At 39.6% G+C, this 109,403-nt stretch overlaps 1 protein-coding gene and 1 pseudogene across 6 annotated transcripts; one reads left to right on the top strand and one right to left on the bottom strand.

Moving 5' to 3' along the window:
* Positions 1–13,026: 13,026 nt before the first annotated feature.
* Positions 13,027–75,587, bottom strand: PARP11 (poly(ADP-ribose) polymerase family member 11). 6 transcript variants are annotated; one of them, XM_055281069.2, is made up of 9 exons: positions 75,337–75,372; positions 65,966–66,087; positions 34,811–34,860; positions 33,765–33,893; positions 30,044–30,119; positions 26,294–26,366; positions 26,082–26,212; positions 18,243–18,394; positions 13,027–16,648 (listed from the first exon to the last, which is right to left on the bottom strand). In XM_055281069.2, exons 4-9 carry the CDS (start codon positions 33,787–33,789, stop codon positions 16,332–16,334), a joined length of 774 nt encoding a protein of 257 aa, XP_055137044.1. In that variant the 5' UTR covers positions 33,790–33,893; positions 34,811–34,860; positions 65,966–66,087; positions 75,337–75,372; the 3' UTR covers positions 13,027–16,331. The 6 variants fall into 6 exon arrangements, with proteins under 6 accessions (XP_055137044.1, XP_055137036.1, XP_063496022.1 ...); XM_055281061.2 differs by lacking the exons at positions 34,811–34,860; positions 65,966–66,087 and adding an exon at positions 32,765–32,885 and having other exon boundaries at positions 75,337–75,587; XM_063639952.1 differs by lacking the exons at positions 34,811–34,860; positions 75,337–75,372 and adding an exon at positions 74,641–75,239.
* LOC129483518 (OTU domain-containing protein 4-like) lies at positions 38,142–41,728 on the top strand (annotated as a pseudogene).
* Positions 75,588–109,403: the final 33,816 nt, after the last annotated feature.

Genomic DNA, 109,403 nt, shown 5'->3' with positions numbered 1-109,403 from the left:
GTAGCTGAGGTTTTCAGTTCCTCATACAGTCCAATTTATGTCTCACTCATTCCAGTAACAGGGCTTGCTATTCTCTTTTTGGATACTAATGTCTTTGGGCTCTCCTCCTTAGAATCTTTTTTAAGTTTTGTATTTTCATGAGTGAGAAAACCCACTGTGTCTCGGTGCTGGGCTTTGGGGTCAGACAGATGTGAGTTTACATCCTTCTTTGCTGTCTAAGCTCGGACAGGTCACAATCTTAGCTTTAGACTGCTTATTTGCAAACTTCGGTTGATAATGCCCAGTCCACTGAATTGTGTTAATTGAAATAATGTATATAATGAGAAATCATTATTCTGTTATTAAGGAACATTCATGTGTGACTCGTAAGACCTATGTTTCTAAAGAAAGGTAAAAATGGTATACTAACAACATAAATAAACCCAGACTACTAAAATTTCTGAGTTGGGAGAGACTTTGGAGATCACCTGGGATAGAAAGGGTGCTGAATAAAAAAGAGGGTGGAAAAGAGGAAGGTGAGGAATTGAGGTATTTCAAAGACAAATATCATCTTAATTCATTCTCACACACACAAAAAATCTTTCTTGAACGTCAACCGCGTGCAAGGCACCATGCTAGACATTGTCATTGCCTAAAGATTGCTAGAATCTAGTAGCGCAGATAAGGTACGAACCCATCTTGTGCTAAGACTTATGAGAGAGTGGTTCTAAGGACAAGCACATGTACTCCTGGAGGGAGATCAGAAAGGTAGTTTCTGTGTCACACCTACCCTGGCAGGTTGCCTCGTCCATCTGCCAGTCTTTCCTTCATTAAAGGTCCCCAAGAAAAGCAGTTTCATAGCTGTCCCTGGTCACCAATTCCATGCCTCAAACTGTGATAGGCAATTCTTTCTAAAGTCTAACTGACACATCTTGTGCCATGGTTTAAATCCAATTCCTCTTGTCTGTTCTCAAAGAAGATGGAGAGCAGCTGGCCCCCACCTTCTGCATAATAACCCTCTCAGGGGTTGGACACTGTCATTAAGTTGCCCTTGAGGTCTGGATTCATTATCCATTGTGGGCTGACTGAAAAAACAGAAGATGAAGACGTATTTCATTTTCCTGGCAAATGGGTTCCTGTGGGAATGTGGTGACACAGAGGACCGTGCAAGTTGCCTTTGGCCATGGACAAGACGTTGGGGTAGGCAGCTGCAAGGCGGTCAGTGATTTTCTCCCAAGGATAGATAGACTAAGATGCATCCTGGGAACACTTCATCACTACTGTCACCCACAGAAGTTCATCCTAAAACTTCAGTTGTAGAGAACAAGGGAAATGTGTGCCCTATCTACACAACCATCTTCTTAGAGAGAATCAGGCAGCAAAATGAGGAGTAAAGAGAGAAATAAAGACTGTATTTTACTTCAGTCCTAACTAATTTTATCTCATTTTGTCAGTTATTTAAAAAGATACACTTATTTATGTATTAATCATACTTTTTATTTTCTAAATTTTATAGTGCCCTGTTGGCCAGGGACACACTGGCCCTCCCAGGGCTGGCTAATTCCTAGATAGCAAAGGACTCTGCTGAGGGTGTCTTTCATATGCACACCAAACAATCCAAAGGCCATACCTCCAATCACAACTTTAACTCTCATACAGCAAGCCAGTATTTCCCCTGACCTAAACCACCCCAGGACCAGGTGTCAAACAACCAGAGATTACCTTTATAATCCAGGGCCTGCTGACATTACCAAAACTACTATCCAACCCCCAAACTTGCTCATATTTGCCTTCCTTGTCTCATCTATTACTTCCCTGGAAAACCAAAATAAATGCTCTGGGCCATGCTTTCCCCTCTCACCTCCTTCTACCTCCTGACTGACCCTGATACTTCCCCCACATGGCCCTGCATGGCATGGCATGGACCCTTCTCTTAAGTATAAGAAAGAAAACTTCTTTCAAACTCTGTGTCTGTCACCTTATCGTACCTGATTAAAACAAATCCTGAGTATCTTAGCCTGTTTTGTGCTGCTATTAAAAACAAAACAAAACAAACAACAACAACAAACCTGACAGTTCTCTCACAGTTCTGGAAGCTGGAAATTCCAAGATCAAGGTGCCAGCATCTGGAAAGGGCCTTCTTGCTGTGTCCTCACATAGCAGAAGGTAGAAGAACAGGAGAGAGCAAACCCACTACCTAGAGTGCTTTTTATAGCAGTATTAATCCTAAACACCTTCCAAAAGGTCCTACCTCCCAACTGTTGTATTGATGGTGAAGTTTCCAACATGTGAATTTTGGAGGGCACAGAAACATTCAAACCACAGCGCTGGATAAAAATCTGGAAACAATTAATCACATCTTAAATCATTTAGATAATATGCCTCAAATTGTAGTAATATTAAACCACAAAGTACTTAATATTGTTGGGGTAATATTGCCCATTGCTGAGGCAGTAACTTCCAATCTAAGGAGTACTTTGTTATTTGCAAATATTGACCATTAAGCTTCCTTGTATTTTGTTATACTTCTCTCCCAGAAGTTCAACATTTGACAGACATCAGCTTTCAGGAGGTATTCAGAGGTAACTCATTCATCATTTACCTGTCTAATGGTGTTCAGACAGATATATATTTTCTGTCCTTTAAGAACTCTATGAAAGGAAACTAGATTTTTGTTAAGTACAAACAATATTTATATAGTACGCAAACATATCATTCTTTTGCTATCATCAAAACAAAAAACATCCATGGACATGCATCTTAATTTCCTTGTCAGAATTTCCATCTTCCTTTTTTTCTTTTCTCTCTTATTTTCCACATCGTGCTGTCAGTACTCCTTGATTTCCATCAGAGGCTCTTTCCATGCACTTAACCTTTAAGATAAAAAGGCCTTTGTTCTAATCTACCTTCACATACAGCAAATCCCATTTTTGTTTGTATTGTAGCTTGTCTCCTCAGACCAGATTGACATGGGGACCTTCATGTACAGCAAATCTCATTTTGCTGACAGCAAATCTCATTTTGAAAGCAAGAGTCTTGGCTAAGTGTCTTGGTCAAAATCATACACCAAGGTACACAATGAATTCAGGACTTTTGACTTTTGGCAACCGATGGGAATCTTGGGCAATAACATTTGTTACAGGCTAAATGCCCCCAAATTCCTATGTTGAAATCTTATCCCCCATGTGACAGTATTTGGAAGTGAAACTTTTGGGAAGTAATCACATCTGCAGGCACCTTGATTTTGGACTTCCCAGCCTCCAGGTCTGTGAGAAATAAGTTTCCACTTAAGCTGCCCAGTCTGTGGTATTCTGTTAATAGTAGTCCAAACTAGGACAATGTTCTTCCTAAAAAAATATAATACCAAATCTGAACAGAGGTGTAGAGATGGGATGAAATGATCTTTTAAGAAGCCTTTCAGTCTGAATGTATTTTCTAATAATATCCTGCTAAAGAGTAATCTAGTGATTAAATAATATATCCAGGTATGGTTACTGTAACCCAAATCTCAAGTGCATCCCTGGATATTTACTGCAGACCTCTATACTTGCCCAATAGTATACTTTTATGTCCTATGTGGTAGACCAATTTTTGGATAGCACAAAGGAGAGAGGGATGACTAACAGTTAGGTAATAGAATTAAGATAAAACAATTTTTTTGAAGCTGGAATAACGGGTTAATACCAGTAAGATAAAATTTAATAGGGACGTTGCTTCTGTTACGTCTGAGTCACAGTCCCTTTCCCGGTGAAAAGACTTTTGCAATTTATTACATATGGTTTAAACCCTGCATCTTCCTTAACATTATTACCCTAAGCACTTTCTCATGTCACTAAATATTCTTCAGAAAGATCATTTTCACAGACTCATGTTAATCCATCTTGTGTTTATATTTAATATTACCCTATTTTTGGCCATGTATGTTGCTTCTAATTATTTATTAGAATTACATATTAGGCTACAGTATTTTGTATAAAAAATAATTTAACAGGGACAAATGTAAAGGTCTTTGTTTAGGCTCAAAACCTCAATCATATAATTATAGATTCTATTTTTCTGGGCTTCTAGAAATTTTTAGAAAAAAAATCTGTGATTTTTTTGTTAGTGACAAGTGCAATATTCCTCAATAGTGCAACCAGTATGAGGTTAATGTCAGGAAGACACATTAGTTCCACTGTACTCTGTGATAGTCACATTACAGCTCAAATATAGTATCTGTTTCAGATGTCACCCTTCATAAGCAACATGGAGAGATATTTAAAAGACATCAATACAGTTTGAGAATTTATCAGATGAGGGATAGCTGAAAGAAGGGAGGGATTTAATACTGAAGAAGAGAAGACATTAGGTCATAAGATCTTAGATTTCAAATACAGGAAGGAATATGCTGGGGAAGCTTATATTTACTCCAGTGACTGAGAGCTATATATAAGGCACATTTCAGATGTGGCCTAGAGCAGTTAAAAAAAAAAAAAAAGAAAAACCCTCCAAAAGCTAGGGACACCATAATGAATTTTAATAGACTACCTTCTTCCCACTGAGGACTGTAAGATTGGAAGGGCTGGCTAAAATCAGAAATGGTATGAGTTAGAAACAGCTGGTTCCTCCTCTTCTGCGTATTCTTGGATGTTAGCATTCTTCAAGGTTCCATCCTTGACCTCTCAACACTTTCCACACTTATCTTGGGTGAACTCAGCCACTTCTATAGCTTTAACAACCACTTATCTAAAGGTGGCTTTTACATCTATATTTCTAGCCCTGATTTTTCTCTTTGAGTTCCTTACCATCTAGAGAAGTCTTTACCAAACCATGGCAGGAATTAAGCCAGCTTCAGGATGCTTGCAATCAGAAACCGAAAGGCCACCAGAACTCTCCTATCTCTCATATTTGCTTCTCTCTGTGTTAGTTTCAGTTTTCCCTACTGAATACCAGCTTCTTACACATATAAAAGACAAAACCACTAGCATCTCTAGAGTTGCAACTTCCCAGATCCATCATCAGATTTCCCTTAGTGACAATTCAAAATTCAAAAATACCAGGGAAGAGGTCAGATTGGGTCACGCACCCATACTTGGTTCAAACCCTGTGGACCAGCATAGAGTACGAGACACTATGACTGAACCAGCTTGCATCTAGTAGCCACCCCTAGAACAATCACTACAGATAAGGAGATAGCGTCCTGTATTCTAAAAGGTGGGAACAGAGGCAGGGGTAGAAAGCAGCTCTTCTTAGGTTCACATATACAAGTTGAAGCAGGGGAGAACAGGTTACCACTGCTGTTCCAGGAAAAAAGAGCAGTGCCCACTGCACTCTCCAATCATGCTCTGTCTTCCACATTGTTAACCTCCACTAATGACGTCTCTACACACCCAGTCTTACAAACTGCACCCCAACTTCTTAAAAACTCTCGTCAGTTCCTCAAACAAAACCCAAACTCCTTAACTTAAAATACGAATCCCTTTCCAACCATGCTTAACATTTTTTTTTTCTCTCCCCAAATTATTCTGTTCCATTCCCACTCCCTGCTTTCCCCACACGACCATGTGTTGCTGCTGCACACGCTTCAGACACACAGGGCCCTCTCCTAGCTCTACACACTGGTCCGTGATTTGTAGGGATTGGATTGTCCTTTTTCACTTCTGTCACATGCTATTTTCCTACAAGATTCAGGTAAAATGTTGCCTTATTACCCTGAGGTTACACCTACCCTACTCTCCAGGAATAGCTGATCCCTTGGCTTTTTGCATTTCCCGTGATAGGGAATTCATGTGTCTGACGAGCACTTAGCACATGGAATTATTTGTTTGATTACACAACTGTCTCCTCAGTAGGCCAAGAGCTTCCGGAAGGTAAGGACCACACCTTGTTCATCTTTGATGTTAATCCAGCACAGGGCCTGGCATATAACTGCTGGCACAGAGTGGATAGTAAATAAATATTTAATAACTAAAGCAATAATTTAAAACTTCTAATTTTAAGATTCATTTGGTAGTTTTAATACCTGCAACCACATAATAACAAAACTAAGACTTCCTTCCTCTCTCTTTCTTCCTTCCTTCCAGAAATGAGAGTGAATTAATGGATAATGAATGTTTCCTTTGTTTTCATTATTTCTATCCAAAATATTTCAAATTTATCCAATTCTATTGCAGCACCCACCACCAGTATTGTCATCAACTTCTGAACCATTTTCCCTGTCATTAGTCCAAAATGGAGATATATTTTATTTTCCTTGGGTTTGAAAATATACACTAAATCTATGACAATCTAGATATTATAAAAGTATCAGGTGACTATTGCTGCTTCTGTTGAAGTTGGCAATGAAAAGTATAAGAGATATACAAAATCATACTATCCTTATCCATAACCCTGTCCGGCCCCCTGGTCCACTAACGATTTTCTGGAATGGATGAGAAACAGATATGCCTGGAAGCCAAGGGAAATGGACGTTAATAACTCAGAATCACAGACTTGTTCTCATTTATGTTGCCTGGCCTTTCTGTGGCTTGTTTTTTCTCCCCTGCATGCCAAGTTCCTTACTTATGTTTCTTGAGAAGCGAAGGATACCATGCCACTGCAGTATGACTTCTCCCAGCCTAGCAGGGGCTTACTCATGGCCCCACAGAGGCCCTTCTCCTGGAACAGGACAGCCAGCAGTGATTATTGTATCTAAGTATTGAGCAACTAGCATATGTCAGACATTGTGCTAAGTGCTCCACATACTCACACAGCCTCAGGTAATTCTCACAACAGCATTCAAATGTGAGGAAACAGCAGTTCTGAGAAGCTGGTCAACTTCTCCAAGGCTACATGGCTAGAAAGTAGCAAATCCGGGGCCGGGCGCGGTGGCTCACGCCTGTAATCCCAGCACTTTGGGAGGCGGAGGCGGGCGGATCACGACGTCAGGAGACCATCCTGGCTGACATGGTGAAACCCAGTCTCTATTAAAAAAATACAAAAAATTAGCCAGGCGAGGTGGCTGGGCGCCTGTAGTCCCAGCTACTCGGGAGGCTGAGGCAGGAGAATAGCGTGAACCCCGGGGGGCGGAGCCTGCAGTGAGCCGAGATCGCGCCACTGCACTCCAGCCTGAGTGAAAGAGCGCGAGACTCCTTCTCAAAAAAAAAAAAAAAAGTAGCAAATCTGGGTCTGTTGCTAGCATCACCTGACTCTAAAACCTGTTTTTTATGAGAACACATTGCTTTTCAAACACAAAATCCTGACACATACCTTTCACGATGCTACTCTCTTGCTACAAAAATTCTTTAAATGAACAATATCAGTGCTAAGATCTTGCATATATGGTGGTAGCACAACACGATTACATTGGAAGACAGATCACTAGACTGGGAATCACACTGCCTGGGGTCTCTGCCTGGTTCTGACATGGAAACATGATCGCAGGCATTCAGTTCTTCCTGTCTTCCACAGTCACAAATTATTTGGCCTCACCTCAATTTTGTAGGAAGAGTATAAAAATTATACCTATAAAATATTTGTGGTATACCAGTTCAAGTCCTAAGACTTTGAGAGAAGGATTTCAGAAACATCTGGAGCTGATACGTCCTGTGTTTCAATTTGAAGCTAAGTTTATGGCCCATCTTTTCTGACACACATTTTTTTAAAAAGAGCATAGAATATCATATCTCAGAGGGCATATTGTGTTCTGAGGTGTTAACTTTAGAATGTTGAGAACCCGAGTTTTTGTGCCAAGAAGGCAGGCAAAACTTGGGGGCTCCACAACTTAAGCATGATGGAGAACACAGCCAGGAGGCAGTGCCAGAGGTGAGTAAGAAGCTGGGGAGTACAGCCAGAAAAACGTTAGGGGATTAAGAATCTTTCTGGCAAGGTGAGGGATGGGTGGGCTGAAGAAGTAAGGTTGACAGGGAACTCACTGGTAACAGTCTTTTTGTGTACGGCCTCAGAAAATGGCCAACGATCTTTTTCTAAATTAAATTAAATTAATGCAACTTCATCTGAGGAAAGAAGGAAAACAGATTAGATGACAGTATGTGGTATGGTTATTTAAGAAGAATTTTCACCAGGCAAAATTCTAAAATATTAGACTAGGTTCCTATTTGGAAGATGTGCCCTTTTCCTGGCAGTTATTATAAACGGGATAAATACCTATGTCGGTGGATTTGACCAGGGGTTGTCCCACCTGGTGGCAGGGACTAGATAACTTCTGGAAGGTCCTTTGACCCTGCTCTCTAAAATGTAGCTATGAACTCAGCGACCAGTTTGTTCTGCCAGTTCCGAAGCAAGATGTTGCCACCTAGCGTCTGCTGTTGTCACACGCAGTAGCACCTAACTGCCTACATACACTTTCATTAGAAAAGCCCTGATAATGTAGTGTGTCCTTCAGTCGGACAAAATAGGCCTAAACACTAAAGCCATGTGGAAAATGGAATCAACATTGAATTATTTGTTAAACTAGAATATTCTTTTGAGAAGAATGTAAGAGCAGTCAGCATAGCACTGAATCATGAAAATCCAGGGTTCACCTACGTTGCCTGTGGGTCAACTATGTAAACAGCTACAGAACATGCAGAGAACTCGTTCTGAGTGTCTTTAATGTATAGATATAGACCCAAGCAGTGGAATATACGAGGAAAGAAATTACAGATCAAGGCCAGGCGCGGTAGCTCAAGCCTGTAATCCCAGCACTTTGGGAGGCCAAGGTGGGCGGGTCATGAGGTCAGGAGATAGAGATCATCCTGGCTAACACAGTGAATCCCCGTCTCTACTAAAATTACAAAAAAATTAGCCGGGCGTGGTGGCAGGAGCTGTAGTCCCAGCTACTCGGGAGGCTGAGGCAGGAGAATGGCGTGAACCCAGGAGGTAAAGGTTGTAGTGAGCTGAGATCGCACCACTGCACTGCAATCTGGGTGATAGAGCGAGACTCCATTTCACAAAAAAAAAAAAGAAAAGAAAAAGAAATTATAGATCAAGGTAAGAACCAGTTTTCTAGCATTCAGAATTGTCTACAGTATGTAGCATTTCCTAATCACTGGAAGTATCCAGTACAAGCTGGAATACTTGTGGGAAGGCTGAAGAAGGCATTTAAACTAGCAAAATGGTTAACTGAAACACAATTTTATCCAAGACTTCTTATCCAAGACTTGGAGAACCTTGAAGGCAGAGATTTCACTATTGTGTCCTGTGTTTAGGATCGTGCCTGGTATGGAGTGCAGGTACTCACTTGGTGGTTTGAATGAGTAAATATATTCTCTTACAATTTCCCAGGAGGAAGAAAAGTAGCCCAAATAAAAGCTAGACAAGTTGAGAACAAAAAGAACAGCCTCTGACATTTAGAAACTGGCCTGGTACTCACAGCTAAGGCATGTTATTCTGATGAACCTAAACTATCTCACCAAAAACCAACCTCTGACAAGGTTATTCTGAGACTACAATAAAATGAGACAAAACAAGGTCATTTCATAATTGTGTCTAAGAACAGACAAAAATAAGGTCACTGTGCCACCCACAGAATACCAACCACTTCTCTCAGCCAGATGAGCAACTGCTTCTGCTTTGCTAATTACAGCTTATCCTTGGCTAGACTTCCCTCTCTATAGATAAGATTTATGAACACGCCAAATCATAGACTTGTCCCTGCTTTCTGACAGCATCCAATTAGAGTGAAATCCTAACTCCTCAGACCCTCCCCCGAATCCCCAAAGCCCAAATCCTACAAAAACTTCTTTCTTGCACCCTCCTACCGGGACACCCCATAGTTCCTCAGGGTGTGTGTGCTCTCTGGCTGCCGTAAGTAATAAACCTAATTTGTTTAACTTACAGGGTTGCTCCTGGTGGTCTTTGGCCAAAGGGCACTGACCAAGTAAATGCTAAGAAAAAAAGTTATGTCCCTACCTCCAAGTACACTATAAATACCGTATGAATCCTAGCTTGTGAGGGTTGTATTAGGTACAGAAGACTTCTCGAAAGAGGAGGGGACTTACATATTAACACCCACCAGCATTTACTGAGGCTTCGTGCTGGGCATCATCCCAAACACTTCACAAGTATTACTTCATCCAGTTCTCATAACAACCCTCTAGGGTAGACACTATTATTATCGCAATTTTACAGATGAGGAAACAGCAGCACAGACAGCTGAAGCAACCTGCTCAAGTGAAACAGGTGGTAAATGGTGGTGCCAGGAATCAACCTGGACGTCTGACTCCAGAGCCCATGCTTCAAACAGTTTTCAAGAGGGAGAAATACGAGTGTGTGTTCTAGGGAGACGCAGAAAGGCATAAGCAAAGGCATGGGGGCCAAGAAGGAACTCCTTTACCCAAAAAGCTTCTTGATTCCCTTAAACTGTAGAAAATCTTCACAATCCCTTCTCCACATACCCCATACTGCTGGGTCTTGGTTTCCTTAAGGCTGACCCCAGGACCAGGTGCAGGGGTTAGGGGCAACACAGTTTGAATGGCTTTGATTCTGTCATCTTTGTTTTAATGATAAAAACAATGTTCCAACTTTGCTTCTACCCATACCTTGTTTTTCTCATCTCTCCAAAGCCTGATATGGCACAGATGGGTGTGGCTGGGGGACATAAAATCCTCCTTCCCTTAATTAACATCTCCTTATCTTTCTATCTTCACATTCAAATGTCACTCCCCAGGAAAGCCTTCCCTAATTCCTGAGGACAGGCAGAATCCCTCTGTCTCAGAGCCTCACAGTGGCCTGAACTTCCCCTTCAAGAAAAGTTCATCACTCTTGTCATTACAGTTCATTATGTCTTCCCTGCTAGACTTTAAGTTCCATGAGAGCAGAGGCCATGTCTGACTTGTTCAGTCCCTCGCACGCCACAAGAATTCAGAGCTGTGAACTGGAAGGGGAGTGGGGAAACTAATTAGTGGCAGAGTTTCAGGGACAACCAGGTCCATTCTTTTTCCTTCCTACTGCAACCCTTGCTTCTTCTCAATGCATCGTGATCCCTGCTATTGTGTTTTCCTGACCCAAACTCAAAAATCATCTTCAGTCAGGTCAGATGTTGCCTAGAAAAACCTAGCTGTGCTCCATCACGTCTTCTTCTTTCAACGAGAGTCTGACTGGTCTTTCATAAACTTCACCTTCTGAAAAGTGAATCTTCCCTCGCTGGTGAGTTATCCAAGGTCACACTGAATCAAACAGCAAAGCCAGGAATAAAATTCAGATCAACTGGCTACCAAGTTGAGGCTTGATCTTCTTCTTAAGGGAATAAAGTGGAGGAAATGCGCTTACACGCTGATTCTCTGAGACTGTTCGTCAAACGTGGGCTTATAATGCCTACAGCGTCCACATGTTCTCCAGGAGACATGAAAGCGTAATGAACCCTTCAGGAAAAGGTATCTTTAAAAAGGAACAGGAAAGCACAAGTGCAGTCTGGATGTATCATCAATATTGCAAAGACGATTTAATTAAATTCTGGATGGTGACTCTCCTTAAGCTGCTTTACAATCATGAAGTCAGCATAAGCCACAGAATCAGAATCAGCTTACCATATAACCTCTTGGTAGAGGGTCCAGCAATGCTAAGAAGCTGCAGAAAACACAAATGTCTTTGGCATAAAACCTATGCTCCAATCTTACGAAAAGCCACTTAAAAATAAGTAAGACAGTGCTAAATTCTTAGATACACAGCCACACAGTGAGAGAATTCAAATAGCCAGGTTCTTGGCCTGTAGTGCTGAAAAATGGAAGCCAAGCAATTAAAGCAAGAAAATGGATTACAAAATCTTACAGCAGGAGACTCAGATCAGTTACGAGGAATTTACTGTTTGGGTTTAGAAATAACTGAGACATCCTTTTACCTGAGATGGATCACGCAGAGCTCAATATAGGAAGGAGACAGGAGGAAAGAGAGAGACATGAGTTCCCAAACCACCTTCCATCCTAGAGTTTCTGAAAACATGAGAAGTAAACTACCACTGCTAAAAAGTGAAGGTTAAAAGATCAACTTTCAACTTCTCTCCTGGATATTTAGGGCTCACCTCTCCCAGCATATATTACTCACACTAAGCAGGCAGCCCACAAATAATTATGTAGTTCATAGTTCTTTGAAATGTTCATTTCTTCCATCTGTATTGCCCCAAGTAACATCATGAAATGATTCATAAGAAAGTGTGGCAGACTATCTCGTATCACGAAAACTCTTCCTGCATAGAGTGCAAAGGGATAACAATAACTAAAATCACTTCATTAAAAGTTTCTAATCAACACTAATTTTTGACAAGGGTTTTGTTTTTCCTTTCCTTGCTATTTTTCATTACCTTTTATCTCTTTTACAAGTACAGAGTGTATAATTTCATCTAGAAATTGACTGTCTCTTTGTTTTAAGCAAAACAAAACATTTTAAAATAATCCTTGAGGAGAGTGGAAAATCTGGAGGCGACACAACTAGGATCACCATCAGATTGTTTCTCGTGTTATTCCTAGCAATTTGGGAGGTAATCACAAACACTTGAATGGCTAGGGAACAGAATTTGGAAGGATGTGGCACTTCTAGATCAACAATCAAAGCTCAACTGAATTTTTATCACAATGAGTCAATCATTCTGCCCTTCATTTCTCTCAGTTCTAACATGAGGATAGCCTTTGATACCATCCTTTCTTGCCAAAGGTTGAACGGAATGTTTAACTCAGTTCAACAGGAATGATGGTAGACACAGTGCGAGTGGCTGGAGGTTAGATGGGCTGTAGGAAGGATACTCCTTGGGTGAAGGCAGACACACCCTACAGAGCTGCTCCTCCGAGCCAGGGGAGCACACCAAGAATAAAAAATGCCGCAGATGCCAACTCTTGGCCTGTTTGGGGATTTTTTTTTATAATAGCACACGGTAAATGATTTTCCCCATAGGTTATTTGACTAGCTATTGCTCATGATGATTCAGACTAAGAACAAGAGACTTCCCCAACTGCAAGTGGGGTGCATATGAGTTACAGGTAACAAACTCCTTGGGTCCACTAAGATTGAGCTGAAAACTTAGGTTTAAATAATACAAGGTGGAGATAAGATACATAAATCACAGAAACAAATATATGATATACACAGACAACCAAGAACTGCTAATGGAGAGCTTTAATCATCACATGTAAAAGCAATACATTCATATATCAAAATTGGCTCCAAATTCTTTATCATCATCACCATCGACAGTCTAGAAATGAAATGACACACTAATATAAAACTTTCCTGTTTATAACTAAAAGATTTATGAAACTGTTTTTTATAAACACATTTTTTTTACCCTGAGGCTGATATCACCAAAGTGAAAAAGAAAAGTCATTATCAGCTGGAATGTATTCAATATAGAGTTTTAAAAACCATTTATCATTATTCTAGATTTATTTCTATTCATTCTCCCCACCCACTCTATGGAATGATAACAGGAAAAGATGGCAAATGGTTGTGTCCAGTATTATTATATACTGGTTATATAATTCTCAAATGTACTGATCATATGATTCTCGATTTAATCTACTTACCAAAACAAAGAAATAAAATTTTAACATCCATTAACTCTATACTATCATATTTTAAAATATGTATCAAAATCAGTTCTCTCTTATAAAAGAGGGGTTGGCAGTACATTCTCAGACCAAACAACGACGACAACAACAACAACAAGACCCAAAAAACCGGTACAGTACCTTCTTACAATGGCTACTGCAGTGCATTCTACATATTTCATATAAACCAACTAGGTAAGTTCAGCGTTCGCAGAGATTGCCTCACAAATACTTAGCTCTGGGCTCCTAGTCACCTTGAGATAAGACCTGCAAATGTCTAAAAGAAAAATAACTCCCAAATGCTGTAACAGTTTTTCCATTCAAGTGCTGAGAGAGGTATGCATATAAAACTTGAAAAAAGATAGCCATGTTGAAGGGAGGACTATTTTAATGTGGTTTTTTGGTATGTAAATAACAAATACATAGAAAAAAAGATTTTCAAAACCTGAATTCCTAATGTCTCTAACACTGTTTTTTGTGAACAGGTTTAGAGCCACGGTCTGCTGCCTCTCACAAGGCAGCCTGGTGACTTTGTCTCCAATTATTTTCATGATAATCTCTAGATGCTTTTTAAAGTGCTTTTTCTAAATATTCTCAGCACTTCATCTAAACCAGCAGTTGGGTTGCATACCTGAGTCAGGAAATCTTTGTTGCTACTTTGTTTCAAAGTATTATACATGCAATGTCCTGGGTACTACTTACCTCCTACTGCACAATTACACATATGCTGGTCTACAATGGAAATCTGGGATAGATGGCACTTGAAGAATTACTATCCCTAACCTGTCTACACTCTTTGCTTTTATTATTTGTAGATGCCTTTCTAATTCAAATAATTTAAGTGAGCAATATATGCATAGACACTGGAATTTTTTTAAGAAGTTAAATTGTGTACATTCTCAGCCAAAATTGGGTGAGGATAATAGAGAGAAAATTCAGCATTAGAAAGAGTTAAGAGAAAAGCTTTCTGAAAAAGGCTTGGTACATGTGCTGTCTTTTAAAGGCAGAATCACAGAAAATCAGGCCAGGCACAGTGGCTCACGCCTGTAATCCCAACACTTTGGGAGGCTGAGGCAGGCGGATCACCTGAGGTCAGGAGTTTGAGAGCAGCCTGGCCAACATGACAAAACCCCATCTCTACTAAAAATACAAAAATTAGCCAGGCTTGGTGGTATGCACCTGTAGTCCCAGTAACTGGAGAAGCTGAGGCAAGAGAATTGCTTGAACCCGGGAGGTGGAGGTTGCAGTGAGCCGAGATCATGCCACTGCACTGCAGCCTGGGCAACAGAGCAAGACTCTGCCAAACAAAAAAAAAAAGAAAGAGAAAGAAAAAGGGAGGGAGGGAGGGAAGGAAGGAAGGGAGGGAGGGCGGGAGGAAGAGAGGGAGGGAGGAAGGAAGGAAAGAAGGAAGGAAGGAGAGAAAAGAGAAGAGACGAGAAGAGAAAGAGAAAGAGAGAAAGAGACAGAGAAAGAGGAAAAGGAAGAGAAGAGGAAGAGAAGAAGGGAAGAGGAAGACAGAAGAGAAGAGAGAAAAGAGAGAAGAGAGGAGAAGAGAAAGAGGAGAGAAAGAGGAGAGAAAGAGGAGAGAAGAGGAGAAAAGAAAGAAAACCAATGTGAGAGACTCTTAAGCATCACATGGGCAATTCCCCATCTGGTACTTAACTCCTATACAACATGACTGCCCAAGTTGCTGTCTCGCCTCTGCTAGAATACCTTTAGGGGAAGGAAGCTGTTCCAACCCTTCTCATCTTCCTTACAATGGAACAGCAAAACAGATGGAACAGGTAAACAAATTTCCACTAAACATGATTAAGAATTATATCTAACTTTTCAAGAGAGTAGGTTGTCAATAGCTACTTCAAAGGAGAGAACAGATTTGTCTCAAGCATCCCATGCTTTCTATAATGTTTCAAAATGGAGAGATACAAATGTGAAATATGAATTTTAGAAATCATTGTTGAATAGCTGTGTGTGCTACAGAGCGGAAGGTAAAAAAATATCTTAGAAGTGATCATTGTAGGGACTCTTTTTAAAACAAAAGGAAAATAAATGTTTGAATAATAATTTAAAGTTTCACTTTGAAGATGCAATAAACACCTTGCACAGCAAGTCGTGGTGTAAGAATCCAAGAGCCCTGATGGATGAAGTGTAGGCTAATGATATTTTGCAGCAATTATCAATTCAGATGTAGGAGACAGAAGAGAATGACAGGAGCAAGTCTGAGGCTGCAGCCTGCTATCCTAAAGCAACTGGGAAGCAGGACACTCTACCTTGATTTTCTCCTTCTGGCTTGTTTGACAGCACTGCAAACAATTGTCTTGTTTCTGATTTCTCTCAAGGTGCTCAACTGTTTCAGAGTTTTAAATCCCCCCTTCAGAAGACCAACAAAGCAACAAATGGATTGGTGGATGATACTACTACCTGAATTCAATTTACAAAGGATCAATTCCTCTAAAGGGATACATTTATGTCTGTATTTTTTTCAACATTTATACGAGTAAGTCTATTTAAACTAAAATAATTTATCCTGATAACACAGGTGTAAACTTTAAAGATCTCAATGACCACATTAGTTGAGACTGAGCTGATTCCATTTTGAATGGTATCTTTCACCCCTATGTGTTAAAACATCAATGATACCAACTTTGAACAAACAAGACTACAAGAAACAGGCAAAAACAAAGCAACAAAAACCAACCTTTATGTCAGTATGTCTTTTTATATGGAGGCCACTTTTTTTTCATATCTGTTTCAAAAGTATCAGATAATTAACATTTAGTGGCTAGATGACTGAAGAGCAAATCTGCCTGCAAAAAAGAATAAAGCTTCCTTGACCACTGAGATTTGGAAGTGAAATCAATAAAAGTCTATCAAGTACTCAGGATAGATTTGGTTGGCATCAAAAACCACAAAGATCTTTGGGTTCCAGGTATCATCCACACAGCTGTCATATAAATTCACATAGCTCCCGTCTTTGGAAGGAGGTCGCATGTATTTGGAGTCTCCGTTTATGTAATCTCCAATTAGCACTCGAGCAAGAAACATAGATTTATATGTTCTAAACAGATGCCGCTGTTGCAAGCTGACACCATGAATTTGGAATGTGTTCCCATGCTTTATGTCATCTTTGCAGAAACGACTGGAATAAGCAGCATCTCTAGCAAAATAGGTTCCTTAAACAAAGAGGACCAAGAAAAGCCAAGATTACTCCGAAGAATATATTAAAAACAAGCAAAAACATTTTGTCAGGAGAATAAATGCATAGAATTGTATAATAAAAATAGATGTGGAATTTCCTCATCTGCAGATCTTTAAAAGAAAAATAGAAATCCATCTGTTACGGACAGCTGTGGTATAGACTGCCATAGGAATAGATTTGTTGGTACAGACCAGTCCTCACCACCACCACCATCCCCTGCCCCCACCAAAATACAGCTACCAGACTTCTGCTTTTAAAATAAATCTTACAAAGAAACCAATTAATAAAACAGATAAAACTGGTTCAATGATTAAAAGTGTGGCTGGACCTGAGTTGTGTTTTGTTCTGTTTTTTTGAGATGGAGTCTTGCTCTGTCTCCCAAGCTGGAGTGCAGTGGCACGATCTCAGCTCACTGCAACCTCCTCCTCCCAGGTTCAAGCGATTCTCCTCCCTCAGCCTCCTGAGTAGCTGGGATTACATGCACGTGCCACCACGCCCAACTAATTTTTATATTTTTTTAGTACCCACAGGGTTTCACCATGTTGGCCAGGCTGATATTGAACTCTTGACCTGAGGTGATCCGCCTGCCTTGGCCTCCCAAAGTGCTGGGATTACAGGCACGAGCCACCATGCCCAGCCCTGAGTTTTACTGCTTGGCCCTCCCTCCCGTTTCTATTTCCTTCCACCACTTCCTCACCCTGCTCCCTTGTCAACAGCCAGCAAAGCTCTAGAGAGCACAGTGGAAACTGATGGCCTACAGGGTTTCTTTTAAACCCCAAGAAACCATATTTCTATGATATGGGATAACAATTCAGTAATATTTCTGGAAACAATAGAATCCCATATCCATGAAAAGATTTCTGAGAGAGTATAATGCTATTCATATCTGAGCATTCCAAAACAAAAATGATTTTACTGGCTCACTGCCTACACATGAAAACTCGATAACGCAGCCAACCCTTCTGAAATGGTAGACACAAGAGATAGACATCATTAAGGGCATTCTTACTCTGAAAAAATGTGGAAATGAATTGCAAAGTCTCATATTTACCTAACACTGATGGGATTTATGTAACACCTTCTGACCTCCTTACAGTTAAATAAGTGGAATGGCCTTTTTAGTAGTTATTTTTAAAATTAATTTACATTTTCAAAATGCAGCATATCCTGATCCTAAATAGTAGTCAGTTCTCTTGCTGGAGGTAAGGTACAAAGTAAGGACCAGAAAATGAAATGTACATCCCATACCTTTTCCCCTCACCTCTCTCCTTAATTTGCCTGAGTACCAGACATAAATTGAAAAATCTGGATTTTCACAACATTATAAATAACGTGAAGTTTTCTCCCACTATTCCTTATTGTTCACTAATATTCTTACCTATCATATAAAACAAAAACACTAGTACCTATTCTGGTACACAATGCAATTATAATCCATTTGTTTTATCATTCTCTACATATTTGCCATAAAGCAGTTCACATTTATATTTATATTTATATTTATATTCCTCTAAAAAGAGGAAACTCTCTCCTAGGACTCAAATTGGACCTGGAATTCTGATAATTACCTTTTCCAAAGACAGCACCATGTATACCATTTATTCTCCAATCAAAGTTATGAATGCAGATTGCTTCCACAAATTCACTGCTGGTACCATGAAATAGCATTTGTTCATTAATCTGAGGCACACCTCTTTTTTTCTTGAGCTGAGCCTTTTTCCTAAAAACACAATGTACACAGACACAAAAGCACACAGAAATATACCATAAGTAGCATGTATTAATCTTAATGAGCAAGGTTCAATAGAAAGCGTAAAACAGAAAATACTTTAATATAAATAATAAGTGGACAAAGCAAGTCTAGAAAAGAAATAATTTCAAACGTTCTTGGACATATAAATCATCTCATCAAAAATTATTAGTTAACACTGAAACTTAAGGTTGAAAATTATGCCAAAAACTATAGTTATTCCATGCTATGCCCAAAAATCATAAAGGTAATTGATTGTCTAAACCAGCTAAGCTTTATAGATGCCTAAAAATGAGACAACAAACAAGTAATACAAAGTTCGCAGAGACTTTAGACAGTAAATTCCTTGAGCGGGGATCATGTCATATGCTTTTTATCCTCAGAAACTAGAAAATGTTGGTTCAATTGACTAAATTTTGCACCACAGGGTTGGGAGGGACATTAAGCCATCCAGTTTAATCCTCTTCCCAAGGATAAATCTATCCTAACACATAAAAGCATATTTAATGTAGGACTGATTGTAACAGAAAACAAAAACTGAAAACAGCCTAAAATTATTTCACAGAGAAATGAATATATAGTCATGTATTTACATATAAAAGTTAAAAGTAATGAAGTAGATCTATGTGTATTAACATAGTAAATCTTGAAAAATAATATTGAATGTAAAAAGAATTTTGCAAAAAGAGAGAACTCAAAATAATACTGTGTATTATGTAAGTATACATACACAGGTAGTAAAAAATACAAAATACAAACAATAAGGCACCATACCAATCTCAGGAGGAAAGAAGGAGAGGAGGACAGGGATGGAGTAAACACTTCACCTGTATCTGTGTGAAGAGGAAGGAAATGTGACAAGTATCAAAATGTTAAATCTGATTGGTAGATACATGGGAGTCTGTAAACTATTTGCTGCATTTTCATTCTTGAAACATTTCATAAAAATCGTATTTTAAAAATTAAAAAGACTCCCCTCCCCCAACTTCTGATAGCTATTTAATGCCTGCTTCAATTCATCCAGTGTCAAGTACTCACAGCATCACGTGCTCACTTTGCAAATCTATTTGTGATCAGCTGTAATAGTTGGAAAGTACATCCATCCCAGTGCCAAACCCAATCTGCCTTCCGTTACTTCTACTGATTGGTCTTAGTTATTCTCTTATGAACACTAACAATTCAAATCACTCTTACACAAAACAACATTGCAAATATCCAAAAATAACTATGAACACCTACCTAGGCTTTCTTTTCTTGGTTAAATATACACCATTCCTTCAACCACTCCTGACACAGCATAGCTTCTAGGTCTTTCTTTATCCCAACAGTCTTTAGTTAACAAGAATCTGCTGGATACTTTCTAGTTTATAAATGTTGGCATGAAATAGAAACAGTCCAGATATCATCAGACAGCACTGACTTCACCGACACCACTGAATGCATTTTGGTAACAGGGCAGCAAACTGCATCCATAATCAAGTGCGTAGTCAGTTAAAACTCCCAGGACTTTTTCAAACCAGACCTCTCTTAGCTTGCTAAATTTGTACAACTGCTTTATAAACTGAATGCAATAGATTTATTTCAGTTAAGCTTTACTTAATATAGTAATTTAAAAAGTAAAAATTAAATAACAGTAAAATATCCGTATCTCAGACTGAGTCCTATAAATGATATGCAGCTTGATGAATATGTTCGGGAATAGATACTTGCATTTAAATGGCGACAGAAATGAAAATGCATATGGTCTTTCTCAAGAGTGACTTGGCAGTATGTATCAAAATTTAAATGTATATGCTTTGATCTATTTGTGATAGTCTTTTCAGACCATTAAGCATGACATTAGAAGGTTGTGCATTTAGCAAATGTTTACTTTATAAAAAGTCAGCATGGTTTCACTAAGAACTTCCTTTTTTAGAACTTTATGTTCTCACTTTTTTTAAACAACGCGCATTTGTTCCCTTTATAAAAACAAAGGAAAAAAGTTTTTTAAATTGAAAAAAGAAGATAATACTTGTTTTGACCCACTGTTTCAATCTTCCAAGGTCTTTCTGACTGCTGATTCACTCGCTCAACAAATAAGCTACCCCTTCTAGTTTTGAATCTCTCACAAGTGTGATAAGCAAGCCCTCTACATTTTCATCCAAGTTTCTGATAAAAATTTTGAAGGACCCAAGAAGAAAGCATGCATGCCTTTCGAGTTACTCTTTGCATAAGACTTTTTGTCTACTAGTTTTTCTCTTTGAAATACCAACCAGCACATATTTCTCCATCTTGTCTTCATGAAAAGAAACTTTCTCAACAACTATAAAGTGAGAAACCAAGCTAGGCTGTCTAAGGGGCCTATCCATCTACCACTATGGTAATCCTATTAGTTAGTTTGGCTTTAGTGAATCCATACTGGTTTTCTCAAAGAAACATTAGTATCATACACAATGCCAGGCTTCATGGTCTGTAATGTCAAACTTGTCAATGTTGTGCTTCATGATCTGTAACGACAAGAATCCACTCTAAGGAAATTCTGTCTCTACTAAAAAATACAAAAATTAGCTAGGTGTGGTGGCACACACCTGTAATCCCAGCTACAAGGGAGGCTGAGGCAGGAGAATTACTTGAATCCGGGAGGCAGAGGTTGTAATGAGCCGAGATTGCGCCACTGCACTGCAGCCTGGGCAACAGAGCAAGACTCCATCTCAAAAAGAAGGCCGGGCGCGGAAGCTCACGCCTGTAGTCCCAACACTTTGGGAGGACAAGGCAGGTGGATCACGAGGTCAGAAGATCCCGACCATCCTAGCTAACACGGTGAAACCCCGTCTCTACTAAAAATACAAAAAAGTTAGCTGGGCGTGGTGGTGGGCACCTGCAGTCCCAGCTACTCGGGAAGCTGAGGCAGGAGAATGGCGTGAACCCGGGAGGTGGAGCTTGCAGGGAGCCGAGATCGCGCCACTGCACTCCAGCTTGGGTGTCAGAAAGAGATTGTCTCAAAAAAAAAAAAAAAAAAAAATTCACTTATCACCACTTTTCGGGCACAAATTCGATTGAATTTCGGTTTGAAAATTCACTGGAGTTTCTCTTAGATATTATAAATAAACTGTGGGCTAAAGGGCATGGAGTATGGGCATAGGCAGGCATGGAAAACAATGCTTACTTGGTGCATATATACCAGTTGAAGGCAGAGAGCAGGGGCATGGTGGTTAAAGCTTTGTATCCCCACAGCACAGTTTGTTCTAGCGCCCACTACCTTCTACTACTAAGGCAGCCATGAAATGTGGACATTCACAGACTATGACCTTGGTGCTCCAGAAAGGCTAAAGTTGATTTCCAGGGCCTCATGAACTTTAGTAACATCTGCAAGGAAAGTCACAGAACTACACTAAGTTCTTCACAACCCTGCCCACCTTTGCCCAGATCCACAATCATTCCTGAACTTACTGAAAGTACTGTCGCACCCACTTCTCAAAGATGTCTCAAAATTATCCATCTCTTAGGGACTAGAGTGCCAAACTGGCTAAAGTGTGTATGCCACAAGCTCTGCACTGGAGCAAGAATACTTCCACGCTCTGGATTAAAATAAATTGCCTAGATTTAGAACACATGTCACCCTGCTGAACATCAGAACCACTTACGAAATTTCTTAAGGTAAAAATGTCAGAACCCAGAGGTTCTGATTCAGTAGATTTGTAGCGGGTGACAGGTATCTCTATTTGCTAGTAAATTCCACCAGCAATTCTGACCTGCAACTGGGTTTGAGAATCTCTGATCTAAATTCACATTATTAACAAGATGCTCTTATTTCCTTGCTGCCTTATACTTCCCAGCTGTGGATCAATCCAACTATCTCCACTATCTGCCCTTACTTTTGTACTGCTGAAGTACATTACATAACATGGTTTGCCCTATAAATTCACATACTTTAGCTAAGCCCTCAACGCTGACAGAAATCCTATGGTTCCCAAGACAGCTCGTTCTACCCCATTTTCCACAGTGGCCATTTCAAATCTCCTCTTTCCCCTTTTCTTTCCCTCTTATCAACACCTCCTTACACTTCATTCTCTGTAGGTGACCTCCCTTCTTCCTTCACAAAAGAAATGGAAGGTATCAGGAAGGAACTCCTTAACCTAACTCCTCTTTTCATCCTCTACTGCTACTTACCTGTAAACATAACTGGACCACCCTTCTCTATCTCCTTTCTGACATATGTTCTCAGAATTTCATCTCACCACACTTCTTCAGGAGCTGGAATCCATCAACTGCCCTTCCACCCTTTCTCTAAGAGTCTTTTAAATTCTCCTTCTCCATAGGTCCTTTCCAATTACAATGTTCAGTTCTCTTCCATGATTAAATTTTAAAAACGTAACATAACAATAATCCCACATTAGCTGTTTTCTCACATCTCTCATCCTCCTCACTGCCAAGCTTCTTGAAAAAGTTGTCAACATTTGCTGTATACACAATATGATGTCTACCAACATTGCTTTCATCTAAGTTACCAATGGCCTTCTTATTGAAAAATGCAAAGGAACTTTTCAAATTTATCCTACTTGACATCTTTTCAGTATGTAATCATACAGATGGCACCTACTTGTGTAAACCACATTCTCCCTCCAGCTTCTGTGACTACATCTTCTATTGGTTTTCTCCCACTTTCTGTGGTTGTCAGTTTCCTCCTTGGGTTTTCTCTTCCTCTGTTCATCCCTTCCAGAATTTGACCCTTGGCCTTCTTCTTTTCTTAATGTACATACACTCTCTGGTCACCTTCTTCATTCCTATAGTTTCTATTACCCCACATTTTCTAACAACTCCAAAACCTTTGTCTCTAGTCCACACCACTCTTCTAAACTCCTGACCCATATGTCAACTGCTATATATCAACTAATACTCCCTTTCCATCATCCCTAAAGATGTTCCTACTGATACTCCCTTAATTAAGTAAAACAAGCCAAAAACTTGGGAGTTATCTTTCTCATCTCCCTTATCCACTTCATCGCATACAGTAAGTGAGGCACCAAGCCCTACCACTCTATAACCCTAATACCTCAAAACTGTCTTTTTTGCTCCAACACAGCAGATACCACTTTGGATCAGGCAACCCAATGTGTCTCAGTTTAATTACTGGAACAATTTCCCAAATTGGTCTCCTGCTATGAACTATGATTTAAATTACTGAGATTTTGTGTTGGACACTTCTTTGTTGTGAAGGCTTCTTCTTTGTTGTGTCATGCACTGTAGGATGTTTAGCATCCTGGCGTCTATCCAGTAGATGCCAGTAGCACCCCCACCCTGCCACATTAACAATCAAAAATGACTCCAGTCATTACCAAATGTCCCCCAGCAGGTAAAATCACTCCCAGTTGAGAACCACTGCTCTAAATCCCTTCTCCACCGCACAGCCTAATTATTTTTCTAAAATGCAAATCAGATCCATCACTCTCTTGCTTAAAGTTCTACAATGGCATTCTACTGTCCCAGAAAAAAATCCAAACCTCTTAGTTTAGCTTATAAGGCCCCACGTGGTCTAGCCCCCAATAACTCTCTGACTTCCACTCTGGTTCAATCCAACTCAAGGCTACTAAAGATGATCACACAACCACCCCAGTGGTGCTACTACAAACTCCTGCATGCTCTGCCTCTTGATACCATTCTAGCCTCCTCTCTCACCATTCTACCTAATTTCTGTTCAATCTGAAGCTGTTTCAATTTTCTGTGCTCCCTCTTATATCCAGACTTTGGCTCTTACTGTCCCTGATGCCTGAGATGCCCTTCCCCTATCCAACTGGTGTCTGGGGCTCCCTAATTCTACCCACTCCACTCCATATCCCCTACTTTTGTTAGCAAAGGTGGATGGATCCCCTCACTTTGTGCTCCCATGACGCCCTGTGCTGACCCCTACATTTCTGTGTTACAATGGTCTGGCTCTCCAAGCTATGGTTCTCTGTACCATTATATCCCAAGTGCCCAGAACAGTGCTTGTCATAAAGTAGGTACTGAGACATTTTTGTTAGAAGAAGTGGGGGAAGTAAGAGAGGCCTAGGCAATGTGAAAACTATTGCTGGATGGACTCATGTAGGCCTGACTACCTATATGGTGAGTCATAGGTTATGTGACAGTGAGACAGACCAAGTTATTTTAGTTATTCAGGATGATGTCAAAATGACACGCTGCCCTTATAATGAGACTCGGTATTTTGTACTGTCATTTCAGGTGGCAGGTTCACTTACCATCACAGATTTCTATAGGCTGACATTACATAAAACCATGAAGGGCATCACCAGAGTCAAACTGTTTCCAGTGAAATTCTTAGTATAAAATGTTCTAGGGAATCACTGGTACGTTTTCACCACTATGATTTAATTGGGGACTCAAGTTATGAGGGAGACCAATTTGATCTCCACTTCAGAGGGCTGATGAAGAATAATGAATTAAATTTTCATCAGACTATTTTAGAAAAACTTACTTTATTCACTGAGAGAATAAAGTCAAAGGAGGCAGAGGCTTCTGTCTTCCTCTATAAAAGAATCATCTAAACAAGAACTAAATTAAACTGTCTAAACTCAGTTAAACTCAGTTATTATCAGAAATAAAAGTTGGTTTGGCCAGTAGACCCAAGACTATAAAGAACGCAAGCTGAAAGCCCCTTATTACCGTAAACTATTATGAGAATAAAACCTGAAGTGTACGCAGGCCATATTAACTAGTCAGAACCATAAAAGAATTCCATGTATCATTACCAAACAAAAGTCAGCCTAATTCTCAGGTATATAGAAATGAAATGAGTTATGGTCTGGGATTTGCTTAAAAATACTTCAGCAACAACAATAATAACAAAAAAGGAGATAGTTTATTAAAGTGTGGTAAATCTTGATAGATGTTGAATCAGGATGACGGATACATGAGGTTCATTATATTAGACTCTACTTTTGTGTTTATTTGCAATTTCTCTGAATAAAAAGTTAAAAGTCAGCTTATGTATTTAAAAATATCAGACACCAAATCTCATCTACAAATGTTAATTGAAAATATTTCAGAGAACCGCTTATTTTAATTTTTTTACATGTCATAAAAAATACGGCAGAACAGGCTAATTTGGATAATACCTTTAATAGCTTTAAGTTTTCTGTAATGGACTTTATTTTGGTTAAGTGATGAGTCACCCAACTTAATGGGTCATTTCCCACTTAAATCTAGTAAGGAATTGAGATTTTAAATCTACAAAATAAACTTTAGGCTAAGCAGGAAATTTGAAGGTATGTTTTAAAGTGTTCTTTAAACTAAAACAGACAAAAGACTATTGGCAAGATAGTATGATTTAAAAACAAAACAGTGTTTGCAGAGACTTCTAATAAAAGGCTTAGCCAAGGAAGTCATATCAACAAAGCTAAACAGCTCTGACACTCCTCTGTAATGCTGATTTCAGCCAAGATGCGTAGCTCTAAACCTTGAAAGGAAGGAGCTTCTCGCATTGCCATGCTACAAGCAAAGTTTACAGAGCAAGTCTTTCACTCCCTGAGAATGCCGAAGAACAGCCCTGAGACCAGGTCAAAATATGGTACAAGAAAAACAGCATGTCTACGCCACTGAAAATTAATACAATTCAATATTTATGTTTTAACCATAAAAGACATAGTGGTAAGGAGAAGTTTCAGATTAGAAATCATCTCACCTGCAAAAGAACTCCCACAAATCTAGGTTTTGAATTCTCTGAATTCTTTTAATTCGGCTGCGATCCATCGTTTTCCCAAAGAGATTAGCAACTTCATTATATTCATGTGTTTGATTGTGCAGAGGAATAAGCTGGAAAAATAAATCTGCATAGATTTACTGCAGCCCTTTCCGGTTTCTTTCATTGGTATATTCAGTCAATTCTACTCTTACCTGATATGGTACTTGAGTATTCACATTCTCCCAGTGTGGTGGCATAGGGATGGCCTCGTTTTCACAGATGTAACTTGAAACAGCAAAAGACAAAACAAAATATCAGAAGCCGATTATAATTACTGTCAAGAATTTAGCCTTTCTTCAAAGCTTAATTTTCATTTTCAGGGTATTGTGACAAGTGCAATTAAATATAGCCTTTGGTTTCTTTATTTAAAAATTATTGAATGTCTCTGTGTGCTACTTTTTAGGTGATGAATAGTGAACTTTTGATGGAAAATATCCAACCCTACATATCATAAAAATTTCAAAAACAGTTGCTTAGTTCTGTCTTGTTTTTTTGAAATTTCCAAAATTTCTTTAAAATGTAAAGAAGATTTTAGGCAAAGAAATTAAAAATAAAATCAAGCTCCTGATGAAAACAAAAGGCCGAAACTCGTATTTATATTGTCTATTGAATAAAATCAAAACTCCTCAACCATTCATTCAATGTTCTCCAAGATCTAACTCAAACCTAAACTTTTCTCTGTTAATTGCCCACTATTCTCTCCAACAGTCCACTAACTTTAAGGGTTATTAGCACAGTCAGTCAGTAAATCTTAAAAACTATCAAACATGTTCAAGCCACCGGATGTGAATACAGAAAAACACAGTGATGTTGAGGGATTTAATAGCAAAAGGCTGAACATGACACACCAATCGCCTCCAGTGATTGGAGGTTACTAAATAAATTAATAAATTTCAAACCGATCTTTAGTTTACTTTTTTCAAACTTATTTTAAAGAAAAAAATCAAATACGTGATTTAAAAATTAATATGTATAAAAACATATACATGAGACGTTTTCCTCCCACTCCAGTCCCTGGTATGTCCAAGTCTCACTTTTTGCCCCATCTCCTGGTAATTATTATTTTAGTCTCTTGGGTATTCTTCCAGAGCTTCTTTAGGTTAATACAAGCCAAGCTTTTTGGTCACACAGATGGTAGCATAAAGCATACATTTATTGCACCTGTTTTTTTGTTTTTTACTTCATAGATTCTTAGAGATCTTTCTGTAACAGTACATAGAGAGTATCATTATTCCTAGTGCTTACAACAGAGCCTGGTACATAGTACACACTCAATAAGTACTGGATGAATGAATGAATGCATTCTATTTTACAGATGCACAGAATTCCACTGTATGGATATACCATAATAATATTTAGCTTGTCTCCAACTAAGAATGCTGGCCGGGCGCGGTGGCTCATGCCTGTAATGCCAGCACTTTGGGAGGCCGAGGCAGATGGATTGCCTGAGCTTAGGAGTTTGAGACCAGCCTGGGCAACACAGTGAAACCCCGTCTCTACTAAAATACAAAAAAGTAGCCAGGCATGGCGGCGTGCGGCTGTAATCTCAGCTACTCGGGAGGCTGAGACAGGAGAATCACTTGAACCCGGGAGGCGGAGTCTGCAGTGAGCCGAGATGGCACCACTGCACTCAAGCCTGGGCAATAGAGTGAGACTCCGTCTCAAAAAAAAAAAAAAAAAAAAATGCTGCAGGAACACATTTGTTCATCTGTCATGTTACATGTCCACTTGTCTATCTGTAAAATAACATATTTGAAATAGAATTTCTGAGTCAAAGAATATATTTTTTCATGATTTTAACAGACACCAACCAAATGCTGTCTGTGAACGTACCTACTGACAGTCTTACCAGAAATACAGAAATTGCCTATTTTCCCACAACCACTCCAAAAAGGTGTGTGATCAAACTTTTGAATTGTAGTCAATCTGATAGTAAAACTTCGTCTGGTATTAATTTGTTTTTATCTTATTATGAGAGAGGTTGTATGAACTGTTCAAATTGTCTGCCCATGTTGATCTTCTGTTTAGAGAGTCCTAAAAGTACTTCATATAATATGGAGAATATCCCTTCAACTACAACAATGAATAAAAATATTTTCCCAATTTTCTGTGAGAAAAAAAAATGCCTAAAACATACTTGGCCTAAAGTATCTTTTTGCTATGACCAAAAAATTTTTTTAGTTTTTATGTAGTCAACAGCCTTAAACAACTCCCTGCCAATAGGAAGCATGTATTACTTGCATGTGATAAATGCTCAATGTATTCCCACAGTAAATAAATATTTCTATATCAGCACCTACTGACCTTCAACACCCTATTGTATCTTACCTAAACAATCCTCTCCTTTTATTATTATCTTGCTTATTGTCCTCCATTCTGCTTAATTCTCTCCTTGTCCTGTCTTTGTTCTATGGATTGTACAGTCTGTGACAGAATAAAGTGTTTGATCCCATCACAGTGCTTCTTGTCTCCACCAAAGCATAGCAGATACAATGTACAATTACAACAACATCTTCCATTATTATGTCTCATTTTTCATTTTTCTCCCAGATTAAATACTTTCTGAAGATAAGTGATTCTTTTATTATATTATTTGTACTAAAGAATGTGGATATGATGTAGCTAGTGAGGAAATACTATTCTCTATATTCCACAGAAGTACTAGAGCATTCATTTTATAAGTACTTGGAATAACTTTTAAATTGTGATGCTAAAATAAAACCAAAATAAATGCTAAAATAAAACCAAAAGTCTTGAAAAACAAACTGACAGAAACTTCAAATATTTCTTTCTTTAACCCTTTCAAAAATCTCCTTGGAAGGAGCAAATAGGCATTCCCTGCAATTAACATGCTACCTTTTTTTTTTCCAGTCTCATTTAAAATTATTTGAACAAAAAGAATTTCAATACTTGCTTGAAGAGTCATTTTAGAAAATAGGAGATATGCTTTAAGATTTTTTCCTTCAAGTCCATTCACATGAATAATAAATATTGTCTTCCAACATTTATACCTCCTTTTTCAGACTTCTTATGGCCAGAGCAAGCAAAAAAGAAAATTTGCAACCAAGTTCCAGGGAACAGAAAGCAATACTGTTGTCCACTGTTCTACCATCTTCCTTAGGACTCCCTTAGTCTCTGCAAATTTGAAATTACTCCCAGAAGTTGACCAATGGAGATCAATGTAGGTGGAAACAAAGTGAACAACTACCTAGTTCTTACGGCCCCAATAATTGTATGGCTCTGAGACAGTATTTCCAAGTTAACAATTTAAACTTACCTCAGTGAGTTACTTTGTGAGTTTAGAGCACAGACCATAAGGCATTTTGTAACAAACATGCAAACTGTTCTAAAGAATTATAAAATGTAAATATACAAGAAGGAAAAGGATAACATGAAAGGAAGCACTTAAATAATAATGTTGCTATTTTGTCAACAAATGAGAGATTTGATATTTATGTATTTATTTTAAATTTATTTATTTATTTTTTTGTGATGGAGTCTCGCTCTGTCGCCCAGGCTGGAGTGCAGTGGCGCCATCTCGGCTCACTTCAAGCTCTGCCTCACGGGTTCACGCCATTCTCCTGACTCAGCCTCCCAAGTAGCTGGGACCACAGGCGCCCGCCACCACATCTGGCTAATTTTTTTGTATTTTTAGTAGAGATGCGGTTTCACTGTGTGTTAGCCAAGATGGCCTCAATCTCCTGACTCGTGATCTGCCCGCCTCGGCCTCCCAAAGTGCTGGGATTACAGGCGTGAGCCACCGTGCCTGGCCCAAGATTTGATATTTAAAAGATCAATATTATTAAATGACCTACCAAAATATTTCCAGTCTATTTGTTTTTCTGTCCAATAGTAAGGAAAAAAAAAACCCACTCTTTCCACCCCTATTCTCTTTACCATACCTGAAAGCACTGATAGAAAATGGGGCTCTTTTTATTAAGCGCTGCTTTCCAGTGGTGAGATTCATTTGCTTCATTTCTGTATACAAAGACAAGATATTAGGTAAGTCATAAAAACACACTGTACTATAAAGTGTCATGAAGATTAATAGCCACGCTATGCGATGATCAGGAATCACGGAGCTTTGGGAGTAGCTGGCAAGCATAGTATATTATGGGCACTTTACCATACAGCTATGTATCATGTTGTGAAGGTGCTATTCAAGGAAGCACAGCTTCATTGCTTGACGTAAGCTCACACATAAAGATGCTAATTTCATCCACTGCTCAGTATGCACGGTCTATTCCCCTTCTGTATCACACTTAGGTTAAACAGACACTAAACTAGGAGAGTTCTAAACTTAGGAAAGCTAAGAGTACTAGAAAGAGAGAAATTACAGTATTAAATGTGGTTGGTTTATTAAGAAGAAAAATGTACTTTCATCTCTCCAAAAATTTTGGAAATGATTATAAAACTTGTACAACTCACAGAATTTCAAAAATTTCTACATTTCCTGATTTCTCTTTAATTATATAACTAAACCTAAAAGATAGGAAACCTGGCTAGACCCAGTACAAACTTACACAAAAAGATTCTAGCGATAAGAGACTAAGTACTTAAAGGTATCATTTTCTGCTTTCATCCATGCCTCAGTCATACCAATATTTACCAGGTCCATTTCTTCATTCCTCAAAGTTTAGTAGTGATTCTTAATGTAAGATTCTAGCCTGTTTATCTCACCTAATTGACATCATTCCATTTCAAAATGATTAGGTTTACCCACCCAGGCCAAGGCTAGTATAAAGTGTGTTCTGTCCTTTCTGTGTTCTCCTAGACTCTACACATACTGGATTTACCACTGTTCAGGGAAAAAGCAAGATCATCTCAGCATGTGGAGCAAGACCTGTGATGCCATCTTCTTGGACTGTCGCATTTTGAGTTTACTTTTCACCATTTTTATAAAGAAAACCTGAGTTGGCTAGTGGCAGAATGGCTGGAGCTGATAACTGCAAAGAGTACATGTGAAATGCTAACATCCACGCCTCTGAAACAGGATCATTACATAGAGGGCTGGGGAACTTGAGTTATTACTATATGTAACTCCTATTCCTTAATAATGATATTTTTAATAAACTTTTTTCTGAGAGCAAGTTTCCAAAAAGTATAATCTACTAAAAAAAATTCCTTCCGAAACATGTGGCTTGCTGAATTATCTACCAAATGCTTTGATACAGTTCATCCTCTACATGAGGTCTGCTGTCTGTGCATATCCTTCGGTTTCGGTTCTTCCTCAAAAATACTTGGACACATGACGAAAAATGCCTACCAGACACCTTCTGCCTAGACTGCAACAGAGGGACAAATGTCAGGGCCTCTTAAATCCTGCTTATTTGCCTAATGGCATTAAAAAATTATGGCTTGTCACGAGTAAGGATCTAATGGTTTTTAACTCTTGATAATTAAAAAAAAGCAAGAAAAACAACTTTGGTGGGATAATAATTATTGCATATTTGGCTCCATCAATCCCTTACTGGACAAATCCCCTTCACTGTTTCTGGGCCTTGGCTCATCCAAGGGGATTTCCTAACGTTTCACCACCCTACCCAGCCACAATACACTACTAACACAGTCATAAAGACACTACTCACAGCAATTGAGAAAGAACAGCTAAAGGACTAAGCTGTGCAGCAAACATAACGTACTTATATTAAGAAACCCTCCCATCCAGGTCTTGTTTGCCTCTAAGCAATAAATAGCTGTAACTAACACCTTGAAACTTGAGGAGCTCAGTTCATCAGGTTTTTCATGGGATACCCCAAAACATGCCCATATATCACAGATGAAATCCAAAGTGGGGCTGATTTCCAGATTATCTGGCTAATCTGTGGAAGAGCCAAATCAATCAGAAAATGACAGAAGGCAATGTCCATTAAAGAAATCATTTTCTGACAAAGACATCAAGAGAAAGATAATTCAGCTAAAAGTTGTTCTTCAAACTACTGCCAGCTACCTATGACTTTCTCACTTAACATCTGTTTGATCCTTAAAGTAAAAAGGTTCTGGCCAGGCAAGATGGCTCACGCCTGTAATTCCAGCACTTTGGGAGGTGGAGGCGGGTGGATTAGGAGGTCAGGAGTTCAAGACCAGCCTGGCCAACATGATGAAATGCTGTTTCTACTAAAAATACAAAAAAATTAGCCGGGTGTGAGGGCCGGTGCCTGTAATCCCAGCTACTCGGGAGGCTGAGGCAGATAATTGCTTGAACCCGGGAGGCGGAGGTTGCAGTGAGCCGAGATCATGCCACTGCACACCAGCCCGGGTAACCCAGCGAGACGTCTCAAAAAAAAAAGTAAAAATGTTCTTATCTATTTCAAAAGACCGATGGGATGAATAAAACAACTGATACAGTGTTTTGTGTTCCTCAGAAGACAAGTATTAAATGCACTTAATATATAAGACAATCTTCCCATACATTAATATATACAAACATATAAACACCTTTTATAAAAGGCAATGTTGCTCAAGATTTTAAAACTTGAATTTTTATAGAGGTATTTTTGTATATAACAAAAAAGATATACTTCACTGTTTGCAAATATATCCACTAATCCTGACCTTCAGAGCTGTAGATTTTATCATATCAATACACTAAAAACACACAACTATTAGGGAAAAAAACATACCTGCAAAGTCTATCTTGTAGCTGAATTTGGAAGTAGTAAAAGAAATGGAGCCACAAGGGTTTGTTTTGAAGCTTTTTTCGATATCTTCACTGCTAACTGAACACTGACTGTTGGTATCCGGCTTTAAGACAAACCAGAAAGTTTCATTTACCAGCTGTTCACATTAATGACTTGGCCACAGAGGTGGTACTGTGGTCATAGAGACAGGGAATGGAGGGACAAGGGAAACTTACTAATCACCTGTTCTAGTTCCCAACACACAGGGAGAATCACAACTAAGCCAGCATATTGAAAATGGTTAAAGGATCTCCAGTGAAGAAACAACTGGTTATAGTCCCCTTCAATAACTAGATATATATAGAAATAGAGTTATTTTTCCAGATAATTACAATTTTTACAGATTATTCCAATAATTATACTTTCTAAGTGCCTCAAATTAAATCTTCTTTATATAGTTTAGTAGAGTTAAAAAAAGACTACAGGTTTTGAGTACAGATTCAAATCTCAGTTTAACTAGCTGTGTGACCCTTGACAAATTATGTCAACTTTTCTGAGTTTCACTTTCCTTGACTGTAAGACAGAATGTTAACGTCTGCTTCCAAGTTACTGTGAGGATAAGGGAGAAAATAAATGTACAACACCTAACATAATACCTGGCATACAGAAGTGTTTAATATGGATTTGTTCTTCCCTTTCTCTTTGTCCACCAAACCAAACTTGGAGTTGCTCAGATGTGCTGACACCATGCAACTCTCAGTCACATTCGCCCTCTGTACACACAGTAAACACATATTGTTTCTTCTAAATACATGAGTGTGAAAACTTGGGGAAAAGAAAAGGAAAAGGACTAGAAGAATTTCTAACTTTTCTTTTAGTTAAACAATTTTATTTCCTTAAGGTTTGACTTCAAGTTCTATATTTATACCCATTTTACATACATCAGCAAGGTGACGCTAAGTGAATCGAAAACACTTCTGCTAAATTAAAGGAAAGGAGGTACCTGAAACATGTGCCACTTCCCACATTCTGCCAAGTAAAACCAGCCCCACTGGGTATCTGACGTGTCCATGTTGTCCACTTCATCGTTTGTTGTTTTAGAAAATAATTCTTCTGCTTTGTGAAACATCTCCTGAAAAGTCAGAAAGAGGTGGAGGAAGAAATAATCCTATTAATAACAAGTATACTTTTTACAGATCATTTTACTTCTTTACAAAGAGTGGTATTCAAGTGTCTTTCCTCCCATGACCCTTTAAAAACAGCTTTCCATCTTTCATATTGGCTCTGAAGATAAACATTTAAAATGTTGGACATCACTGCTTAACAATTTAGGCAAGTAATAATCATCTTAGGTAGAATATGCCAGTGTCTATTCAGGCATTTAAGTAAGCTAGATCAACATCAATAAGCACTTCAGGTTTCAGCATAGCCCCGAGCATTTTCGATTTTATCTTATGCTGATGTATTTGGTCAAAAGGACCCATGCTATCACACTGGTTAAGATCAAATGCATCTAATTTTTATTTTAAACAGTCATTTCATTTAATGGCATGGAAAGATATTTATATGGTGTTGAGTGTAAAAGATTACAAAAAAATAGAAATAGTATAATCCAATTTTAATAAAAATATACTTACTCCTGTGAATGTGTGTGTGTATAAGTGTATGTAAATGTTTACACACATATATAGAAAAAAGTCTGGATGTATATACAACGATCTACCACCATTTTTTCTAAGTGTCAGGATAAAATAACAATAATAGTAACCTTTATATGACTTGCTATGTGCCAGCTACTGTTCTAAGTACTACACAGATGGTAACTCATTTAGGTCTCACAACAACCTAGAGACAGGTACTATCAGTACCCCAAATTTATAAATGAGGAAACTAAGGCATAGAGAGGTCATACGATGAGGAAGTCAAGATTCAAACCCAACATCCTGGTTTCAGGGTCTATGCACTTAGCCACCGTCACATACTGTCTTATACTTCATTATCAGTGATTTCATAACTTTAGCTGCACCAATTCACTCACATACGCATTACCTTTGAAAAGTTTTAAACATTCTTGGTTGGGTATTGCAATCAAGAAGTCTCTAGAAAGGAGACAAAGAGGCTGGTCAAAGAAAATTAAACTCAATCTGGAATTCGGCTTCCTGTCCTCATTCTTTGAGGGTTTTTAAATTATTAAGTTTATACAACCACTACATAAAAAATATTCTTCTTGCAAAAAATCAGAACATTCAAAATAAAGCTAAAGACTTTTTTAACCGTCACTTCCATTCCTAGTACCTTCTCACCTTTCTTCCCCAGGGTTAGCCAATGCTATAATTTCACTGCATATCTTTCAGATCTCTCTCTCTCTCACTCTGTGTTTGTGTGTGGATAATTATACACATATAAAAACATAGAGTTATTGACGACTTGTTAAAAATTTGATTTCCTGTATCATTGATTTTTTTTAACAAAGAATATGTGCTACTGGGTAATTCAGAAAATATTTGCCTTTTAATTTCATCATTTAAAATGTCCACCCTATTTTCAGAAGCTGTAGTAACCTGGAATAAGTTTCTATTACCTTGTCTAGGCCACAGTTGGCTCTTCACAAAATGAAAAATGATAGACTCCTTCCTCATTGGGTTGTTGCTATAAATGAATGAGACAATGCAGTAAAGTACCAAGTACAGTGCCTGACCCCAGTGAAGGGGGTTTGTTATGTTTTATATATGTTTGGAAACTCAAGCAATGCTTTACGATTATTTCCCATTTTTTTCTTCATGTTTTAAATTTGGTTGGCTTCTAAGAAATGAAAAATAGAACACCCTAGGATCAAAGCCTTCTGGTTTAGGACCCACTATTTACCTTACATATTTTAACCACATAATAAAGACAATGATTTAAAGTTTAAGATCAAACTGTCCAGTAAACTATTCACAATTCCTACTGCTTTTTTTTTTTTTAATTAATGTTCATTTCATTGGGCCATTTAACTGTGAGAAAGAGAGAAGGAAAGAAAGGGTGACGTAAATTTAGTTTTTCTTCTGAAAATAACCAGAAAAATTTGGAAGAATGAGATTGGAGCTAATAGTTCAGAAAAATATTTGCCTTACGAGTTCTATCTTTTCTCTATTAGAAAAGAGAATAGAAAATAGGAAAGTTCCCTTTATACAGCATACATATAACATGTGTGCTCCGCTATAAAACACCTTACCTAAGACTTCGCTTTAGGCTAGATTATAAATGAAAGTGTTTCAGCAACATCCTTTCAGAGCTTTCTGTTATAAATAGCTTTGGATGGGACAGGTACCATTGTATTGAACATTCCTAAAGCACTTCAAATCTTATAAAATTCCTTATCAAATTACACTATTTTTTTTCTTCCACAATTCAATGTGCAGGAGAGATAAGTGATTATTTTCCAATTAAAGTCAGGAAAAAAAAAAGCAGAGAATAATATAATTTTTTGTCTAGATTCACAGCTAGCAGTACAGAGAATATTAAAGAAACACCTAAGGCCTCCTGAACATCACTTCTTCCCCTAAGTTACCAAGCCCCACTGTCTCCTTTTCACACATGGACAGGTATTTCTCCTCTCCTATGTTGCTAACATTTAATTTAATTGCTTTGCTTCACAGATGCTCTGGGTTTCTTTCAAAAGATGCATTTTATAAGATTAAACATTTCAATTTTCTACAGTAAGTTTTCTCTCCAAAGAAATGATGATTTTGCATAATTATGCTCAAAGAGTTAAGTCAAATTTAAATTAATAACTTTAAAATACCGCAACCATAGTAAGAATGGCTCTAGGCTAGGACACATTTATAGGTAATAAAAAGAATATTCACCAGTTATCGGTTATGAAGTAGGTATTTAATAATGTTAGATGAATGAACTTGTTCAGTCACAATGCCATATCCTGTCTGATTTTCCTGTTGGTAATTAGAAGCAGGCTGGGAAGAAGAAAAAGCTAGTACAAAGCAGCAAAGCATTTTGTAAAGTTTCAAGGGCAATGGGTATGCTGGTAGAACCTGTCTGTAATGTTATCTGTTACAAAGAGAATCTTTATTTATAGAGCCTGGAAACCGTCAGTCTGAATCATCAAATTGAAAAGCTGTGTGGAAAATGAGTTTAAAGTCAAAATCCTGGTCTATATAAGGAAAATAAGGCTGCCTTCCAGACTGGTTTCAAGTTTTCTGATATAAATTTTAGTTTACTACAACAAAGTATAATTTATTTTGTTAGCATGAGTATAGTATCTGGAGGAAATTATATTTGGTAATAATAACTTCCTTGCCTCTACATATAAAGATCTCAAACCTGATCTTAAGAGCTTAAAAATGAACGAGAACTTCCAGAATGACAGAATAAGGAGCTCAGTGGAACTGGCAAAACTACATTTTAAAAACTAGTAGGCCGGGCGTGGTGGCTCACACCTATAATCCCAGGGCTTTGGTGAGGCTGAGAAGGGAGGTTTGCATGAGGCCAGGAGTTTGAGGCAAGCCTGGCAACATAGTGAGACCCCATCTCTACAAAAAAAAATAAAATAAAAATTACTCAGGCATGCTGATGCATGCTTGTAGTCCTAGCCACTTGAGAGGCTGAAATGGAAGGATTACTTGAGCCTAGGAGTTTGAGGATGCAGTGAGCTAACATCATGCCACTGCACTCCAGCTTGACACAGCAGGACCCTGTCTCACAAAAATTAATTAATTAAAAATTAAAAACTGCTGAAAATTATTTTAAAAAACAAACGTTTAAAGTCTCTGGAAATTGTACTAAGGGCATACAAAAAGTGGAGAAACATTCATCTAAGAAAACTTAATCTCAGAACAAGTCAGAGTCTGTGGCGTTTGAGTTACAAACTGCACCATTCCCCACATCCCACCAGGTCCGTATTATGAAGGCTCTACCTATGGGACATGTAGCCAAAAGACAGGCAGAGGGCTCCCTCTCCCTCAGGCTTCCAGACTGTGGCTAGTTTCACCCTGGGACGGACAGGCTGCTGGTGTTTCTCCTTTCCTTCAGCCCAGAGGTGTAGAAGCCGGCCTGGGTCCTGAGTCAGGCAGCGAGGCCGTCGGGAAGTGACTACTCACTCTCGGGGTTTTCCTTAATCCCGCTCCCCCAGTTTGTCGTGGGCACGTGTTCGCTCCGAGGAGGCGGCCGCGTGCGGACAGCCATGCATTAGGCAGGGCTCCCCTATGCGCCCGGAGAGAGGGGACCGCTGCCTCGGGCCGCCGCCGCCTGCCGCCGCTCGGGGAGCCCGAGCCCCAGCCCGAGCCGCTGCCTGCTCCAGGCCGGGGCGTCGAGCAGCCAGCGGTCTGACCATGTGGGGCTAGCCCTCGCCGGGCCTGGCCTGGCCTGCAGCAGGACCAGCAACATGGAGGCGGCCGTCGGCGTCCCCGACGGCGGGCACCAGGGCGGCGCGGGGTCCTGTGAGGACGCGACACCCATGGACGCCTATCTGCGGAAACTGGGCTTGTATCGGAAACTGGTTGCCAAGGACGGGTCGTGCCTGTTCCAGGCCGTGGCGGAGCAGGTATTGCACTCTCAGTCTCGCCATGTTGAAGTCAGAATGGCCTATATTCACTATCTTCGAGAGAACAGAGAGTAATTTGAAGCGTTTATAGAAGGATCACTTGAAGAATATTTAAAGCGTTTGGAAAATCCACAGGAATGGGTAGGACAAATGGAAATAAGTGCCCTTTCTCTTATGTGCAGGAAAGATTTTATAATTTATCGGGAACCAAATGTTTCTCCTTCACAAGTAACTGAAAATAATTTTCCTGAAAAGGTGTTACTGTGTTTTTCAGATGGAAATCATTATGATATTGTGTATCCCATAAAGTATAAAGAAAGCTCTTCTATGTGTCAGTCTCTCCTTTATGAATTGCTATATGAGAAGGTATTTAAAACTGATGTTAGTAAAATTGTGATGGAACTAGACACGTTGGAAGTAGCTGCTGAAGACAACAGTGAAATATCGGATTCAGAGGATGACAGCTGCAAGAGTAAAACTGCTGCTGCTGCTGTTGTGAATGGATTTAAACCTTTGTCAGGCAGTGAGCAGCTGAAGAACAATGAGAACTCTACTAGCCTGCCTTTGTCTAGAAAGGTTCTGAAGTCACTCAATCCTGCAGTCTATAGAAATGTGGAATATGAAATTTGGCTGAAGTCTAAACAAGCTCAGCAAAAACGTGATAATTCCATTGCTGCTGGCTTACAATATGAAGTTGGAAACAAATGTCAAGTTAGGTTGGATCACAATGGAAAATTTTTGAATGCAGTTTTTCAAGGAGTTCATTCTGAGAATGGACCAGTTTTGGTTGAAGAACTGGGAAAGAAGCACACATCAAAGAACCTCAAGGCACCTCCCCCAGAAAGCTGGAACACAGTGTCAGGGAAGAAGATGAAAAAACCTTCCACTTCTGAACAAAATTTCCATTCTGATATGGATTACAGAGGGCCAAAGAATCCAAGCAAGCCAATAAAAGCCCCATCAGCACTACCTCCTCGACTGCAGCATCCTTCAGGAGTAAGACAACGTGCGTTCTCTAGTCATTCTTCAGGGTCACAGTCTCAGAAATTCTCCAGTGAGCACAAAAATCTTAGCCGGACACCTTCACAGATCATAAGAAAACCTGATCGTGAAAGAGTTGAGGATTTTACCACTGCACTCCAGCCTGGGCGACAGAGTGAGACTCCGTCTCAAAAAAAAAAAAAAAAAAAAAAAAAAAAAAAAAAAAAAAAAGAAAGAGTTGAGGATTTTGATCACACGAGTCGAGAATCTATTTCAGCCTTTCCCCAGAAGAGCGCAGAGGGAAGCAAGTTATAGAAGAATCCCGTTTACTCTGTGAGATTCAGAACAGAGATGAACAGGCTTTCCCAGCCCTTTCCAGCTCATCAGTCAGTCAGCTTCTCAGAGTAGCAATCCATGTGTCCAGAGAAAGTCATCACATGTAAGTGACAGAAAAGGAAGCAGGCGGAGAATGGATACAGAAGAACGAAAAGACAAAGACTCTATTCATGGACATAGTTGGATAAAAGACCCGAACCAAGCACATTGGAGAATATTACTGATGATAAATATGCAAGTTTCGTCACCATCAAAGTCAAAGAAGTTAGAGTGCCCTTCACCTGCAGAACAAAAGCCAGCAGAACATGTGTCTTTGTCAAATCCAGCTCCCCTTCTAGTTTCTCCAGAGGTACATCTAACTCCTGCGGTGCCCTCTTTACCAGCCACTGTGCCAGCCTGGCCAAGTGAACCTAAAACTTTTGGACCAACAGGTGTCCCTGCTCCAATTCCCGTTTTGTCAGTGGCACAGACTTTGACCACTGGACCTGATTCTGCTGTATCCCAAGCTCATTTAACATCCTTCCAGTTCCTGTGTCAATACAGGCAGTTAACCAGCCCTTGATGCCTTTGCCTCAGACATTGAGACTTTATCAAGACCCACTCTATCCCGGGTTTCCTTGTAATGAAAAGGGAGATCGAGCCATTGTGTCAGACTGGGGAGGACCTACCTAAAGATAAGAATATTCTTCGATTCTTCTTCAATCTTCGTGAAGGCATACAGTTGTCCTATGTGGGTCCCACATTCTTACCTGTACCCTCTGCACCAGGCCTACCTGGCAGCCTGCAGGATGTACCCAAAGGTCCCTGTCCCTGTTTATCCTCATAATCCCTGGTTCCAAGAGGCTCCTGCTGCTCAGAATGAAAGTGATTGTACCTGTACTGATGCCCACTTTCCTATGCAGACTGAGGCCAGTGTTAATGGTCAAATGCCACAGCCAGAGGTTGGACTGCCGACATTTTCTTCACCTCTGGTTATCCCTCCATCTCAGGTGTCCGAAAGTCATGGACAATTGTCTTACCAGGCTGATCTTGAATCTGAGACCCCTGGGCAGCTTCTGCATGCTGATTATGAAGAGTCACAAAGTGGCAAGAATATGTTCCCCCAACCATCTTTTGGACCCAATCCATTCTTAGGCCCAGTTCCTATTGCACCTCCTTTCTTTCCTCATGTTTGGTATGGGCACCCTTTTCAGGGATTCATAGAAAATCCAGTAATGAGGCAGAATATTGTCCTGCCCTCTGATGAGAAAGGAGAATTGGATCTGTCTCTGGAAAATCTGGATCTGTCTAAAGATTGTGGTTCAGTTTCAACAGTAGATGAGTTTCCAGAAGCCAGGGGTGAACATACATTCTCTCCCTGAAGCAAGTGTGAGCAGTAAGCCGGACGAAGGCCGGACAGAGCAATCTTCCCAGACATGAAAGGCAGATATGGCATTGGCTTCCATCCCTCCTGTGGCAGAGGGAAAGGCTCATCCTCCCACTCAGATTCTAAACAGAGAGAGAAACTGTGCCTGTTGAACTTGAACCTAAAAGGACCATTCAAAGTCTGAAAGAAAAAACAGAAAAAGTAAAAGATCCTAAGACTGCTGCTGATGTGGTCAGCCCTGGGGCCAACTCTGTGGATAGCAGAGTGCAAAGACCAAAAGAAGAGAGTTTAGAAGATGAAAATGAAGTGTCTAATATTTTGAGAAGTGGTAGATCCAAGCAGTTCTATAATCAAACTTATGGAAGCAAGAAGTACAAAAGTGATTGGGGCTATTCTGGTAGGGGCGGATATCAACATGTGAGAAGTGGGGAGTTCTGGAAAGGACAGCCAAGCAGAAGTCGGGATGAAGGTTATCAGTACCATCGAAATGTCAGAGGACGGCCATTTAGGGGAGATAGGAGGAGAACAGGGATGGGAGATGGCCATAGGGGACAGCACACTTGATGGTTGTTGCCGAAGTATTTTCTAACAGAAACTCTTAGGTGGAATGTTTCTGAAGGCTTTAAAAAAATACAATAAAGTAAAAACCCCAGTTGGAACTCTTTCTTCTCCCCAGCTCCCTTACCTTCACTCCCATACTGGACAAGATATTTTGGATACGAGTTCAAGGGGGCAGGTTAATTCCTGGCATTGCCAGTTTTCTTCATTCGGAATCTTTATTTATCAAGTGACTGTCCCCGTAAAAAGTAGAAGATGTTTGTCAAAGTATTTTTTATAAACAGCTTAATATAAAACATTATAGATTTAGTGTTTGGCTTTTTTCCTTATAAGTTTATAAGTTTGTTCAAATGTTGGAAATGTGTGCTTTATAGTGTTTACTAAAGTGACAAGAAAATACACCATTTGACACACTATAGATTCCAAACATAACGTTGCACCAAATAGAAATGTGTATTTTATTATGCAATGACTTAGTCATAAATGGCCTCAAACAATTCTCAGCCTAAAACACTGTTGTCTTTTAAAATGCTTCCAACCCAAAGGCCTTTCATCTCAGTATCTGTCAAACTTGAATGTCTTCTCTTTAATATTCACATAAGGCAGCCTATTAACTGTGTCTTAGCAATGTTGTATATAGTTCTTATAATATTCATAAGGTATATTTTTGAATTTTGGTATTTGTTGAGATTGCATAGAAGAATAGTAGGAAATCCAATGAAATGGCTGTTTCCACCAAGAATGCTTAGCACTGGTGTAAATATTGTGGTGCGTACTTGAAAGAAATGTAGATGCTATGCATTTTGAAAATAACCTGCATCAGTTAGAACTGCAGAAGTTTTTTTAATGCCACTTTAACACTAATGCACTGACAGATTCTGAATATTTTGTGAGAAGAAATGTTAAAAATTTTTAGCTTGACAGGTTTCTAGAGTTATTGTGTGTGTTTTTTTTTCCCCCTTGCACCATTGGTTGTGTATCACTTTCACTTTACACTTGCATGTTCTACTTGTCAGGGCTGGAACTATTGTATAGAAGATAATATGATTGTGACTTCTAGTTCTTTTCTAGAGGATGCTGCTAGAAAATGGTTTTGCTTTGTATTTTACAGCTTGTTACCCTTAGGTAGGTAACATCTTCCATTCTGCTTTCTTCCAGTCTTTGCAGTATTCACTACAGGTTCCCTTTGCATGTTGTACTCTGTTCTCATTTGGAGGTTGAACTCTGAATTAACACAGTATTCATTCATGTTGTTTTGTAAAAATAACTGTAGCTTATATTCCTTATTTGTACATACCAATGTGAAAATCCACTCTGTTATTATGTTGAGATTATCTTCTGATCAGGAAGTTTGAGTACTATGCAAATAACATAGTAGTAATTTCTCTTTGCATGCCATGTGTAATATACCTAGCCAAAACCAGATGCGGTGACTTTTTTTATAAAGCAAATTACTTAAGAAAATACAATTCACTTGAATTTGACAAACTGAAACATGAGTTTTCTGGGTTCTCTGATAACCTATGGGAATGTTTGGATGCCAGCTGGGCTCAGTGAATCGCCACTGTACTGTAATAATGGTTATTTACCTCTGTGCTGTTTTAATTACCTAACGTCTGTGTAACTGCTGATTTGAGTAGTGATTAGCATTTAGATAATGTAACAGGATTTTAGAGAGCACTTTGAAAGATAACATTTTATTATGATGGTGCTAGGTAAAAAATTGTAAAGACTGGGACGGTTGTGGGGCAAACATTTTTTGAGAGAACCTATTGAAAGAATTTGTTGTCACCTTCTAAACTAGAATAGTTGTTGAAGGTACCGCTTAAGCCATTTTTTTCTTAACATTGGTGGCTCAGTTAAGGAATGAGAAGATAGAGGGTCCTCCACTTTCAGCTTATGCTTTTTTATGTAGGACTAGCTTACCTGATTTTAATGAAAATCACATTTTGATATAAACACCAGATTTGAAAGTTCAATGTGTTTGATCTCAGGAGTCCAAAATAAGTTGTTGCTTCTAGTGTCCTGCATTTTATTGACTGGGGTTTGATCTCAGCTTCTGAAAATGTTTAAAAATTGGAAGGAAATACTATTCATATCTTCACTGTCACTTTGTCTTACCTCAATTGAGTAACAGAATATATAGCTCCTGAAGGAAACACTGATTTGCTTTCTGTTTCCCATATTTCACCTCTAGGATATGATGGAAGAAGTGCTTGAAAGAGAATTTTAGCAGATGGTACTTTTCTCAGTGACCTCTGGAATAAAAGAACTGACTTTTGATAGTTTTAAAATTAATCTTTGCATGAAGGTTGGTTTCGCTTTTTTCCTTTAAGTTTGTTTTTAAATGTATTAATTAGTCAAGGGGATTTTGCCTTATGCTGAGGTCAAACTAAGGCTAAGCAAGCGTTTGTCCTTCATTTTAACTGTTTATGTCATACTGTATGTTGACATATTTCTTTATAAGAGAATAGAGGCAAAAGTATAGAACTGAGGATCATTTGTATTTTTGAGTTGGAAATTATGAAACTTCACCATATTATGATCACACATATTTTGAAGAACAGACTGACCAAAGCTCACCTGTTTTTTTGTTAGGTGCTTTGGCTGAACTTGATTCCAGTGCTATTTTCCCTTTGGTGTTGTGTATGTCTCTTCATTTTCTCTCAAATAAATCTTCAACTCTTGCCCCATGTCTCCTTGGCAGCAGGATGCTGGCATCTATGTAGTCCTCATACTGTTTACTGATAACCCACAAATTCATTTTCATGGCAGACCTGAGCTCAGACCCTGCTTTGTCCTGGCAAGAGTAGGTTTTCCCAGACCACAATGCCGATATATCTTATTTAATGCAGACTGTATTTTTGCAGTGTGTTGTTTCCTTTGTGACTCAAGGTTGAATTAAAATGCCTGTGAACTGCAAACTTGCTTATGATTGACTTGGTGCAATAAAGTTCCTTTCTAACCATTTCTGGTTTAGAAAACATTCAGCCATCCTAGAAACTAGCAATATTTATTTTGGCCTCTTTTGTTTTACCTTCATTTTTAGATGAGGTAAATGTTTTGTCTTTTACTTAAGGGTACTAAGCAAGGTCCACTCTAGTGTAGCTGAAGAGAATGCGTATTTGGCTACACTATTTCTGTTTACTGTGTTTTGCTTCCTACTTTATGTCTAAATGCTATTGTTTTTGTTTAAAATCCTAATAATGTCTCATTTCCAATATGTTATTTTCAAATAACTAAGGTTTTGCTACTGTTGTCAGCCATTTACTCTCCCACTAATTGGGATTATTTTTTAAAAGAGGTCTTTCTCCCCGAAATACAAGTTTTAGAAAATCTTAGAAGAGGAGTGGGTGCATGTCTTAATGCTGGGAAGCAGCAACTTTGGGGTTGAACTTACTTGAATGGGTTAAAAATTGCACTGTGTTACAGAGCTAGAAAATTTTATGTATGAAAAACGATAATAGCCTCACACTGAGTACAAATAATACTTTAAGAGCATGTGAAGATGTAATCATTTGTGTGTTACTTGTAAAAAAAACTATATATACGTATCTTTTCAAGTGTTAAAAGGAAACTAGTACTTTATATTCTTTATCATATCACTTTTTGTAAGTGTTGAATATATTCCTGTTTATTTTTCTATCTTCTGTTTTGTAGCCTTAAGAAGTGTTTCCAGAAATGCAATCTACCATCAGAGAATACTACAAACACCTCTATGCAAATAAACTAGAAAATCTAGAAGAAATGGATAAATTCCTCGACAAATACACCCTCCCAAGACTAAACCAGGAAGAAGTTGAATCTCTGAATAGACCAATAACAGGTTCTGAAATTGTGGCAATAATCAATAGCTTACCAACCAAAAAGAGTCCAGGACCTGATGGATTCACAGCCGAATTCTACCAGAGGTACAAGGAGGAACTGGTACCATTCCTTCTGAAACTATTCCAATCGACAGAAAAAGAGGGAGTCCTCCCTAACACATTTTATGAAGCCAGCATCGTCCTGATACCAAAGCCTGGCAGAGATATAACCAAAAAAGAGAATTTCAGACCAATATCCTTGATGAACATTGATGCAAAAATCCTCAATAAAATACTGGCAAACCGAATCCAGCAGCACATCAAAAAGCTTATCCACCATAATCAAGTGGGCTTCATCCCTGGGATGCAAAGCTGGTTCAACATACGCAAATCAATAAATGTAATCCAGCATATAAACAGAACCAAAGACAAAAACCACATGATTATCTCAATAGATGCAGAAAAGGCCTTTGACAAAATTCAACAACCCTTCATGCTAAAAACTCTCAATAAATTAGGTATTGACGGGACGTATCTCAAAATAATAAGAGCTATCTATGACAAACCCACAGCCAATATCATACTGAATGGGCAAAAACTGGAAGCATTCCCTTTGAAAACTGGCACAAGACAGGGATGCCCTCTCTCACCACTCCTATTCAACATAGTGCTGGAAGTTCTGGCCAGAGCAATCAGGCAGGAGAAGGAAATAAAGGGTATTCAATTAGGAAAAGAGGAAGTCAAATTGTCCCTGTTTGCAGATGACATGATTGTATATCTAGAAAACCCCATTGTCTCAGCCCAAAATCTCCTTAAGCTGATTAGCAACTTCAGCAAAGTCTCAGGATACAAAATCAATGTACAAAAATCACAAGCATTCTTGTACACCAATCACAGACAAACAGAGAGCCAAATCATGAGTGAACTCCCATTCACAATTGCTTCAAAGAGAATAAAATACCTAGGAATCCAACTTACAAGGGATGTGAAGGACCTCTTCAAGGAGAACTACAAACCACTGCTCAATGAAATAAAAGAGGATACAAACAAATGGAAGAACATTCCATGTTCATGGGCTGGAAGAATCAATATCGTGAAAATGGCCATACTGCCCAAGGTAATTTATAGATTCAATGCCATCCCCATCAAGCTACCAATGACTTTCTTCACAGAATTGGAAAAAACTACTTTAAAGTTCATACGGAACCAAAAAAGAGCCCGCATCGCCAAGTCAATCGTAAGCCAAAAGAACAAAGCTGGAGGCATCACGCTACCTGACTTCAAACTATACTACAAGGCTACAGTAACCAAAACAGCATGGTACTGGTACCACAACAGAGACACAGATCAACAGAACAGAACAGAGCCCTCAGAAATGATGCCACATATCTACAACTATCTGATCTTTGACAAACCTGACAAAAACAAGAAATGGGGAAAGGATTCCCTATTTAATAAATGGTGCTGGGAAAACTGGCTAGCCATATGTAGAAAGCTAAAACTGGATCCCTTCCTTACACCTTCTACAAAAGTTAATTCAAGATGGATTAAAGACTTAAATGTTAAACCTAAAACCATTAAAATCCTAGAAGAAAACCTAGGCAATACCATTCAGGACAGAGGCGTGGGCAAGGACTTCATGTCTAAAACACCAAAAGCAATGGCAACAAAAGCCAAAATTGACAAATGGGATCTAATTAAACTAAAGAGCTTCTGCACAGCAAAAGAAACTACCATCAGAGTGAACAGGCAACCTACAGAATGGGAGAAAATTTTTGCAACCTACTCATCTGACAAAGGGCTAATATCCAAAATCTACAATGAACTCAAACAAATTTACAAGAAAAAAACAACCCCATCAAAAAGTGGGCAAAGGACATGAACAGACACTTCTCAAAAGAAGACATTCATGCAACCAAAAAACACATGAAGAAATGCTCATCATCACTGGCCATCAGAGAAATGCAAATCAAAACCACAGTGAGATACCATCTCACACCAGTTAGAATGGCCATCATTAAAAAATCAGGAAACAACAGGTGCTGGAGAGGATGTGGAGAAATAGGAACACTTTTACACTGTTGGTGGGACTGTAAACTAGTTCAACCATTGTGGAAGTCAGTGTGGCGATTCCTCAGGGATCTCGAACTAGAAATACCATTTGACCCAGCCATCCCATTACTGGGTATATACCCAAAGGACTATAAATCATGCTGCTATAAAGACACATGCACACGTATGTTTATTGCGGCACTATTCACAATAGCAAAGAGTTGGAACCAACCCAAATGTCCAACAACGATAGACTGGATTAAGAAAATGTGGCACATATACACCATGGAATACTATGCAGCCATAAAAAATGATGAGTTCATGTCCTTTGTAGGGACATGGATGAAACTGGAAAACATCATTCTCAGTAAACTATCGCAAGGACAAAAAACCAAACACCGCATGTTCTCACTCATAGGTGGGAATTGAACAATGAGAACTCATGGACACAGGAAGGGGAACATCACACTCCGGCGACTGTTGTGGGGTTGGGGGAGGGGGGAGGGACAGCATTAGGAGATATACCTAATGCTAAATGACGAGTTAATGGGTGCAGGAAATCAACATGGCACATATGTAACAAACCTGCACATTGTGCACATGCACCCTAAAACCTAAAGTATAATAATAAAAATAAAAATTAAAAAAAAAGAAGTGTTTCAAACATATCTGAATGTATAAAATAAGAGTAAATGCCCTACATGGTGTGATGCTGCATTATATATAAAACTGTGTGCATATATTAAAAAAAAAGAAAAAAAGAGAAGATCCAAATAAATAAAATCAGAAATGAAAAAGTTATAACTGAGACCACAAGAAATACAAAGAATTATTAGAGACTATTATGAACAACATGCCAACAAATTGGAAAACCTAGAAGAAATGGATAAATTCCTGGACATATACAATCTACTATGATTAAATCATAAAGAAATAGAAAACTTGGATTGGGTGCAGTGGCTCATGCCTGTAATCCCAGCACTTTGAGAGGCTGAGGTGGGCAGATTGTGAGGTCAGGAGATCGAGACCATCCCGGCTAACACGGTGAAACCCCGTCTCTATTAAAAATACAAAAAAATTAGCCAGGTGTGGTGGCAGGCACCTGTAGTCCCAGCTACTCGGGAGGCTGAATCAGGAAAATGGCATGAACCCAGGAGGTGGAGCTTACAGTGAGCCAAGATTGCGCCACTGCATTCCAGCCTGGGCAACAGAGCGAGACTCCGTCTCAAAAAAAAAAAAAGAAAAAGAAAAAAAAAGAAATAGAAAACTTGAACAGGCTGGGTGCAGTGGCTCATGCCTGTAATCCCAGCACTTTGGGAGGCTGAGGTAGGAGGATCATTTGTGGCCAGGAGTTCAAGACCAGTCTAGGCAACATAGCAAAACTCTGTCTCTGCACAAAATTTAAAAATTAGCTGGGCATGTGCCTGTGGTCCCCAATACTTGGGAGGCTGAGGTGGGAGTATCACTTGAGCTCTGGCATTTAAAACTACAGTGAGCTATGACTGCACCACTGCACTCCAGCCTGGTCAACAGAGATCCTGTAGGAAGAAAGAAAACGAAAAGAGAAGAAGAGAAAGAAGAGGAAAAATAAAGAAAATTAAACCTAAACAAACCAATAATAAGTAACAAGACTGAAGCTGTAATTATGTCTCCCATCAAAGAAAAGCCCAGGACCTGATGGCTTCACTGCTGAATTCTACTAAACATTTAAAGAACTAATGCTAATTCTACTCAAACTCTTCAAAAAAGTTGAAAAGGAGGAAATACTTCAAACTCAGTTCTATGAGACAGCATTATCCTGGTATCAAAACCCAATAAGGACACAACAAACAAAAGAAAACCATAGGCCAATATCACCCATGAACACAGATGCAAAAATCCTCAATAAAATACTAGAAAACTGAATTCAACAACACATTAAAAAAATCATTCACCATGATCAAGTGGGATTCACATCCTAAGGATGCAAGGATGGTTCAACATATGCAAATCAATCAACATGACAGATCACAACAACAGAGAACCAAGAAGAAAAACCATATAATCATTTTAATAGATGCTTTAAAAGCATTTGATAAAATTCAACATCTTCTTATAATAAAAACCCTCAACAAACTGGATATAGAAGAAACATATCTCAAAATAATAAAGGCCAGATGACAAACCCACAGCTAATATCACACTAAATGGGAAAAAATTAAAAGCCTTTCCTCTAAGATCTGGAACAAGACAAGGATGTCTAGTTTCACTACCGTTACTCAACATGATACTGGAAGTCCTGGCAAGAGTTAGGCAAGAAAGAGAAATAAATGGCAAACAAATTGGAGAGAAAGAAGTTAAATTTCCTTTGTTGACAGAAGACATAATCCTATTTGTAAAGAAACCTAAAAACTCTACCAAAACTTATTAGAACTGACAAATTCAGTAAAACTGCAGGATACAAAATCAACATACAAAAATTAGTAGCATTTATATATGCCAAGAGCAAACAATCTAAAAAAGAAATCAAGAAAGCAATTCAATTTACAATAGCTACAAAGAATATATAATACAGAGAAGTCAATTTAACTAAAATGAAAGATCTATACAGGGAAAACTATAAAATGCTTATAAAAGAAATTAAAGACATAAAAAATGGACAGATATTCCATGCTCATGAATTGAAACAATTAATATTGTTAAAATGACAATACTGCCCAAAGCAATTTACAGGTTCAACATAATCCCTATCAAAATACCAATGACATTCTTCACAGAAATAAACAAACAAACAAAAAATCCTAAAATTTATATAGAACCACAAAAGACCCTGAATAGCCAAAGCAATCTTGAGCAAAAATAAGGCTGGAGGCCTCACATTACCTGACTTCAAAATATACTACAAAGCTATAGTAATCAAATCAGCATGATACTTGCATAAAAACAGACACATAGACCAATGGAACAGAATAGAGAACCCAGCTATAAATCCACACATTTACAGCTAACTCATTTCAACAAAGTCACCATGAACATAGAATGGGCAGTCTCTTCAATAAATGGTGCTGGGAAAACTGAATAAAGACTATCCAATTCACAGAAGAATAAAACTATACCACTATCTCTAACCACATTAAAAAATCAAATCAAAATGAATTAAAGACTTAAATCTAAGATCTGAAACTGTGAAACTACTAGAAGAAAACACTGGGGAAATCAGAACATTAGTCTGGGCAAGATTGTTTGTGTAAGACCTTAAAAGCACTGCAACCAAAGCAAAAATAGATCACTGGAATTACATCAAACTAAAAAGGGTCTACACAACAAAGGAAACAATCAACAAAGTGAAGAAACAAGTCACAGAATGGGAGAAAATATGTGCAAACTATCAATGTGACAACGGATTAATAATAAGAGTATATAAGGAGCTCAAACAATTCAACAGCAACAGAAAAAAAAAAAAAAAAAAAAATACAATCCAATTTAAAAGTGGGCAAAAGACCTGAATAGATATTTCTCAAAAGACATACAAATTGCCAATGGGTATATGAGAAAATGCTCAAAACCACTAATTTTCAGAGAAATGCAAACCAAAACCACAATGAGACATCATCTCACCTCAGTTAAAATAGCTTTTATAAAAAGACAAAGAATAATGAATGCTATCAAGGATGTGGAGAAAATGGAACCCTCGTTCACTGTTGGTGGGAATGTAAATAAGAACAGTCACCATGGAAAACTATGGAGGTACCTCAAAAAAAAAAAAATAGAACTACCATATTATCCAGCAACTCCACTACTGAGTATATACCTAAAAGAAAAAAAAATTAATATACTGAAGAGATATCTGCACTCCCATGTTTATTGCAGAATGAATCATAATAGCCAAGATAGGGAATCAACCTAAGTATCCATCCATGGATGAATGGATAAAGAAAATGTGGTTTATATACACAATGGATTATCCAGCTGTAACAAAGAATAGAGTCATGGCATTGGCAGCAACATGGATGGAATGAGAATTCATTATGTCAAGTAAAATAAGCCGAGCACAGAAAGACAAATATCACCTGTTCTCATTCATATGTAGGAGCCAAATAAGTGGAACTCATGAAGAGACAAAGTAGATCGGTGATTACCAGAGGCTGGGAAGGGCAGGAGGAGAGAGTGATTAAAAGAGGTTGACTAATGGGTATAAATATACAGTTAGATATAAGAAATAAGACCTAGAAGTGATAAGACCTAGTGTTCAATAGATCAGTAGGGTGACTGTAGTTTACAATAATCTGTTGTACATTTCAAAACAGCTGAAAGGGAATAGTTTGAATGGTTTCTAGCATAAAGAAGACAAGTATTTAAGGGGATAGATATCCCATTACCCTGATTTCATACGTAAATTTTATGTGAATTTATTAAATTATCACGTCCTGAAAATAATGTATATCGATTATGTATCAATTTTTAAAATATGTATTTAATTAAATACGTAGCATTATGCCTATAATATACAGAATTGTTAAATATACAATAGCAGCACCAAGAAGGCAGGTGGGAACAAAGCTATATTGGAGAAGGAAGTAACACCATATGGTAACTCAAATCCACAAGAAGAATCACAGTAAATAAGACGGTATATGTAATAAATTAAATATATAGATGCTACATACTTGTTCTCCCCTTTTTTCTATCAGCTTCTTTAAAAGACATACAATTATGTAAAGTAATAATAAAAATGTATAGTTGGGTTGGTAACATATATAGACATTATATATATAGCATAATATATAACAGTTGAACACCACAATCCAAAAATCTGAAATCAGAATTCCTCCAAAATCTGAAACTTTTTGGGGCTTTACATAAGGCCACAAGTGGAAAATTCTACTCCTGACCTCATGTGATGGGTCACAGTCAAAATGAAAGAGTATAATATACAGTTTATTCAAGGGAAAAAAGACTTTCCCAGGCCCCTTCAGCTGCAATATACATTTTCCTCACATGTCCAGATTCCCCCACACAAGCATGTCCACAAAGGGTAATAAAATGGCATATGTGCAGGCTGGATGTGCCAATGGCAGGTTCCTCACAATGCCCCACAAGAAGCCAGTATCTATGTGCATTACTGTGTTTTTTTCTTATTCTCTGCTCTACAGTATAAAGATACTGTTGACAAGGTCAGAAAGGCCTGCAGATATCACTGTGGATAATAGTGATAAGAAAAAAAGGAAAGCATTTATATTTATCTACAGAACAGAAAGTCAAGCTGTTATAGCAACTGGGCAGCAATGCTAAGTCTGAAATATCTTACAGAAGAGTATGGTGTTGAAATGACCACTATATATATGATCTGAAGAAAGAGAAGGACCAACAATAAAAGTTCTATGTTGAAAGTAATGAACAGAAGTTAATAAAAATGGAAAAATCCTGCATAAAGCTAAAAACGAAATCTTGTTCATGTATTGAAAGGATAGTCTATCAGCATCACAGAGAATCCATGCCACTTAATAGTATGCTGATCATGAAATAATCAAAGATCGTGATGAACTGAAAATCGAAAAGAATACTGAATGTTCAACAGGCATGTTGCAGAAATTTAAGAAAAGATATAGCATTGGGGGTCCATTCCAAGATGGCTGAATAGGAAAAACTCTGGTCCACAGCTCCCAGCGTGACTGACACAGAAGACAGGTGATTTCTGCATTTCCAACTGAGGTACCTGGTTCATCTCATTGGGACTGGTTGGACAGTGGGTGCAGCCCATGGAGGGCAAGCCGAAGAACAGCAGGGCATTGCCTCACCCAGGAAGCACAAGGAGTTGGGGGATTTCCCTTTCCTAGCCAAGGGAAGCTGTGACAGACTGTACCAGGAAAACTGGGACACTGCTACCCAAATACTGTGCTTTACCAACAGTCTTAGCAAATGGCACACCAGGAGATTATATCCCGTGCCTGGCTCAGCAGTCCCCACGCCCACGGAGCCTTGCTCACTGCTAGCGCAGCAGTCTGAGATCGAACTGCAAGGCAGCAGCCTGGCTTGGGGAGGGGTTTCCACCATTGCTGAGGCTTGAGTAGGTAAACAAAGTGGCCAGGAAGCTTGAACTGGGTGGAGCCCACCGCAGCTCAACAAGGCCTGCCTACCTCTGTAGACTCCACCTCTGGGGGCAGGGCATAGCTGAACAAAAGGCAGCAGAAACTTCTGCAGACTTAAATCTCCCTGTCTGACAGCTCAGAAGAGAGCAGTGGTTCTCCCAGCACAGTGTTTGAGCTCCAAGAATGGACAGACTGCCTCCTCAAGTGGGTCCCTGACCTCTGTGTAGCCTAACTGGGAGACACCTCCCAGTAGGGGCCGACTGACACATCATACAGCCGGGTGCCCCTCTGAGACAAAGCTTCCTGAGGAAGGATCAGGCAGCAATATTTGCTGTTCTGCAGCCTCCGCTGGGATACCCAGACAAACAGGGTCTGAAGTGGACCTCCAGCAAACTCCAACAGACCTGCAGCAGAGGGACCTGACTGTTAGAAGGAAAACTAACAGAAAGGAATAGCATCAACACCAACAAAAAGGATATTTAGACCAAAACCCCATCTGCAGGTCACCATCATCAAAGACCAAAGGTAGATAAAACCACAAAGATGGGGAGAAACCAGAGCAGAAAAGCTGAAAATTCTAAAAACCAGAGCACCTCTTCTCCTCCAAAGGAACGCAGTTCCTCGCGAGCAACAGAACAAAGCTGGATGGAGAATGACTTTGACGAAATGACAGAAGTTGGCTTCAGAAGGCTGGTAATAACAAACTTCTCTGAGCTAAAGGAGGATGTTTGAACCCATCGCAAGGAAGCTAAAAACCTTGAAAAAAATTAGATGAATGGCTAACTAGAATAAACAGTGTAAGAGAAGACCTTAAATGACCTGATGGAGCTGAAAACCATGGCACAAGAACTATGTGACGCATGCACAAGCTTCAGTAGCCGATTCAATCAAGTGGAAGAAAGGGTATCAGTGACTGAAGATCAAATGAATGAAATGAAGCGAGAAGTTTCGAGAAAAAAAGAGTAAAAAGAAATGAACAAAGCCTCCAAGAAATATGGGACTATGTGAAAAGGCCAAATCTACATTTGACTGGTGTACCTGAAAGTGATGGGGAGAATGGAACCAAGCTGGAAACACTCTTCAGGATATTATCCAGGAGAACTTCCCCCAACCTAGCAAGGCAGGCCAACATTCAAATTCAGGAAATACAGAGAACACCACAAACATACTCCTTGAGACGAGCAACCCCAAGATACATAATTGCCAGATTCACCAAGGTTGAAATGAGGAAAAAAATGTTAAGGGCAGCCAGAGAGAAAGGTCGGGTTACCCACAAAGGGAAGCCCGTCAGACTAACAGTGGATCTCTCCGCAGAAACTCTACAAGCCAGAAGAGAGTGGGGGCCAATATTCAGCATTCTTAAAGAAAAGAATTTTCAACCCAGAATTTCATATCCAGCCAAACTAAGTTTCTGAAGGAGAAATAAAATCCTTTACAGACAAGCAAATGCTGAGAGATTTTTGTCACCACCAGGCCTGCCTTACAACAGCTCCTGAAAGAAGCACTAAACATGGAAAGAACGACCCATACCGGCCACTGAAAAACATGCCAAACTGTAAAGACCATCGATGCTAGGAAGAAACTGCATCAACTAATGGGCAAAATAACCAACTAACATCATAATGACAGAATCTGATTCACACATAACAATATTAACCCTAAATATAAATGGGCTAAATACCCCAATTAAAAGACACAGACTGGCAAATTGGATAGAGTCAAGACCCATCAGTGTGCTGCATTCAGGAGACCCATCTCACATGCAGAGACACACACAGGCTCAAAATAAAGGGATGGAGGAAGATCTACCAAGCAAATGGAAAGCAAAAAAAAGCAGGGGTTGCAATCCTAGTCTCTGATAAAACAGACTTTAAACCAACAAAGATCAAAAGAGACAAAGGCGGCCATTACATAATGGTAAAGGGATCAATTCAACAAGGAGAGCTAACTATCCTAAATATATATGCACCCAATACAGGAGTACTCAGACTCATAAAGCAAGTCCTTAGAGACCTACAAAGAGACTTAGACTCCCACACAATAATAATGGGAGACTTTAACACCCCACTGTCAATATTAGATAGATCAACAAGACAGAAGGTTAACAAGGATATCCAGGACTTGAACTCAGCTCTGCACCAAGCAGACCTAATAGACATCTACGGAACTCTCCACTCCAAATCAACAGAATACACATTCTTCTCAGCACCACATTGTACTTATTCCAAAATTGACCACATAGTTGGAAGTAAAGCACTCCTCAGCAAATGTAAAAGAACAGAAATCATAACAAACTGTCTCTCAGACCACAGTGCAATCAAATTAGAACTCAGGATTAAGAAACTCACTCAAAACCACACAACTGCATGGAAACTGAACAATCTGCTCCTAAATGACTACTAGTTAAATAACTAAATGAAGGTAGAAATAAAGATGTTCTTTGAAACCAATGAGAACAAAGACACAATGCACCAGAATCTCTGGGATACATTTAAAGTAGTGTGTAGAGGGAAATTTATAGCACTAAATGCCCACAAGAGAGAGCAGGAAAGATCTAAAATCAACATGCTAACATCACAATTAAAAGAACTAGAGAAGCAAGAGCAAACAAATTCAAAAGCTAGCAGAAGGCAAGAAATAACTAAGATCAGAGCAGAACTGAAGGAGATAGAGACACAAAAAACTCTTCAAAAAAATAAAGGAATCCAGGAGCTGGTTTTTTGAAAAGATCAACAAAATTGATAGACCACTAGCAAGACTAATAAAGAAGAAAAAAGAGAAGAATCAAATAGACACAATAAAAAATGATAAATGGGATATCACCACTGATCCCACAGAAATACAAACTACCATCAGATAATACTATAAACACCTCTATGCAAATAAACTAGAAAATCTAGAAGCAATAGAGGCAATTCCTGGACACATACACCCTCCCAAGACTAAACCAGGAAGAAGTTGAACCCTTGAACAGACCAGTAACAGGCTGTGAAATTCAGGCAATAATTAATAGCCTACCAACCAAAAAAAGTCCAGGACCAGACAGTCCTGAATTCTACTAGAGGTACAAAGAGGAGCTGGTACCATTCCTTCTGAAACTATTCCAATCAATAGAAAAAGAGGGAATCCTCCCTAACTCATTTTATGAGGCCAGCACCATCCTGATACCAAAGCCTGGCAGAGAAACAACAAACAAAAGAGAATTTTAGACCAATATCCCTGATGAACGTCGATGCAAAAATCCTCAATAAAATACTGGCAAACCGAATCCAGCAGCACATCAAAAAGCTTATCCACCACAATCAAGTTGGCTTCATCCCTGGGATGCAAGGCTGGTTCAACATACGCAAATCAATAAATGTAATCCATCGCATAAACAGAACCAAACACAAAAGCCACATGATTCTCTCAATAGATGCAGAAAAGGCCTTCAACAAAATTCAACAGCCCTTCATGCTAAAAACTCTCAATCAACTGGGTATTGATGGAACATATCTCAAAATAATAAGAGCTATTTATCACAAACCCACAGCCAATATCAAACTGAATGAGCAAAAACTGGAAGCATTCCCTCTGAAAACTGGCACAACACAGGGATGCCCTCTCTCACCACTCCTATTCAACATAGTGTTGAAAGTTCTGGCCAGGGCAATCAGGCAAGAGAAAAAAATAAGGGTATCCAATTAGGAAAAGAGGAAGTCAAATTGTCCCTGTTTGCAGACGATATGATTGTATATTTAGAAAACCCCATTGTCTCAGCCCAAAATCTCCTTAAGCGGATAAGCAACTTCAGCAAAGTCTCAGGATACAAAATCAATGTGCAAAAATCACAAGCATTCCTATACACCAATAACAGACAGAGAGCCAAATCATGAGTGAACTCCCATTCACAATTGCTACAAAGAGAAAATACCTAGGAATCCAACTTACAAGGGATGTGAAGGACCTCTTCAAGGAGAACTATAAACCACTGCTCAACGAAATAAAAGAGGACACAAACGAATGGAAGAACATTCCATGCTCATGGATAGGATGAATCAATATTGTGAAAATGGCCATACTGCCCAAGGTAATTTATAGATTCAATGCCATCCCCATCAAGCTACACAATGACTTTCTTCACAGAATTGGAAAAAACTACTTTAAAGTTGATATGGAAACAAAAAAGAGCCCGCATTGCCAAGACAATCCTAAGCAAAAAGAACAAAGCTAGAGGCATCACGCTACCTGATTTCAAATTATACTACAAGGCTACAGTAACCACAACAGCATGGTACTGGTACCAAAACAGAGATATAGACCAATGGAACAGAACAGAGGCCTCAGAAATAACACCACACATCTACAACCATCTCACCTTTGACAAACCTGACAAAAACAAGCAATGGGAAAAGGATTTCCTATTTAATAAATGGTGCTGGGAAAACTGGCTAGCCATATGTAGAAAGCTGAAACTGGATACCTTCCTTACACCTTATACAAAAATTAATTCAAGATGGATTCAAGACTTAAATGTTAGACCTAAAACCATAAAAACTCTAGAAGAAAACCTAGGCAATACCATTCAGGACATAGGCATGGGCAAGGACTTCATGACTAAAACACCAAAAGCAGTGGCAACAAAAGCCAAAATAGACAAATGGGATCTAATTAAAGAGTTTCTGCACAGCACAAGAAACTACTATCAGAGTGAACAGGCAACCTACAGAATGGGAGAAAATTTTTGCAACCTACCCATCTGACAAAGGGCGAATATCCAGAATCTACAAAGAACTTAAATAAGTTTACAAGAAAAAAATCAAACAACCCCATCAAAAAGTGGGCAAAGGATATGAATAGACACTTTTCAAAAGAAGACATTTATGCAGCCAACAGACACACGAAAAAATGCTCATCATCACTGGTCATCAGAGAAACGCAAAACAAAACCACAATGAGATACCATCTCACACCAGTTAGAATGGCAATCATTAAAAAGTCAGGAAACAACAGGTGCTGGAGAGGATGTGGAGAAACAGGAATGCTTTTACACTGTTGGTGGGAGTGTAAACTAGTTCAACCATTGTGGAAGATGGCAGACAGTGTGGCGATTCCTCAAGGATCTAGAACTAGAAATGCCATTTGACCCAGCAATTGCATTACTGGGTATATACCCAAAGGATTATAAATCATGCTACTATAAAGACACATGCACACATATGTTTACTGTGGCACTATTCACAATAGCAAAGACTTGGAACCAACCCAAATGTCCAACAATGATAGACTGGATTAAGAAAATGTTGCACATATACACCATGGAATACTATGCAGCCATAAAAAAAGGATGAGTTCAAGTCCTTTGCAGGGATATGGATGAAGCTGGAAACCATCATTCTGAGCAAACTATTGCAAGGACAGAAAACCAAACACCACATGTTCTCACTCATAGGTGGGAACTGAACAATGAGAACACTTGGACACAGGGCGGGGAACATCACACACCAGGGCCTGTTGGGGGGTGGGGGGCTGGGGAAGGGATAGCATTAGGAGAAATACCTAATGTAAATGACGAGTTAATGGGGGCAGCAAACCAACATGGCACATGTATACATATGAAACAAACCTGCACATTGTGCACATGTACCCTGGAACTTAAAGTATAATAATAAAAAAAAAAAGATACAGCATTAAATTTTTAAAGACATGTAGGGATAAAACACGGTGATCATGAAGCAACAGAGAAATTCATTGATGAGTTTGCCAAGGTCATTGCTGATAAACATCTGACACTAAGTCTACAACGCCGATGAAACATCACTGTTTTGACATTATTATCCCAGAAAGACACCAATTACAGCTGCTGAGACACCCTTTACAGGAATTAAGGATGCCAAGGACAGAATAACTGTACTGGGATGTGCTAATACACATATAAGTGTAAACTTGCTTTGACAGGCAAAACCTCATGTCCTCACTGTATTCAAGGAGTGAATTTCTTACCAGTCATTATGCTAAAAAAAAAAAAAAAGGAAAAGAAAAGGCATGTATCACCAGAAACCTCTTTTCTGACTAGTTTCACAAACATTTTGTACTAGTGGCTCATGCTTACTGCAGTGAAGCTAGACTGTAAGATTTTGTTATTCCTTGACAACTGTTCTGCTCATCCTCCAGCTGAAATTCCCATAAAAAATAATGTTTCTACAATGTACTTTCCCCAAAATGTGACTTCATTAATTAAGCCATGTGACCAGGATATCCTTAGATCAATAAAGAGTAAATATAAAAATATATTCTTGAATAGCATGCTAGCAACAGTGAGCAGAGATAAGGGTGTAGAAAGTTTTCAAAGTAGTTTAGCATGGATGATGCCATAAATGCAGTTGCCAACACTTGTAAAACAATGACTGAAGACACAGTCGTGCCTGACACAACCTCTGGCCTGAGACTATGTTCAGTGTTGATGATGAACAATTGGTGATTTCGAAGGACTCTGTATATCATCCGAGGGAAAAAAAAAAGATATATAACCTCCTGACATATGCAAAAAATGTACCTCCAGAGTCTATCAGTAAGCTGGAAGAAGTGAATATCAAAGATGTTTCTAATATTGATAATGAGGCTCCAGTTGTTCATTCAGTATCAATGGTGAAATAATTAAAATGGTTCTGAATCAAGGTGACTTGATAACAGTGATGAAGATAACATTAACAATGCAGAGAAAGTGGCTGTAGATAACAGGATGAAAACATGTGATGTAATAGATTACTAAAGGTCTGGAGCAGTGTGCATTCATACCAAACAAGAATTCATGTCAATTTATAACATCAAAGAAAGATTTCTAAGACAAAAAACCATTGTTTCTTTTCTTTTTTTTTTTTTTTTTTTTTGAGACGGAGTCTCGCTCTGTCGCCCAGGCTGGAGTGCAGTGGCGCAATCTCGGCTCACTGTAAGCTCCGCCTCCCGGGGTTCACGCCATTCTCCTGCCTCAGCCTCTCCGAGTAGCTGGACTACAGGCACCCGCCACCATGCCCGGCTAATTTTTTTTGTATTTTTAGTAGAGACGGGGTTTCACCGTGGTCTCGATCTCCTGACCTCATGATCCTCCCGCCTCGGCCTCCCAAAGTGCTGGGATTACAAGCGTGAGCCACGGCGCCCGGCCGACAAAAACCATTGTTAATGAGGTAGATGACTCTAAAGGAAACATTTTTAAAAGCCATCCAGCAAAATGCTTCTTCACCCCTATAGGAGCTACTACTTGGTCCCTCAATCGCTTCTGATGTTTTACCTAAAGTCAAAAAATACAGTGTATAGGAACATTTTAATCAAAACACAGCATCATAGGTGGAGACAAAGCTTGCCACTGTTTGCTGTTGCTGTTGTTTAACATCTGATAAAGGTATTTTGGTGATGCTATTGCACTGCTTAGTTATCCTGAACACATTATCTTTTCACTGTATTAAATGTATGTCATACTTTTTACTGTTGAGAATTCATATATGAATATTCAGGCTGGGTGCAGTGGCTCACGCCTGTAATCCCAGCACCCTGGGAGGCCCAGGTGTGTGGATCACTTGAGGTCAGGAGTTCAAGACCAGCCTGGCCAACATGGTGAAACTCCATCTCTATTTAAAAAAAAAATACAAAAATTAGCCAGGTGTGGTGGTAGGCACCTGTAATCCCAGTTACTTGGGAGGCTGATGCAGGAGGATCATTTGAACCCAGGAGGTGGGGGTTCACAGTGAGCCAAGATCATGTCACTGCACTTGAGCCTGGGCGACAGAGCAAGACTCCATCTCAAAAAAAAAAAAAAAAGAAAAATATTATATGAAATTACCTTTGAACTATGTGTAGAAGGCATATATGAAACATAAATAAATTCATGTTTAGACTTGGGTACTATCTCCAAGATACATTATTTTATAGATGTGAATATTCCAACATTTGAAAAAAATTAAACAGAAAACAAAAAGTAAAATGGCAGATGTAGGCCGGTACGGTGGCTCACGCCTGTAATCCCAGCACTTTGGGAGGCCGAGGCGGGTGGATCACAAGGTCAGGAGATTGAGACCATCTTGACCAACATGGTGAAACCCTGTCTCTACTAAAATACAAAAAATTAGCCAGGCGTGGTGGCACGCGCCTGTAGTCCCAGCTACTTGGGGGGCTGAGGCAGGGGAATCACTTGAACCAGGAGGCGGAGGTTGCAGTGAGCCGAGATTGCGACACTGCCCTCCAGCCTAGGTGACAGAGTGAGACTCTGCTAAAATAAAAAAAAAAAAAGGCTGATGTAAATAATAATATAACATGCAATTAAATAATAGTATTAAATGTGAGTAAACTAATCCAATCAAAAGGTAGATTTTTCAGATTAGATTTTTTTGAAATCCAACTATATGCTGTCCACAGAAATACACTTTAGATTCAAAGATACAAATAGGTGGAAAGTAGAAGGATAAATAAAAAATACCATGCAAACATCATGTATGACAACAGTCATAAAAAAGCTGGAGTGGCTATACTGCCAGGCAAAATAGACTTCAAACCAAAAAGTGTTACTATAAAAAGTAGGGTCATTTTATCATGATAAAAGGGTTAATCCAACATAAAGATACAACAGTTACAAAGGTATATGCATTTGCAAGTGATGAAATTGCATATTTGGCTGAGGAAATCTCTAAACAATTTGCTGAAGGAGTGGCCTAGGTCCTCCTGACTGCTTAAATAAAACACAAGAAGAGAGAATGACTTAAAGACAGAATTGTTAAGCAAAAAAGAACCAGTACTTAAAGATGCAGAAAATTCTCAACCTACCCATATTGAAAAGAACGAGAAAGTCTGTTCAGAGGACAACACTAAGGTTGTGGCCAAATGATCATTTGATAAGATTAGTATGGATGTGGACCGCCCTGGCAGGAAAACTGCCAATTTGAAATGAAAAAATAGTAGATGGGAAGAAATGAAGGAGGGTTGGTAGACTTCTTGGACTTTTCAGGATGGGACCATAGAGCAATTCAGCTGCAAATGTGTGCTCTTCTTTAAGACAAGGAAGGACCCTAAAAGCAATTCAGAGATCATTCGGGATGCCTCCTTGGTTCAACAAAAGAGAGGACCACTGCCTTGCTTTCAATAGGCCAGATGGCTCATGAGGGCTGGACCTCTCAAAGCCCAGGGACTGTGACCAACCCCATCAGAGGGTCCAGAAGGCAGCACTTCCACTTCTCTGGAAGGCAGGGTGTCAAGCCCATCATTCACTTTGTAGCCTTAAGATTTCATGGAACTTGCTCGGGACCTGTCACCCCTTTCTTCCTTCCTTTTTCTCCCTTTTGGAATGGAACGTCTACCCTATGACTAGAACACCACTATATTTTTTAACTTTTTAATTTTTTTAGAGACAGGGTCTTGCTCTGTTGTCCAGGCTAAAGTGCAGTGACACATCATAGCTCACTGCAACCTCGAACTCCTAGTATCAAGTGATCCTTGTGCTTCAGCTTCCTGAGGAGCTGGGACTACAAGCACATGCCACCATGCCTGGCTAATTAATTTTTCAATTTTCTCAGAGACAGAGTCTTGCCATGTTGCTCAGGCTGGTCTTCAACTCCTGGCCTCAAGTGATCCTCCCACCTCAGCCTGCCAAGTAGCTGGGATTACAGGCACAAGCCACCAAACTCAGACCACCATTGCATTTTGGAAGCACATATTTGGTTTCACAGGGTCACAGCTGGAGGAGAATTTGCCTCAGGATGAATCATACCTTGGGCTCAACTGCATCTGATGTAGATAATATTTAGATGAGATGTTGGACTTTAAAGTTGATGCTGGTATCAGTTAAGCTTTGGGGTGATTGGGATAAAATGAATGTAATTTGCATGCAAGGAAGACACAAATTTTTTGTGGAGGGAAGGGCCAGGGCCAGAATGTTATACACTAAACGTTTGTGTCCTTGCCAAATTGTTATGTTGAAATTCTAACTCCTAATGTGATGATATATGAAAATGGGGCCTTTGGGAGGTGATTAGATCAGGAAGGCAAAGTCCTCATAAATGGCATTAGGGCTTTTTTTAATTTTTGCCAATCTGATAGAGGGGCAGTATTGTGGTTCTATTTTCCATTTCCCTAAAGAAGAATGATGTTGAACATCTTTTCATGTTGTTATTTCCCATCTGCTTATCTTCTCTGGTGCAGTGTCTATTCATATCTTTAGCTCACTTTAAAAAATTGAGTTCCTTCTCTTGAGATTTCCGAGTTCTTAATATATTCTAGGTACAAGTCATTTATCAGTTATATGTTCTTTAAATACTTTCTCCAGTCTGTGGCTTATCTTTTCATTCTCCTAGAAGCATGTTTTCAACAGCAGAAGTTTTTAATTTTGATAAAGTCTGTTCTATCACTTTTTTCTTTTATCAATCATAGTGCTGGTATTGTAGCTAAAAAGAATCTTTGTGGCCAGGCGTGATGGCTCACACCTGTAATCCCAGCACTTTGGGAGGTCGAGGTGGGCAGATCACAAGATCAGGAGATTGAGACCATCCTGGCTAACACGGTGAAACGCCATCTCTACCAAAAATACAAAAAAATTAGCTGGGCGTGGTGGAGGGTGCCTATAGTCCCAGCTACTCGGGAGGCTGAGGCAGGAGAATGGCGTGAACCCAGGAGGCGGAGCTTGCAGTGAGCCGAGATAGCACCACTGCACTCCAGCCTGGGCGATGGAGCGAGACTCCGTGCCTAACCAATGCTAACAGAAACTACACCAAAGAAAACAAGCAGATGGAAAATACATGAAAAGATGTTCAACATCATTAGTCATTAGAGAAATACAAATTTTAAAATTTGAAAAAGATTTTTCTCAGCCAAGCATAGTGGCTCATCCCTGTAATCACAGCACTTTGGGAGGCTGCACCCAGAAGATTGAGACCAGGAGTTTTAGACTAGATCACCTGAAGTCAGTAGTTTGAGACTCGCCTGGGGAACATAGCAAAACCCCATCTCTACAAAAAATTTAAAAATTAGCTGGGCATGGTAGCATGCACCTGTAGCTACTTGGGAGACAGGCAAGAGGACTGCTTGAGCCCAGGAGTTCAATGTTACAATGAACTATGATCACACCACTGCACTACAGCCTAGGCAACCGAGCATGACTCTGTCTCAAAAAAATAAATATATATATTTTTTCTATTTTTTTCACCTGGAAATTTGTAGTTTTAGATTCTGCATTTAGGTCTATGATCCATTTGTAGTAAATTTTATAGTTTATAAATTTTTCTATACTATATATTTTATATTAGTATATTTTATATACTAGTATGAATACTATATATATAATTTTTATAGTATAGCAAAGTATGGAGTGACGTTCATTTTTCTGCATATGGGTGTCCAATTGTTTCAGCATCATTAGTTAAAACAACTGTTCTTTTCCCACTGAATCATACCTTTATTAAAAAATCACTTGTTTGTGGCTCTATTTTTTATTCTATTCCATTCCATTAATTAACTTCCCTAACTTGATGCCAATACTACACTGTTTTGATTATTGTTGCTTCACATGGAATCATTAAATCAGGTAGCATTAGCTCTCCAAATTTGTTCTTCTTTTTCAGAATTGCTTTGGCTATTCTAGGTCCTTTGATTTTTTTACTGGGATTGCATTGAATTATCAATCTGTCTGGAGAAAATTGGCATCTTAACAATATTGAGTATTCCAACCCATGAATAAATTACATCTCTCGACTTATTTAGGTCTTAATTTTTTCAAGAATGTTTTGTAGGTTTCAATGTACAGATCTTGCGAATCTTTTCTGCTACTTTCAGGCTTATTTCATATTTTTGATAGTACTGTAAGTGGAATTGCATTTTAAAAGTCAATTTCTGATTATATGTTGCTACTGTATAGAGATACATTGATTTTTATATATGAATTCCATATCTAGCAACCTTATGAAACTCATTTATTAGTTCTAAGAGCTTTTCAAAGATTCCATTAGATTTTACATAGGCATCATATCATCTGAATAAAGACAGCTTTACTTCTTCTAAGATTTAGATGCCTTTTTCCTTTCTTGCCTTTTTCCTTAGAACCTCCAGTAGAATACTGAATAAAGAATGGACATCATTGCCTTGGGAGAAAGTAGTCTTTCACCATTAAGTTGTTAGATAAAGGCATTCTGAAGATGCCCTTTGTGTCAGGGGTCCCTAAGACAACCCTCAGGGTTGATGATTTGCTAGGACTCACAAGACTCAAAAGTTGCTCTACTCATGGTTACACTTTATTACAGTGAAAGAACATAGAGTAAAATCAGCAAAGGGGAAAAGAATACGGGGTGAAGTCTAGAAGAAACCACATACAAGGTTCCAAGTGTCCCTTCCCAGTGTAGTCACATGGAACACACTTCATTCTCCCAACTATGTGTGACAGTATGTGCAAAGTGTTACCAACCAAGGAAGTTCACTTGAGCCAAACTGTACAGGGCTTTTACTGGGTATCAGTCATATAAACGTAACAGCACCTGTGTGACTGACCTGTTACTGAAGCTCCAGATTCCCAGAGGGAAAGCAGGTCTTCACCATAAACTGCATTGCTAGTATAAACAATCTGGACAAGCTGGTATAGCACGGCTCAAAGACTCAGGCATGCAAATACACTATTAAGACAAAAAATTTCAAGAGCTTAGTTCCCTGGAGGTGAGCAAAGGACAGTCATGGAAACAAGCTTAAGAATGGGCAAGGTTTGAACAACCCCAGCCTGCTGAGTTAACTCCCTTCCACATACTTTCCATCAGGTTGAGCAAGTTCCTTTCTATTCCTAGGTTGCTGAGAATTTTAATCAGGAATCGATATTCGATTTTGCCAAAGGCTTTTTCTGCATGTACTGGAATCACCATATAGTTTTTCATTTTAGTTTGTTTACCTGGTGAATTACATTGATTGCTGTTCAAATATTAAACCTTGCATTCTTGGAATAAACACCAGTTGGTCATGATGTATTAATCCTTTTATATATGTTAGATTTGAGTTGCTAAAATTCTGTTTAAAATTGTGCACGTATGTTCATGCAGGATATTGGTCTGTAGTTTTCTATGATAGGTTTTGAAATAAGGGTCTGACAGCCTTATGAAATGAGTTGTGAAGTATTACCTCCTCTTCCATTTCCTAAAACTGTGTTAATTAGTATTATTTCTTCCTTAAATATTTGGTAGAATTCACCACTGAAACCATCTGGACCTAGAATTTTCTTTTAGAATGATTTTTTTCTGCAAATTCAAATTATTTAACAGATGTTAGACTATTTGTATTATCTGTTTCTGCAGTGAGCTTTAGCAGTTTGTATCTCTCTAGGAATACGTCCATTTGATCTAAGTTGTCATACTGCTTGATATAAAGTTGTTCATAACATTCCTTTATCCTTTTAATGTCTTTGGAATATGTGGTGATGTTACCACTCTCATTCTTAATATTGGTAATTTGTGTCTTCTTTTTCTCCTGATCTGCTGGGCTAGAAATTTATTAATAGTATTGACGTTCTCAAAGAACTAGCTTTCAGTTTCACTGATCTTCACTGTTGTTTTCTGTTGTGGTGATTTCCACTCTAACCTTTATTTTCTTGCTCCTGTTTAACTTCTTCTTTTTCTAGTTTCTTAGAAAGCTGTGATTATTGACTTGTAACATTTCTTCTTTTCCAATACAGCCATTAATTTAGCTACAAATTTCCCTCTAAGTACTGCTTTGGCACCATCCTACAAATTTGATATGTTGTTTTCATACTTTCTATTTTCTCTTTTCATTTCTTTAACCCATGGGTTACCTTAAAGTGTTATTTATTTACCAAATGTTTGGGAATTTTACAATCTTTCTGTTACTGGTTTCTAACTTAATTCCATTTAGGTCAGAAAGCACATCTTGCTTGACTTCAGTTCTTTCAAATGTACTGAGATATGTTTTATGGGCCAGAATATGGTATATATTTTTACACGTTCTCTATGTAGTTGGAAAAAAAGAAAACCCATGTATTCAGCTGTTGATGGGTGAATTGTTCCATAAATGCCAAGCAGATCAAGTTAGTTGATAGTGGTGTTAAAGTTCTTTATACTGTTGCTCCTTTTCTATCTGCTCATTCCATCAATTATTTGGAGAAAACTACTGAAATCTCCAGTTAACTGGGTATCTATTTCTTATTGCTGTTCTATTAATTTTGTTTCATGTATTTTAAAGTTCTAATATTGGATGTCTAAAATATCTAGGATTGTTTCTGGTTAACTGATCTCTTTATCATTAAGAAATGACATTCTTTATCCTTGATAATATCATTATCTCTGAAATCTACCTTAACAATAATAAACCACTCACACTTTCTCTTCATTAGTGTTAGCACTGTGCATCTTTCTCTATTTAGTTTTATTCTATTCATGTCTTTATATTCAAAGTGTATTTCTTACAGACAACTTATACTTGGGTCTTGTTTTTTTAATCCAATCTGAAAATCTCTATATTTTAATTGGGGTGTTTGATCCATTTATATGTAGTATGATTATTGATATGGTTAGCTTTGAGTTTACCATCTTGTAATTTGCTTTTTTTTTTTGGTCCCACCTGCTCTTTGTTCTGTTTTTCTTCTTTTTCTATCTTCTTTCAGATTGAGTGCTTTTAGGATTTCATCTTGTCTCCTTTGGTGGCTTATTAACTGTAACTCTTTGTCTACACACTATGTTTATTTCTTCAGTTTCTATGCTAACACCCACTCCAATTTAACTTTTCTAGCTTCTGATCCAATCTTTCCCACCCATCATCACTTATAAACAAACAAACAAAAGACACTTCCTAGGATGTCTAATGAGCTTCACATTACTAAATCCTACGCTCTTTTCAGTCCTCATCTTACTTATCTCACGGTAACATTTCACAGTTTATCCTCTGTCCTGAATAACTCTTCTCTTGGTTTCTATGACATGACACTCTCCAGATCATCTTATTTTTTTGTCCATAAATTCTGAATCTCCTTTGCACTTTGACTTCTCCTCAGCTTGTAACTTTTAGAGTTCCTCATGACTCAGTCCTAGCCCTTCTTGTTTTCTCTCAGAATCTTCAAAAGACGGTCCTCAGGGACTATGAGATCTTTCACAGGCATTTTCAGGGGCAAAGTAATGAAATAAATTTGTCTACATACATTTTGAAAAGTTGAAATGTAAGATTGATGATAATCTGCATGAAAATCACTTTATTTTCTTTAAAGTTACCATTCACTATAATATCCCATTATATTCACTCTCTGTTGATACATTCATATCAACCATAGTTAGCATTTACTTAAATATAGTAGTATAAAACTCAAGTAAACTTTCAGATTATTTTCACGCAAAGCACAAACTCCATTTGCTTTGTTGATAAGGACAAAGAAGAAACCAAGAGAAAAGACGCATTCCTCAGCTAAAACAGGTAAAAATTCTTGATACTGCTGAGAAGCTAGTCAAGTCAAATTTATGCCTGAGAATAAACAAGCTATTGACCAAAATTCTTTATTAAATGATTCTACTGGATGTCATATATTATCATGCAACACAATACAGAAGAGCAATTACTATCATGTGAGTGTTTTAGCATATATTTTGTTTTACAATTGGACAAACTACCTGTGGAGAAAATATAAATCAGTCCTTGACACATATATAGTATATAAGGTAAAAGTACTCAACAACTTTTTGTTTTACATATCAGTGAAAACTTATAGTACAGGGAAGACAGTTTTTATTTAGACAATGATACTTTTGTGAGCTGTGACATAAGTTGAAAAAGGTGCAACACATTCAAAATTGACAGAGCATGAAGTATACAAATAGCAAAAACATACACTGTTATATTACTAAAAGATTCTTTATATGAAACAGGAGTCAACAATATGCCTCCTGATTATAACTGAGTGTTGAAGGAAATAATGGAAATTAAACATCATCAAATATTGACTATTCAGAGTACGTGCTCTCAGATGTTGCAGAAGGAAATGGCAGCGTTTGCAAGATTATTCTTCCCACGCAAGTTTGCTGGCTGTCAAGGAAAAAGGTGCTGACAACTTTCTGAAACGAGGGATGAGATTTTAAAAAACAAAAAAATTCTTCATAACGCTGACAATACTAAAAAGTAATTCTATGTTTTCTAGAGTCCTGCTTAAGTGGAGTATAGCAGAGATACATCTAGAATTTTAAATAGCATGAATCTACTACTTCAATACCTGATTTTTAATGCTGAGAATAAGATACCATCTTTTTCAAAGTCACCAAGCTATGCTGCAAATGGCTCAATTGCTAGGATGTGACTCCTTCCCAAAACTTGATGGTTTTCTTCACTTCTCAGAGGAGACTGATTACACTATTTTGTGTATAAAGAACATGACTAAATGTTAAAACAAAACATGGGAAAATACTTTCCAGATACTGAAGAAGTCAAAAAATGACTTAAGAATCCATTTGTTAGTACCTTCCAAACATTCAGGCTGGTTGAAACATTCACCCTAATATTATAGGCTTGTCAATAATGCAACTGAAAGAGCACAAGATATAATCTTCAGGGAGAAATCTTCCCATAATTTCTCAGTCTGTATTTGACCTTGATATTCCAAAACATCTGACAGCGCCAGCAAACACAAGTTGCAATTCCTGACAATATATAATCGTGGCACAACATTTCCTAATTTATTAGACATACAGAGTAATCAAAGTGTGGTCTAACTTACATCTCAAACTAACTATGATCAAATGAGATATAAGTACTATGCAAGAAGTTGCAAAAAAAAAATCATCCTTCTCAATGATAATAAAAACATTAATTTCTAAAATACTGTTTTATTGGGGGCCGGGCATGGTGGTTCACGCCTGTAATCCCACAACTTTGGGAGGCCTAGAAGGGTGATCTCTTGAGGTCAGGAGCTTAAGACCAGCCTGGCCAACACAGTGAAACCCTGTCTCTACTAAAATACAAAAACTAGCCAGGTGTGGTGGTGCACACCTGTAGTTCTAGCTACTCAGGAGGCTGAGGCACGAGAATCACTTGAACCCAGGAGGTAGAGGTTGCAGTTAGCCGAGATCATGCCACTGCACTCCAGCTTGGGTGACAGACTATCTATAGACACTGAGGCTCAAATTTCAATTTCCAGCCCAGCCTTCTTCTCTGAGCTCCAGACTTACCTACCTAACCAACTGCCTTCCAAACGTTACTACTTGATGCCTCATAAGCATACTAAACATAGTGAGTTCAAAACCAAACTCCTGTTATCTTCCATATGGCTTTCCCTTTTCCAAGCTCAGTGAAAACATCTTGTTCCTGGCTGCCCATGCCAGAAAGCTAAGTCATCATCTAAGATGCAGCTTGAATTGATCTTCTCTCTCCCCACTTAGTAGTCACCTTCATAAGTGACTTCATAGTCTCCCCACATAGTCCGAAGTCACCTTCGTCTCTACTCTGGACTACACTATAACCTCCTAATTAGTCTTCCTACAGCCCCTTATCCCCCTCAGTATTAGTTTTCTTTTGCTGCTAGAACAAATTACCACAAACGCAGTGGCTTAAAAACAACACTAATTTATTTTCTTACATTTCTGTAGAAATCTTACATGCGTCTCAATGGGCTAAAATCAAGGTGAGTTTGATTCCCTTCTAAAGGTTGTAGGAAAGAATCTATTTCCGTGGTTTTTCAAGCTTCTAGAAGCTACCCACATACCTTGGCTTGTAACCTCCTTCATTCATCTCCAAAGCCAGCCATGTTGTATCTCTTTGACCATTCTTCCATAGTCACTCCATGTCTTTTGTCCCCATGTTCTACTTTTAAGGACCCTTGCGATTACTCTGGCACCCCCCTGGATAATCCAAGATAATCTCTTTATCTTAAGGTCGGCCGATTAGCTAATAACCTCCCCTTTGCCATGTAACAACATATTCACAGATTCTGGGTATCAGTATGTGGATATCTTTGGGAGGCCATTATTATGTCTACCATATTTTCTAATACATAAACTCATTTTCCACACAGCAGCCAGAGTAATCTTTTTAAAAACATAAATATGTTCATGACACTTCCTTCAATGTGTTACCACTCCTCTAAGGATAAAGTTCAAAATCCTAAATATATGCCACAAATCCATGCATGGCCTGGTTCCTACCTCCTGGGCTTGTCTTCCGGCGCACTACGTCCCAGCCACATAGGCTTCTCTCTTTTTCTCAAGCACCAAGCTCCTTTCTGCCTCAGGATCTTTGCTCACACTATCTCTGCTGTCTGAACAGCTCTCCCCACCTTCCAGCCAACCTTTACCTGGCTAATGCTTGCTCAATCCTTCAGATCTCTATAAAAGTTACTTTCACAGGGTGGCCTTTCCTGATTGCCCAGTCTAGTATTAGCTCCCCCTACAATGTCATAGTACTCTTTTTCTTTCATATCTTTTTATCACAATTTGAATTAAATGTTATTTGCATAATTATTTGTTTAATATCTGCCTGCCTGCACCAGACTGCAAACCCATAAAGGCTGGGGCCTAGTCTGTTCTGTTCACCACTGTAAACCCCAGGACTTCGCACTAACTGGCTTATAATAGGTGCTCAATAAATAAGTGAGTGACATTACATGTTATTATATGACCAGCAGGCAGGTAGAGTATATGCAGTGTGGATATGCTGGACAAAGGGATGATTCGTGGCCCCAGGCAGGATGGAGCACAATGGCATGAGATTTCATCACACTACACAGTACAGTATGCAACTTAAAAGTTATTAATTGTTCATTTCTGGAATTTTCCATTTCATATTTTCAGACCGCAGCTGACTTCTGGTAAGTGAAATTGTGGTAAGTGAAACCAGGAAAGCGAAACTAAAATAAACTAACAAATTACTAGAGAAACCCACATGTAGAATGTTGATTTTTAAAACCAAATTGTGCTTATTGATATCATTCATATGCTCATAGGAAGAAAAACTATTAGTAGTAATAAAATACAGTAGCAATAAGACAAATATGTCTTATTTGGGTGGCAAAAGAAGAATGTGGGATGATATGTGGAGGGTTCCCCACTTTTAACAAAAGTCAGCCTGCTCTGCTGAAATTAGCAAAATCACACAGGTTATTTCAAAGAAAACCCATTTCTTACAAATAAATGAGATCATGATATAACAAACCAAGTATATAAGACATTCATTAATGCCTTTATAATTCTCACAAACACACAAATAATCCAACAGCAAATTCTGATGTATGTGTGACGCAGGAGGGAAAATTCATAGTAGGAGCAAAGAATTATCTTTAGTCCATGCTGGTGCAACCACCATCATGAATTCAACAAATATTTATTGAGTGCCTACTATGTGTCAGGCTCTGTTCTCTAGTTGAAGATACTATAGGAAAAATAACAGAGCAAAACCCCTGTCCTTGTGAAGTTTACAATATAGTGAAAGATTTAAAACTTTGAGTAAGACATATACTTGGGTGGCTAAAGGGTTTGTTATGGAAAAATTAAGAAAGACGGATAACAAAAATGGAATAATAGCTACATAAAGATATAAATACAAAATGAAGGCTGTTGATGACAGATAGTGAAACTGAATATATAAGCAGAGAGCACATTCTCATTATTCTAAATTATTTTTGCTAAAATCAAATACAAGTAATTACTTTCCTCTAATGCAGCTGGAAGAGAGTATTATACGTATGAATCGAAAATACTAAGATGATGACTATTGTTATATGATGCACAAAAAGGAACCATAATGTGCAACTACCAAATCCAGACGAACCGACTAGTTTCTACTGGATAAAAACTTAACTTAAAAACATAGGGAAATGTAGTGATAAACTTTCTAACTTACCTGGAAATATATTCCAGATGAGAGGGGAAGAATACTGATTATAGGAAATTATTGCAAATATGGAAATTAGGGGTTATTAAAGTAAATTTACGCAGTTATCTCAGCATAGGAGTAGTTTGATATGTTTCATATACAATTATGCATTGTATAAAAGCTTTCAGTCAACCATGGATCGCATATACAACAGTGGTCCCAAAGATTATAATACTTTATTTTACTGTATCTTTTCTATGTTTAGATACACAAATACTTTCCATTGTGTTACAAATGCCTACGGTATTCAGTACAATAATATGCTGTACAGATTTCTAGGTTAAGAGCAATAGGCTATTCCATATAGCCTTAGGTGTGTAGCAGGCTTATGAAAGTACACTCTATGATGTTGGCGCAATGAAAAAATCACCCAACAACGAATTTCTCAGAACATACCCCCATTCTTAAGAGGCGCACGACTGTATTTAGTCCAACAACTTGCTGAAATGTGATTCTGCCATTTTTCCAGTCAACTCCTAAGTTGTAAATACCGTACATCTGCCACCTTACCAGGCAGTTTCAACCATAACAGAAGAATACTCTTGGCAAATAGATCCCACTCTCTGAGGGTTGTGTTGGGGCTCAGAAAAACACTACGCCAAAGTATGACACTTTGGCATGCTGAGTACTTCGAACTAAAAGAGATTGGAAGGCCTCCGAAGCAGCCTCGGAAGCAGTCTCTCCCTCTGATCTTCTTTTGCCCTTCTGTCTCCTGCCCATCTTTCGTCACAGAAGTGAGTCACAGAAACCAGAATTCTTCTTCCCCAAGGTGAGTGACAGAAACTAGGATCCCTCTCCTACAAAGCAAGCCATAAAAACTGGAACTATTACTGTAACTTTTCCCTGCCATTCTCTGTAGGAACTGGCCATAAATTCTCTAACCTACCTTGCCTGATAGTAGGTCGCTAAGACCCTCATTCCAGAAGGGTCCTTCCTCCTCCGTAGGAGGAAGAAATGATACACAGAGAGGCCAAGAAAAATCTGAACAAACAGACCTTGTTGGGTTTCCTCCCTCAGTTTATTAACATTAGAGTATATCCTTTGTCCAATCACATTTTTACACACTTGTCTATTCTTCATGGGTCCTACGCATAAAAATAGAGATCTCCCTGGTCTCTGAAGTGCCTGGTGGTGTAAAACTTTGATTAGATTTGCTATGCTTTTACCTTGTTAACCTATCTTCTGTTTTAAGGAGTGGTGGCTGTGATCCTTACAATGGGTGGTGAGGAAAGGTACTAAACTTTTCCGCCCCTACCTTGCACTTTAAATAAATAAATCTATAAAAGCAAAGTAGACAAAAATACATGAAGTCATAATGAAAATACCAGGGTCAACCAAGGAAGAAGGCAGACTTGCAGTTGAAATGCTCCAGATCATCACTTTGTCCACTGAACGAAAACATCTAAGAACATACAGTCCATACTCCAAGTTTTAAACGACTGTCCACCAAGAAGGGAGAAGGAGAACTGATGGCTCCTCTTAGGCCCATTCAAGACAAGGGGGTCCAATTCCCTTGCTTTAGACTGGTGGGACTGGCAGGTAAACCAGAGGCAAATGACTGACCACAGGTTCCAAGGCCAGTTACTCCAATTAGAAAGCAAAACACAAAGTTTCAAAAAACAGTGAAGGGAGTCGGGAGGCTGAGGCACGAGAATCGCTTGAACCCAGGAGACGGAGGTTGCGGTGAGCCGAGATCACGCCACTGCACTCCAACCTGGGCGACAGTGCGAGACTCCGTCTCAAAAACAACAACAAATGGTAAAGGGATGAGGCTGAAACGTCACAGGAAGTAAAATAAATAATTGTAACAAGAAGACAGTAAAGCACTGGAGAATCCACCGAGGCACTTCCACTGCTTAAAAAGGTACAGACTGCAGAAGCCAAAAGGCCCGGTAACTCCGGCCCCGAAACTCAACACCCAGACTGAAGAGAGCGCGGGGAAGCAGTTCCGGTGACCCCCTCCCGCCCCTCTCTCATCAACTCCGCCCCCTGGGCCCGCCCCGTCCCGCCCGGCTACTCACTGGATTCGCTTCCCACATAACGGTGACAAAATCGAGCGGAGAGAGCCTGTGGGAAGGGGCTAGCCGCGGGGCCTGGGTGTTGGATTTTTTTTTTCCCGCGGGTCACCGGGAGCGAAGGCACGGAGAGGCAACCTTTACGAAGGCCTTCCTTCTCCCCCTCCCTGTCACAAGCCAGCGTTTACAGACCACCCAACCTCCCGACTTCCGCCCGACGCTAGCCAGTCAGATCTGTCTCCGCCCCACTCCGACAAGCTCGCCCCGCCCCCGCACGCTTAACCGTACGCGCGCGGGCGGTCGTCCTGGGCGGGGCTTGCGAGTATCTGTGTGACGAAGGAGTTTAAAGGGTTTCTAGTCCAACTGTATCACCCAGTGATCTTAAAGCCACGGCTGGCTGTATTTCTTTCCTATGAAACAAATTTTTATTGATCACCGGGTAACGGCCAAGAGTCACACAGGCCTGGCAATGGCATTTGGGAGAAAATTCATAATCTTTCAATATCTTCATCCTCAAAATGGAGATGGTAGTAATATCTCCCTAAGAGTGAGATTATTGAAAGCATTTAGCACAGTATTTGGCACACAGAGTTCGATAAGTGATGGTTATTTGCTCACAAGGGAACCTTTACATACTGTCCCTGCCCTCACGAATTTTATAATCTAGAAAAGAAAGCAAAAAGTAATTTAGAAAAGTTAAAAAGTGCAATATGATTTATAGGTAATATGGTGAATAGAGAGTGCTATGCTAGCATGTTTACCTAGGGTAGAGTGTCAGGAAAGCTCCCTCAAGAAGTTTAAAACCATGAGGATGTATTCCTACTGATGTAAAGAGAGCTAACAGAGTGAAATAATCTTCCATGCAACAAAGGATCTACCCCATAGGAAATGAAAATTAAACAGCTCATTATAGATCCTTCTGGACTTTTCTATGCCTCTACACATTGAAAAAACAAATGTAATCAAAGAATACCTATAGATTTGGAACCGGATTTTTCTTTTCACTTTAAAGATTATGTGGATATCCTTCCATTCCATTAAGTTTAAATCTGTTTCATCATTTTATTTATTTATTTAGGCAGAACCTCCCTCTGTCGCCCAGGCTGGAGTGCAGTGGCGCCATTTTGGCTCACTGCAACCTCCGCCTCCGGAGTTCAAGCGATTCCCGTGCCTCAGGCTCCTGAGTGGCTGGGATTACAGATGTGCGCCACCACATCCAGCTAATTTTTGTATTTTTAGTAGAAACGGGTTTTCGCCATGTTGGCCAGGCCAGTCTCAAACTCCTGACCCCAGGTGATCCACCTGCCTTGGCCTCCCAAAGTGCTGGGATTACAGGTGTGAGCCATCTTGCACCCGGCCATATTTTAAAGTAGACTCATGGCGTTCCATAACTTATGTGTATACTACGTACACATAAATAGACACACACATTTGAAATAATCTACTGAATAGACATTTGAGTGGTTTTCTATTTTTCACTATTCCAAAAAAATGCTTCAACAGGCATTTCTTCACATTTGTCCATTTACTTCTTAGAATTAATTCTTGGAAAAAAATTGTTTAATAAGAGATTATTTTTGCCAAATGGTTAACCAGTTGCCCCCATGTCGTTTATTGAATATTCTTTCCTCACTACTTTGAAGTGCCACTGTTAATTACAACCTAAATTTACATATACATATAGATAGGTATACATACACGTATATATCTGTTTCTGAACATTCTCCTCTATTAATTATCTGCTTATTCCTAAAATATGCCACAGTTATAATCATTACCTCTTTAATGTATTTGCCTTTTCGTAAAGGAACCTCTCTCCTAATTCTCTTCTTTTTCAAAATTTTCAATATCATGGGTCTTTCCATTCATAAATACGTGTTTTCTCTACCTTTAGATGGCATTAACAAATTTTTTTCAGATCTGCATCAGAATCTGTAAAAAAAAAAAATAAATCACATAGGTTTGCATAATTCTTGGGAAGTTTGTTCCTAGATATTTTATAGTTTTTTTGTGAGATATTTCTCATTGTTGTAATTTAGGAAAGCTATTGATTTTTGTTTATTTACCTTGTATCCTACCACGCATGAAAAAATGGCTTATTAGTTCCAATAGCTTGACAGCTCGTCTCTCTGAATTTGTACACAGACAATCATTATCCTGCAAATAATGTGTTTCTTTCTTCCTATTACATTGGTCAAAACCTCAGAAAAATGTTTAAGACTACAGGACAAGATAATGGATATCCAGCTTTAATGCAGTAAGGCAAGCATGTGCCCATTAGGTGCTAGTGCTAGTTGGTATTTTTTTTTTTTTGAGATGGAGTCTCACTGTGTCGCCCAGGCTGGAATACAGTGGCGCAATCTGGGCTCACTGCCACCTCTGCCTCCTGGGTTCCAGCGATTCTCCTGCCTCAGCCTCCCAGGTAGCTGGGACTACAGGCACATGACATCATGCCCAGCTAATTTTGTATTTTTGGTGGAGATGGAGTTTCACCATATTGGCCAGGTTGGTCTCGAACTCCTGACCTCAGGTGATCCATCCACCTCGGCCTCCCAAAGTGCTGGGATTACAGATGTGAGCCACCGCGCCTGCTAGTTGGTGTTCTGAAAATACACTAGCATCTTTAAAGAAATTTTCTTCTATCCTGTTTTACTGCATGCTGTTAAATCAGGAAAGAGTGCAAAATTTTACCAACTGTCTCTTAGCCTCTATCACTATATTTGTTTCTTACTCTGACTCCTTTATATAATGAATTATGCTCATTGATTTCCCAGTGTTCAACACATTCTTACATTTCTGAAATAAACTCTGCTTTGTCATGTTCTATTATTTTTTGATCGAATGAAAGCCATGCTGGGTTTGATTTGTTAATCTTTTATTTAGGATTAAAATGTATTTATAATTAACAAAATTGGTCCATTGTTACTGATTTTTGTGCTTGTCTTTAACAAGTTTTGGTATCAGAGTAATGCTAGCCTTGAAGAATGAACAGTAGCAGTTTAAGTGATTTAGGAACTAGCTCTTCCTTGAAGTTGGAAGTGAATTTTTACAAAGCAGGTTTAACTAGAAAGGTTAGAGCCAGGTCCTCAATCTTTTGTGAGGTTGGAGCTATACTTTGTTTTCTTGAAGATGTGGAGTTGCCTGAGCTGGTGGTAGGAGAGTGGGATGGAGAGAACACAACTGGTTTGAGTACATATTGGGTGAACAATTCCTTAAAATATACTGCTCTACACCTAAGTAACGTGAAGGGAAGTGAAAATGGCTATACGAATTTTAGTGATTTTTTTGCTTATTTTTACTGCTTTAGGACCACTGAGTTAAATAGCAAGTTATTGGAAGAGTCCTTAATGATTATTTAGCACACACAAAGTATTTAAACTTTTTAAAATAAATGGCCACTATTTTAAAACTGGGAAATTTCAAATTTAATAATCTGGGCCTCCAGTTTTGCTTTCACACTGTATTCCCGTATGTCAACAACTGACTGAAGCCATGTTGACTCCTTTAGACTGGGAATAGGCTGTCAGTCTCATTTAAATTACCTCCCTAGGCCCTTTTAGGTATTTGGGCTTATACCTAATGAGACACCTCTTATCTTGCTGAGGCAACATAATAGATCTAGGGCTTTCTGAAATACCCACAGAAAACAACTTTACCGAACTCTGCCATAACTTACTCAAGAGTGAGCTCCATCATTGTAGCCCAAACTCTTGTGGTCTTTAGCAGATGACGGCAGTTCCCCCTTATCTGCAAGGGATACATTCCAAGACCCACAGTGGCCGCATGAAACCACAGAAAGTACCAAACTTAGTATACACTTTTTTTTCCAACCTGATAACCAAGACAGCTACCAAGAAACTAATGGGCAGGTAACATACAGGCATAGCTCAGAGATATTTCCAGTCCACTTCCAGACTATCACAATAGACCAAATATTATTATAAACCAAGTCATATAAGTTTTTTGCTTTCCCAATGCATATAAATCTTCTGTTTATACCATACTATAGTCCAGTAAGTGTGCAATACCAGTATGTCTATAAAAATGCTCATACCTTAATTTAAAAATACTTTATTGCTAAAAATGCTAACAATCAGCTGGGTGTGGTGGCTCATGCCTCTAATCCCAACACTTTGGGAGGCCAAGGTGGGCAGTTCACCTGAGGTCAGGAGTTCGAGACCAGCCTGGCCAACATGGTGAAACTCTATCTCTACTAAAAATATAAAAACTAGCTAGGTGTGGTGGCAGGCACCTGTAATTCTAGCTACTTGAGAGGCTGAGGCACAAGAATCGCTTGAACCTGGGAGGCGAAGGTTGCAGTGAGCCGAGATCATGCCGCTGCACTCCAGCCTGAAAAATGCTAACAATCATCTGAGCCTTCAGCAAGTGATAATCTTTTTGCTGATGGAGTTTCTTGCCTTGATCTTGATGGCTGCTGACTGATCAGGATGGTAGTTGCTGAAGGCTGGGGTGACTATAGTAATTTCTTAAAATAAGACAACAGCAAAGTTTGCCACCATCAACTGACCCTTTCTTTCATGAAAGATTTCTCTGTAGCATGTGATTTGGTTTGATAGCATTTTACCCACAGTAGAACATCTTTCAAAATTGGACTCAGTCCTCTCCTCTCAAACTCTGTTGCTGCTTTATCAACTAAGTTTGTGAAATATTTTCAATCCTGTGCTGACATTTCAGCAATCTTCACAGCATTATCGCCAGAAGTAGATTCTATCTCGGAAACTTTCTTTGCTCATCCATAAGAAGTAACTCCTCATTGGTTCGAGTTTCATCATGAGATTGCAGCAATTCAGTCACATCTTCAGGTTCCACTTCTTTTTTTTTTTTTTTTTTTTTGAGACGGAGTCTCACTCTGTTGCCCAGGCTGGAGTGCAGTGGCGCGATCTCGGCTCACTGCAAGCTCCGCCTCCCGGGTTCACGCCATACGCCATTCTCCTGCCTCAGCCTCTCAAGTAGCTGGGACTACAGGCGCCCGCCACCATGCCCGGCTAATTTTTTTTTTGTATTTTTTTAGTATAGATGGGGTTTCACCTTGTTAGCCAGGATGGTCTCGATCTCCTGACCTCGTGATCCACCTGCCTCGGCCTCCCAAAGTGCTGGGATTACAGGCATGAGCCACCACGCCCGGCCCAGGCTCCACTTCTAAGTGTAGTTCTCTTGCTATTTCCATCACATCTGTAGTGACTGCCCTCCATTGAAGTCTTAAATCCCTCAAGGTCATCCATAAGGACTGCAATCAACTTCTTTCAAACTCCTGCTAATGTTGGTATTTTAATCTTCTCCCATAAATCATGAATATTCTTAATATTATTTACAATGGTAAATTATATACAAAAGGTTTTCAAATTATTTGTTCAAATCCATCAAAGGAATCACTATATATGGCAGCTATACCTTTACAAAATGTATTCCTTAAATAATAAGACTTGAGAGTCAAAATAACTCTTTGATCTATGGGCTACAGAATGGATGGTGTGTTAGCAAGCATGAAAACAATATTAATTTCCTTGTACATCCTTATCTGAGCTCTTGGGTAACCAGGCACATTGTTAATGAGCAATAATATTTTGAAATAAATCTTTTTTTCTGATGAGTAGATCTCAACAATGGGCTAAAAATATTCAGTAAACCATGCTGTCAACAGAGGTGCTGTCATCTAGGCTTTATTGTTCCATTTTGAGATCACAGACAGAGTAGATGTAACATCATTCTTAAGGGCTCTAAGGTTTTCAGAAATGGTAAATGAACATTGCCTTCAACTTAGTCATCAGCTGCATTTGCTCCTAAAAAGAGTGAGCTTTTTCTTTGAAGCTTTGAGGCCAGGCATTGACTTTTACTCTCTAGCTATGAAAGTGCTAGATGGCATGTTCTTCCAATAGAAGGCTGTTTTGCTTACATTGAAAATCTGTTGTTCATTGGAGCCACCTTCATCAATAATTTCAACTAGATCTTTTGGATCACATGCTGCAGCTTCTCCACCAGCCCTGTTGCTTCACCTTGCACTTTTATATGATGGAGATGGCTTCTTTCTTTTTTTTTCTGTTTTGAGATGGAGTCTCACTCTGTCGCCCAGGTTGGAGTGCAGTGGCGCCATCTCGGCTCACTGCAAGCTCTGCCTCCCGGGTTCACACTATTCTCCTGCCTCAGCCTCCCGAGTAGCTGGGACTACAGGCGCCTGCCACCACACCCAGCTAATTTTTTTGTATTTTTTTAGTAGAGACGGGGTTTTGCTGTGTGAGCCAGGATGGTCTCGATTTCCTGACCTCGTGATGTGCCCGCCTCGGACCCCCAAAGTGCTGGGATTACAGGCATGAGCCACTGTGCCCGTCCCATGGAGATCTCTTCTTTCTTAAACCTCATTAACCAACCTCTGATAGCTTCAAGCGTCTTCTGCAGCTTCTTCACTTCTCTCAGCCTTCATAGAATTGAAGACAGTTAGGGCCTTGCTCTGGATTAGGCTGTGTTGTGGCTGGTTTGATCTTCTATCCAGACCACTGAAACTTTCTCCATAGCAGCAATACAGTTTTTTTCGCTTTCTTATCGATGTGTGTTTACTGGAGTAGCACTTCTAAGAATTTTCCCTTTGCATTCACAATTTGGCTGTTTGGTACAACAGACCTAGATGTTGGCCTATCTTGGCTTTTGACACACTTTCCTCACTAAGCTTAATCATTTCTAGCTTTTGATTTAAAGTGAGAGATGTGTGTTCTTCCCTTTGCTTAAACACTTAGAGGCCATTGTAGGGTTATTAATTGGCCTACTTTCAATGTTGTTGTGTCTCAGGGAATAAGGAGGCCTGAGGAGAGAGAGAGAGACCGGGAAAGGGCTGGTTGATGGAGCAGTTAGAACACACACATTTATCAATTAAGTTTGCTATCTTATATGAGTGCGTTTCAAAATGACTTGAAACAATTCTAATAGTAACATCAAAAATCCCTGATCCCAGATTACCATGACAGATAGAATGATAATGAAAAATTTGGATTATTGTGAGAATTACCAAAATGTGACACAGAAACATAAAGACAGCACATGTTGTTAGAAAATTGGAACTGATAGACTTGCTTGAGCAGGGTGTCACAGACTTTCAATTTGTAAAAAAAAAAAAAAAGAAAGAAAGAAAAAGAAAAAGAAAAAAAAAGCAACATCTGTGAAGCATGATAAAGCAAAGCACAATAAAAGAAGGTGTGCCTGCAGACAGTATGGAATAGTGACTAAACGGACGAGTCACATCTCGGGGAAAACGGGAAGGGAATGGCATGAGATTTCATCATGCTACTCAGAATGGCATGCAATTTTAAACATGAATTATTCATATCTTGAATCTTATACTTAATATTTTCAGGTGATGGTTGACAGCGGAAAACTGAAATCGCAGGAAGTGACATTGGGGCTGGGGGAATACCATTGTACAGTTGCCTCTCCATCTCCATGGGTTCCACAATCATGCATTCAACCAACCACGGATCAGAAATACTGAGAAAAAATATAGATGGTTGTGTCTGTACTGACCATGGACAGACATTTTTTTTCTTGTCATCATTCCCTGAACAGTACAGTATAACAACTATTTACATAGCATCTGTACTGTTGTTAGGTAATTTAAAGTATACAGGAAGATATGTGTAGGTTATATGCAAATATGTGTAAGTTATATGCATCATTGTATATCAGGGACTTAAGCATCCCAGGATTTTGGTATCCGAGGAGGGTTCTGGAGGCAACTCCCCACAGATATCAAGAGATGACTGTACTCTCTGCGTGCAAGGCCTGCAATTTCCCCTGATACGTAGCCTAACGCAGGGTACGTATCATCATAGTTCCTTCTGCTTCATAGTTCCAGGCAAAGAGCCACTGCAGTAGAAACTATGCATACTGACCACAGTCACCAGTTTTCTCAAGAAAAGTAAACATTTTACTTTATCTTTCATATTTTCTACATGTGTTCTGGGTGGAAATATCTTAAGCCACGCTAAACCCGGCCCAGGAATCATGAGTGATGGCAGCCCTCCCTGGAACCCCATGAAGTTTGTTAGATTTTCAAATGCTGAGAGAGTTAGGAGGAAATTCCCAAGGGGAAATGAAAATCATCAGACGGAGAAAACGGGTAGATGGATGAAGAGAGCGGCAAGGTGAATTCGCAAGAAAAAAAAAATCAATCTCCTCTAAGACAATAGAAGGAGGAAAGAGAACGAAGTAAGTGGTGAGATGCAGGGTACAGTATTATCTGTCATTTTAGTGTTATCATCATAACTGTTTTTAATCCATAAAGGCCACATTTACAACCAGAATTTGGGGAGCTTTAGGAAAGGATATGGGAGACAGGCCAGATTTGACAGAAAGGAAGAAGGCGCAAAAGGAAAGCCAAGGGGGCCAGGAGAGGGTGAGGGAGGAAGGGGAGAAAAAGCTGCATTTGTGCCCATCCGCCTTGAATATAAAGACCCAGCCTCCTTCTGAAACAGAGCCAACAATGAGGCAGCCCCAGAACCAGCCCTGCTGTTGAAGTCTGACACGTTAACAACCCCCGCAGGAATTAAGAGGTGAAATAAGCAGATGAAACATTCACCGAAGCCGAGATAAGCATTCCTGGAAAGGAATTTTTCAAAAAATCAAAACGAATCTCACAAATCTTCCTAATTAGGAAACATGACAAGGAATTAAATTCAACCTAAAAAAAAAATGAAGTGCTAAATAACTCACCCACACTAAATGGAAAGGCTCTATTGAGAATACCACTGATTATTAGTTTTCGCTGCTCCAGGAAATTATCTACGCACAATGATGGACATCAGCATTCAGCTCACAGCGGCAGTCAAAAGCAGCAGCTGAGATGTGTGGCCATGCTAATTAGAGGATGGAGAATTCTGAAAAGACTCTGGAGCTGTGACATTCCTGGCTGGGGCTTTCCTTCCAGGAATGCCACATTAGGGTTTTGGTCATCACATTGTAAAAAAAAAAAAAAAGGACTTAATAGGAATGATCCGGAAAGGGACAACAGAAATGACTTAGAAAAGAGCGTGAGAAGCTTTGAGGTTCAGAATAGAAAACAGGAAAAGACTTCCATAAGAAATAATTTTTAAAATTAGGAGAGAGGGAGGTAAGTAAAAGCCTCGGGTGGTGGAAAGGGCAGCCAAAAGGTATACTGCCCGGACTTAGGTCACTCCAGACATGTGAGGGTTTAGCCTGTTTCTAATGAGCACACCCAGGGGTGTCAAGAAATTACAACAGATTATCTAATATGAATTAGCCTTCAATTCTTCATTCAATAAATATTTAGCAAGCACCCTCCATGTTCCAGGCACTGTCTGTAGCCTCTTGAATAGATCAGGGAACAAAATGGATTTTAAAAGCCTCTGCCTTTATGGGATTTACATGCTAGTGGGTGGGCAGGCCTTGGGGTAGTGACATGTGGAGATAGACAATAATAGATAATAAATAAGTACATTGTATAGTGTGTTCTAAGGTGATAAGAACTATAGAAAAAAACATAGATCAGGATAAGGAATGTTGGGAGTACTCGGGATGCCGCTCACTGAGAAGAGAACATTTAAGGAAAAACTTGGAGGAGGTAAGGAAGTAAAAGTAATAGATATCTAGACAAAAGGTATTCCATGCAGAGGGAGCAGCTGGTACAAGCTTCCCAAGCAGCAGTATGCCTGATGTGATAAGGAAGTGTGAGGGGGGAGAGAGAGAGAGAGAGAGAGAGTGTGTGTGTGTGTGTGTGTGTGTGTGTGTGTCTGTGTGTGTTTGGGAAATTAGGAGTGGGGGGATGATATGCAGATTGAACAGGGCGTGGTATAATAATTAACAAATACATTTAGTAAGCAGTGTTATAAGTGACACTTATAACAATGTCAGGCAGTTAGTTTGTGCCTGACATTGTTATAAGCTCTGTTAACAAATATAATTCGCACAAGCACCCCACGGAAGTAGCTACTCTTATTACCCTCGTTTTACGTGTAAGGGATCTGAGACACAAAGAGATCAATTAGCTTGTCCAAGGTCAAGCATTGGAGCCTTGGTGCGTGGATTTAGAGCCCACGCTCCTAGTTGCTGCCTCATGCCATCTCTCAATGTGGTTTTAAGCCATCTACTTCTGATTCCAGTTCTGATTACTTAACCTCGATTGGATTCAAGTGTACTCCCTAGGATACATTTATGTTCCTCTTAAAAAAAAAAAAAAAAAGCAGTGTGGCTCGCTGCTTTATCACTCATGACCTTTCCTGGCCCTTTGTTCCTTTCCCCTACCAATTCAGGAGCCACTATTTTCTGCTAGTTTATCCCTGAAGTCCATTATTTCTGCCCAGCAAACAAAGCAAATGTCTATGGATAGAACTTCAGTTCAGTTTGTGAGGGAGTAGGGGTGGTGCTTCTCTGGTTTAATAACGCCCTACAGATAACTAAAAGGCAGGACAGAGCATACACTGAGTTAAAAGCTAGATGTCACTATTTCTTATACTCCAAAAGGCACTGTGTGGAGGGGTGTGTTTTAACACAACCATCACCAGCTCCAGCTTCTCAAGATCTTTGTCCTGTTTTCTCAAGACACAGCACTTTTATGCTGAAAACCATTGAAATGTAAAGCCGTTGAACTTTAAATGGATGAGTTATACGTGAATTACACCTCAACAAAGCTGTTAAAACAATTAAATAATTTTTGTAAATGACAAGATGTTGGCTTTTACCTCCCCTGTTGACCTCCCTGCCCGACTTCCATCCTCCCTCACATACCTTGAGGGGGCACAGAACCATCTCAGAAAGAGGACCATCATTCCGGAACCCCAAGCACTCCACCCAACATTACAACTTTGTTTTAATTCCAGGGATTACAGCAGTATGCCAAGGAAAATAAATGACTCTTTACCATTAGATCTTCAGTACCAATTTTCCTTATTAGAAAAAAAAAAAATCTAACTTTTTTTTTTTTTTTTTGAGACCGAGTCTCGCTCTGTTGCCCAGTCTGGAGTACAGTGGCCCGATCTCGGCTCTGCTCACTGTAACCTCCACCTCCCAGGTTCACTCCATTCTCCTGCCTCAGCCTCCCGAGTAGCTGGGACCACAGGCACCTGCCACCACGCCTGGCTAACTTTTTTGTATTTTTAGTAGAGACGGGGTTTCACTGTGTTAGCCAGGATGGCTTTGATCTCCTGACCTCGTGATCCGCCCGCCTCAGCCTCCCAAAGTGCTGGGATTACAGGCGTGAGCCACCACGCCCAGTTTCTAACATTATTTTTAATGTTAAAGCAAATGTGTATATTATGAAGTAGAAGGCAATATTCACTTACATAGGGCTTTTTTTTTTTTTTTTTTTTTTTGAGACGGAGTCTCGCTCTGTCACCCAGGCTGGAGTGCAGTGGCGCGATCTCGGCTCACTGCTAGCTCCACCGATTCTCCTGCCTCAGCCTCTCCGAGTAGCTGGGACTACAGGCGCCCGCCACCTCGCCCGGCTAATTTTTTGTATTTTTAGTAGAGACGGGGTTTCACCGTGGTCTCGATCTCCTGACATCATGATCCGCCCGCCTCGGCCTCCCAAAGTGCTGGGATTACAAGCGTGAGCCACCGCGCCCGGCCTACATAGGGCTTTTTAAAAAATTTTGAGACAGAGCCTCCCTCTGTCACCCAGGCTGGAGTGCAATGGCGTGATCTCGGATCACTGCAACCTCCACCTCCCGGGTTTGAAGCAGGTTCTTGTGTGTGGTTAGCTGCTTTAAGCTAGAGTGGGAACAGTGTATGTCCTCTGCCGTTGTGGAGAGAGAGAGATTGAGATACATCGTTAGTGGCTAAAACAGGAGACGCAGGGACTGATCCAAGCTCAATACCACTAAATTATATGATATTGTGCATAACATCCCATTTTGGGACCTCAGTTTCCCAACTAAAAAATGAGATGATTGAACCAGGTGATCTCCAAGGCTGCTGCCATCTCTCAAAGTCCATGATTTGGTGTCATACTGACACAAATCAGATTCTGGGCTCAGATTCATCAGCACCAAGATGCCCAGAGATGTAGGAAGCAAAAGATGCAGTCCCTGTCTTTGTGGAATTTTTCATCTACTGAGGGAGACTATGAAGTGAATTTACAAACCATCCAAAGGACACAAGAGGCAAGAAGCAGCTGAGAATCATGAATGATCAGAAATCTGGTGCAGATCACTTGCTTTGAATCAACTGTGCAGCTAAATGACAAGGAGACTCTTGCCCTGCCTACCCCTGGGCCCTTTGGGCCAGGACACCTTGACACAAAGGCACTTGCTGTTGATCTTGTGGGTGGCCCCAAATCACAAAGTAAGAAACTCTCAGAGCAGGAAAAGGATGTTAGCTATGATCCAATCCAAAACCCTCCATCTACATTCAGGATTTGGGATAATGTTTGCATCGCACTTACAGTATTTTTATTTGATAGAAGGTTCTTAACATTAACTCAAATCTTAAATAATCATTAAACAAAACACAAGAGAGAAGAGAAATATAGTATCCTTCTCTTCAAAGCCCAATGAATTAAATATGGAATGATTTTAAGACAAGTCTTATTATGACATAGGGTTGGACAAGATCTGCCTGGCAGCCACTTATTGAAAAGCATTGCTCTGAAGAAAATTAACTTCTACCCTTCATTGTAGGGTATTTATGCATTTTCTTATGTCGTCATTTCAGATCCTTTCCTGCTCCCGAAGCTACTGCAGAGCATTTCCGTGGGTCTCCAGTCACATGTCTTTGCTTTTCTTAACATACCAGGAGATCTATAAAAGTGAAACTAAAAGGAAATAGAAAGGAAAACCTGCTTGTGATCTCTCTCATTCAACTACTTCATTTTCATTTGTTCTAGGAGAATTTCTTTCAGCCCTAGTCTCCTGGATTTATGCTTATTCTGGGGACTAGACTAAAAACCTCTACCTGTGGCAGGCATCTTGGAGAAGTCTTGCCTAGATGATATTTGACCTTTGGGGTTTCTTCCAATCCAGATATTCTAGGGTGCAGAAAGGAGTAGTTGTCCCTCACGGATCGTCCAAAATGGGTTTTTTCCACCCTGACTGGAAAATATGCTCATTTCTAACACAAGATGGCGCTGGGACACAGGGAAGAACATTTCTGATTAAAACAAAACAAAATGAAACAAAACAAAACAAAACACAAAGCAAAACAATCCATGAGCACAAAAGTTCTAATAAGCCAGAGAATTATTTTGTTTCTGGACAAGACCAGCTTTTGTCGAGCACATTTTAGAACAGCTTTCTAGAGTAGCAATAATCTAATTGAGCTGCTTTACCTTAAATCAACCAAATGGTCAGGACTGAATTAAAGTAGTACAGTGTATCCTTAGGAATAAAGTATTTAAAAAGAACTCTAAATCCCTTAACTACGCAGGGTCAAAACCAGAGATAAGTGGTCAGGGGACTTAGTTGAATACTATCATCAAAAGTGATGTCTTAAATTCTTATTCTGATATAGGATGGGTCTTTAACAGTTGAATAATTCTGATATGAATTCAGGTGCCTTAATAAAATTATCTTTTTTTCTTTTTTTCTTAGAGACAGGGTCTCACTATGTTACCCAGGCTGGTCTCAAACTCTTGGCCTCCCAAAGTGCTGGGATTACAGGTGTAAGCCACCACGCCCAGCCTAATTTAAAATTAAATGAGCTCTTCTACTTCATAATACAGCAGATTGTTTTAACTTGTTTGCACTTATTTGAGGATTATTTGATGAAGCAATTGAGGAATAATTCACAATTTGAACTATTCTGTGAATAATTCACAGAACCACCAAACAAGTTCTGTTAAGCTAACACCTAAGTTGAGTTTTAGTGTTGTTTTTCGTTGTTGTTTTGTTTTGGTTTGTCTTTGAGACAGAGTTTGGTTGTATCACCAAGGCTGGAGTGCAGTGGCGTGGCTCACTGCAGCTTCAATGTCTGTGTTCAAGTGATCTTCCTGCCTTAGCCTCCCGAGTAGCTGGGACTGTAGGTGTGCATCACCATGCCCAGCTAATTTTTTATTTTTTGTAGAGATTGGGTATCATTGTGTTGCCCAGGCTAGTCTCAATCTCCTGGGCTCAAGCGATCCACCTGCCTCATCCCCCCAAAGTGAGAATTTATTGGGAAAGGAACTTATTATCTGTCTTCCTCCTAACCCCAACAATAATCTCCTCCACATGAGCAAGTGGTCGGCCAGTCTGTTTAGAATCTCGTAGTAACAGCAAACTGACCACTCAGGAGAAGCAGCCCATTCTATTTCTAGACAGTTCTAAGGTTAGAATAGTCTTCCTTAGATTAAGCCAAAGCATGGCTCTTTATAATTTGTGCTCGTGTATCTCCATTCTTCCTTTTAGGGGAATGCAGTATAAACTTCCTTTGGAATATGACTGCTCCTCAAATATGTGATGACTTGGGCCTTCTCAGTCAAAAACAGCATCCGTTTCTGCAGTAATTTCTCATATGACATCGTTTCTAGATCTATCTTGGATACCTTTCTTTGATTTATCTTCAAATGTGTTCTGATCTCACAGCCAGTGGGCCTATGTTAGTTGCCTGGATGTAAGTACTATGCTTCTATGAATGCAGCTGAAATTTGGTTAATTTTCTGCGCAGTTATGTCTCACTGTTTTCCCTTCAAACCCTCTGGTCAACTAAAACTCCCAAGCCACGAATGTGGATGTAGCAAAATCTACCCGCCCTTACACATGCAGTTGACGTTTAGACTTAAAATGCAGATGTTACGCCCTGTGATACCATGAGGATTTCAGTTCATAGTCGTGGGCTGTGAAAATTACTTAGAGTAATTTCGTTCAGACTGTGGTGCCAGACATACCTGGATCCAAAAGTTTGTTCCTCCCTCATAAGCTATGTCATCTTGGACAATTGACTTGATCTCTTAAAACATCAGCTTTCTCATCTCTAAAATGCAGATAATATTGCTACTTTTCTCATAGGGTGGTACAATTTATATGTGATGATTTTGTGCAAAAAGTATATTTAGCACAATTCATGGCACGAAGTAAGTTCTCAATAAGTGTTTATTGTTACTATTATTAGTTATTAGCCCATCATCCTTCAAATCAACTATCCCTCCTTGTCCATGTCATAGGAATATCTGACAAGCATGTCTTCTAAGGCAGAGAAAAAAATTACTGCCAGGGAAATTTAAAAGGCAGAATCTCCATGACCCGCCACCATAGTTTCCCTTCAGGCTGGTCCACGAACTAATCAGCACCATGTAGGTATAGTTCCTACCCCAGCCATGGTTGTACCCACTGGCTATCAGCCAGTTCGTGTCTTATGGCAAGGTCATTATAAAAGTTCTTGTCAAAGGCCATGCTGAAAGAAAGTATGGTTTTGATGCCTCTTCTTTCTACCAATCTAATATCCTTATCAAAAAAGGAATAAATGAAGACGTGTTTTGTTTCTGAGGTTTTGGGTTGGCTCTGAGTGATCTCTGCTTTTCTAAAGACTTACAAAGAGTCTACTTAATAATCTGTTCAGTTGATGGGTTAAAGTGGTGAAATTGTGGGTTATTTCCCCCTTCTTTCTATTATTATAATAATGTTTGTGGAGTAAATAGCCTTTTAAAATTCTGTTCTAGAATTCTGCCAGGGATAATTGTCAAGCTGACTGGCTTATAGTTTTTATAATATGCCCCTTTCCCGCTTTTTGAAAATGGGGACAACTCTGCCCTTCTCTTGTCTGTTAACAGTTCTCCTATTCTCCATGCTTTTTCAAGGATTCTTGACAATGGTTCTGGGAGTTCTTTGAGTAACCTGGGACGTGATTTGTCTAAGTCTGGAGATTTGAATTTATTAAGGGGGGTGAAAAGAACACCACACTCGTTTCTAGCTCTGGCTTTGCCATTTACTAGCTGAGTGAGCGTGGGCAGGTTTTGATTTTGTTGTAGCCTAAATATCCCCATCTCTGAAAGAAAGCATTTGTATCAGATGAAGTTGAAGGTCCCCTCAAGGTCTAACGGCCTATGTTCGACGTCTCAAGTAATCTGACATTTTCCTACTAAGTTTTCTCATTTATCCTGGCTTTTAGTTTCCCCCTAAATAAAATGTGTTCTACCCTTTTTTTAATTTTGAAATGCATTTTGGCTTAGAATTCCGATACCTCAGTGTGACGCTCAGGGTGCAACACTCTTGGTCCCCACTTTTTAGTCCAATTTTATCTCCTACCCCTCCCAGGTTCAAACCTGCTCTCCTTGCGGATGGACTCAGCCACTCTTTCTGAATACGCACGTGCCTGTCCCTCCCAGTCCTTCTGCTAAGGTTACTTCCCTAAAGTGGAATATCTCCCAGCCACGTCTCTCAGTCAGATTCTGCCCCTCCTTTAAAGCCCCATTGACTTATCAATTCTCTTTTGGGAAGTGTTTCCTAACTATTCCATGTCATGATACACCCCTTTCTCTAAATTTCTTTCTCTCTTTTTCTTTTCTTAAATTTTTTTTGTGACAGAGTCTCGCTCTGTCCCCCAGGCTGGAGTGTGAGATTAAATTTATGTTAGGCCAACATGAGCTTTTATTTATTTATTTATTGTAAGACAGAGTCTCACACTTTCACCCAGGCTGCAGTGCAGTGGCGCGGTCTCGGCTCACTGCAACCTCTGCCTCCCAGGTTCCTGCCATTCTCCTGCCTCAGCCTCCAGAGTAGCTGGGACTACAGGCACCCTCCACCATGCCCAGCTAATTTTTTGTATTTTAGTAGAGATGGGGTTTCACTGTGTTAGCCAGGATGGTCTCGATCTCCTGATTTCATGATCTGCCCGCCTCGGCCTCCCAAAGTGCTGGGATTACAGGCGTGAGCCACTGCGCCCAGCCCTCCTTTCTCTTAATTTCTAATGCATTCAGTGCAGATCATCTGATACTAAATAATAATATTATCTGTGGCATCTGGGTGTGGAAATGTTGAATTGTATTGCTATTGATCTGCATGTCTTGGGGGGTCCTCTCTCCCAGCCCTCCTTGCCTTTCCCACATTGAGTACTGTTCTGGGGGTGCTTAATAAACATGGAGAAATACTGAATTAATTTGAAGCCATTATATATAATTTTTCTGATCAGAGCATTTAGGTAACTATGTAATACATGGTAGTTTCTCTTTCAATTTAGGAGTAACAGAAAGGTGCGCCATTGCTCAGGTAGCTTAATACTAGAAAGCATGTTATTTTAAAACATATAATAATCCTTTATTTGAATAAAAGCATTTATTATACAATTGATAATGAAGTTTAAACTAGCTCACTTTCCTCCCGTCACCATAGATAAGGGATTTGAGAAAAGTTGCAGAATACACACAATTACTAACTGAACTCATCGATGCCAACCCTATCCTAATCTAACTTTCCCTGTATTGGCCAAGACAGCCTAAATCTTTGGGTTGGAGGCCAGGTTTATCTTTTATCTAAAAAGTGGCATAGTTACAGTTTTTAATAATAGAGAAATTATTTTGGTGTGTTCGATATCATACCAGATATACATCCCAGCAGACATGGATTGTTTAAATATGTGAGTGCGTGGAAAGGGAGGATTGGCCTCCCTGATCCCCAACATTGTGAAATGCTTGTTCCTAGTAAATCATAAGTTGCAATAAGTCATGTTAACAGAACACCTTAGAATCATACCATTGTCCTAATAGTAAAATAGCTGTGAGAAAAGACTTGTGATAAGATTGTAACACAGGAAACATAATATCTTTCCAAAAATCAACAGTGCACAAGCTCACAAAGCGTGCCAGAAACAAAGCAGAGACAAGAAGTCATTCAATTGTTCAACATGTGCTGCTGAGCATCTACTGTGTACCAAACCCTGTTGAGAACATGGGTATTAGGGATGTGGAGTTATATAGAAGATATATAGGCCAGGCACGGTGGCTTACGCCTGTAATCCCAGCACTTTGGGATGCCAAGGCGGGTGGATCACGAGGTCAGGAGATCGAGACCATCCTGGCGAACACGGTGAAACTCCATCTCTACTAGAAATACAAAAAAAAATTAGCTGGGTGTGGTGGTGGGTGCCTGTAGTCCCAGCTACTCCGGAGGCTGAGGCAGAATGGCGTGAACCCGGGAGGCGGAGCTTGCAGTGAGCTGAGACTGTGCCATTGCACTCCAGCCTGGGGGACACAGAAAGACTTCGCCTCAAAAAAAATATATATATATATATAGATAGATATAGATATAGACCTTGCTCACATAAAGGTCACATGCCATCTTAAGGGAGAGACAATCAAATAAACAGATCACACTCCGTGGGATGACAGGTGCTACGATAGTGATTTGCGTCTCCACTGTGGCCAGGGGCTGATACCAAAGGAGAAATGCAGGACAAAGTGAGGATCTTATTTCCTGGGCGGCATGCCCAGTCCAGCACTCACAAACACCCTTCTTCCTATTCCAGAGTCCTCCTCACACACATGAGAAGAGGCTCTAGCTTCCTTTGTGGTCACTACCTCTAGTCTTCAATCACCAAGAAAAAGTCAGGAGTTGAAAGGCCAAACCGTGTACCATTATAAGGAAAGCTACAAACTAACAAGTCAGTCGAAGGCTTACAAAGCAGTGTTTGTACGGTGCTTTCATAGGCTTGGTTGGGGGTGATAAGTACAAATTTCCCAGGCAAATATACGTAAAGCTGGTGTTTAGTAAGCTTGTAATAAATGGGAGTGTTTATAACTGCTAAACATAATGATAACACTGGAACTCTACAAGAAAGCAAAACTAAAAGTGTGTGAAGAAACTGCTTGACCACGTGCGGGGCTGTCCCCATCATCAGGCCTGGGAATGTAAACTCCTGCACCTTAGCTCCCTCGTGATCGACAGTCATCCAGAAAGCATATCACCTAAGCCACATCTCCCCTTTTTCCCAAAGCCCTGTCTAAGCTCGTCACTTTGAGTCAAGGAAAGCACTTGCCCTGGGAAGTCCTCCCTGTGAAGCCACCCTTAGCCCTGCCATGCCTGAGCCCCAGACCCTCATCCCACCTCAGCCTCCGTCCAGTTACAAATCCCAGGCCAGTCCATTGCCTGGACTCTGGCTTCCCCATCCGATTTCTCCTCTTCTGCTCTGCCTTGTCATCTCCTTTCCTCCTCGCTGTCCTGCTGCATCCCTCGGGAAGAAAGCCTGCTCCCCGAGAAGCTGGGCAGCAGAGGTGAGACCATGCTCTCCTTCCACCTGAGAAAACCTGGGCCCAGGGAAGCCTCACCCTTTGTCCAGGGTCACGTTTCTCGTAAATATTACATACTAAATACTGTAATACATGGGACATGCAGGGACTTGAAGCCATTTCATTCTACTGTGAATAGTAGAATATTATGTTTCAGGGTCTAGACCTGAAGTCACCAGCCCCAAGAGGAGACTCTAAGATTTCTCATGGTGACTAGAAGCCTGTTAGAACACCTCTCAGAGACACACACTTGCATCCAGACTTAGAGGCATGTGGGAAAAGTAAATAAGAAAGGGAATGAGGAAAGCAACACGAGACGTCATTTATATGTTCTGCTTCAGATTGTCTCTCCTGAGGGGTTTTTAGGACACAATACATCACACTTCCCTGTCCCTTGTTGTATACAATCTTTCCAAAAGGCTACGGAAGAAATGAAGGGTCTGGAAATGTTCTTCCACCTGCCATGTGAAGCTTCCAGCTGAGCTATAAGGAAAACCTAGAGAGACACTCCTGAGAACCACGTGGGTGCACCATCACCTCCAGAGTCTCAGCCCTTTCTCTCCGTGATCTCGTCCACTCCATGAGTCCTTCCGATGTCGTGCTAGAACTCCCGTAAGATTGTGTCCTTGGTCCTTAGAGCCTCCGTATGTTTTTCTTTCACGCCATAGGAGCACTATTTCAATGGGTATGGCCTCACACCCTCCTCTGTCTCCATTTCCTTTCATCACATCTTAAGCCCCTTGCAATTGGCATCTGCCCAAACTCCTCTTCTGTACCCGCTCCCTCAAAAACCAGTGGCCTCCTTCTTCCCAGATCTGGTGATATTTCCAAGCCTCCCCTCTTCCCAGGCCTCCCTGAAGCAGGTGGCCCAGCTGAAGGCTCCTTCCTTCAGGAAATTATCTACATCTGGTCCTCTCTTGCATGCTTAGTTGTATTCCCTTCTTTAGGGAAGAAAGTAGGCTATGAACTAGCAAAGCAATGCCCTATTTCTGCCTTTGCTGCCTCCTGCTCCACCCTGACACACACTCTCTCTCTCTCTCTCTCACTCTTTCCCTCTCTCTCTCTCTCTCTCTCCCCCTAAGTCCCTGAGTGTCGGTGTCCTGCAAGGCTCACTCTTTGGCCTGTGCTCTCCTCATTCTCAATTGGCTCATCCAGTCTCATGATTTTAGCCTTCAGTTCTGATGGCAACTCCCAGTCTTTGCTCTTAACTGTGACTCTCAGGTGCACTCTGTGTCATGGTTTGTTTATTTATTTATTTATTTTTGAGACAAGGTCTTACTCTGTCCCCCAGCCTGGAGTGCAGTGGCTCAATCACAGCTCACTACAGTTTGGATCTCCCAGGGTCAGGTGATCCTCCCATCTCAGCCTCCCGAGTAGCTGGTACCACAGGCATGTGCCACCATACCTGGCTAATATTTTTAATATTTTGTAGAGATGGAGTCTCAATATGTTGCCCAGGATGGTCTCGAATTCCTAAGCTCAAGCGATCCTCCCACCTCCGCCTCCCAGAATGCTGGGATTATAGGTGTGAGCCACTGCACCTGGCCCTGTCTCGTGGTTTAAAGCATTCCTCCACTTGATGTCTTTCAGATTCAGTTACTAGGAGGGATAAATACACTCCTTACCAACCAAAAGCTCCATGAGCCTTTGGACCTGGCCCTTTGAGTTCTATCCTACCACACCCCATTTTTGGCTTGTTGAGGAGACCAGCTATTGCTACCGGCTTCTGTCGATCCACTTACCAGTCACTCTGTATCTCACTTTTATACCATTACCATGGATGAGGTAGCTCTCTTCCTGACAAAGACCACCCTGTCCGTGTGCGCGCCAGATCCCACCACTATCCTAGCATTCTCCCCTCTCTTCTGAATCATCAGCTCTCCTCTCTATGCGGGATGAACCCTATGAGCCTTCAGACCTGCTCCCATCTTACACACACACGCACGCATGCACACACACAGGACACCGCTCTTAATCCCACTTCCTCCCGTTTCTCTCCTTCTCTACACAGCAAAACTCCTCTAAATAGTTGTTCATGCTCACCATGTCAGACCTCTCTTCTCCCACATCCTCTGTTGGAGTCGTTCTAATTAGGACTTCACAGCACCCAGCCCCTCCTACTCTCTCTCCGACTTACAAACCACCACCACCAAAACTGTTCTTATCAAGGTCACCAATCGTCTCTTCACCACGACATCCTATGGTCATTTCTAAGTCCTAATCATCCTGGACACCTCAGGTAACACTTGGCACAGTTGATCCCTCCATTCTTCTGGAATACATTTTCTTCACTTGGCTTCTGAGAAGCCTCCCTCCTCGGGTTTTCCTCCAGCTTTCCTGGATACTCCTTTCCAGTTTCCTTTGCTGATTCCATCTCAGGTCCCCACCTTGTAATGTTAGAATGCCCAGAGCCCAGTACTCCGATCTCTTCTTTTTTCTAATTATACTCTCTTCTTTGGTGATCTCATTCAGTCTATGAGTTTTGAACATAATCAATATGGTTTTGATGCCCATGTTTATAATTACACATGCACATGCCCAATTGGCTCTTCACAATCTCTATTTGAATGTTTAATTGGTATCCGAATGTATCAAAAAACTGAACTCCTGGTCTGGATCCCAAACCTGCTCCTTCCACAGCCTTTCCCAGCTCGGTTAACGGCCATGAGTCGGGTTGCTCAAGCTTAAACCCTTAGATCTTCCTCTCGCACGTGCTTTCTCTCTTTTGATGCCTCTGCAAATCCTGTTCACTTTACCTTCAATTATGTGCAGAATAGAACCATGTTCTGCTGTTTCCAAGGCGACTCCCTAGCCCAGCCACCATGTGACAGCCTCCTGACTGCTCTCCCGCTTCTGCCCTAGCTGCCTACATACTATTCTCAACAGAATTCTCAGAGTTATCCTGTTCAGCTATAAGCTTGATCATGTCACTTGCCTGCCTCCCAGGATAATCAGAGCAAAAATCAGTGTTCAACACAACGTCCTGCAAGTCCCTCCACAGCATAGGTGCTTGTCACCTGTCAGACCCCATGTCTAATGGCTGTCTCTTTTGCATACTCTGCTCCAGCCATGCTGGCCTCTGCTCCCCCTAAAACATGCTGGGCACAGTCCATCTCGGGATCTATGCACTTGTTCTTTCCTTTGCCTGGAATGCTTTTCTTCAAAAAATCCATGTGGCTTGCTTTCTTACTTCTTTCAGGCCTGAATTGAAATTTCACTTTTGCTGTGAAGAGGCCTTGATAACCTTCTTTAAATAACCCCCTCTCCCAGCCTCAAAGCTTCCTAACCATCAGTTACCATGCTTGATTTTTCCCACAGTCTTATTACCAGTTGACCAAAGGTATTTACTTATTTGGTTTTTTTCACTTGTCTATCTCTCCTTACTGAAATGTAAGTTCCATGATGGCAGGGATTTTTGTCTGTCTGGTTCAATTCTGAATTCTCATTGCCTAAATTGTGTCTGACCTGTAGTGTGTGCATAATAAATACATACTCACAGAGTGACTGAATGAATGGATGGATCTCTCCCTTCAAAATGATATTCAGATTCCCTCTATATTCTTCACTCTAACTACCAGCCCCCATTCTGGACTTACCCCTTGAGGTCTGTGTTTCTGTGATGTTCTATGCACTGGGTATCCCTCTAACACCAGAACCAAGATGAAAAAACAGGTTTCCTGATCCTCAGCCTAGGTTCTGTCCACTCTATGATCTACGACGTGCATATTTTCAATGGTCTGTTAGTAGTGCCCAACCATGAAGGCAGGCTTAGCCAGACATTCTGATCGTGCCCAAGAGTCCTATTTAGAAGGTCATATGAACAGGCTTTCTTGCCCATACATACAGGAAAACTTGAATGATGTTCTTGTTACACTCTGTGGTTTAAGAAACACGGTGCAAAAGGGAGTCCATTATTGGGAATGGAGGATCCTGGGACAAGCTGAGTGGAACAAGCACACTCTTTTTCGGAACCTCTTAAGATTCTGGGAGGCCCTTTCCAGGGGAATAATAAGGCTGAATTGAGTGCAAGAGACATATCTTTGATTTTCATAACCTTTGCTCCCTTCTTTTCCATATGGCAGAAGGCTTTCTCTCAGAAACCAGGAAAAACAATGGAGTAACAGCATAGCCTAGGGCAGTGCAAACTCAAACATCTAACAGGACCAAGTGGGGAATATAAATGAGGGGGAAGGTGGGGATTAGGGCAACCTGGAGAGGGCAGATCGCCACTACTCCACTTGGCCAATGGTTTCCATGGGGGAAATGTAGGGCCAGAGATTCTCAAAAGTAGCTAGGATTCTAGAAGTGAATGTAAAATCTCCTAAGTTATAAATGTCGGCAATAAATCTAAACATTTTTTAAAATGCCATAGGGTCCAAAAAACACATCTTTGGGTGGAATGGTTTTGTGAGCTGCTTATCTATACCCGTAATGTAGGAAAAAGCGCATGAGCAGTCTAATCACACTGCCTGAATTTAACCCTTGGTTCTACCCACTGGTTTACAAAGTTATTCCAAGTCACTTAACTTAAGCTTCATTTTTTTCCATCTCTAAATCAGGACAGTGCTTCCAGGATTGACATGAAGATTAAATGAAAGAACGTAGTTGCTACTCAATATTAATGGTCCTTGTTTTTTGGATCTCTGCTCCCTCCCTTTTTTCTCATTGCACAACGAACTAGAAAGAACAGTTCCTCCACATTCTTATTTAAAGCAAATTAAGCAATGCTTTTTATCATTTGTCAGATTTTTTTTTACCATGATGAGCCTAAATACACTGTACTGATTGCTAATCAGACCTCATTTGCAGCTGTGATTTTTGTTGTTGTTGTTGTATTTTGTTTTGTTTTGTTGTTTTGTTTTCAAAGAATGAGAGGACAGAAGAAGCATTAAAGCAACATTCTTTCCAAAATTAAATTCTGGCAGTACGGTCTCCAGTGATCCTGACTAGGAAGCAAAGGGAAGACCCCGAGCCAGCAGGGGAAGCCCTCCAGCACTCTCAGGTTTTCAAAGAGCCTTTACAAAAGCACTAAGCAGGGCACATCACCGGAGAAGAAAAGCAAAGAGTGTCACAGGCTTGTAGCCATAGTGTTAGCAAGGCTGGGGCTCAGAATGAGCTGAGACTTGCAAAAAATGCTCAGGAACAGCAAAAAGAGCTTTGTGCAAGTATATTCTGAGCAGGAAGAATAGGGAAGGGCCAGATCCTGTGCTTGGGGCAGATGGTGTAATGCTAGCAGATGACAGATACAAAGCAGAATTATGCAACTCCTACTTAGCTTCCATCATCTCTATCTCTCAGAATGATCTTCAAACTGGAAAGAACAGTATAAACACTGCAAAGAAGCAATTGCAGCCCTAGTTATGAAGCTCTTTAGAAAACGAATACCTGGGCTCTCTAAATAAGCTTAGGTCTCCAGGCCCTGACAAATTGCATCCCTGAGGACTGAAAGAACTTGTAGATTTAATCATAGAATGATTGTCAGTAATCTTTCAGGAATCTCAGGAGTGATGCCAGAAGATTAGTGATGGGCAACTGTCCGAGTTGTCAAAAGGGGAAATATGTAGGTTTGGGGAACTTTGCACTGTTGAATTTAACTTTGATCCCCAGCAAACTGTACGCTGCATTATTAAGGAGTTAGATTATAATCGCTTTGAAAAGGAAGTGGTAATCTCAAGAAGCCAGCACAGGTTATATAGAACAAACCATGTCATACTAACATCACTTCACATTTTTTTTCTTTTTTGAAAGATTACCAAAACTCTCAAGATTGTCCCAGGAGTAGTGAATCTTTCAACAGGGCTTCCGACAACACATTTTATGGTACAATGAATGGATAGGGCCTGGGTGATCTATGGCTTGGTGAAGGCACAGCTGGGCAAACCATTGTATCCAAAAAGCACTGGACAGGCGGGGCCAAGTCAACTCAGAGAGAGGTGTAGCCCCAGATGCCGCTAGTCCTTGTCTGGTGCCCGGTTCTGTGAAGATCCTTTAATGACATGAAAGAGATGCCAACATGTAAATGTGAGCTGACACAAAATGAAGAAGTCTAAGTAATATGCCGCATGACAGAAACAGGATATGGTGGTTTGCCTGAACAAGGAGCCAAAATAAGCATGATGGAATTTAATGGAGAAAATGCAAGTTCTTCATATCGATTTTTTTTTTAAAAAAACTCAGTTATTCAAATTATTGACAACAGTTAATGAGAAAAAGTCTTGAAGATTTTAGTTAACAAAAAGCCCAACATGAGCCAAAAAATTCTGACATGGCTACAAAACAACTAGTGTTTGCCAGGTAGCATAAGGGGAAGTGTAACAGGCAGAGCAAGGGTGATGAGTGTGCCATTGGCCCATCTGCCTCAGAGCATCAGGGCTTATTCCTGGTGCCATGTTTCTTCTTCACATTCAACTTTGCGGTCTTTGTATTTTGTAAATCATGAAAGCAAAATATATTCATAGTAGAAAACTTAAAAGTACAGAAATGTATGAAGAAGAAAACGAAAATTAGCTCTCATCATTTGGAGATCACTACTGTTATCATTTTGGTATATGTCCTTCAAGTCTCTTCTGGAGACTTGTGTTCCATGAGGCACATGGAAGTACTAAAAATGTGGGTTGTGTAGTGTTCATATTCTACATTAAAAAACTAACATTATGTCCTGTATTATTTCCTCAACTTATACATTCTTTGAAACCCAGTTTTAATAGTTATACAACACACCATTGTGTAGATATGCCATAATTTGTTTGAATTGACCTGCTCTTGGACATTTAGGCTGTTTCCACTTAGAAGTGGTGGCAGGAAGGTGGCACTAGATTTTAAAAGGGGATACTGACAAAGCAGTGATCAATCCAGGGAGGATAACTGGACTAGTGAAGCATCTTAGAAACCACGACCTGAGAGGGGCAGTTCAGAAAACCAGGAACGTTTATTCCAGAGAAGGGCACATATAGACAGCTCTGATAGCTGTCTTCAAACCCTTGAAAAGCTGTCAAATGAGAAAGGGAGTGAATTCGTTTTGTGTTGTTCCAGAGGGCTGAACTAAGACAACTGGAGAGAGCCTGGAGGGAGTCTGATTTCAGCTCTATTTCTAACAATGCCCACTGTCCACAGACAGGCTGAGCTCCTTTGTGAGGGAGCAACATCTCCATCACAGCAACGTGCAAGCAGAGATAAGACAACCACCTGGGTGAGGAATTTGTAGAGAGGATTCCTCCATGGAGTGGGAGACTGAAATAATAACCTCAAAGATGCCTTCCAATCAGAAGATTTGGTGATTCTGAGTTATCAAACTGCCTTCCTTTGGCCTTGCTCACACGTAGAAATCCAAGTCAGGTATGGAGCAAAGAAGTCAATGACATTAATTTCACTGCTAGAGTAAGCACTGTAGCTCAGAACTAGAACATACGTCTGTGTACTTGGCATTGGCTCACATCTAGGTAGTTTTTTACAGTCAGCAAAGCACTTTGCAGGTAGACCTTATAGTTTAATTCTTGTAACAGCTTTGGGAGGTAGATATTGACATCATCCCACTACTAAAGATGGGAAAATTGAGGCCCAAAGTGCTGGAGTGACAAAACCCAGCCATCCACCTCTAGTTCCTTGCCACTTCCCAGGATGCAATGCTGCTGTTCTCTGTGTGAGTTCCTAGTGCACTCTTTGATGGGCTGTCATGTGAAGGTTCTTTGTCCTTTACGCTCTGTGTATTTGGTTTCTCTTCGGCTACACTTTTAAACACTTTAGGGCAAGGGTTTAAGGGCATGTTATTTTTCTTTTGCATCCCATCCTCCCACCGCCCAGTGATCTTTCTAAAATGCACATCCGATCATGCCAGCCCCCCGTTTTGAATTCCTCTTAGGCTTCTTGTTGCTTGGCACAGAGATGCCAACTTATTTGGGAGGGACTGCGGATCCAAGAGTGGTGCACATTTCAGAATCTTGGGAGGAAGTGAAGTACAATTTATAGCAGCTAGAAGCAATACAATAATTATTTGAAAAGAAAAATCAAAGCAATTTGTTCACGAATACGTTTGTTTTGCTTACCAGAGCTATATATAGGCAATATTATAATTCTGGACACTTTTAGGAGAGCACATTATTTTGAGGGTGCATGAGACTTTCATTTTTATCAAAGAAGCCATGAATTTTGTTGTTGTTTGTGGAACCACAATCTCAAAAGTGAAAACATGCCATCTCTCATATCTCACATTTCCATATATGTATGCGCTTGCGTCTGGACTCTCTTTCGTCTTCTGTTAGTTTGTGGCTTCTGTGCCACAGTCATGCCGTCTAATTATTATGGCTTTATAAAATGTTTTTCTCTCTAGTCGGTGAGCTGCCTCCACTTCTTTTCCTCCAAAATTGTTTTTGAACCTTTGTTCTGTTATATTAATTTTAATATGAGCATTTCCAGTTCCATAAAAAAAGTATTTTGACTTTGATTGTAATTGCACTTGATTAATATATTAAAATTGAAGGACAGCTGACAACCTAATGATGTTGAGTCATCCCATCCATATATTTGGATGTGACAGGACCTCTAGGTTGCCTACTCATCAGTACAAACCCACTCCACTTCCTTTCTTATCTACAGGGAATGCTTCCCATATTAGAGACTGAAAATATGAGAGATTTTCCCATCCTTCCATTGGCATGGCCTCATGACTCAATCCTGGCAGTGGGACATGAGATAAAGGTTTATGGGAAAAGTTTGATAAAAAAATAGATGTGTAAAGAGATACTTCTTTTACTTCCTCTGGAATAGAGTCATGTGAAGAGGTCTTCACACATAGACTCTAACTATGACATCAATCCTGAAACTGGGAGAGGACAAACCTGAGATAAAAGCCTTGTTGGAGATGCTTCAGCAGAAGGATGGAAAGATCCTGAGTGTTTGATGACATCCTTGAGTTGCAGGATTAAGCAACCCTGAACCTGCCCGTGCTGGGCTTCATGTAATGTGAAGTAATAAATATTACTTCAAGACACTTCCTGTTGGATATATGTTACTTGCAGGTAAAAACACCTTAATTAATATACCATGTCTTCTTCTATTTCCTTCAATAAAATTTCATCATTTTCTTCACAGGCATCTTACACATTTTTGTGAATATGACATTTTTAAAGATTACATTTCTAATTGTGTACTACTGGTGATTAAGTAGGCTATTGATTTGTTTGTTGATCTTATATCCAGCTTAGTGATCACTCATTAATTCTAATAGTTTATAAAGTGTCCTACAGACTATTATATCATCTGAAAATAAGAACAGCTTTCTGTCTGCTTTTAAATTCTTATATTTATTATGTATTTTTCTTGCCTTATTACATTAACTTATACTTCAGATACAATATTGAAAAGGAGTAGATATAGTAAGCAGCCCTGTTTCCTCCTGACTCTGATAGGAATAATTATCAAGTTTCAGCTTTTAGGACCTTTCCATAGCACAACTCTAGGGGGCACCATTCTTAGTACTTTGACATTATGAGTGGTTTTTTAATATATTTTTATAAATAGTCTCTATTAAAGTGTTTATGTATCAGTTAGGATTAGGCTTGGTTGCAGGCAACATAAAAAGACTGAATAGCAGTAGATTATACAAGATGGAAACTTATTTTTCATGCCCAAGATATCCAGAGGTAGTCAGTTCAGGACACAATTAGTGTGCTGCAGTCTCAGAGATCCAGAATCCTATTATCATGTTGTTCCACCATCTTAATCGTCTCCCACCTTCAGGTGGGAAAACATACACTTTCCTCAAAAGATAAAGAAAGCATATTCAATTTATAATTTATCAAATTATGATTTAAAAAAAACTCAATAAAGGAGAACTAGAAGGTGTGGCCAAGATTGCTAATTTCATCCCAGTATCTATTCTTCCTGTATCCTTGCAAAAGAAACCTTAATCTTTTATTCTGAATTTTCAAATTTATTTGCATAAATTTTTCCATTTTCTCTTATGGATTGTTTAATCGCTGTTCTAATGTGTTTTGTTTCTGTTCCCTTTTTTGTTCTTAATATTTTATTTATTTGTGCCCTTTTTCTTGATTTGCCTCACTGGAAATTTTTCTTTCATTCAAAAACTCAAATTTTGACTATATTAACTTTTGTAATTTTTTTCCTAATTTATTGATTTTTACTTTACCTTTATTATTTCCTTTTTTCTATCCTTTGTGGCACCTTCTGGTTTGTTTGTTTATTTTCTCCCTTCTTGAATTGACTGCAAACTCATTTACTTTTTGTCTTTCTTTTATTTTACAGATAAATTTTAGGTTCTAATCACATCTTTTAATACCACATTACTGCATCACACATTTTTATGTGATTATTTTATTTTCACTTTGTTTAAAATATTTTCAACTTTTCATTATTATTTCCTGTTGAATCTAAAAGTTAACTAGAAAGATATTTTTAAATTTCCAAACATGCACTTTTTCTATTTTTTTTTTTAACTTCTTTAAAAAAAAACTCTCAGCCAGGCACTGTGGCACATGCCTGTAATCCCAGCTACTTGGGAGGCTGGGGCACAAGAATCACTTGAACCCAGGAGACAGAGGTTGCAGTGAGCTGTAATCCTGCCTGGGTGACGGAGTGAGACTGTCTCAAAACAAAAACAGAAGCAAAAAACACCTCTCCTCTTTGCTTGTAGATGTCTAATTTAATTGCATATTGATACAAATATGCATAATATAAATTCTTTGAAAATTGCTAAATTCTTCACAATATGGCCAATTTTGTAAATTTTCTAAGAAGAAAAATTTATAATTTTTATTGGGTACAGGGTTCTATATAAAACAGATAAATTTATAGACATTTCCTTTGAATATTCTTACAGAGTTTTTTTGTTAGATTTCTCATTTGCTGTTAGAAGAATATTAAAAATCTATTATGTGTATAAAATGATCTGTTTTGGCCTTTTATATAACTTGAAACTATGTTGTTAGGTGCATGCAAGGTCATGATTGCTACATCATCTTGGAGAATGATTCATTTTATTATTGTATAGTATCTATCTTTTTCTCTATTTGTTCTTTTTGCCACAAATTTTATTTTGTCGTATATTAATCTTGCTGTTCAACATTCATTTGGAATTTGCATGATCTTTTTTTTCTCACCCTTCAATTTCAAACCTTCAGACTGATATTGTTTTGTGTGTCTTTCTTCTCAATTGCATACTGTTGGGTCTTTCTCTTTCATTCATTTTCATAATCTCTGCTTTTAGTGGTTGGCTTTAATCCACTTGCAAGTATTGTGAGTCATTACAGTCATTCCTTGGTATCCACAAGGGATTAGTTCCAGGACTCCCTGTGGGTGCCAAAATCCACAGATGCTCAAGTTCCTTATATAAAATGGCATAGTGTGTGCATGTAATCCATGCACATCCTCCTGTATACTTTAAACCATCTCTAGATTACTTATAATGCCTAATACAACGTAAATGCTATGTAAAGATTTACTATACTGTATGTTTTAAATTTGTGTCATTTTTATTGCTGTATTCATATTTTTAACTAAAAAAATTTTTTTTAATCTCATGTTGGTTGAATCCAAAGATGTGGAAGCTGTGGATATGGAGGGCTGACTATATTATCTTCTTTTATATTTTCTGTTTATTATGTTTTTCTTTGCCACTTTTTTCTCCCTGTTTTCCTCTGCGCTTTTGGAGTGATAAAGTTTTTATAATTACTTTTTTCTCTGCCTGGATTGAAATCTATATTGTGCAATTCTCATTAAATGATTATCCCTATCTTAGGGCCGGGCGCAGTGGCTCACGCCTGTAATCTCAGCACTTTGGGAGGCCAAGGCAGGCGGATCACGAGATCAGGAGATCGAGACCACGGCGAAATCCTGTCTCTACTAAAAATACAAAAAATTAGCCAGGCGTGTGGCGGGCGCCTGTAGTCCCAGCTATTCGGGAGGCTGAGGCGGGAGAATGGCGTGAACCTGGGAGGCGGAGCTTGCAGTGAGCTGAGATTGTGCCACTGCACTCCAGCCTGGGTGACAGAGTGAGAGACTCCGTCTCAAAAAAAAAAAAAAAAAAGAGATTATCCCTATCTTTAAATATTTAACAGTTATACACTTATTTGTGTGAACAAATCTAAACTTTTTTGGCAATGTTATTCTCTTCTTGGTCATACATATTCTGTATCTGTTAAAGTCTTCCCTCCTCTGTTTTATTACTATTTTCTTTAATTTTAACTTCACTCTTCATTCCTTTTTTTTTTTTTTTTTTTTAATGGAGTCTGGCTCTGTCACCCAGGTTGGAGTGCAGTGGCGCAATCTCAGCTCACTGCAGCCTCCAGGTCCTGGGTTCAGGCAATTCTCTGCCTCGGCCTCCTGAGTAGCTGGGATTACAGGTGCCCACCACCAAGCTTGCCTAATTTTTGTATTTTTAGTAGAGATGGGGTTTCACCATCTTGACCAGGCTGGTCTTGAACTCCTGACTTCGTGATCTACCCGCCTTGGCCTCCCAAAGTACTAGGATTACAGGTGAGAGCCACCGCACCTGGCCCACACCTCATTCTTGAATGAGAATTAGCTAGATAACAATTTCCCTCAGCACTTTGTAGGTATGGCTTCATTATCTTCTTGGGTTCAATTACCTTCTTGGTTTCTATTCTATTACACCTTACATTTTTCATAGAAAAATGTAAGATGTAACTTCAGTCTAAGTGTTAATCTTTTGTAAGTAATCTATTTTTCCCCTCTGGCAGCTTTTCCTTTTATTAATGATGCTCTGCAGTTTCATTGTGATGTGGACCTGCATCAAAGTGCACTTTTGATCTGAGTTCTCATATTTTTCTCTAACTCTGGAAAATTCTAAACTACAATCTTTTCAAATAATGACTTCTCTCTTTTTTATTTCAGTCTCTTTTCCTTTCTCTGGTACTCGAATTAGCGATGTGTTGGAGCTTCTCAGTCTGTCCTCCAGGGCTCATGACTATTCTGCTCTTTTGAATTTTATATTTCTTTGTTTCTTTGTACTAGATCTGGGTGAATTTGTCAGTACTCCTTTCAATTTACCAATTATCTCTTAAACTGTGCCTAGTCCAGAGTTTATCCTAAATATCCTAAATATTGGCTTATTTCCAGAATATATTTTTAAGTTCAAAAATTTTCAGTTGATTGCTTTCCCTATCTACATGTGGTGGTTTACCCCAAATTTGCCCCATCCCTGCATACATGCCCCTTCGCAACGTGACTTTGAGGCTCTGACTCTCAAGAAGTGGCGTATATCTCTGCATCCTCAAACCTGGTCTTGTCTATGTGACTTGTTTTGAGCAGTGGCCATGGGCAAATATAATTCAACAGAGGCTTGAGAAGTTCTTGTGCATTGGAGTTTGCCCTTTTTTGGCTGCAGGAAACCCTGCTGTCACCATGGAAGCAAACCTAGGTTAGCCTCCTAAAGAATCACAGAAAGAAAGACCCCAGCTGTCTGAATGATCTGAGCTGAGTCCCCAGACATGCAAGTGTGGCCATCCTAGACCACTGAGCTCCAGCCAAGCCAGCTTGCATCAGAAGAACTGTCCAGACAACTCACAGAATCTTTTTTTTTTTTTTTTTTTGAGACGGAGTCTCGCTCTGTCACCCAGGCTGGAGTACAGTGGCACAATCTTGGCTCACTGCAAGCTCCGCCTCCTGGATTCACGCCATTCTCCTGCCTTAGCCTCTCCGAGTAGCTGGGACTACAGGCACCCGCCATCACGCCCAGCTAATTTTTTTGTATTTTTAGTAGAGACGGGGTTTCACCGTGGTCTCGATCTCCTGACCTCGTGATCCGCCTGCCTCGGCCTCCCAAAGTGCTGGGATTACAAACGTGAGCCACCGCGCCCAGCCAACTCACAGAATCTTAAGAAATAATGCAGGTTGAGCCGGGTGCGGTGGCTCACGCCTGTAATTCCAGCACTTTGGGAGGCCGAGGTGGACGGATCACGAGGTCAGGAGATCGAGACCAGCCTGGCCAACACCGTGAAACCTCATCTCTACTAAAAATACAAAAAATTAGCCGGGCGTGGTGGCGGGTGCCTGTAGTCCCAGCTACTGCGGAGTCTGAGGCAGGAGAATGGCGTGAACCCGGGAGGCGGAGCTTGCAGTGAGCTGAGGTTGCGCCACTGCACTCCAGCCTGGGCAACAGAGTGAGACTCCGTCTTAAAAAAAAAAAAAAAGAAATAATGCAGGTTGGTTTTTTAAGGACTAAGTTGTGGGGGTGGTTTGTGATACAGCCAAAGGTAATTGATATACTGTCTTGTTCAATTTCTCCCTGTTTTGTTTCTCAATATTTGTTCACTTTTAAGGCATCTAATTCCTTTTCCATGTCTTTAGTCACCTTAAGTGTTACTGTTCAAGTCTTACTGTTTAATTTACCGTTTAAGTCCTTGACATACTGTTTCATAAAATTATTTTCAACTGGAGTGAACTATTGACTTTCTTGACTGTTTTTCTTAGCGCTTATTTTCTACATGTATTTTGGAAAGTCTGCAGGCTTGTTTTGAATGGAAGGCATTTTGTTTTGTTTCATTTGTTTTGCTTTTTCTTGTACCAGTTGAGAAGTTTTGCGGATGCTTTCACCCAGCACACTGTACTCTTGGTCCACAGCTGAGTCTCAAGATAGTTTTCTGGGGCTCCTGCCCCACAGTGATATTGAGAATATTACAGAGCCAGTCACAGAGCTGGCCTTGAATCAGCTGGCTTCATATCAGCTTTAAAGTTCTAATCCGTTCCTGTTTAGAAGGCCTGGTCTTGGATTGCTCTAGTTCCACAGCTTCTGAGAACGCCTGGCTTGCAGCAATTAGCCTGGTTCTACCGTCTCTTTCATAGACACATAGTTTCTATTATCCTAGCCAAGCCACACTCCTTCCCATTGCTGCCTGGTTTGGGGTCCAGAGCCCTACAAGCCCATGGCTTTATCCCCACTCATGCT

The sequence above is a fragment of the Symphalangus syndactylus genome, chromosome 5 (genome assembly GCF_028878055.3).
Source record: "Symphalangus syndactylus isolate Jambi chromosome 5, NHGRI_mSymSyn1-v2.1_pri, whole genome shotgun sequence".
Classification (NCBI taxonomy): Eukaryota; Metazoa; Chordata; class Mammalia; order Primates; family Hylobatidae; genus Symphalangus; species Symphalangus syndactylus.
This window is presented reverse-complemented; position numbering and strand designations above follow the sequence as displayed.

Coding starts and splice junctions, on each gene's coding strand:
- PARP11 (XM_055281061.2), bottom strand. Junction 30,120..32,764: donor CTACAAGATAGACTTTGCAG/GTATGTTTTTTT, acceptor CTTTGTATACAG/AAATGAAGCAAATGAATCTC. Junction 18,395..26,081: donor TTGTGGGAGTTCTTTTGCAG/GTGAGATGATTT, acceptor TTGTGTTTTTAG/GAAAAAGGCTCAGCTCAAGA.